The following is a 138,085-nucleotide window of genomic DNA, read 5'->3' as shown; positions in this document are numbered from 1 at the left end:
CTCCCAGCACTACCTACCTGTATGCCTGTAGCAGGGCTTCTCTGGGTGTAGTTCCACCCAGTTAGGTTGAGCAGCAGCTACTCTCACTGCTAACTCAAGGACTGCCAGGTAAACCCTCCCTGTAGTGTATCTCACTGCCCTGGAAGCAGCTGCACCTCCTCCTCACATGGCTCAGGCTTGAATCTGGCCATCTCCACAGCTGAGCAATTCCTCCCAGTTTCTCACTCCGGACCGCTGGCCCACTGGGGCTTGCTGACAGCCAGTGCAGCAAGGGCACCTCTGTGGAAAGGAGCACAGGTCCAGCACAATCACATGCATTGAAACAGGCTTTCCCATTTTCAGAGGGCACACAGAAAATGAACCTCAGTAGGCTAATTGCCAGACATCAGAAGTGTAAATGTTTTCAGAGATGTGTAGAATCATAGAATGGTTAGGGTTGGAAAGGACCTTAAGATCATCTAGTTCCAACCCCCCTGCCATAGGCAGGGACACCTTACACTAAATCATATCACCCAAGGCCTCTTCCAAACTGGTCTTGAACACTGCCAGGAATGGAGCATTCACAACCTCCCTGGGCAACCCATTCCAGTGCCTCACCACCCTCACAGGAAAGAATTTCCTCCTTATATCCAATCTAAACTTCCCCTGTTTAAGTTTTAACCCGTTACCCCTTGTCCTATCACTACAGTCTCTAATGAAGACTCCCACCCCAGCATCCCTATAGGCCCCCTTCAGACACTGGAAGGCTGCTATGAGGTCTCCAAGAAGCCTTCTCTTCTCCACGCTGAACAGCCCCAACTTTCTCAGCCTATCTTCATACAGGAGGTGCTCCAGTCCCCTGATCATCCTCGTGGCCCTCCTCTGGACTTGCTCCAACAGTTCCATGTCCTTTTTATGTTGAGGACACCAGAACTGCACACAAAACTCCAGGTGAGGTCTCACAAGAGCAGAGTAGAGGGGCAGGATCACCTCCTTTGACCTGCTGGTCATGCTCCTTTTGATGTAGCCCAGGATACGGTTGGCTTTCTGGGCTGCAAGTGTACACTGCCTGCTCATGTTCATTTTCTCATCAACCAACACCCCCAAGTCCTTCTCCGCAGGGCTGCTCTGAATCTCTTCTCTGCCCAACCTGTAGCTGTGCCTGGGATTGTTCCGACCCAGGTGTAGGACCTTGCACTTGGCATGGTTAAACTTCATGAGGTTGGCATCAGCCCACCTCACAAGTGTGTCAAGGTCCCTCTGGATGGCATTCCTTCCCTCCAGGGTATCAACCGAACCACACAGCTTGGTGTCTTCGGCAAACTTGCTGAGGGTGCACTCAATCCCACTGTCCATGTCAGCCACGAAGATGTTAAACAAGACTGGTCCCAACACGGGTCCCTGAGGGACACCACTTGTTACTGGTCTCCAGCCGGACACTGAGCCATTGACCACAACTCTTTGTGTGCGGCCATCCAGCCAGTTCTTTATCCCCCGAGTGGTCCATCCATCAAATTGATGTCTCTCCAATTTAGAGACAAGGATGTCGTGTGGGACACTGTCGAACGCTTTACACAAGTCCAGGTAGATGACATCAGCTGCTCTACCCCTGTCCATCAGTTCTGTAGCCCCATCATAGAAGGCCACCAAATTGGTCAGGCAGGATTTCCCCTTAGTGAAGCCATGCTGGCTGTCACCAAGCACCTTGTTGATTTTCATGTGCCTTAGCATGCCTTCCAGGAGAACCTGCTCCAAGATTTTGCCAGGCACAGAGGTGAGACTGACTGGTCTGTAATTCCCCGGGTCATCCATTTTCCCCTTCTTGAAAATGGGGGTTATATTTCCCTTTTTCCAGTCATCGGGAACTTCACCTGACTGCCATGATTTCTCAAATATGATGGGCAGTTGCTTAGCAACTTCCTTTGCCAGCTCCTTCAGGACCCGTGGATGGATCTCATCAGGACCCATGGACTTGTGCACGTTCAGATTTTTAAGATGGTCTCGAACCAAATCCTCTCCTACAGTGGGCACAAGGTCTTCATTCTCACAGTCCCTGCGTCTGCCTTCCCAGACTTGGGTGGTTTGGTCAGAGCCTTTGCCAGTGAAGACCAAGGCAAAGAAGTCATTCAGAGCCTCAGCCTTCTCCAAATCCTGTGTAGCCAGTTCTCCCAAGAGCTTCCTAAGGGGGCCTACGTTCTCCCTCATCTGTTTTTTATTTGTTATGTACCTATAGAATCCCTTCCTGTTATCCTTTATATCCCTAGCCAAGTTTAATTCTAACTGGGCCTTAGCTTTCCTAACCTGGTCCCTAGCTTCCCGGACAACATCCCTGTATTCTTCCCAGGCCACCTGTCCTTGCTTCCACCTTTTATAAGCCTCTTTTTTCATTTGAATTTTCCTCAGCAGCTCCTTATCCATCCAAGGAGGTCTCCTGGCCCTCCTGCTGCACTTCCTTCTAGTTGGGATGCAACACTCCTGAGCTTGTAGCAGGTGATCCTTGACTATCAACCAAGAGTCTTCATGTACATGTACATGTAGAAGTGTATAATAGAATTGTTTTCCATTTGAACAAACATGTATTTGGTAGTATTTGGGATAGTTTCCTGAACGAACAGGCTGCTCAGGGGCATTGTGGAGTCTCCCTCTCTGGAGACATTCAAAACTTGTCTGGACATGTTCCTGTGTAACCTGCTCTAGGTGACCCTGCCTTGGCAGGGGATTGGACTGGATGATCTTCAGAGGTCCCTTCCAACCCTAGTGATCCTGTGATCCTGAACGCAGAATGCAGCTGAACATCTGCAACTATAAAAGAACCCAGCTCCAAAATGGAAATGGTGCAAATTCCAGTGCAAGGAATTCACCTTGGCAGATGGGTCTCAGGTTGGAAAGTGGTGTTAAAAAAAACGTATCTCCCAGCAGCTGTAGAACAGTGTCTTTTAATTTGCCTTTCCTGACTTCTGGCCCTGCTCCAGTTAAAGAGAGTACAAAGCATACACAAGAAAGGAGCTACATTCAACTTTTAGTTATCCACACATTCTCAAAATGCATTTAGCTGGAAGACTGAAGTCTGTCCTTTTTCCATTTGGGAATGGCTCCAGCAGCTCCCTGAGAGATACCCCTAGCTGGCACTTTCCTTCACAGGCGCAGTGGCTCACATTAACCGCATTGCCCACCTCCCCACATTTCTCACAGCAGGTTTCACCTCTCCCTCCTCTTTGTACTTTGCCATTCTTCCAGTGCCTGCAGTTCTGCAGTGCTGCAGGGGTGGCCCCTTCTGAAATTCACTGACCCTTTCCCTAAGGCTTAGAGAAGGGGTGCCACTCACTCTTACTTCTCTGCAGGGACACTACTCAACACCAGCAGCTCTGCTCCTCTGCTTCCTCCTCCCCAGGTTCATAGAGTAGTAAAATGCCCAGAATCCAAAACACTGCTGCAGAGTGTGTCACAGCATCTTTGCATGCCCTGGGGCACCATCCACAATTCCCAACAAGGATGTCCTCGGCGAAGCCGTGGCAATCCCTATGTGACTAATCCCAGTATGCATTTAGAAGTATCAGCTGAGGAAACCTCTTCCTTAACAAGACCTAACATGATAGCCCATACGGACCCAACTGTCATTGTTCCTACTTTTTGCTTTCCTGTATTAACCCTACACCTTGATTCTTTTTTGCAGAAATTAAATTATCCCATTGTAATTCTCCTTCTGGTGTCTCAGACCTTAAAACACATTGCATTATATCATCCCATTGTAAGTCTGCTGCTTGCTACTGGAATCTAAGTCCCAGACACAACATGATTTAGGCTTGCACTTGCAAAGAAATACTTTGCAAAATTAAAACTACTCCTAGCTCAACTTGTCGCTACCGCTGAAACTACAGACTCGTGTCCCCAAAGATCCCTAGTAAGGCTGTATTAAACCTGTATTTTAAAGCTAATATAGACATAAAACCAGCATGCAGACAGCCACTGCTGTGGACTTGTATATACTCATTACCTCAGGTGCTCAAGAAGACAAGAGTTGTAAGAAAACTTGGAAACTGGTCAAATGCACCTGTGGGAGATATACCATTCTAACAATAATTGTGTCTTGCAGACACGGGGCTAGGTTTGGGATTGCAGCATCCCCTTAAGAAAACTAAACATGAAAATGTCACAGCTGGCAATAAACATAACCCTCACCTGAAAGAATAGTTTCTACGGGAGCAAGTAAATGCACACCTAGAGACTACCTAATTTGTTACAGGTATTTCTTTTGCTCAGAAGCCTGAAAAATCATCTTTATGCTGCTCCTACTGTTGTTTCATCAACATAATGGTTGGGGTAAAGTCTTCACCACATTCAAAGGAAGACTTTTGCTCCTGGTTTCAGTGCAGACTGGATACCGTACATATTTCATGTGCAGGTGTCATTCAGAGAGCGTGCTTCTGTTAACTGTGATTCCTCATACAGCCTTGCAAGCAGCCAGTTCTCCCAGTGTTCATAAAATACAGTTTTGAACACTTTATAGATATTTAACCATCAGAGTCATTCACACCCTGACACCAATATCCTGGGAAAGTCAATTTAACCTTTTAGTGTCTCTGCTGAACTTATATAAAGATGCTTCGTCTCATGCTGTGTGATCAGCCTTAACAATAACCAAGAGCTGCTAGGGTCCTCCAGTGGAAACACACACAAGTGCAAAGCATTGTCACAGCCTGGGCTGTCGTGGTCAGACTAGAATGACCTTGTTAATTTTTAATCATTTTCTTTTCAGTTCAAGGCCATGTGATCACATTGCTGTGCTTGAGAGCTGCATGTTGGATGACAGTTTGCTCTTGTTAGTCCTTTGGAGGAACTTTCCTTTGGTAAAGCGAGTTGCTTATCCGTGGATCTGGGCTTCCCACATGACTTTGCTTTTTGTTCTTACCAATAGTTCAAGGACTAGAAAATTCTGGGTGCCCTGTCTCCTTAAGGTTTATTAGAACTAAGTTTATTAGAACAGGCTGCCCAGGGAGGTTGTGGAGTCTCCTTCCCTGGAGACATTCAAAACTCGCCTGGACACATTCCTGTGTAACCTTATCTAGGTGTTCCTGCTCCGGCAGGGGGATTGGACTAGATGATCTTTTGAGGTCCCTTCCAATCTCTAGCATACTGTGTGATACATTTTCATGTTTCAAAATAAAATCTCTTTGGAAGTTTCAAATGCCTCATCCTTCATTAATAGTTTCTCCCTGCATCCCACTTTTGTTGCTAATGTATTTATAGAAACATTTTAATTGTCTTTCATGGCAATAGCCACATTAAATTCTAGTTGGGTTTTGCTCCTTCTAATTTGCTCTCTGCATAACCTCATCACATCCTTCCAGTCCTTCTGAGTTGCCTACCCCTTCTTCCAAGGGTCATACTCCTTCCTATTCCCTGAGTTCCAGCCAAAACTCTCTGCTCAGCCAGGCTAGTTTTCTTCTGTGCTGGCTCCTCTATCAACACATGGACGCAGTTGGCTCATGTACCTTTATGATTTCCTTTCTGAAGAAAATCCAGCTTTCCTGGACAACTTTGCCTTTCAGGACCCCCTCCCAGGGGACTCTGCCAACCAGCTTCTTAAACAGGTCAGAGTCTGCCCTCTGGAAGTCCGAGGTGGCAGCTGTGCTGAAACCCTTCCTTATTTATCCAAGAATCAAGCCCTCTATCTTTTCATGATCAGTGTGCCCAATACAGCCTCCAACCACATCACTCACAAGTGCTTCTCTGTTCACATACACCAGGTCCAGTGGCCATCTTCCCTAATTAGCTCCCTCACTATCTGTGTCAGAAAGCTACCTTCACTCACTCCAGGACCCTCTCAGACTGTTTTCTCTCTGCTGTGCTGTACTTCCAGCAGACACCTGGTAAGTTCAAGTCTCCCACAGGAACAAGGGCTAGTGATTTTGAGACTGCTCCCAAATGCTTATAAAATATTTTGTCTGCCTCTTCATCCTGTCTATAACAGACTGACACCACAATATCTGCCTTGTTGGCCTTCCCTCCCCCCCTATTTTTACCCATACACACTCAACCTTATCATCACTATCATTAACCTCTAGACAATCAAAACACTCCCTAACATACAGGGCTATCCTACCACCTCTGCTTCCTTGCCTATCCCTTCTGAAGAGTTTATAGCCATCTATTGCAGCATTTCAGTTGTGCGACTCATCCCACCAGGTTTTCTGTGATGGCAACTGTGTCACAGTTTCCCCGCTGTACAATGGCTTCCAGCTCCTCCTATTTGTTGGCCAGGCTGTGTGCGTTGGTGTAGATGCACTTCAGTTCAGCTATTGATCTTGATACCTTTTTGAAGGGAGAAACCTTAATTCCTATGTGATCATTCTCAGGTGCTTCTGTGGTTTTTGACAGATCAGTGACCCTTCCATCTTTTCTGCCACATGGATCTCCATCCCCTACCTCCACTGAGACAGCAGACTGAAGGACATTGATAGCACACCATCCGTCAAACTTTGGTATGTTGTCCACAGGCTTATCTCTAGTGAGCCTGGTTTTACCCCTTTCCTCCTTCAAATCTGGCCTGGTATCTTGCTCGTATCTTGTAAAGTGTGTGCTGTCCTGCTGCCAGTTTTTAATTAAATGTAGCCACTTAGGATCCTAGTAAAAAGGGTTGAAATCAGCTCAGACATTAAGGGGACACACAGCAAAGTTATCATCATCTTCATTTCCAAAGTTTCAGGGAGCACTGAAGTCACTCAAAGCCAAAATAGTCAACTTAGGAGGCAGAGTATTAAATAAAGCAAACACAAAACCTTGAGTAGGAGACAAGAATTGTAACACTGCACTTCTGAGACGGGGACACAGCACTCAGGGAACAAAATTGCTCATGTGATACTTGCCCACAGTCAGCTTTTTCAATGGAGGAAAGCAGCCTTAGCTTTCTCCTGAAACCAATTATTTCTGAAGAAAAATGACAACTGTGGCTTTCACCTAAGAGTCACTTTCATGCACTGTATTTCCAACAGAAATCACAACTGTAAATACAGTAAATCAAAGAAACAAGAAAAGAAGTTTCCAGACGTAACAAAAAGAACACACATGTCACAGAAGTGGCCATGTAAAAAGAAGTGTGAATGAAGGTCATTTCATTCATCAAGTAACTGAGTGTTAACTGAGTGTTAACAGTTAATACTGCGTGGTAAAACGTTTCAAATCACAGACCTGATTGCAGGAGCCTGTGTCATCTACATGCTCTCTGGAAACAGAGGATTGTCAGCATTACCGTTTAAGTTCAGGGTTCAGAGGGTGAGATCAGGGTTCCAAAGTGAGTTTACATCTTGCCTTCCAAATGAATTTCTTCTGTGACTTTGTACCTGCAAAGTTTCACTCAGATGACAAGCATATTTTGTCATTACACATGAAACTTCTGGGTGAAACTGTTTCTTCCTTTGTATTTGTATCGTGCCTAGTGTACTGGAGACCCTATTTCTATCAACATCTGCAAAAGTCATTGTCACATTACATAACAATGGGTACTACAGGAATTTAGCCTTGAAGACCTACAGCATCTGATGTCAAAGATAAAAGGGGGCGACCTGGGACCCCATGAGGGTTACATGAGGGTTTGGATTAAATTATCAAAATTGTTCTGCAGGTTTTGAAATCTATGGCTTTACAATGTCTGCACTTTTTTCTCTGTAAATGAAGATGGATTCAAAGACTTCAGGATTCTGATTTCTAGTTTACTATATATGAGAACTGACTCCTTTCTTCCTATGTCAAAATGCTTTGTGCTGAGTCAGCCCAAATTAAATTTTCAGTTGCTCTGTTTCCCTGTAGCAACGCCAGCATTAGTTTCAAATGGTTAAAAAAAAATCATCTTTAGATTCTAGTTTCTGCTTCCTGATCAGATAGCTGCTGGGGAAAGAAGTCTGATCACAGTTGGCCAAGAAATAAAAGTAAAGGCTCCTGGGATGCTAACAACAAATTACACAATAATGGAAATAGGAATTCTTATTTATAGTTTTACTTACGGGAAAGTGCTAACTAAGTGGTAATTTCTTACATCTCACACAATAAGTAGGAGGGCTTTTACAGCATTTCTATGTGGAAAGTTACTATGTGAAGTACATAGAATCATAGAATCATAGAATAGTTAGGGTTGGAAAGGACCTTAAGATCATCAGGTTCCACCCCCCTGCCACGGGCAGGGACACCTTACGCTAAATCATATCACCCAAGGGCTCATCCAACCTGGTCTTGAACACTGCCAGGGATGGAGCATTCACAACCTCCCTGGGCAACCCATTCCAGTGCCTCACCACCCTCACAGGAAAGAATTTCCTCCTTATATCTGTTTCCCAACAAAGAAAAGGACAGAGTTCTATATCATTACAGCAACTGCTGCAGATGTATTTAATGATGATTTCTGTGCATACAGGAATACACTGTTCTTTAAAAAAAAAAATAAGCTCTTTTTCACTTTCACAGGGCAGTACAAGGAAAGCCTGTAGCTGGACAAGACCATTTCTGCGATGTTTGCAATTTATTCGAGAGTTGTTTGGGTTATAGTGACACCTTATGGCAGTTCTACAGAATCTTACAGGTCGTTTTGAAAGTTAAGATCTTTTTACATCCTGTCACTGTCAGCAAGGATCTGCTTCGATGTTTTCAGAAATACTTTCTTTTTTCTTTACTCCAAAGACCATTCCATCTCTTCAAATCTGTGGTTTCCCTTTCACCTTTACTGGGAAAGTACATTTTAAAGGGGTTTTAGTGTTTTCTTCTCTCCATGTCTAACAGGTAATCCATGCCAGGCAGTACATGCTATTCAAAACCATCTGTGGTGATACCCAACTTGTGAGTACAGTGTTTTACTGGATTGATTCACCAAAATATAGCATGTAGTTTATTGTGTTTCTTTAATCCCAGATTAATCCCAGCTCTTTAAAGAAAACATCATGATAGAAGTCAATAAAAAAATTCTGTCCTTTTAAATACTGTTGAAAACCAAACCTGTGGGATATGTAAGTAAATGTCCAAACCAGCTACTCTGTGAAGATCATAATTTGTAAATCCTAGATCACAATTTGCAAACCCTGCCTTCCTGGGCCTCTCCTTTACATGGATTTTCTAGTGTCTAATAGGAGCTATCTCACTTTACAGCCCTTCCCTCAGCTGTAGTGCAAAGTAGTCCCACTAATGAGCCAATCGCTTCTGTAAAACTTACGTGAATTCCTTACACTCTCATCAAACAAGCATTGAAAGTGGGCAATAGGTTCAAAGCTGCAAAGGGCTGAGAGGGAATGAGGAAGAAGGATGACTGAGCAGTCACATTCGTCCTAAAAACAGCTAAAAATCTAAATATGCAACTTTTTAAATCTCATTGAACAAATTAACTCTGTTTAAAATTAGTATTTTAATTCCTGTCAACCTGTATCAATGACTAAACAGAATGTCATTTCTTACAACCTATAAATTAAAAATTGCAAGACCCACCTATTTTTGCCAGACTTCAAAAGATATTCATCATTCTAAGGCAGCTGAAATCACTGGCTAAGCACCTAGCACCAGCTGCAGGGTTTTTGAAGAAGTAGTGAGGATATCAGTCCCTTTTCCACTTAAAATCACTGGGTTTTCAAAGTTAAGAAACTGAGTAACACCAAAGCAGCAAAACGTTCTCCTCCCTTACAGTGCATACAAAACAACTGAAGAAAGATGCAATTCATCAGCTTCGCCACCTTGAAAGACATGGTGAACAGCAGTGCACAGGTCAGGACAGTACTTGTAACTACCAATACTTTTGTTCAAATAAATTTGTTTTAAAACACACAGGTTTAACAAAGTTCCTTTTTTATGAATCTAATCTTTACGCAGTTTTATATAATGAACATTTTATCTACTTTCACCTGAAAAATGTGTGCTACAGCAAACTGGGGGGGGAAATGAGCAACTTACTCAGCTTTCTAATCACAGTCATTCAATCTAACAAAGCAGTCATTTCTAACAAAAATAAATACACAGAAATGAAACATTCCAGTTAGTGTTATGTCTAAATTAAATTTGAGCTCAAGCAGCTGCCCGTCAGCAGCAGTAGTTATCAGGACCAGTTAAGCTCCCTCATGAGGCTGCTGCAGCCAGCACCCTCTGCACAGGAAACTTAGGAATTTGGGCAGAGCATATGGGGACTACCTCAAAGAAAATGGGTCCATGCCTATGGGCCTGGTGCTGGCTATTTTCATTTTGGCAGGTGGCAGTTTCCACTCTCCTTTCTTCTTCCCCTGAAATCTGCCTCTCTGCTCTGAATTATTACTCTGGGATCTGGATTTGGTAATCCTCTGGATCACTTATCTGGAGCTGCTTTTAACTTTTTCCCTTGAGTCTCACGCTGTCTGTAAGACAGAGAGCAAACACATGCCTACTCATCAGCCACCTCCATCCACCAGTCTGGCAGCTTGCCAGAGCTGCAGCACCAAACAGAGATGTAAAGCTTCAGGTTATGTTCTTTTCTGTTGCCTTGATAGCAAAGTAATAGTCTCCAGCTGAAGAGCAAAAGTCACAAAGTACAGTCTTCAATTCAGCATCCTCTTAACAAGTATCACTAGAAACAAAATTGTCAAGAGCCCTTTGATTTTTGTTACCCTTCTGTGATTTTACACATACATGCTCTTGGGTTTGTGCATGGGTAGGAGTTTATTTCTGAATTTCTGGTTTATAAGTTTGGCACAACAAATTGAAATCCACCTTGTCATCCACGGAGACAGTTTTCCATCTACTGAGCAACTGCAATAGTCTCCAGCTGGTGACATGAGTGCAGGACAAAAGTGCATTTATGTCTGGCAACAGGAAGAGAACATCAAATTAACCATTTCTGTTTGCGCAACTCCTCACAAACAGCTCATTTCCTGCACCTCCTGAGCTGCATTCCTCACAACTGCAAACTCAATAGGGTAACACAGCTCTACAAACACTGATATAAAAAGGATTAACCTAACGTTCTAGGGTATGACATACCTAAAGGAGGGACTAGAGATATTTAAGTGATGGAGCAGAGACAAGTGTCTATCAAAATATTCCAGGCAAACAGCAATCAATTGAGAAGATTTCCAGCTTTTCCTGTTTGAAGTCTTAGGTTATGAAAGAGTTTATGAAATTGTCAATTTTAAGCCACAACAAACCAACCCAGAATATCTGGATTTCAGTACTTGAGACTTCCAGCTTAAGAAAGAGGTAACAGTTATGGATCCTACCAATGTTACAAAATGGAAGGGACAAAGAGAACATTACCACAGAAAAGGACAGTCAGATCAAGACTGATCCACTAAACAACCTAAGGCAGGCATTTTCTTGGCAGGGTGTCATCGAGTATGTGTCCACCTTACTGAAAGTTCACTCTCTTACCTTCTGCTACTATTGACTGAAAGCTGGCATATAACAAGGCTGTACTCCTTTGATGGATACAGCTTGTGGGAAGAATGTGGATGCTGTCATCCTTAGCAAATTAAAATGAAGAGGGAATTGGAGCCATCTGACGCTTTCTATTTCAACCTAATCCATCTTCTACTCTCTCCTCCCATAACACCTCCAGCCAATGACGCTTCTAAGCAGATCATAGCTGTCTCGATCAGTTTATACCAGACAAAAAGCTGAGAACTAGCTTCCTTCAGAGCGTTGGCAAACTCTAAGCCTGACAAAGCAGGGCATCTTGAAGACCAGGTTTAGAGAAAGGCCTGGTTGGCAAATAGCAATGAAAATGCAAAGTGAGATCACTGTATGGCATCGGAACCCCAGATTCTGACATGGGCTTAGTATGCTTTCAGTAAATGCTAATTTTAGAGATGTCTAGTGCATGATTTTTCCCCAGGACTTTTATTCTTTGCATGAAGGCAGTATGCAATCACATTTTAGAGATGTCTGGCGAGCATCCACTCTAAGAAATCAAATCAAACTTATGTGAGATAAAATGTATTTCAAACAAAATAGAGTGATAAAGTTTTCTACATAAGTCATTATTAGTTAATAGAAATTTTGAATAAAAAACCCCTCCGACATGAAAATATGAAAAGTTCATTTATTTCCATAGGCAACCTCAGCGTACAAAGTGATATGAATTTCTCGAAACTATCACTATACCTTTTACATATTTTAAAGTAGCTATTCTAAAAGTTGATACAAGAATAAATTTGGTTTCGAGGAGCTGTCCAATAAACCAGATATACACTAATGCCATGCTATGACAGTTCTATTTATGAATCACAGCTGACACTATAGTAACATCACTTTACAAATCTCATGAGAATTTTAATGTTTTACAATCAAAACATAAAACTACCACTAGTACGGAGACTGTACGATTAGACAAATAAACAAGTATTAAATATTTTGCACAAGGCCTGAGTTCACTATAACACATTCTGATTTACAACTTCATCTCAGAAATCTGTACAGCAAATAGAATTGTTGCAGAGAACTTAAAGACAATGTAACTTCAGGGGCTCATTTGATCTGTTGACAGAAGTGTGAGGCCTGGAAGGCAAGAGGATTCGATGGGTAAGTCCAAGGTTTTACTGCCTTGTGTAATTTCCTTGTAAAGCAGACAAAACCTAACAGAAAGTAAAGTACAAGGCAGGACCTCACTTAAAAAAAATCAGCTAACCCATCTGAAATCCTCCAGACAGGTTTCCTCACAGCTATTTCAGAGTAAAAGTTCACAATGTGGATATAAAATGCAGCATATCTCTTAACAAAGAACAAAAAAAGCATCACATATACAACAGGGGTTTTTTTTCTGTTTTTCTCTCTCCCCATATTTCTTCCATTGGGAATGGCACAAATCAGTGATATCCCACCCACCCCCAATAAAAAACTCCTAGTCAATAAACAAAGGTCACTCAAAGTCAAAAACTTCATCAGGAATGAGAGATACAGTGTTCATAAACTTAAATTTTAAAATTTGCCTTTTCTGCTGAAGCCATGTAGATATAAGTAGACTAAGCGTGTAAATTTTTAACAGACAACAAAAGTATCATATATCAATCTTATCATTCTTAGCCTGTATGGAAGCCTTGTGGAATCTGATTAAAATCTAACTTCTCATTTAATCTTTTCTCTTTTGGTGCAATTGAACTGAAAAATCTAAATTCTGTAATATATATACACACATACTTATCTATCTACAGCCACAGATAACATTACAACAGGGGTTACAATACAAAAGTTAAAACATTTTTCTTACTTTAAAAGGCCATTGGGGTATTTGTTGAATTTCCACATAAATGTGAAACAGATGTTGTTAAAAAGACAAAACTTAACAGAAAAGGAAAGTTCTAAATAATAAGGCTTGAAATGTTGTGCACCTATACATCAAAAAAAAAAAAATCAGCTTTTTACTTGGGGCACTCAACATTTGCGCAGATCTGGTAAGGCCACAACTTCCCCACAACATTTCTAAATCACATCACCATTGAGAGAGGAAGACATAGTATCTTCATTAAAACAAACTAGAACTTTCTACCCATGTTTTCTTTCCCCATCTCCCAGATAATTGGTGGACTCCTTTATGTTTCAAAAGACTCCTCTGATACTACTGTTCTGTGTTGCAGGTTCCACAGGCTGTTCTGTGCCTTATCCCCAACGCTTGCGTGATGAAAAGAAACAGAAAATCTGTTCCCTCCTCCATCCTTGAAACACCACTTTTGCCATTTCACTGTCAGTTTCTCTCCTTTTGAGTGAGGCAGACCTAGAGGATTCTAAGATAATCTTTAACTCAGTTATTTCAAGATTCCTCCCCATCAGCCTAAACATCAGCCTCTTAATCCTTCCATCTAGAAGGATTAGTTTGTTTTCTAAGACCAAGTTTTCAAAGGATGCTTCAGAGATTTTCATACTTAGAACCAAAAGGAAGCAACAGTTCTAATGTAGAAAATGCTGTCTTGGAGCAGTCACATTCATTTAGCATGCACCAGAGCAGCTAAAGCACAACTGATGTTTATATTTAAGATAGGCAGCTATTTCCACTTCCTTTCTCCCTTTCTAGTAAACATAATATAGATAAATCAACTTAAGAATAGAATTTACTCCCTGCCCTTTACCTCTCCTTTACAAATGAATGTAAAATAAACCAGTTGGGCTGGGCAGTTCAGCGCAGACCCTGCCCTCATTTCCACATTGCAATGAAGTATAGTGGGTGCACACAGTGTTGACTGTAAGATTATGATATAACCTGCCAGGCTTCCATATTTCTTCCTTTAAGTTATGTTGAATACTTGAATATAAAGAGATAATTTTTTGTGCTGTAGTACTGCTCAAAGCAATAAAAAGAACTTGCATTAGGTTACTTTTTCAGTGACAGAATTTGCAATTTCTGAATCAGATACCAGTTTCAAACCTGTGTTCTCCATTTTATTTTGCATTAGGGCTAAGCAAGACCCTGTTTCAGGCCAAGCCAGATGTAACACTGCTTTCCACCCAAGTTCAGAAACAGAAGGCCCCTGGAATGGCCACATTTTGTAACATTGTCCCTTCATCTTCCTCTTTCCCAAACAACAAATTGGATGTGAAGTACAACCGCTTTTCTCCAAAAATGGTATTCGCTCTAGCCACCAGTCTTCCAGCCTCTTGCAGGGCCTCAGAATGACGTCTTCTAAGTGGAGAGATAACTGGACAAGGCTTCCTAAAGAAAAACTACTGCAGCAGGAGCCAGGTGGCGCATGGTCTTGGTAACTTACCTCCTGCGAGTCCCCTTTCCATTAAGTTTAGTAGAAATAACCAGAGAACTTCACACACGCCCAGTTTCCTGAACACACTAAGTAGGTTGTACCTACAAGGAAGCAGGATTTGACCCTCTCATTTTAACTGAAGTAATTCTCTCTTTTTTGATTTCAAGTAACTGGAAATATTTTGATAAAACTTTCCTAAGCACCCTTTTCAGTTTTTCTACTCTGGTCATTCTGAAAATTGCAGCAAACAAAAAATCAAAATCATGTTTTCAAATATAAATAGAAAAAAAAATCATGTTACTTGAGCTAGATAAAGATCTTATTCCATCACACTACCACTGCATAGAAGACTTTCTCTTAATTTAAAGTTGCAAGACTTTTTTTACTTCGTTCTTACAAACCAGTTTATATTCTCAGATAGCCCATGCCAAAAACACATACTTCAAACCCCACAGTTTAGGAGGCTTAGTATATAAAATCAAAACAAAATTTTTCAGTTAATTTTCCCTCCATTAGGTTAAATTAAAATCCAGTTCTGAAAAAAACCCAGTCCAAGGGGATCAGTGACTGAAACCCCAGATCAGAACACTGACATTTAAGACTGCCTTTACTATGGATGTGTTAATTTAATACATTGTAGAGTCCTAAGAGATGCTATTTTTAATATAAACTTATTTTACAAATAATTTAGAGGAATACAGATTCAAGTAATTCTTCAAAGGTTTGCTTTAAGTTACTCTAGCAACCGCAGCTTTCAAAAGTTGACATAAAAGATGAAAGTGTGACTGACGGTATAGAGTACTAGTAACCGTACATTAACTTAAATAGTATAACAGTTCTAGTATTGTACTTGAATTTACAGATAACATAATCTACAATGCTTACCATGAATATTAACAGCACATAAGTATCACAATGTGTTAGGTATTGTTTTCTAAACACAATTTCACTGGTCCCAGGTATTTTAAAATAATAGGACTAAGGCAGCAGCTATAACACAAACAATTCTTTAAGAAATATGCTTAATGCTATTACCGCTTAGAACTGTGGAAACATAACAAAACAGAAGTCACATTTACAGCATAAGGCCCTTTGGTTTCTTAAGCAGCAAATGAAAGACCAATCTCTTCAGTGAAAGGCTTTGAAAAATAAAGCATGTAGGCTTTCCATAAAAAAGGTAACTAGTTCTTTCCTTCTCAAAATAGCCAGCTATAGTCTTCAAAATACCATGTAAGAAAGCTCCTGAAATTTGTAGGAAAGAAAAAGTTAAAACCCAACAGTAGTATCTGACAGAGTAGAGATTCTATCATGGGCAAGCTGAACATACACCTTCTGGGAAGTAGAAGAAACTACTTTATGGATTTCTGGAGAGCTTTATTGAATTTGGAGTAATACAATAAGAAGGATCTGAAATACCTGCATATTTACCATATATTCTAGAGCTTACAAATCTGTATTTGAGAAATTGCTTCATATCAATCTATCCTTCCTAAGAACTTGAGTTAAAATTAAATTAAAATGAAAGTTTATTCTAGTCAAGGCAATTTATGGCAGTCTTCTTTTTCACACCACCATGTGCAACTTGTAAAGGGCTCTCCTTCTCCATCTTCCTAATGGAGCCAAAACCTATGAAGTAATAATTCCAAGGTATTTCTGTATAACTCAACACTCTTGTGTTTAGTTACACAGAAATGTTTAGTTACACAGTCTGGGTAGTCAACATGTGAATTTTACAGAGAGCATTCTTTTTAGGACGTCACTACTTATACTCTTTCTTTTCACACCAGTCAGAAGCAGTATCAAATTAATCAAAATAGTGGGATATATAATAAATGTGATTAAGTCACCACATGTATTTTAAAATCCTGCTTAAGTGGTATGTTGCTTAAGCTGTGGGGCTGGTAACACAAATCTGGCATTATAAAAGAGATTGTAAACCAGCATGACTGTTGAAGCAGTGTTCTTACTCTGTCCCAAACTTGCCCAAAATTTTAAAGCAACTTCTTATACCTCCTGAATCTTGTTGTAGTTTACTACCATGTTAATTCTAACAATCTTGTAAGGGAAGAAATTAAAATACTTTCTCTTCTTAGCCTCTCACAGTTACAGGTTAAAAGAGCCTTCTATGTAACGTGGCTATCAAAATTTTGAGGCAGTGTAAGAATTTACTTTGTGCAAACTGTTACAGGGCAAAATGACAGTTTGTGACACATTCAGGCAACACAAGTCATCAATAAGAATTTAGCAGACACTGAAAGGACTGGGCTGCAGGGCTCCATTCATCAGCATTATTACCCCTCTTAAACATTTCTGTTGAACTTAAGAGACAAATTTTGTTGGTAATTTCATAGGAGTTGATGCAGTACACTTCTGAATAATTTTGAAATACTGAACTTCTTTTTCGACTGAATATATGCACTCTACCTTCAGTGATCTGATGTTCAATAAAGAAACAGGAATTCTTTAGCATGTCAGTACCAAGTGAATGCAAAATCAGTCTTCTTTCCAGTGCAAAAGTCTTTCCTTTGCTGGGTTGAAAGTTTCCCCAAGTCATGCTTTTACTAATTAAAAAAAAAAGATGTTAATCAGCTTACCCATGATCCAATTTCATCAGTCTTTGAAAGAAGAAAACAATACATGTTACCCAAAAAGATCTTTTAAGTCATTGCTAGCTGAGCTGCTGTTTGTCATTGTGTTCGCTGCTTGTGCAAAGTTCTGAGGAGCAAAGAAAGGGTTACCCTGTATACCAAAGCCAGGCTGTCCTATCATGTTCATCTGAGGTCCCAAGACTGAACGGCTCGCATCTGGGGAGCCTTGTGGGGGTACAAACTGATTAACCCACTGGCTTGACTTCTGTTGAGCCAACTGCTTCATGCTAACTTTGGGTTTTTGAGGACCAAAAAGATTATCTAAAGCAGACATATCTGGGGGCTTGTTTTGTTGTGTCAGTGGAGAGATTGCAGATGCAGCATTCATAGGACTGTAATTTGGCATATTGGCAGTTGGTACAATGTTCATTGTGGTTGTTCCTGTTGCGCTTGGACTGAAGAAATTCTGAGTGGTGAGACCAGGTCCCATACTGAATCCAGCAGTCTGAAAACCCATATTAGTATTTAGTCCGTTTGCTACATTTCTCTTTGTGTTGTCAACAGGTGATGAAAATCCCATTCCAACACCCATAGAAGGGACAGAAGAGAAGCTGTTTGAAGATGTAACTTTAGCTTTGTTGATTGAATGGCTAGTCAAAGATGACATATTATCTATCAAGGTATCTGTCAAGTCTTTTGTCTGCAAAATACATAAAATGCAGTTAAATGATTTTCCTGTGCAAACAGTCTTGCAACAGTCTTTATTATTGCTCCTGCAGAAGAAGCATTCATTTTCTGGAAATTAAAATTTACTGCATGGAACAGCACACAAAATGTAATTATACACAAGAGCAATTAGATTGTACTTCTCCTTTTCTATTTATTGTTACACAGATTTGTCAACTAAGACTATACACAAAGTACTACTGTAACAATTTGCTTACATATCCCCAAGCTCTTTATGTATTTAGTTAATAAACTCTTCAGAGCAAAACCTCTTTTAATATGTGCTTTTTCCTTATCTAGAACAATGGCCTTCCAATAATAATGTAATCTTTGGAAAGTCCTGCAATTTAAAAAGTATGAAATATTGCTAATGATGAAAATGGAAGACAGATGAAAATTTATTTTAGTTTTTCCTCAGCTGTGCCATTGTACTACCAGCGAAAAAGGTGACTCATAGGAGAAAATAAATACACTTGAAAGGAGAAAGCATCACAACTACAAGAGAAACAGTGCAGTGGTTTGTTCTTTCTCACCTGCTTCACTGGAGGTGTTATTGCAGTTGTTTGGGGCTTAAGAGGCTGCTGGTTTTTCAGCTTTTGCACCTGTTCTTGTTCTTTAGCTAGTTTTTGCTTCTCCTCCAGTGTAAGTGATGCCTTTAAAAGGGAAAGTACTGATACTAAGTTGCACAGAATGATTAGTCTTACATAGATGTTTATTTCATAAATAGCACTGTCATCTCTATATGTGGTAGAACAATACATATTATTTATACAAAAGAGAAAAATGCTAAGCGCAAAATCTAGTATAATATTTACCATCCAGCTAAAAATTACTTAGAGGAAATGAATACACTACCAAAAGTAGCATAATGAGAAATTGGCAGAATTGGACAGATATCAAATAAAAAGGTATCACAACAAAACCATTTTAGCTTTGTCTTCTTAATGTTGGGCATATGAAGAAAGTATTCTTCACATTTTTGGGGGTTTATATGGTTATCAGCTGGCACTTACATAGAACTGCAACCTACCATGGAGTTGGAAAGAGAATTTTATTTTAAGATTGTTTAAGAGGCATTTCAGGATTTGGACTCTATTTTTGTTAATGATGAAAGATAGAATCATAAAATAATTCCCCCATAGTCTAAAGTTAGTTAAAGAGTTCATACAACTAGAGATAGAAACAATAAAATGTATAGATTCTGGGGAGCCATTCCCATAATTAATAGCACAAAAAGGAGAAAGAAAATGATCAAAAATTTATCATCCTAATTGCTGCTTACTTTTTACAAAGCTATTTTCAAGGAAATGCTTTCAGAGAAATTCAAGAATATGATTTGAATATTTTGAATATTTGAACACTTGTCCATTCAGTGGATCTTCACATGTGACTATGTACAGTGCTGTGCTACACAAAAGCGGTTTTTCTTTTAAAGCTTTTAATATAGTAAAAATTTACACATACTCTCTTTATGCAACCCTATCAACCTTGTATTAGACAGATGGATGTAACAGAATCCCAAACCAAAGTGAAACGCACCTTTTTCTGTTTCGATGACATCTCATTCTCTTTACTATCAGACCCACTAGTTAGAAGGTCAGTTCCACTAGTATTAAATACCTTGTCAATCTGTTTAAGTTCAAAGAAACAAAACTTAGTTATTTGAAATGCTATAATTTAAGGAAACATAAATATTGACTAAGTAATTTTCAATTTTGAATTGCTATATATAAGCAATGCTATAACATATTGTTGCTTACCTGATTACTTGTAGTATTCGGTCTTGCCTCTTCAGACACACTCATTTGGTTAGCTATATCCAAGGATCTACACAGGGCAGAGTATACATATTAAGAAAAGATGATTTTTCAGTCACATCCACAACACTAATTCAGCAATGCAGACTATTCTTCCGCATTTAATCAATATGAACAAATTACATTATGAAAGCACTGCCATTTTTATAGATTGCCTGCAGGAAACTGGGAAATAATCTAAATTGTAAAGGTTTCCCACTGATCATTTCACATAGTTTTACTTCCTTCTTTTGAACAGGGTGACACAGACTTCAGGTAGCCCAAGTTAATTTGTTTCAGAAATCTCACCTTGTATCAGACTCCATAAAATAGCTCTAAATATCTTCAAATATCATACACCTCTAGTAGGTTACAATGTTTATGTTTCTCCAATACAGTTTTCTCAGCAGCTACAGAAAAGCAACTTAGCATACAGAACCAAGACATAAACTGTATTAGTGGAGTTCAGTACACTTTTAATTCACTTAATGAATGCAAAATCATTGCCTTAAAATAATAAACTGTGACTAAACAGAATAAAATTGAAGGATTTTAATCCATAACATAAACTGCTAATATCACAATATTATCATTCTAGGTCTAATAAATCTTCTGACAACTGTGCTTATTTGAGGTAGTTCTAGACTAAAGAACTAAGAATTACCTATATTTTTATATTGCTTTGGCTAATGTTTTCTCACATTTGCTAAAAAATTAACTGAAATTTATCTCTGCTCACTTGTTTCTTCTCTAAAACAAACATAAACTAACACTTACTTCTGTTGCTCTTGCATGACATGAAGTTGCTCAAGTTTTGTTTTATGCTCTGTCTCCAATCTATTAAGCATATCTTTTATAACACAAATAAAAGAATTGAACTGGAAAAGAAATATACAAGAAGTTTGGATTTTGCAGTGATGAAATTCAGACACATATAACTTAAAAGGCAACACCTCATAAAACTTACAATACACAATGTTAGATAAAATGCAGATGTCAAAATAATTTATAATCCACCTTCACTATCTTGCATTAGATACCCAACTACAAGCAGAGTGTATACTGGAACAGTGAAAAATACATGACACTAAGGGAAAAAAGGGGCAATGCAGACAAAAAACACAGATGAGTATTACCAGATTCATTTAAAAAAAAAAAAACACATTCTATTAGGTATTCCATTTCCTATTATTTCAAAGCAACATAATTGCAATTCCACATTATCTGCAACATTTACAAATAAAAGGGAAGCAACATTAAGACTGTACTTTAGCTTTTAATTTGAATTGCCTTTACATTAGCAGATAACTGTTTTTGCAGGATATTTGGAAGGTGACAGTATTTATTTTGCAATTTTATACCAGATCAGTTAAATCCACTGAAAAATAACAAGCTTTAAATAGGCAAATACATTAATAGTGGAAGGTTTTGTTTGTATGTTTGTTTTTACAACAGGTGGACATACCGTTATGTATAATTTATGTATAGATTTATGGATTTTTCTCTGACAACAGTCTGAATTTATTCTCTGCCAATTCTTAAGTAAAAGCATACAAACCATCATGTTCCTACCTGATTGAGATTAAGATTGTTCTCAATACTAAGAGGAATCAGATGGGGCAATACTTTTCCTGCAAGCTGCTCCTTTGTAATTCCCAACTTCTTATGAGTAAATGTACATTTGTAAATACCTAACAACATCAAAACACCAAAAAAAAAGTGAGCAAACTCCAAGTAATACACTTGAGTATGTAATGATATCTGAATGTACACTGGCTCTGTGTGCAAGCAGGGACAAACAAGTTGAAGAGCATCATAAAAGAAAGCTAAGTACTCATCCATAACAGAAATATGTTATAGCAAGAGGCTTTGCTAAAGTTCAGAACAAGAGAAGATCCAAAGTAATACTTTCCAGCTATGAAAACTGATACAAGTCAATGCATTGTTACGGTCAATTATCTGAGAATATGCATCTTTGAACAGATCAATATCACCTGGGTTAACCACAAACCAACAAGCTGCCACTAAGAAATCAGCTGTGTTAACTAAGGATACGTTCTCTCTTGGCACAGTGAAATGGCTGGTTTTAACTATAATACTGTTCTCTGACTGCATTTTACAAAGACTCCTACCTAGAAGTTTGGGGCTGTGTTACACACAATCAGAAACGATGCACCGTCTTTATCTGTTCTAAAATCACTGAGAAAAGAACACTGAGAGGCACGAGGGATCCAGTGTTAAGCCTACAAGTTCTATAGCATTTCTGACAACATTCCTCTGCTTAAACAGTCCACATCTGGTGGCAAACACTGACCATACAATGATAAAAGAAGCAGCTTTCTTCACTTTCTATGGTTAGTGTTAGAACAAAACTGTCAGCTGGCCAAAGAAGATAACACATACAAGATGGAAGGTATAATTCCAGAAAAAAGGAAAGCCTGAGTATGCAAAATTGGTTACAGCCCATCATTTCTAAACTAGGGTTCACTTACCCACTGCATCCAAGTAGAATTCAGGAGTAATACAACTAAAGTAAAAGGCACACTGTCCCTTCATTCTCAGGCAGCAAATACAAGTCAAAGCTGCAAGTATTGAGGGAGACAGGCAGCTTTAAATCAGTACAGAGAGATGCCTTCTTGTGCTTTTGAGCCAAACAAAATAATGCTGCCATCACATATTATTACAGCATTTAATGAGTTGCTGGTACAGTTCAACTGTTACAAATGGTCTTCTGTCTACTTCTTTGTTGTCAACAAGACAAATCATTACTGTTTTTCAGACTTGGCCACGCAGCCCTAGTTCTGTCTTGGCAGTGGCTCTGGTCATCTGGTCTCCTTCAGCCCATTCAAGATGTTAAAAATCACACATCCCTAGTTAGACAAGCACCTGAGTGACACTAGGAAAGCACACTGGGAGTGAGGCCTTCTTTTCCATATAACAAACCGTTCTTGCTCTGCTTGCTCTTTTGTGAAACCTCACCCAGACTATGCTCTTTTCCAATACAAAGGCATCCATGTTTGCTTAATGTCCAACAAAATGAGCCTAACTACACCTGCAGTAAAGAGCAGTAGATTTGTAGACAACCATTTATAGCATCTGACATGCAGGAGTGGCAAGAGAAGGCAACAGTAACACCTTAAAAGCTCCAGCAAGATGCTCAGCATCTGAAAGAAGATGGATCATGTACTCAACAGCCTCTCTGGCTGTGTGAACCATACAGTTCATGACAGTGTCACAGCCCAAGAACTGTAATGAATACTCAGAACTGCATTGTGCCTTGAAGACTAGAGATACATGTACTAGTGTTCAGAAGTGCCAGCAGTACACAAGTAACTTAAGGGGGAGGGGAGGCATACTTAAAGAACCACAGTCTGTAAGTTTTTAATAGTCATTTTAGCAATACACTATGCAAACATTACCAATGATAATTCAGAAAGCTCTCAGATTTTCAACATCAAAGCACAAAAGAGGAGAAAGTTGAAAGTATTAATTACCTAAAATTCCCATTAGCACTGCTGGTTCCTTGGATGGGATTTGTTGTAGAAATGGTAAAATATCATCAAGCACAAACCATTTGTCCAAGTACTCCAAAATCTTACCTAAGCACACTAGTGAGTTTACCCGGACCTGTGAAGTATGACAAGAATTAAACAATTACTGTATTTTTGCCTAAGAAGAAAACCCAACCTTACAAAACTCAGAAGAAAACAAGAGCTACCGAAACTGCAACCTTCATATCCGAAAATCCAAGACAAGTTAAAAGGACCCTTTTTGCGTCATGAAAGGACAACACATATAGCTACACACTGCTCACAACATTTTGGTTTTTTCTGCAGGAAAAACACTGTTAACGTATATTATGGCGGAAGACACCAACATTTTTACAGTACCGTTAACACAGTAAGTTGTTAAACACTTTAAAAAAATTGTTAGAGTAAAAAAGCAAGTGGTACTTTTGTATCTGTAAAAATTAAAGAGAAATCTCAAAAAGAAATCAGAGCACACTAACAGGCTTTTCTTGAAAGACATAACAACTAAAAAGTCAAAGTAATTAAAGGTAACGTTATCTGAGGACTGAGAGATAAAATTCTTAGGATACTTACAGCAAGAGAAGAAGTTTGCAAACAGGCATTTTTAATTCTTGGAATTAATGAATTTTTCATTGATGGGTAATCTATTAAATTGGCAAATGTGGGAATTATGTTCAGACAAAGCTCCTACAAAAAAAAAACCACCACAAAACAAACCAGTTTAAAAAGAAAAAAAAGAACCTTGTAAGGGCTAGAAAGCATAAACATTAAAATACAGATACATAAATTTTTTTTAGGAGGTATATTAATATGATTTTACAGCAAATCTTCCAAGGTAACTGTCAGCACACATGTTCTTACCAGTAGGACCTCAGAATGAACCACCTCTTGACTGGTAAGAGCATGCATGACTGCATAGTTTCTGCTGCATCAGAAATGTAGTATAAATGCGCATCCTACTTTTTGCTATTGTAGCTAGTAAGATAAGGGGGTTAGAACAAGAGTCATGTGGTCATTCCCTGGAAAATAAGGGAACTAGATTTTAAGAAAACAAATTTTCTTTCAATACTCAGGAAAATATTACACAGCTTTATTTTTTTCTTTTTTTCAAGTAAACAAACACATGTATACAGAAAGTAGAGACAGCAGCTTAAAGAAAATATTAAAAAAATATTTAAAATAAAGGCTGCAATTACTATACCTGGATCTGAATCGAAGGTGCTTCTAAAGCTCTATAAACCATTGGTAGAACACTGTTCTTTATTTCATCTGGTGGAGTTTTGGTTAGAAGCAAGTCCATTTTTTGCAGAAAAATCAACAAGATCTATAAAAAGAACACAATTTAGAATCCAGAAATTTTAAGTTCAGAAACACATACTTACAATTTAAAGTGTGATTATCATATCATAAACACTTCAAAAGTTTTCTCATAACTCAGTAAATGTGATCACTTACCATGTTGCTTGCCTGAAGGCATGGAAGACAAAAAGAACTTTGACATATTATTGTACTTTAAAAACAGCAAATACAAATCAAACAAAACATGCATGTTCTAGACTAATCCTTCTGAAGTGAGAAATCATAGCACTTTTACATACTGGGATTCACCTTGCTTAGGCTTAGCCATCTGAAAGTTAGTTGCTATTCTAAGTTACTTATTCAGGCTCACTCTCCAATGCAGAGAGCTATGCAACTCGTAAGATTCATGTCTCAGATAGGTGAGATAACTTGCTACAGGTGACATTGACTATCCATTGATAATTAGACTGATTTCAGAAGACAGGTTAGACTAGCTGGATTAACTGCGGTGAATTCTATCGCAGGAATAATATATAGCCAAGTATTTCATAGGAGGAAAAGATTTCAGTTTTGAAGACTAAAAATATGTAGCAATCAGTGTTTGCATTTAATTGTTTTTGCAAATCTGAAAAGGACATGAATGAAACCTGTTATTTAACAAGAAAAGCTCGCTCCTTTGAAATATGAACTGGATGTTTGAACATAAAGCAGACTGTTTTTATGTTAAACATTGTACTAATACGGTAATTTAGATTACACAGAAGCAGCTCAGCTGTTTTTCACTGTCTGTCAATGCTTTTCAACTCAGATAACAATGCTGGACCATTTTTGATTTCTTACTCGTCTTCAACTAGAATATATTCATGCTGTTCCAATGAGCCTCTTTCATTTTTAGCTGTCTAGGGTAGTATTTGATACTTTTTATCTATTTAAGTAGAAACTAAGATGTTACAGTCACAGATTTCACACACACCATCTAATAAGCAAGCAGCAGCTGTTGCACTCTTAACAATAATGCTAAAGATGTACTTCATTCATTCATACCAAGCCCAGTACTTGTCAATGTACACTTTGGTGTACCGAATTAGAATATGCATTTGCAGCAAAGCATATGCAAACTGTCTGTGGATTTCCTTAGCTATAAATCAAGGGTTTGCCTACACTGGGAAGCTATGTCAGAGTAAGCTAGGATGTTAATTTACAGTACACCTATTAGTCTCCAAGAACATGATACGAAGGAGCAGTTTAACTAAATATTCTATTTTCACATTATAAATTCCCCCAAACAAAGTCATTGTGAACACTGGATAACAATTTCTTCAAACTGAATTACAGCAGCTTCCATATGATACATTCACTTCCTAAGTACCCTATGAAAGCCAACCAATAGACCAGCCCCTCATACAAATCTAGAACATCTTGAGTGTTTGGAATAAACACTGGCACCTTCTCCGTCTATCCCTCTCCACGAGTTACAAACATACAGGACAGAATATTTTTGCCTTGCAGTCAGACCTGGAATTCTGTCCTCTGGCATCCTGAGCCCTTACACTTTTTTTTCCTGAATACCTAGTATATTAACTTTCAAAACCTGTCCTAGATTACTTAAACTTTGCCATACTGAAAAGACCATAGAGTAACAGTGAAATAAGTTATCTAGTACTTAGTCTGCATTAAAAATGTCAACAAAAGGATTTAATATATAGTATCTAGAAAGCTACAGAAAACATCACAAAGCTTGCTCTTTATGAGCTGACCCCAAGTCTGTATTTTTGTTCCCTCATTTCCCAGGAAATAAACCAGCTCTTGCACCCATTATGCTCCAAATGCAAAACTTCTGAGACAAACATGTTGCAATGAGCATCGTCTCACAAATCTGATGGTAAAGGTAGCAAACCAGAATGTTACCTTTTAGAATGAAACAGCACAAATGAGATGTTCACCGGCTTTTGAATAGTTAGATGTTTCATTTTTCAATACAACAGCAAAGCTAACATGAAGCCTCATTGTACCAAAGTAAACATCACTAAGTAGTTCTAATTTTCTGAGGTATTCCCAGTTACACAGTTCTCTCCTTTTCCCCCTCCCCAGTACAATCAATGTTCTCTGATCTGGTTTTCTGAAACCCAGAAACAAAAAGTCGACTCGTTCATGCCTATGTTTATCTTGCTCCTTTAGTGCTCTGCAGTGAATTAATAGCATCCAACAGTAAAGGTGAGCTAGAAGGAATGCACAGCTGCCTTTTATCTGTGGAGGCACAATGTTTATTATCAATAAACAGCGCTCTTAAGAGAGTGTCAAAGGGTCAAAGTTGCACCTTATCTACTCCACCCAGTGACAGCAATGTGGATACAAGGTATAAAAATAATCAAAAAACAACAACTCGTAAGTTCAGCTGCTGTTAGAATATGGGCAAATATTGTACTGTACAACCCTGTTCGGATCAGCTAGGTAAGCTATAAAATGCTTACAAATATACCTTCTACAACCAACCAAAAATAAGAATTGATTGTTAAATTAGATTTTTCCTTTTTTGCTGATCTCATCTATAGATACAGATATACCCTCAGAAAACCCATATGAAGAAGCAGAAGCAGACGCTTTGTGAATTTCCTGCAAAAAAAATCTACAAATAAAGACTGACTGCCTCAACAACTACAGAGCAGGCTGGGAAATCTGTGTGAAGCTGGAAAAGGGAAATAGAACAATTAGTCATTTTTCAGGGAAAAAAATTACAAACAGAAAAACTGCAAGCTGAACAATATTAACATACCTGGATTGGTTCTTGCTGCTTAAAAACAGGACCAAGATCAGGCAGAATGAGCCTGACATATTCTTCTTTGGTGCATTCCTCAGCAATTAGGAGAACGTTAGGCAAGACAAAAGGTACCATATCAGGATTCACAAATTCAGAAGTCAAGCAGGGCAAAATTCGCTGAATTATGACACGCTAAAAGAAAAAAAACAAAGCATGCATCACATTGTACTGCACTGCAGGAAGTTAGTATTGTGCCAGCTCAACAGCTTTTGTATTAATCTGATTCTTACAAAAAAGCAGACAATTCTCAATTTTGAACTCTTATTTTCACAGTATAGTCTAGCTAATTTACACTATGCTACTTTGCTTACTTTTCTCTGCACTCAAAACATAACTGAAGGTTATAACTGTGAAGGTCAACAAAAAGCAATTAACTGCACAGAAAATAGGATTTTCAGCCACATATGTGAATTATGAAAACCTTATTCTATCTGCTTTCTTTAAAAAGACTTTATCACCCCACAAAAAAAAAAAAAAATCAGTTCTTCAATAACCCATTACTCATCAAAAAAAAGGATAACCCTACTATACCTCCCTATAAAACTCCAGATACATTCCCTAAATGGGATTCTGCTGATGAAATATGTATTTACACTGCAGATGTCTACTGTAGACATCCCTATATGCTTTTAAAGTCATTAAAAAGAAATACACAATTCAAAGGCACAGTTCATTTCCTCATAAAATATACTTTTTAAGACAGAGGGAAAAAAAAGATTATTAGGTCAGTCAGTGGCTGTCTTAAGTTAGGTGAAATACATCCCATCTATTTTCAAATTCAGAGTATCAATGATTTTTGATCAAAGGAAAAAAATAACTAAAAAGAACAGTTATGAAACATGAAATCTGAATTGTGCACTGTGTAGTTCAAAACAGAATTAAAAATAGAGAAATTTAATGCAATGGTTGAGAATCTAAACTGTTATGTATTAAACTACATATGTATTCAGCTACATTTTCTACCACATATGCAGTATGACTTACATTAGTTAAGTAACACAAAAGGAAAAGGAGTCAGTCTAGACATAGCATCTAACACTACACAGGAGAAATCTGTAATGACAGACATTTGCCTTTGAGTTTTCTGGGCACTGCTAGCAGAAGAAAGCACTTAATCTGCTGAGGGAAGGAAGTTTTGCATCATTCAGCATTGAAAAACTGCCTTGCTATGAAAAAACTTGAAGCAGCCTTACTGGGAGAAAAGGGGGCAACAGGACTTCAAAGAGCTATGATAGCATCCGGAAGCAAAGGGAAAGCCTTGTAAGTGAAGACAACTCCCAAAGCGGGATGAACTACAATAGGACACGGTTCCTTATACATACTGATAGCACAACTTGCCACTTTCCATTTAAAGAATTATTGACAGCTGAGGAGTATTTCAATACCAATTATTTGCTAATCTCCCCTTCTTTCCTACTACTCTGACAGTCTCATGGCAGTCTTTTAGGTAGGATGCTACATAAAGTCCAAATTCCAAGATCTGGTATGTTAATAGATGTTCACATGTTTTTAAACTCACTATTTCAAGACATCATACAGACATACCTTAGGTAGTTTTGGCAGAACCTTTGGTAGCCCTTTAAAAAACTGCGATTTCTGAAGGTTATCCCTTTGAAATAATGAATCAAAATACTGAAGCGTCATTGCTCCTACATCATCAAAGAATGGTATCTAAAAATAAGATTAAAAAGCTTGTGATCTGAAGAGAGACAACACTGACACTGTAACAAAGATTCCAAAATATAATAATTTACTTATCTTTTCAATGCACTACAGTAAAACTTTACAATGATGTGCCTGCAACAATTAGAAAGCCATTTTTCATACCGTGTAGTATAATATTCTGAGATAAAGGCTGATTATTAAGATGGCATTTTCCTAGCATTTTAGAGAAACCCATGCACATTATATGTCTCTAATTTAATTTTCTGTCCATGAAATAATGATCTAAAAAAAAAAAAAGAGAAGTAAAAACCTTAATTAAAATTACCTACTAGGTCATTCAGATCTGGCTACCACCCCTGGAAAATAGAAGGTATCAACAAGCATTTATATGCAATGAATGTCAATTATAGAAATTTCTCTCCAATGTTCAGACCCACTTGTAAATCCTATCTACTACAATTTCACAGACAATCCGCTGTTTGCATTACTTCAGCAAAGAGGGCACAGGCCTTGTTAACTATTGTGTAACAATATTGCATGGGTAAAATTCCTTCTTCCTGCTACCTCTGTTTTAGGGAGGGATGTATCAAACTTCATGGGCTCGCAATAGTTAAAGACAAAGCATGGTTTCTCAGGCTATTTATATACTTTATTTTCCATTGAAAAGTTTGTGCAAAAAGAAAAGATATAAAAACATTTAAAGAACCTCTGGTGTAAGCCAGTAAGAACAATAAAGAAAAAAGAGAATCAGAAAAGCAGACTGGAGTAGGGCAATATAGATTGAAAGAATCTGTCAGCAGAGAATTCAAGCTAGTCTGTAGTATGAACTTAAATTCTGTTTTCTAGATCACACACCAAAAACATTCATCTCATGCTAGCCATAACAAACTGCTTTTGGAACTAAAGTTCCAGTACCTTTACCCTACACTTCAGCCTGCAGCACAACATGGTAAAAAAGATTTCAACATCTTCATAAAACCATACTGCTTAATACAACCATTTACAGATTTATTAATTGTAGTCCTTCAGGCAAGTGAGTTGATAGCTGCATAATATTTGCCAATTTCCTCACCTCCCATCTTTCAGCATATATGTTTGCAGAACTATTACTTGTTCCCTATTTCTTCCAACTGCTAAGACACTGATTTTATATGAAAGGAAAAGAAGAAAATTGTTTAGCTAAGCAAATCTATAAACAGGAACCAGAAAGGCTATCAGATATGAGAAAAAGGGGTATAAGACAAAGGAAGAACAGTGCTTTTACATTCTACTTTCAGACAGGTAAGTGGAGGAAGAGTTTGTCAATTAAAATTTCAATTATCCTACTTGAAATTAATTCTTGCTTTATTATGGCAAGTAACTCCAAATACATTTTAAGCTATTCCTCTGCATATTTAAGAATATAACAAAAGTCATTAAGCCAAAATTTAATCCTTGAATTTACTGCCCTTTATCATTTTATGGCTTTAAAATCCTTCCAGTACAATTTTGAAGACTGAATTGTATATAAAAAAAAATTCAATACTGGAAAGCAACAAAAGAGTGTTGCAGTGAATGATTATTCTCAATTCTGTCTCAGCACCCACTTCTTCCATATTAATAAAGGTCAGCATAAGGACAATTTTTGGCATCAACTTACATCATTATTTCCAAAATAGTTTAAAAGTACGTAACATTTCAACTAAAATTATTAACAGGAAAACACTTTAAAATTGTTCTATTGTTTCTACAAATCAAACACTCTTTTTCCTCTTTCCTATGGCTACTGTATTTTCCATGAACTGACCTTAGTCATTTGATCTGCGTCTGGTCTGACTGCTGGAGCTACATTTAAGAGTAGCTTTACATGTTCACGCACCTCCTCCGGTATATTCTGAAGAGTACTGGAGCTTAAACGGCTCAGCTGTGTAAGTAATTTAAGCACATGGACCATGACGTTAGAAAATCCTGCACGTAACTATTTCCAATATACAACTGTACTCTACTTTGTCCTCTTGATGTTTCTCTACTCACACCTTCGATATGCCTCCTTTCCCTCTTTTTCTAACCCATTTGCTTCTCATCCCTCATGGTCTTCTTTCTATCTCGCAACAGCCTACCTGCTTCAGGTCACATTCCCCTATTTCCAACTTCTCATTGTGTTCAGGTTATCAGAGAACACAAACCCAGTATTTTTAAGCAGGCACACGTCATTATTTGAGGTGTTGTCTACACACATTAAAACACAGTATATACAACCAAGGCAACAGGCTCCCAAAGAAATTATGGCAAAAGAAACTTGCATGTGAACATACATTAGCTGATCCAAGTAACTGTCTTCTGTTAATATTCATAGTCCACAAAGAATGTGAAAGAACCGATAGCTAAGTGGATACCAATTGCAATGTCAAGTAATCAAATGGCTCTAAACTCAGCCATCTTCAGCAGTCCTACATAGGTCATTTACTGCCTTGTGTTTCACACCCCTTCTCAACAGGCAAAGTACTTACTCCAGAAGACCAGCGTTCAACAGGTTTATAGAGAAATCAGGTGACAAATGAAACTTGTAGTTTACAAAATTGATAAATGTAACCTTCTCTACATATATTTTTATTTCCTACATTTTGCTAGCACTCCTCTTTCTTGTTACACAGACAGCATGCACGTTAGGATACATATCGGATTTTTTTGTGTCGGAGCACTGGTATTGTATTCTAAATTTTTAAACCTATTTTAAACCAATAACTTTTTAAATATGAAAATCAGCAAATAATAGTCACAAATAGAACAAATACCTGATCCAGCTGTCTACTAAAGCTTTTATAAATATCCTGCTTGTTGACCTCAAAAATTGGTTTCCCTTTATTGAATACTGCATACATAACAGCTCCTAGAGAGTACATATCACTGGCTGCCTCACAGCTCACAGACAGAATATATTCTGGTGCCAGATATTCAGGATTTGGAAGACACAAGGAAGGCAAGTTTGGATCCCATTCCTTACAAGGGAACTTTGGCTACAAGAGAAGTAAAAGAAAGTACATTCATTAGGGATTTTTAAAGAAGATTTTAAATAAGAAACTCATGCAGCAACAAAAAAATAATGCACTCAAATTCAATTATGAATGAAACAGAGTAAGGCAACAGTTAAGAATCTGTCTGTAGCTTAGAGTGATTAGCTGATGCAGTTAAGTCTGAATATTAGAGCTGGGAAGTGTAATGTAAAAATCAAAGCGCTGCTGTAAGTGAGAAACATGAATTACAATGGGAATTCATTTTAGGAGGTAGCAACCAGGCATTGAAGTGGATGCAAGAGACTAGACTAGGTAGCTTTGCACACCATCCAACATGCAGGTGAGCAGAAGTGGCACAGGCTTCAGCCTCTGTCTGAAACCGTCACTATTTTGACTCCACTGAGCCAACTCAGGCTCTTTTTTCTGTGATGACCAAAGGCAGCACTTCAATCCAGACCTGTGCCATATGTTCAAACTTCCTGCCAACAAAATACAGAAGTGGATATTAAATAAATTATTTACTACTGAAATGCAAGGTCATGAAACCGGTTTCAGACAAAGCTCTGAATTTGAAATCTAATGATGATAAATGTGAAGATCTATTACCTCCTGCTCAGATGGATTTGTTGACTGGATACAAAAATCAAAGCCCATAATTTTCCATGCTCCACTCTTATTCAAAATTATATTTTCAGGAGTAATATTTCCATGGACCATTTTCACACTGCTATGCAAAAATGACAAGCCTTCAGAAACCTGTTAATAAAAGATTATTATTTCAGGTCAAGTATTTCCCCACATATCCTGCAAGACATTTACAAAAATTCTATTTCTGTGGTCATGGTTTAATTGGGAAGTTAACTAAGAAACAATTCTTCACTATTATTTTAGGCTATGTCCTAAAAGTTTTGTAGGAGTGAAATTAAACACAGATGGGTAATCAGCCGATGGGATTACTAATGCTGATTAACCATAACAGCATAAGAACAACAACGCTTTTCAAAGTTGATCAACATATTCAATAAATAAAACCTAGGAGCTACTACTGTTCCTCAACAGAAGGTAAAGAAAAGATTTACATATGGGAGAGACAGCTGTAGCATACACATATATTCCACATATATGGAAAATAAAAATTAATTTGATTCTGTACTTTCCATACTGGAATAAGCAAAACCAGTAGAAAATTAGAGAGCCTCCAGCCTTCATCCTCTTTTATACCTAGAGTGATCAGGGCATCATCATCTCTCACTTCCTGATTTGACTTAATATAGGCAGACAAAACTTTGGCAGATTACAAACTTCATAAAACAATCATTAATACCAAAAGTGCAAGAAAATTATAAGGACAATCTGTGTCCTACCTGAAGCAAACCGTATTTGGTCTCCACATCATAAAGCTTGTATTCTTTAATGTCAGATGGTAAAGGAGAAGGTAGGTTATCCCAGCTGCCAAGAACATTAGCTAAACTTGCACAGACTGGTTCTGTACAAAATGCCAAGCAATCCCTGTAGAGGATATACATAGAAATATTTCTTGCAAATAAATGTAATATATCTCTTTACTGTGAATAAAGAACCACACAAACATCCACCTACACTTTACTTTTTAGGTGTTATCTAAAAATATTTTTTATTTCAGGTTTTGAATTCTTATAAGTGATTTATACTAAAGAGAAATATATAAATATCTGAAGTATTCAAAAAAAATTTTATTCTTCAGCATCCAAATATATCACTAACAATGCACACAACGCTTCATAAAAAGACTTACAAAACAATGCTTTTCTTGTCCTGATCCAGGAAAAATTAAACAATTCTTACTAAGAATTGAGCAAGGCAGAGGAGGAAGATCTGGACTCGGGAAAAAAGAACCTGGTGGTGAGAGAGCCGGCAAGCACAGGAGCTACACCAGCCCCAGTGACAAGTACAGCAGCATCGTTTGAGAGTTCTGAAGGTTTTGGATGGCCTTTGGGTTTCCTTGGGACCTGCCTGCTGATTGTGATGGGGATCACCATGTTGGCACACATACAGACTGTGTTTTACCCACCACCATTTTGTCTGATTCCAAGAGTTAAGCAGAATCGGGTTTGGGTCTTGTCTAGGGTCAGATGACAATATAGGAGGACCAAGAGGTTTTCCCCAAGGCTGGACAGTCATGAGTGGCAGGGTGTGTGGGACAGTATGAGCGAGTATCTAGTATACTGGGCCCCTCCAGTGCTTTGGAAGTGTCAGAGATGGAAGGCAGCTGTATGGAGTCCCCAGCAACAAGCTGCAGAAACTGCTGAAGGGGACAGTGAATTATTTTGAGCCTGGTGGGCCCATGACAATTCAGGCCATCAGAGCAGAGATGAAACATACATATGGGCTCATGATCGACGGGTGGACTTAGCAATGGACACTATTGCCCAGGTTATTCACTACTGTGAACACTGCACACAGCCTCTCCTGCTCTGAAAGACTGTTATAAGAGATGGAACCCAACATCATGGACCGAATGGACTCAGCAAGTTTACGGGGATTGGTCCATGCATTAAGGAATGATCTCTCTCTCTGTATGTGTGGATATAGATGTAAGTATATATATGAGATAAGAGTGATGGTATATTGAAAATGTGGGATCTGAGCATGACGTTAATGGCATGGAATAAGGGGTGGATAGTATCCTCGGTTTAGCAGTAGCAGTCATTTTTTCTCCTTCTTAGCTGGTGCAGTGCTGTGTTTTTGACTTTCTGTCTGGGAACAGTGCTGATAACACTGATGTTTTTAGTTACTGCTCAAATGCTTAGCCTGGCCAAGGGTTTTCTGAGCCTCATGCTCTGCCAGGGAGGAGGGGAAGCCAGGAAGAAGCAGAGACAGGACACCTGACTCAAACTAGCCAAAGAGGTATTCCATACCACAGCACATCCTCAAGAGAGGATGCCTTCAACACTGGAGCAGAGGGTAGAATGCTTGCTCCTGGCCCAAACTGTGCAGGGGCCTCGAGCTTCACCTCTACCTCATGAATGAAAGAAGGAGGTCATTAACCTGGGAAGCTCGGAATTAGTGACAAAAAAAAAAAAAAACAAAAAAAAAAGAAGGAAAATGACAACCAAAAGCAAGGGGCTTCCCCCTAAATCCCCTGTCCCCACGCAGAACCGCTTTGCTGTCCTGCAGGGGGCTAATGAGGAAACGCACTTGAGCCAAGAACAGCGGGCTGATGCACTGGTAAAGAAGATCTCTACTGGTGCTGCTAGGAAAAAGCGGCGGGTCGTAGGAGTAGGGGACTCTACACTGAAAGGGACAGAAGCACTCGTCTGCCGGCCAGACCCTGTCTCAAGGGAGGTGTGTTGCCTACCGGGGGCACGGATCAGGGATGTGGCAGAGAGGCTGCCTGCTCTAGTAAGTCCCACGGACTATTACCCACTCCTGGTGATACATGTGGGTGCTAGGGATATAGACAGTAGCAGCCTGGGGAACGTAAAGAAGGACTACAGAGCCCTGGAGGAGCTGGTTAGGGGCTCTGGAGCTCAGGTTGTCTTTTCATCAATTCTCCAGGGTACAGGGGAGGACCTAAAAAAAGCTAGGAGGATTAGCCAGATTAATAACTGGTTAAAAGGGTGGTGTCATAGTCAGGAGTTTGGGTGCCTTGAACACAGGACCCAAGTTTGTAGGCCAGGTCTAGTGGGGGCTGGTGGAGCTGGTCTGATAAAGAAGGGAAAGCAGTTTTTGTAAGAGGCTTGCCAGACTGGTCAAGGAGGCTTTAAACTAGATGTGTTGGGGGAGGGGGCATCATTCCATCCCAACACACCCAGTCAGTTGCCAGAACCTATAATAAATGCTCAGAGCAATGTAGAGATATCCCAGCCACTCCAGCCAATGAGCCAGCTTCAGCTGGAGCTCGGCTCAGATGCCTCTATACAAATGCCCGTAGCATGGGGAACAAACAAGAAGAATTAGAGATGTGTGCACGTCTAAGGGGGTATGATATAATAGGCATCACAGAAACATGGTGGGATGGCTCCTATGGCTGGAGTGTTGGAATGGAAGGTTACAGGCTCTTTAGAAAAGACAGGCCTGGCAGGCGGGGAGGGGGAGTTGGCCTTTATGTTAGGGATAGGCTGGAGAGTATGGAACTCTGTCTGGGGACAGGCGAGCAGTCCACAGAGAGTTTGTGGGTCAGGGTTAAAGGGAACATAGCTATCGGAGACATTACTGTGGGGATCTGTTACAGACCACCCGATCAAGGAGAACCTGCGGATGAAGCACTCCATAGACAGATAGGAAAAGCCTCACGCGTTTAGATTGGATATAAGAAGGAAATGCTTTCCTGTTAGGGTGGTGAGGCACTGGAATAGGTTGCCCAGGGAGGTTGTGAATGCTCCATCCCTGGCAGCGTTCAAGACCAGGTTGGACGAGGCCTTGGGTGATATGACTGAGCGTAAGGTGTCCCTGCCCACGGCAGGGGGCTGGAACTAGATGATCTTAAGGTCCTTTCCAACCCTAACGATTCTATGATCCTATGATTCTATGCCCAGGATGTAACTGAGAGTTACTTGGAAGGGCTAAAGGACTGCAGGGTTGGACTAGGTATCGGTCTGTGCTCGGTCAGGACGAGTTATCCGTTGGAGGGTGGTGAAGTGTTGTATTCTCTTCCCTTGTTATTTCCTTTATCATTATTATCAGTGGTGGTAGCAGTAGTGATTTGTGTTACACCTTAGTTACTGGACTGCTCTTATCTCAACCCATGGGAGTTGCATTCTTTTTGATTCTCCTCTCGCTCTCTCTGGGAGTAGGGGGAGGGAAAGAAGGGGGGGAGTGAGAGAACAACTGCGTGATTTATGGCTGACTGGGTTTAAACCACGACACTATTACTAAAACTAAAATCAGGCTTTTAGCTGTGCCTAAAACAGACACATCCCCGACTGAAGCAATACTTACTGTGGTCAGACAATGATCAGAAACATAATTAAGAAAACGTAAGGTAGTACCTGAATATTCCTTTACTTTGCAAATGAATAGGAGAGGCACAAACACAAATAACCTTGATGTATGCACTGCAGTTTGCATGTGAAGTGACTGTTTTCTAAATTATCTTATCTACTGTTTTCTTCGTGAAAAACTACGTATCTTGCTTATGCATTTTTGCATCAACAGTATTTGAAAAGCACAGATGAAGCAAACTTCTACACATGAAGTGCAATGGTTTTAACACTGAGCTTCAAAATTGCTCTGATTGCTGTTGTTTTGAGGGAATAAGAACATGGCAGTTTATTTTTCACTTTAGGAGCAAATTAAATAAATAAGGACTAAAGTCAGAGTAATGGAAGGATAGGGCAAGTGTAGTTAAAGCAACTGAACACTGCAGAAGCTGATGTCTGCCACACTGTGCAGCCTCTTTAACAGTTCCCTGAATAATATCAAAATGGAGTTCAGAGTAACATAATAAAAAGAAAACAAGTTTAAAATGGCTAAAAAACCATATGCTTTGGGAGAAACTGCAATAGATGGAATATCTAGTAATTAAGTATCTGGGACTCCTCAAACTGCTCCTATTTTTAATGGGTAGTAGTGACATTATGAGTGAATTTATAATTTGGCTTTTTTTATCCTTTTCTCCAACATGAAGTTAAATATAGAATAATATTACTTATCTGTGCTGTCACTGGAATTTAAGACCAGTTGTAAGTAAATGTATTTATATGAAATATTTAGAATAAATGAAGAGTTATTTGTTATATAAATGCATGTAAAAATTTATACATTATAATATGTGCAATATATACTTATATGAAATATAATTACATGGAATGCCAATAATTGGGACTACAAACATTCTATTAATAGTGGAAAAGCTACCACTTTACACACTAAGGCCTAAACATATGGCCTTTCTTGCTACATCTACTTCAGCAGTGCAGGTACATCAAGTATCACTTTGCCCCACCAAGACAGAACAAAGGGTAAGTTGCAAGCAGTTCAACACAACTGTATGATACTTTGGAGACATAAAAAAAGGCCAGGTACAGTCTAGCCAGGAGCCCATGACGGATTTCTTCAAGAATAAACACTCTGGGAAGACCTGCAATTCTAAAGAAATCTTACAGCATGCTTGCACAAGGTTACACAGCAAATTTTTCTTTTATGAACCCTCTCCAAAACCCGTTACATCAGTTTCTGGCACAGCAAGCAACTGGACAGGTTTTGCACAACTGTGTTTCTACCAGTAGCTGAGCATGATGATGAATATAGAAAGAACCACCACTAGAACAAAGCACAGGGCATCACTAAAATATCACAAATGAGAATTCTGACATAACTACACTCTTAATTTTACTGAAAAGGCTCAATTTCTTCACAAGAAAAACACTAAAGCTTTCTTAACACTCCAAGATATGAATCTTAGCCTTTCCTACTGCAGTGCAGAATTCAGAGGAAAAATAATTAAAGATCTAGTTGCTGAGTCAATTGAAATACTCGATTAACTAATAAGTCTGGGGTATACTCCAGAATTCACTTGCACACACTATGACTGAGGTGACCCTACGCAATTTAGTCCGTACTGTTGTAGGGTACTCAAAGCTGTCTTCAATTACCTAACTAATGATCCTCTAGGCTTTTGTGAGGGGCATACTGAAACAGGTGAAATGACAGCTTGGAACCCTTGTTAATGTAAAATGTGTTTAATACGTGAGGAAATACATATATGAATATGCAAGTGTCATTTAATCCAAGAAATCCTTCCCGAAGTAGGTGACACAAAGATGAAGAAGCATTCCTACAGTATTCCCAGCTCCTAGAAGCCAGTACATTTGGAAGAATGCAGGTTAACAGACGCAGTCAAAAATGTACAATTTTGAAAGGCAATGTACATGACTCTTCAGCAGGCTATAATTCAGAGAAACTACTTTGGAAAAATCCTCTAAAACCTTCATGATCTTCCTCAGTAGGATCAGATTTCTATTTTATTTTCAGGTTTTGTTTTGTTAGATTTTAGTGTGCTGTTATCACTACACTTGACTAATTAACCCACTTATTGCCTAATGACCAAATTTAAATAAATCAAATAAGCACTACAAAGAGCACACTGAATTTTCTCTCCCTTGATTGGCATCTGAGGACCTTCTGAACATATTGGCCACAACACACAATTTACTAAAAATCTTCAGTCACACATTTATACATATGTTCCATAAATGGAACAAATGTATAAACAACCTTTTGAAAGAAAAAAATGTTTCAGGGAGTTCTTTAAAAGTGAAATTAATTGAACTACCAAATTTTCATGCTATAAGGGTCATGTGTAGCTTTGCAGGTGCAACTGTAAGATCATGCAGTAGATTCACACCAGAAATGCATCCTATGGCTTGGGGGACAGGGGGTGAAATCTGAGGGTGGGGTGAATACTGTTCTCACATAAGTAAACACAGTGAACTTGAATCTCATCAGATGTTGTCCTGGGTTCAGCAGCACCAGTCACAGCAGTGAGCGAGCGACTACATGGCTCTGGGTTCCCGGCTGGGCTTAAACCACAACAGAGATATGTGCTGAATATTCCAGATATTGTACATCCAATAACAAAAAAATGATTAAGAAAGTCAGTTCTCTACAGCTTACCTGGATTCTTCCAACGGATGTTGAACAGTAAGCAGTCGAGGGTGCCGAAGCCTGGTTAGCTGTTGAACACCTCGTTTTAGAGAATCAATAATCTGATCCTTTTCAAATTTTTGATACTTGTCTATTAGCTTCTTATCAAAGACAAAAACAGCCACTTCCTAGAAATAGGCAACAAAATTCACTCAGTATATCACATAGCCAAAAAAACCAAGCCTGTACGCAACTGCATACACATTTTTTGAATAAACAGTACAATCTCACAAATGCAGTAAGTGTTTTGATGTATATATACATATTGTCCTTACTTTGTCCCAGTCATAATCACATGTTACTGTACAGAACCTCCAGGACATATATTTTAACAGTTAAGGTACTAACATGTATTATTAACAGTAATACATGAACTATAACTACTACCTACACAGTAACAAAGCAGCAGATCCACAGGACATATATCAGCTTAAATTGAAGTAGACGAAAGCATTTACATCAACTATGAGCAATTAAAATATTTTGAGCAGATGTGCATTTGTTTGGCATTTAATATATCAAGTGGTGCTTTATTAAACTAGGCCTTGTTTCAGCAATCTGCCCCAAAGAAGTACAATCTATATTAAACTAGACATTCATGAAACATAATTTATAGTCAATCAGTTTATAAGACCATGATAAAATATTAAGAATTTTTAATGCTTGCATATGTGTAAAAAGGAGTCCCAGAAATGCACTAGACAATAAAACCAAAGAAAATAGTTCTTCCATCAAATCTCTGCAAATGGAGCTAAAGAAAACTAATAAATTTGTATGAGACTTTGAAATTACAAAAGTAGATGTGAAATAAAAAATCAGATTACATCCCCATCTTGGAAGCCATTAAAAACAAACAAACCAATTGAAGAAGAAAGGAAATTAGAAAAAAAAAATCATGAAACAAACATTCTTGTACTCCTACAACAGTGTTATAAATAATAATAAAGGTTAGAAACGAGTACAAAATAAAATGAAAATACAATTTTCAGTCCCACGAGGAAGTCTAGGCTCTTGTACTGCACATTCTATAACCATTATTCTAATTACAACCTCAGAGGAACAGTTACACTATTTATATAAAAAGAGAAATTAAGTCCAACACAGAAAAAAATTGGTTTATATTTTTTAGCTGGTACCTGTTTCATTAAACCACTAGCAGGTGAATATCTACAGCTAACTCAGCTAAGTACACTCTTCCTGCTTCTATCCATTGCAGCTCCCTGCTTCAACTCCAACAAGTGTGATGGATCAAACATTAACACTGGCACAAGGCAGGCAAGAATCAATGACAGGGGTTGAAAGATACACGCAATACCCACTATTTAAAAAAACTACACATTTTCCATTACAAAATGTGAATGTATTGAGCAATATGTGACCAATAACAAACTTTCAAATTAATACAGCGCTTCTGAAAGCACTTCTGTTTAACAACAAGTCAAAAGAATTCACAAAGTTAATTTTTAAATTGCATAGAATGTGACATCAGCTAACGTATGAATATTTTACAATGGCTATATATAAGTTCTGTTGGTGCTTGCTGCAATCCTTCATGGTTTATCTGAAGTTTGACTGAATTTTTACATATACAAAATTAGGTTACCATAAATATTTATATGAAATTGTAGTATTCTAGGTATGAAAATTCTTTCTGTCACATTGATTTTGTAGACTTAGTTACTGTAGAGTGTCAAGAATCAAAATAATCTGAGCTGTGTGACACCTTGCTTTCAGTACTTTCATTTTGATGTAACGTCTGATACAGACATCTCTGCTCATGGACACTAAAATGTTAATTGTCGTTTGATATTAGTAATTCAAAATATGGCATTCTGAAATTCAATTCTATAATCAACATTGATTTTTATATGCTGAATGCTATATCAACAATATAGTATCTTAACTCCCCTATGTCACCAGATATAATTGTACAGAAGAATGAAGAGATACTCGAGTCATGGGCCACAGAACACACTCTCAAGGCACAATTAATTATTGAAACAATATAGCATGCTGGGAAACATTTAAAAGTGTTCATGGTATTATGGTTTGTGAACTGACCTGTCAAATTCTGACTATGAACACATTATTTCTGTTTTTCCTTTTCTGTTTCACAAGAATTCAAGCCTCGAGTTACTCAGCCCAAAAAGGAGGGCTACTGACTATAGCTGATAGGGATTCAACTTCCTGCCATTACTTCCATGGAAACTTGCCAAGATGAAGGCCTGCTATGGCTACACAGTTACCACTTCTCTCCACAGAAAGCTCTAGAGAAGCCTCTACTTTGTTGGTTTTGGGTTTTTTTTTTCCATTTCATAGGTTTGAAGGAAGAGTAACTTCGTCCTGCAGATGACTACTCGTTATTTAATTCTGCATAATTCTGACTTCATGATGTAAAATTAACATTAAAAACCTAAAATATATTTAAAAAAAATAAGACTGGTCTCCGCAAAGAAAGTGGAAAAAGTAGACAAAACAATCCTTACCATTAACAACACAGATTTTCATTCATTATGTGAAAGGAAGTATACACACCTTGTTCTACATGCTCTTGTCTCAACAAGTATATTGGTAATGCTGGGCTAGTAAGTATAGACAAGTATTTGGAGGACTAGACTGACCACTCAAGAGATCTAAATTTAAATCTCAGTTCTGTTCACAAACATAAGACCATCTGCACCTTCTGTCTCATCTCCCACATGTTTAAGCCAAGGGTAGTGATAGGACAAGGGGTAACAGGTTAAAACTTAAACAGGGGAAGTTTAGATTGGATACAAGGACGAAATTGTTTCCTGTTAGGGTGGTGAGGCACTGGAATGGGTTGCCCAGGGAGGTTGTGAATGCTCCATCCCTGGCAGTGTTCAAGACCAGGTTGGACAAGGCCTTGGGTGATATGATTTAGCATGAGGTGTCCCTGCCCATGGCAGGGGGGTTGGAACTAGATGATCTTAAGGTATTCTATGATTCTATGGTACTCATTTACTTCAAAGTGATATTAGGCAAACCTCAGTGATGTTACTGAGACAGCTGTATGTTATGATGTGTACTGTGTAAATATTTGCCAGGATTAAGACCTTAAAGAAAACATCTGTTGTTACTGTCAAGAATTTAGATTTTTAACATGAATCACCTAAAAAATATCACTGTTTAAGTTCTACACTGCTTTTGACAAGGAAATGAATGTCACCTGTGCCAACAGTAGTAAGCATCATTGTCCACAACAAGGAACACACAGGATGGACTTAACTGGGCTATAATCACATTTACTCATCTAAAACACTTTTAAACACTGAACAGAAAAGTGTCAAACAGTTCTGTTTGATTGTGCTTGTGTATTTTATGGGAATCCTGTTGACTCCTGTGTCAAAGACCTGGTATTCACTAATAAGGTTCATAAGGCTTTTTTATCCTTGTATTTTTAATCACTAAACACCCCAGTTTCCTATTTCCAGCTTCTTTAGGCAGTCTTCCTTTGTACTGAGTCCAACTGAGCTGGATTTAACTTTCTTAATAGCATCCCATAAGGTGCTGTGTTTTAGATTTGTGGCTAAAACAGTACTGATAACACACCACTGTTTTCGCTGTTGCTGAACAGTCCTTGCAGAGCCTCAAGGCTTTCATTTTTTCCTACTCTGCTCCCACAGTAAGTAGGCTGTGGGTAGGCAGGAGACTGGAATGGGACATGATCAGGACAGCCAACCCAAACTGGCCAAAAGGCTACTCCATATCATATAACATCATGCTCAGTGGTAAAAACTAGAGCAGAGAAAGAAGGGGATTTTGGCTTCAAAGGTGGCTGTTGTTTGGAGACTAACTTGAGCCTGTGGGATGTAGTGAACAATTTCCTTTGCTTTACCTGGTTTTCCTCCTGCCTTCCTTCACCTATTAAACTATCCAGATCTTGACCTAGGAGTTTTCTTGCTTTTTTTCTTATTTTCAGCCCTCAGCCTGCTGGGGGTGTGGAAATGATTGAGTAGCTGTGTGGGTATTTTATTGCTGGTCAGAGTCCACCCACCACAGCCTCCAAGTCCACTTGCAATCTCGCATTTCTTATTAAACACAGAGCAATTTGAAACACACACTGACAGTTTAAAATACATTTCCTTATTTACCCACATAAACACCTTATAAACCAAAGAGAATGCAAAAATCCTGCTCCTATCTTAGCCAATGTAACTGCTAAAAAAAGGGGGGGGGGGGTGTAAGAGGACAGAAAAAATTCTCACTGGGCTTGTGTGTCGTAAAAGATGAAAACAAAACTAGAAAGTATTACTAAGTTAAAGCCTTCAAAAGCTTTGGAAATGTAACGATAATGAAATAGCAATCTTTTCCTATTTACCTCACTGCATACTGACAAAGCATGTTAACAATACCTGTAAAACATTCTAGAACTATTGTGATGAACACTGCAGAAACTCAAATCCTTCTATTTTCAATGACATTTTGAACAGTGTGGGGAATAATACCCCAGACTAGGCACAGAACAACAACAAAGAAAAGAAAAAAACAAACCAAACCAAACCCAAAATATTTAAATACTACAGTTCACCATCTATCCTGTAAACTGAATGATGTAGTGGAAAAAAATACATTAAATGTGATCATGTTAAAGTCTATGTCATGAATATAAAAGCAAGGGAAATTTTAAGGTAGCAACTGAGTGCTTGATTTTAGCAACTTTGTTTGTTTTCCCTTTCATTTTTGTTCTCTATTTTACCCACAGGCACTCATGCATTTTTTCAATAAATACTCAAATGTAACTCAATATGCAAACACATGTTTTACCAAAGCTTCCCACTGTGCAAAGCAAAACAGTCTTTGAACTAAAATGCTGAAAAGCATTCCAATATTACTCTGGTCTTTTGCCAGAAAAATTTTTCCTCCAGCTTTTTAGGGCTTTATTTTTAGAAGCTTGTCAGTGTTTTTGCTATGAATTTGTTTCCGCCATAAGGTATATAATACAACTATTTCAGTTCTAAAATGAATCTGCCTTTAAAGTTCAAATAGTAGGAAGCTTTCCTTTCGAAGCTAATGTATGCACAATCAAAACAACAGAAAGTTGACTTACCTAACACTAATATATTTAGGACTACCACAATAAAAGTTAAACACAACTACAGCAGTCTTGAAGTGCAAACCATTATCTCCTTAATTCTGCTAGCTTTACAACTAAGCTGAGCAAAAAACTACAGGCTCTGCTGCTGAGAAAAAAAATGATGGTATATTTCATGATTATTTTCAACTGTAAAAAGCCAGTCCTGTTGCCAGAATTAAAAAAAAAAAAGCTGGAAGGTAAATAAATTGGGGAACCAATCTCTAGCATACTGTGATACTCTGATACTGTAACCAATTCATGTTAAAACAAGCTTCTTTATTCTTTTAGACTTTGGTCCGGAATGGTATGCTATGAATGCAAAATCACTTCTTTCTCCAGCAGTGAAGGCTTGTCACCTGTGTAGTTGAGGACATTATATTTAAATGACGTTCAGTTCTTCGTTTCATTTTACTTATGGTACTACCCTTACCACTGGTCTGCCCAGTTGGATTTTGTATTTAAATGACACTTACCAACTGCTACCTAATAGGCTGTTATCTAATGCTTACAAACTAAGCTATAAACTTAGGTCTTTACTTGGCCACCCACCTGTTTTGTTGATTTTTTAGTTCCATTAAATATCTTCCAAGCAAGACCATTACCACCACTGGCAATATGTCGGCCAACATCAAACTCCCTGGTAACAGGATTTCCCATGACTGCACTGGTGACATCAGCCGTTACCTTTGTAACGGTACTCTTCAACTTATTCAGCATGGACTCCATTGTCTCAACTGTGCCCCAATGTATTATTCTACAAAGACAAGAAAAAAAAAAGTTTCACAATTTCTCTTAACACAAGACACATGTTGAAAAGTGTAACACCTACACAAGGGCTTTGCAATTATACATATCCATACTGCATACAATTATTTGCATGTGCATGCCTGGGGATTATACGCCATAGAATCACACTGTCAACTCAATTGGAAAAGACTTTTAAGATCAAGTCCAACCATTACCCCAGCACCGCCAAGACCACCACAAACCATATCACTGGGGTCCTCATCTACATGGTTTTTGAACACTTCCAGGGACAGTGATTCCACCACTTCCCTTGGGCAGCCTGTTCCAATACCTGACCACCCTTTCAGTGAAGAAGTGTTTCCTAATACCCAATCTAAATCTCCCCTGGCACAGCTTGAAGATATTACCTTTTGTCCTACCACTTGTTACTTGGGAGAAGAGACTGACTCCCACCTCACTGTGTCATTGCTTCTACTCCTCCTCAAAAACTTCTAAATCTCTTGATCATTCTTCATTAGATCTGAGAAATTCAACCATTTCTTAAAAGCAGGTAATTGAATAAAGCAGAGAATATGTAAACTGCTCCCATGATGGGAAAGGTTCACACCTGCTATATCAATATCAATCAACAAAGAAAACCAAATCTAAAAGAAAACAGGATACTTGAATTCCAGTGTTCATGGAACTGCACATTTTCTGAAGAGAGGGATTGCTTAAGATTCCAGACCAGAAGAAGAACAGATGTGTATTATATACAGAAGAAAAATGTGTTCTTTCCTATACTGTGCTTGTCAAAGCTTAAAATTCAGTATTTTACCCACTGACATTACTATGTGTATGATTTAAGTATTAATGAGTTTAAGTATTAATAAGATGATGCAAGGGAAGGAAATAAGAAACCACCTTTTTATGCTTTAACAAAACTGTACACAGAAGTTTCACCTTGTAAATTTATGAGATAAAGGATGGTGGCAGCTTACAACTCAGTTCATCTTCCTCTTAGTGTGTACTTCCATAGTTTCCTAAGTTGTCATAATTTCAAAATTTGTCAAGTTGGCATAGTTTCAAAAAATCTGACTTGCCTATTCTGCCAGACAGAAGTTCTGAAGCCTATGTTCATTTATACAATTGTGTCTCTGATATGGATACACAAGAAAGAACGAATACAGGAAACAAGCAGTGCAAAACAGAGACAGACATTCATCTTCCTTATCAGTGTGAGCAAAGATGAAGAGAGAATGTGAGAAAAAATTATTTCCTGGAATCAGCATTATGTGGTATATTCAAAAGCAACATTTAAGGATGTGTCTTCATTCTTTCTTTCAAATAAGGTACGAAGAGCACTATTTCTTCAATCTATAGTAAAATAAACCTAAGATATGTCCTGGGTTCAGCAGTAGCAGTCATGTTTCTCCTCCTTGGTAGCTGGTGCAGTGCAGTGTTTTGACTTTCGGCTCGGGAACAGAGCTGATAGCCATGTTTTGGTTTGGCCAAGGACTTTGTGAGGCTCATGCTCTGCCAGGGAGGAGGGGAAGCCAGGAGGAAGCAGAGACAGGACACCTGACCCAAACTGACCAAAGAGGTATTCCATACCACATCATGTCATGCCCAGGATGTAACTGGGAGTTAGCCGGAAGGGCTGGGAGACTGCAGGGCTGGAGGAGGTATCGGTCGGTGCTTGGTTGGGCTGAGGGGGGCAGGTTATCGGTTGGCTGGTGCTGAGGTGTTGTATTCTCTTCCCTTGTTATTTCCTTTATCATTATTATCACTGGTGGTATCAGTAGTGATTTGTGTTATACCTTAGTTACTAAACTGTTCTTATCTCAACCCGTGGGAGTTGCATTCTTTTCGATTCTCCTCTCTGTCCCTCCGGGGGCAGGGGGAGGGCAAGAAAGAGGGGGAAGTGAGCGAACGAATTACCTGACTGGGTTTAAACCACAACAGATAACACATCAGGAAATATACTGAAATCTGCAGAAATACTATTTTCAATTATGGCCTTATTTGTCATATACTCGACTCACTAGTATGTAATTTGTATTAAAGTACTTCTTTGAAAAACAGAGAAAGTCATTACTATTCAAATGGCAAAGACAAGATTCTGTTGTGACAAAGATGATGTTTATCAAATCATGATAACAAGGACAAAAGCAGCAAAAGGCATTAACAAATAATCCAGTGAGCACTGGGACTAATCAGTCCAATGTCCTTCTGATTACATGTGGTGCTTGCTTGTATGAATTACAGCTCTTCCCACTGTATTATATACATTTATAAGGTAATGGTCTGGTCTATATAATACCTACATTCATTCCACAGCTTTTTCCATATTCAAGACACAAATGGAGTTTGTTTCCTCTTCACAGCTCTTTAGTCTCACAAAACCTGGAGCAACCTATTTTAGACACCTCTATAGCTTGACTGAAATGAACCACACTAAAGTTCATGCACACCTTCCTTCCCATAGATCTGATGCCATTAGAAATCAGGACAAATAATCTGATTAATATTAAACTGGAAAGATAGACTTATTTTCTGAAAGCAGTAACAGATAAACTAAACAACCTCTTAAAAAGTTATATGAGTTACTGAACAATTCACTCCAGCATATTGTTGCAGTACCCCACCTTCAGTATTCTTCCACAGAGCAATGCAGAAATACACTAAATGCTCTAGCTCCATAGATATTCCTCCATTTTCCATGTCAGCTGAGTGACTCAAATTTGTGCTACTAAATGAAGAACCAAAGCAGGAGTTTTAAGAAAATGTTATTATAAAACAGGAAGGTATCCTGCTACACAGATCTTAATCTTGAAAATACTCAACTTCAAAATCAGAAATATCAGTTATAGCTCTAAGGGGACTATTCAGGTGCACAACCAGGTTTAACTGCAAGTACATTCAAGTGGAGTTGGTCTTAATTATGGGGACTGTGAGTTTCAGATGAGGAGCTGAGTCTGAATACAATGAGATAATCTTAAGTACATACTTGCTTGTTACGTATTAAGTGTTTTGTTGAGAACATAGCTGGAAATAAAATACGGGAACATACAATTCCTTAATTATTTTATTACACTATGTGACATTTTATAACAATATGTTAATTTTACTTTAAGAATTGTGCTGTGGAAAAAAACATACAATTAATAACTCGGCAGCCCAAGACCAAACAGCTGTTAGACATTGGCCAATATCCCTATATAAAGGAATTTTTCATTAAGCTGACAGAAACAAGGATTGTGAAGTATTCAAAGCAGGAGGTATTTCCAGCTCTCTGAGATTTTATTCTGCAGCTATTCCATGGGGCAAACTCTACATGCTAAAGGACTATAAAATCAATCCTAATGAGTTTAAGGTAACCACAAATCTAATTTATTTGGTTTTAAACCTTGTGCTTTTTGCATCATTTCATTCACTCCCAGCGTTAAACCTTCTCTAGTATCAGTGCAAAACAATCTTGTGTTAAAACTCTGAAAACTGAAGAGACACTTTATAAAATTAATTGTGGAAATATTATGAAGAAAATGGATGTGCATGTTCAAGTTCTCTTGTAGAAATCTGAAAGGGAGCTTCTCTACACAGCTGGAAAATTGTGTAGCCTTGATTAAATCAGAAGTGCCCTCTGCTGTGGGTGAAAGTTTAACTCTATTGAGAAGCCTGGAAAAGCCACCATGTAAGAATGTTAACAGCATTCCAGTGTCTGAAGGATTAGGGTTTAAAAATCAAGCCTGGTAGGCCCTGTCCAACCTGTTCCTCTCCAGCTTGATGGTATGCAAACTACTGTTTAATTCAGCTACCAAGTAAGGAGTACTTAGAAACTTATTTCTCAATAAGCAGCTACTGATTTAAGTTCATGTCCATGTAACATTGCATATTTGTAGAAATCCTTGTATCAGCATTTGAACTGTAAAAGGTACCTGGAAAATCCATGCAAAAAAAAAAAACAAACACAACCCATACACCTATTCTGGGTAGTATCAATAATACAACAAATCATCATGATTAACCATATCTGAAATATAAACTTTTAGTTCACAACTGTACAAACTTTGGTTTGTTCAGTTGTTTTAAAACTGAACTACTTTTTATAGAAAAATTAACAACCACAGGACAATAAAGAAAGTCACCCACAATGAAACTTTCATTTCAAGTTAAAATGTAATAAATGAGAAAAGTACAGGATATTAAGAGTAATAGTGTTCAGACAAGCAACACAGGACATTCAATATAAGTTTGAGAACTTTGATTTCATCCTGTTTGAATTTCATGGGTAATATTAATGCTACTGACACTAGCTCCATGAAACCTGGAACTAATCCTAGAAAGAAATCTGAATGGGCAATGTGTTGTTTTCAGAAATTCCCCTCCCAGTCAATAACGGTCTTTATGCTGATGTACACCAGCAACGATATGTCCAAATGATGACGACCTAATCACTTGGCAAGGTAGGAGGAAACAGCCAGCGCAGAAATGAGAAACGAGGCAAAACATTCAAAATGGTGAAATAAAGGTAAATCCAAAACAAAGATTCTTCAATTCCTCACCATTCTCAATGTAAAACAACCGCATGATTTAAAACTATTAATTTATCCTAATAATCCATAACTAATTCATAGCTTCACCTGATGCATGGATACAGGTGCACACTGTAGGGCAGTGCATCATGCACTCTACCAGCATTTTGACATATCACAAGCTGGGATTCCCCTTTGCGAACCAAGACAGCAGGCAGGTGCATGAGTACTTCATGTCACCCAACCTAAACTTCCATTCCATCCAACTGACCCAAACAATGATGAATTCACAGAAGAAATAGGTGACAGAACAACTGAGTCTCAATGAGAGAAAACAAACAAAAAACACGCAAAACCCCCAAACGAACATATTTTTTCAGGCACAACCAACTTCGTGCACTTGTTATAAGAACAACTGAAGGATCAAATGCAAGGATGCACTGTGCACGGTGTAGCTGCCCTCACTGTAAACCACCTTCACAATTTTTCTTATAATTTTGGTACTGAGATGCAACTGAAACACCACCAGAAATGAGATCCACGCAGGAGATCTGCCTGGCGCTTGCTGACAGGTGGAACCTAACCTAAACGCTGCACAAACCCCTGGACTCTAGGAGAGTCTATAGACCAAGTATTTACTGTTATTTTCAGCGAGACCAGACTCTCGCCGCTTCTCCGAGACCCCACCGCCAGCGGCGCGCAGGAGCTCCCGTCCTCCCTGCTGCCAAAGGGCCGGTGGCTATCCTCGCAGATCAGCGGGGCAGCCGAATGGATCCTGCCTGAGGCAGGCGGCAGCCAGAGGCAGACGGCGGTGAGCGGTGTCTGCGTGCAGGTGATCCACCAGCTCGGGCGCCTCAACAGTCCCCTTCAGGCCCCGCTCACGCAACGATCGCGCCTCCAGAGCGGCCCCTTCCCCTCCACCACCCTGCGCCGCGCCCCCGGGACCCGAGGCCACCGCCCCGCGCCCCTGTGGGCCCTGCCCGCCTCGCACACCACCACTAGGCCACAAGAAGCCTCTCCTGCCCCGAGGCGCGGGGGCCAGGCCACTTACCTAAGCCCGCGGGAAGCTGCCGCTCAGCGCCCGGCTGTCTGTCGCCCTGTGGCCCCGACGCGCCGCCTGTCACGCCGGCTCCGTCTCTCGCTCCGATCCCTACTCGGCCCCGTCCCGCTCCAGCTACTCCATAGCGACAGCCACAGCGCCGGGGAGGCGGGCGGCCGGAGCACGCTCACTTCCGCCCCGAAGGGGCGGTGCTGGGGCGGTGGCCAGAGGAGGTGGGGAAGTGTGGGAAGTGATGCACTCGCCCGGCTTCCGCGGGCGGTACTAGCCGATGTTATGGCGGTTTATTTGACTCCGCGGTTCAGGAGGCTCCGCAGTCAGAGCGAGTTGGAGGCGCGGCGGGGGAGCGGCCGGCGGCGAGGTAGGGGAAGACTTACGGCCGCCCCCCTGCTGCTGCGGCGGCTGCTTCTGCAGCGTGCGCGGGGCTGGCGGCGGCTCCGGGGGAGCGGAGCGGAGCGGGGCGGGCCGGGCTCTGAGGGTCCTGTGCGTGTTCGCCCGTTGGACTGGGGCCTCGGGCTGCGGGTGCCGTGGGAGGGGCCATTGGCTCGAGGAGAAGGCGCAGGTGTAGCGGTCAGAGGAGGCTGTATTCCAACGAGTCGTGGTGGGCGGGAACGCCGCTGCTAGGGGTGTGGCTGACCGTCGGAGCGACAGGTTGGGGGCAGAGAGGTTTATTAAATACAATACATTGCAAATCTTGGTTTGTCGTGTGCCAAGCTGAGAGGGATGTATGGAAGAGAAACTGGGGGCTGGAGGAGCATCTCCCCTAGGGGAGGTTCGGAGAGCTGGGGCGGCTTAATCTGGATGGGAGAAGGCTCAGGGGGGTTCTCATCAATGCCTTACCTTTGGAGATACTCAAAACTTCTCTTGACATGGTCCTGGGTGACCAGCTCCGAGTGCCCTGCTTGATCAGGGGAGGTTAGACCAGGTGGAACCCAGAGGTCCCTGCACGCCTCAGCCGTTCTGTGCTTCTGTAATGAGTTAATGCGTATGTGTACATACATGCCACAAGTGAGGTAACAACAAAAAATCCCCTTACTCGCCTGTTTTTACTGTCTTTTTGTTATCTTCTGTTGACTCTACCCTTGTGTGAGTGAGTCAGCTTACAACAAGGACTGATTCATGACCTATTTATCTTTCTTTGAAAATTAAGCTGATTTCTGAAGAATTTTTCAACATACATATACAAATAATCTCACAGAGTAAAAAAGTTTATTTTACTGTTAAAGTAAAGCTTTATAAACATCTGTAAAAATTTCATATACTTATTTTGCAGATCATGATGGTCCTTTTCAAGCAACTCAGCTGTGGAATAGTATTATTCATGCTCTTCATAGTCAGGTAGAAATCAAAAGACGTAGGCAACATCTGAGAACATACAAAAACTGTTTCACTGGCTCCAATGCCGTTGATGTGGTACTGAGTCATCTTATGCAAAGCATGTACCTAAGCTGCAATGATATTTCTCGGTTGAAGGGAGTCCGTGTATGCCAAGCGTTGATGGATCACAAGGTGTTTGAGCCGGTTGGAGCAAAGCTTTACTTATTCAAGAATGAGAAAGAAACAGAGTTTGAAGACACAAACACTAGTCTCTATAAATTTGTAAATAGTAGTCTTACTCCTCTTCTTCCGAGAAAGAATAAAGACAATGAGAGCTTGTCTCCTGAGCAAATCTGTAAACAGAAGATGAAAAGACGTTCCAAGTGAGTTACTCTGAACTATTTTCATTTTTTTTTTTTTTAACTTGGTATGGGTTAACTGTAGATGAAGTTTTGTCTGCCTAACCTAGGGGTTGGAGGCTTTCGAGAAATGCATGCCAGTTTTGAGAAATGGCATGCCTAAATCATGGATGCTACCTGATATTTGTTGGTAGTGTTACATTGTTTTGATCTGCACTTTGTTATTTAGAAGATAGAGTCTGGCACAGTAGCATAAGCCTAGGAATCATTTTGCTTTGCAGTCAGTTGTGCTGAAATCTGAGAGTTGTCATGACTGAGCTACTTGCTGGAAGCTGGTAAAAGAAATGGAACTAATAAACAGCATTTGGAACCAATATCCTTGACCTTTGCACAAGGCAGATGTGGATGATTGTTTTTCTAGCAGCAGGATAGACCCCAGATACAATGACACCCTGAAGTCCTGATTTGACAGCAGTTTAGGTAGTGACAGAAAGATAAATGTGTCCTGATCATGTTTGTTATACTTTTGATTTATTCCCTCCCCCAAGCAGAACGAAGAGTGAAACAACAGTTTCAAGCCCCTTAGCATTAGAAGTGGCTGATAAAAAGAGGGTAGAGGAGCTTCTTAAATCAATAAATGTTCATTCATCTTTACCTCCAAAGATCATGGTTAGTGAAGCAACTCATCTGCTTTCAAAAAGAGGTGAGGATTGAATTTTTCTTTTTAAAACTTTTTTATTCTTCACTGTATCTACTTGGAATGAGTAGTTCATTTCTGTTAAACACTGCCCCTCATAGTCCTGAATTTAACATGTCGGTAATGACAAAATAGCTAAATGAGTGCTAAATGGATAAATGTTTGTAGTAAGTAAACTGATAGAAACAAAACAAGATTGAGGTTTTGCAGTATGGTGCTATTGTATTTATGCAAATATCACTTCAGAAGGAAATAAGTTTTAAGTACATATGTATTGTAGAATTCTTGTGCTATTCACTTGTCTCCTACGTATTGCTAAGTAGAGTAGGTTATTACTAATTCTAACATGATGGGGAAGAAAGATGTTCCCTTTAAAGCTCCTTTCTTGGCATTCCTATTTTGTTCCCTTCTTGAACACTTGAAACATTCTTGAGCAAGTAAAAGCAAAGGTTAATCTTTTACATAAGATCTTACTTCCGAGGGTGTTTTGTTTGTTTGTTTATGGTAACAGTAATAGAAGATGTCTGGAAACAGCAAACCCTGCTACGACTGCTGCAGTTAATTGACATTCCATTCCTAGAAGATATCTTGATGTCTTCAGTGAAGACAAAACCAGACTGTTTTGGCAAAGAAGAAGATCTGATTATCTCAAATACTTTCCTGGACAGAGAGATTGCAAGTAGCTTAAGGTTGCCTGAGTAAGTTATACATCTATAAAATGGATTTCTTAGTAAATACTTTATTTTACTATTCAAAGATTTATTTTAAGTACACATCGTTACACTTTATGCTTGTAGGCAGAGGTGGCATTAATGAACTTTCCTTTGTTGACTTCAGATGTGGTAATCAAATTCACAAAAAGTGAATTGTAAAGATTTATTCTGAGGCCTCTTGTTTGTCACAGTTCCTCCTGGTGGTGCTGTAAAGACTAAAATGTCAATAAGGCATTCATTGTCAACAGCATGAAAAGGAGAAGCTAAGCTGTAGCATTGAAGAATGCTTATACAATGAGAATATAAAGGGGAAAGTATGCATGTCTCAGAGCTCTTTTCCTTAAATGTTCTTTTATTTTTGTAGTGTTCCTGTTGATTGCACTTGGGCTGATCTCTATCTTAACATGTTCTTTTAATGAATATGTTAAGGCATGTCTCTGCATTTGTATATGACTTACTAATGCTTATTTCTGACAAATCAATACGATCTATTTGTGAGATTGAGGTCAATCTGTGTACCTAAAAAGACTTTTTTTATAGTTTTAATGTATTCTTTTTTTAGGGAGAAAACACTAATATTTTTACAAATGTACATAGTTTTATATAAGCTAACGAAACTTCTGGTTCCAAACTAGGTTTATTGCTGGATAGCATCTTAACTCCATGGGTTTTTCCTCCAAGAATGCATTAATGAACACTGGTTTTGTGCTTTATACTTACATTGTACTTGATTTGGGGGTGATTGATGGGCTTATGTCTCTCAAAATATCTCATGTGGTTCTTATTCTGTATTATTCTGTTTTAAGTGTATATAACATTACGTCTTTGATAATATATTGGGTGATTGTTAAGAAAATTAAATGCTTACTTCATTATTTACAATTACTTAACTGGGGAGTAGAGTAGCATCTTTGTAGGCAGCATATTATTTAGGATTAGATGATAGCATGTCTGAGCAATGGAAATTTCCAGGTATGAAGAACAGCCACCAGTATTACAAGTAGTTGTAGGATTAATTGTCCCCAATATGAAGGTGAAGGATTATGCCTAACTTTCTGCCTTCAGTTTTCAAATGGTGTCTTGTTAAGCTTGAAATAATCAAATACCTGCTCTCATTGCAGATACTTAAAAACTGTAATCAAATCCTGCTTGCAGTGATTGCACAACTCATGGGATCATAACTAAAGGGAGTTCAGGATCCCATTTCTACTTTATTGTATTACCCCATTTATGCATCCAAGTGTTTATACAATCCTTGGCCCTGCAGTTTGAACAAAAGTTCCTGTTTATTTACTTATACAGCAGAAGGATCAATTTTTTTTTTCTTCTCTCCATAATAAAAATGAGATTCTGTGGATCTTAAATAATATTTGCATCTTCTCACAAGCTATGGTTCAGTTCAAATTATTTTATATCCAGAGAGCCAGATGAAATTAATTGTCCCTATGCCCCCCACAGTTCTATAATTGTAGATTTATTCTGTACAAAATGGTTGAGTTAGTGACTTTCCTCTGACCTTCCTCTTTGAAAAAGTAGATATCTACCTGAATTTTAGATTCTCCTTATGTTTTCTCTCTCTAGTTAAGTTGTACAGGTAAAAAAAATGCTTAAGAAAACTCATGCCTTTGTAGTATGTCATGTAATAAACTGCTTCCACAGTCTTCTGAGGTTTAAACTATTTTTATTTTTTCTCTGTTTTCTATTCTGTAAATATTCAGTCCCTTGGTTTTCCACCCTGGTTATCCCTGATGGGTTTTTGTTGTGTTTGGTTTAAAATACTAGATGAATCAGGCAAGTATCCTGGGGTCAGTGACAGTCTGGCATGATTGCAGCTTGTTCTGATCTGGACATACCTCAGCCATACCATCTGTAGCATTAGAAAACCATGGAAGTTGCTTATTTTGAGTAGGTCCTTGAACTACTGTGGCGAAATAAGTTACATAAACTGCTTAATAAGCACCAAGTTTAATGCTGTGGTTCAAATATGTGACTATACCTCTGTGATTATTTCTATCTAATTTTCTTTAAAGGGTTAAATAAGAATAGGCAGAGCATTTTAAAGTAAGGACTAAAACTAACTTTTCCTTCTACAGGCTTGACAAATGGCTCTATGCTGCAATTGAATGCTTGGAGTATTTCCCAGACCAATTTATAGTGATGGTTAGTCAGCAGTTACCTCAAAGCACTAACAAACCCTGCAGTCTGAATACATACAAGAAGATTCTTTTTGACACTATAATAAAGTACTATAGTCAAAAGAAAGACTCCCTTCTTGACACTCAGGATCTCAATATTCATTCAGGAATTATAGAACTTATAGGTAAGAGCAACCTGGAACAAAAAATGTAAGTGAAAGCTACATAAAGGATGTAACTTGCTAAGCATTAATTGACTAAATCATAACACCATTTGCAATGCTGTTGCAGATGCACTTTAATTTCTAGGTTGGAAGGGGACACTTGAGGTTGCTAATCAGAACCTCTGCTCAAGGCAAGGACAAATTTTGAGGTTAGAGCGAGTTGCTTACGTACAGCTGAATTTTGAAAATCTGCAAGGATAGAGATTCATTAACCTCTGTGGGTAACTTGTTTCAATATATAACTGCTCTCATTGTGAACATTTCTTACCACTAGTCACAATTTCTCTTAGTGTTACTTCTGACTAATAACAATACTTCATGGAAATGATTTTACTTTTTTCTTGTTAAGCAGCATAAGGTTTTGTAAGTTGTGTACTTAAGACTTTTTTAGTAATACGCATTATTTAAAATTATAAAAGGGGCTGTTGAGATTATGATTCAGGCTGTGATTTCCCTCACCATTACTCCCAATCCTCCCTACATATGCTCACAAGTAAAACAGAAAGGTTTAATTTAAATATAAATTTAAGATTAATCCTACTCTAAATAACCCTGTTACTTCTTCAGGTCTGTAGGGTTTATGGAGTGTTATTAAATGTGTCAGTTTTTAGAGAACTATGGCAGTTTACTAGCATAGGAGCAGAGTTGGCCTGTGTAAAAATTGGAGCAGAGGGATAGATCCTGTGGCCGAAACTTCACAAAAATATGAAAGGCAATATATTTATCAGTAGTATTTTGCTAAACAGAAAAATAAACTAGAAGTCATGAAAAGGAAACTCTTGCAAAATTGCATAACCCATCCTCAAGAAAAGAATACCAGTTTGAAATAACTGACTTAAAACAGAAGTAACTTATGCTAAATGTTTACTTAAATTTAAGCGCTTTAAATTAAAAAGCACTTTAAATGAAAAACCGATACAAACCAATTTTATAGAATACATAGAGAATCAAACCAGCCAAATCTGTAGCAAGGGTAAAGACAGTTTCATAATTCTGATAAATAATGCTTTCATTGCCTGTAAGTCTTTTCTTTATTAAGTACCTGCTTGATCTAAACTGTATGACCTGTGAATGTCCAGGTCTATTCTGCTTTGTTACTTTTGCTTTAATTTTGTCATCTTTCCAACTTGGGTAGGACTATCTCACAAGCAGTTTCTAATGCCTTACTTCTTTTTGATGAAGTGGTAAGTATAACTTTACCATTAGGAAGTGATTTTATGTTTTAATAGTTAATAGTTTAATTAGTTTGTTTTCTGGGGTCCTCAGCTGTGGTCTAGTTCATACTAGATCACTGTTAGGAGATTGTGATTAACTATTTTCCAACCATTTTTCCATCTCAGTGCTATGGAATATATTATGGTTGTTAGTGCCTAACAACTTGGATTCTACTAATAATTATCAAGTAGAATCCAGTGCAGTTAACCTTACTTTGATGAAGTACCATTGTTCTGACTCTAGTGTAAGAGAGAGTTTGAGCTAGCTATAAACGTCTGCATATATAAAACACTTCAAAATTAATTTGAGAAGTGCTGCAGATAGCTAAAGTGCCACTTCATTTTGTCATCAATGTATATATGGTTATAATTGTATTTTCCTCAGTTGTTGAACAGTTTGATTTCAAATGGCTGATAATACTATCATCTGTTATGAAAGCAAGTGTGTTGTGCTTGTCTTTAAAATAAACAGATCTAGAATACTTATGCTAAAGATGAATGCAGTTGGTTAAATGAGTCCATTGGGCTTACTGAACTTCCACACCGAGAGGGTCTTTTAAAGCAACTCAGTGAAGCTTTTATCAGACCAGGGAAACTCTTGAGCTTTTCTCAAAGTGATTTTAACTTCCTGTCTTCACATCTATACTTTTTACCTGTCTTGATCATGTCTTCTGGCAGTTTCTTCCCGCTCTTTTGTTTGCCCTTCTTTTATAAAAGGCTCACTCACTCTTGATGTTCTTTTTAAACAAAAATGGTTTCAAATGCCCATTGGACACCCTTTAAAGTCCTGGATTATTTCTTATAACATAAAACCTCTGTCCCCAATAACAGGACAGAGACCAGAAAATCATGCGTATGTTCTATTCCTGTATCTGCCCTCATCTTGCTCTTGCCTTAAGAAAGGTACATGACTTTTCAGTACTTCTTCACTTTCAAAGTGAAGATAACTAGAATTATCTAAAGGGTGTTTTTATTGGAAGTTATTTCCACCTTACCACATTTCCTTGAGAAACTCCTAACCTAATGGCTTAAAAGGTGGGAAAGGTTGGGGTGGACCAACAAATCGACCTCTAACAGCAACCGCTCCTCCTCCCACCCCCAAAAAAATCCCAAACCAAAACAAAAAACCCAAACAAAACCCTCAAAACAACGAGCAAGTTAGAATTGTTCAGCTCACTAATTATTTGGAGATGGATCCTGGAATATAATATGAAGATATGTAAACAAAAACAGGTGCAAACACTGAAGTGATGATTGAAGTTGTACACAAAACATAGTAATGTCCTGTATATATTGTTTAAGCACATCTATTCCCTGACTAACTGTGGGACAAAGGCTGTAGGCTTACATTGATTAAATGCTTTATTAAGTGTTGTCTAAAGATTTTAGAAGTCACTGGGATAGCCTGTTGTGTTTGGAGAGAAACCCCTCCAAAAAACTGGATTAATATTGGATTTAAAATATGTATTCTTGACTCTGAAAATTAATAGTTTCACTGGATGCACTGTTTTACTCCACTGCAGAAAAAGGAAAAACGGATCAAGCTCTAGAGGCATCACAACTTTATTTAAAATTATTAGCACCAAATATCCGAGAAGAGCTACATAGACTCCTGACTTTCATAGCCATTGCGTCAGAATCTGATGGCTACAAATTACAGAAACAAGTAAGTATTTGTTATGTTTAGTGTGGGAAGTAATGTTTTCCCATAGGAAAACTAATTTTTACCACCCCCCCCCCCCCCCAAGAGTTACAAGTATTCTGTTTATTGCCTTACAATGTGATTTGTTTTAAAACAAATATCAAAATGTTCCTCCCACTGATAGCATCCTGTTATACTTAGTCTTTGCTAACACACTGCAAGTGAACCTAATGCCAAATCTGAATGGTTCTTTTTCTAGTTTGAGAACAGATTGGTTATCATCAAGACTTTCACAAAGTTCATCTTACAAAGTAAGACATTGTCAAAACCACAGGCAGAACTGCTGACTGAGTTTCTGATGGACAGCCACACTGACCTCTTGAAGGTAGCATTTTCCTCACCTCATTAGTTTTGTCAGTTTAAATACCATGAAGTGCCATTTTGGAGATGACACGTCTGAGGAGCAGAGTTTAATATTCCCATTACAGTTTAATGGTACAGTCAAGCAGGGTGAGAAGGTATTCAAGCCATGGAGGACAGCTTTTTGAGAGTTTATAATCTCTTATATAAACTATCCTCTCCCTTTACTTTCTATTAAGAAAATATTTAAAGTATTAAGAAATTTTTATAGAGGCCTTTTGGTACAATATTTCTGATGGTGGCCTACTGATTTTTTTAGGTTTCATAGTGTCTTTCTCCTTTAGCAGTCAGCTGACATACCCGTACATGGGTGGTGTTTAAGGTGGCATGCTCTGGTGTCCTGGTGTACCTGTACAGCTTTGACAACTCTAACAGTTCCTTTGGAGTTTTCAAATTTTAACTTTTAAATTGAACGCAAAATTAAATGGTCTTTTTAACATAATTAGTTTTGTATATATGCAAGCATATCTTAGTCTCCTTTACATTCCATTGTTGTCACACATGTGAGAAGAGGCAACCTTCCCAGATCCTATATTGACCTTCTGAATTCAACCAGTGTGTAGAAGTTGTGATGCTTCTTTACTGTTTTGCTTAATTATGAAACACCTCATTAAAATATTAAACTAGATAGAGATGAACAATTAGATAAACAAGATAGAGATGAACTAGATGAATAATTAGCTGTTATAATATACCTGTAAAATGCTGCAGGCACTTACTGTCCAGTTACAAGTAAGTTTCACAGAAACATTGATCTGATTTCTGTAAAATATTCTTTTTAATTCTTACACATTTATTTCCATTCCTGACCTCAGCCAAAGACACATGGAAGATTTTTTTAATTAGCTCCAGTTTAGTTTGCAAGTATCAAGTGGTCAGTGTGAGTTTTGTATTTGTTACTATACAGCCAAAATAATTTGTTTGTTTCTTTGAGTTTTGTTTGCTATTGAGGGTTCTGACATGACTGCAGATGGAGCCAGATCTGGCAAATGAAGTGCCCACTGCTTCACAGCAGAATGGGTGGTACCTTGCTCTTTCACAGGGCAGTTGAGAGCATTGTGTATTTTATAAGCTGAAATAAGTTTAAGGTCTACACTACACTGTTTGCCATAGTTCAATGGAAAACACTGTCTAGAATATCCTGCTTCATATTTAATTGGTCAGAAATACCAGAAATAAGCACGTATTCTAGTAAAACTACGTGGTTTAGTGCAAATCTGTGAGAGACTTTGACCATGTACCTGAATAAATGTAAGCATTGAGTTCTGCAGCTAATTAAATAGTTGGGGTTCTTTTTAGTTGATCACCTGAAAGCTCTACATTCTTAAAATATAGAAGAATTGCTTTTGTAATTTTTTTTCTCTGTTGGGTTTTATTTTCAGACTCCTTTAACTCTTCTGGAGCTAACCAGTAGGAGACTTGAGAGTTTGCTAGAAGGACAAGATCCAGATACCAATTCAGGTAGATGATGTGATATGCATTTTTATATAACCCATTTTACAAAAATGAGTTTATCATCAGTTGACTATAATTCTGCATAGACTAGGTTCTTTTCCTTTATTAGAAATGAAGCATTAAAGTATTAGCAGCTAATTCACTAAATAACTAAATTATCTGCTATAAGCAAAATACTGATGTCTGAATATAGAGAACAAGAATTCCATTAACTGTCTAGTTTGAACACATTACAAATTCTTTTTACAAAATAATTACTTCTGGAAAGATCAGCATGAAATGTGCTTCCTGAAGTGACTTGCTTATAATTTGGTTTGTGAATTTGATGTGATTTTATATTTAGAAATAGCATTCTTATTTCTGACACAAGACCTAAAAATTCTCTTAGAGCCTCGGTAGTTCGAGGTTCTGATAGATGTCTTGAGCACAGACCTGGATTGTTTAGTGTTTTGAAGAACACTCTTCCTTTTCTGTGTAAGTACAAGAGTGTAAGACTTGGGGAAGGGTAGTGTAGCTTAAAAGGCAGGCATCCAACACTTGGCATGCATGTGGGATTAGTGTTTTCCAGCTCACTTCTTTTACAAGCTAACATTCCATCTGGCCTTGCTGTCAAAAATACCTTTCAGCGCTGTGATTAAAAAGGTTAGCTTAAATAATTGAATTTATCTCTGACTCCGTCTTCCTTTTGATTTCTGTATTGCCAGTGCATTATGTACTTAAACACTGAAGAGAAACCATTAGGGAACTGAATTACACTGCAAGTTACTGTGCTGTTGAATACTGTATTTAATATGGCAGCTGCCTGAGAAGTAATTTGGGTACAGAATCTGTTACCGTCCATGTTGAGTTTTTGAATATGCCAAAATTGCTTCCTGTTCAGTGTTCTGAGTATTAAGAAGCCCACAGAGATGAGCAACAGAGGAAGGAGTTGCCTGTCTGCAGAATTCTTGGAGTTTGTGATCTCCATCTGCCCATTGAACAGACAAGTGAAGTACAAACCCCATGCTGTATTCTCCCTACAAAGTTTTGGTGTTTCAATCTATAAATGTGTATAGATTCTATCTACTTGTTGAAGTAGCTAGTTTGATTTGACTGTAAGCTCTCCAGCATGGCACTTCCCTATTTTCCTGTGTGCCTCATATTCTGGTGACATTTTCCCTTTTCTCATGGAGGAGACAGGAGAAAAATCTTTCCTGGGAGCTGCTGAGCGTTCTCAGCTGGTGAACTTCTGAAGTGCAGGTGGGAGCAAGAGGGAAGGCTGTGGGACCCTGATAAAAAAGGGGGTCAGTCTAATGCAGGAGGGTAATCCTTAGATCTGCTGGAAATATAAAATACTAAAAAGAGGGAACTATGAGGTTGGCTTTAATCTAGTACCTACTTGAAACCGTTGGATTAAAGAATCCACCCTGAAGTTTTAAGAATTATTATCTTTGCCAGAAGTTTTTAAGCTTTTTCTTTTGAAAGCGCAATCTTGACCTGGCTTTACTAAAACGTAAAGTATTTCACATTTGGTGTTTGATAGACTTGGTGTAAAAGAAGGGAGGGACAAGTCTATGTGAAAATCTGGTAGCTCAGGTTATTACAACTCTTGATGTGAAGCCTCAAGAAGACAGTGGTGTACAGAAGGAAGAGTTTTTTTCCCCTTTAGGCAATTGTACTTGTTCAGCCAACTTGCTCCCTAACGCTTATAGGAGGAAAAAGTGTCTGGAGTAGCTGAATGCCAGTCTTTCCTTGGGCTAGAATTCACCTGCCTAATGACGGGGCTTTAGTCCTTGCAGGGCAGTACTCTACTGCATGGGTCCACAACCTTTTTATAGTTAGGTCGTGCTTGAGTTGCATATCTCTGAGTGTAGTTCTTTGCCCTCACCCTGAACCATTGCCTGTTGCATCACCTCTGCTTCTGGTGCCCAAACCATGCTGAGCTGTCTGGTCACCTAGAAGTTCCTGAATTCTGTTCCTGATTTCAGAAACAACTGTTCCTCAAAAGTATTTATTCACTTGCATTATGTACTGGACCTTGCTGGATCTGGATTGATTCCTAAGGAATTGCTGGATCATGACAATTACAAGATGACATTCTTGTTGTGTAGCACGCTTCATTACGGTTTCCATTTGTAAAACCAGTATTAGTTTTTTTCTTGCAGGCCTGTTTGCAATATGGAAACACCTGTGATATTCCACTTATAACACTGCTTTTCAATTTTAGTTTTGCAGTTAATGTTTAGATGTTCATCCATGCTGAGTGAAGGGCTATGTTCCACATTGTAGAAAATTATAATTGCATCTGAACCACAATATCAGTATACTTACGTTTCTGATCATATTTTTTAATCAGGCTCTTACATAATCCATTAAACTTAATCTGAACCTGTGATTTCTCACAAAGGCTTCACCTTCTGTCAGCGTGTGACAACTAAAGAATACGAAGATCAAAACCAACAAACAAATCGGTATCTTCTTGCATTGGTTCAAGAGATGGACAGTGACCCTACTATTCCTTTGAAGCAGAAGAAGAAATTAGTTAAAGAATTCAAGAAATACCATTCTCTTGCCTATTGTGGTTGTAAAACTAAATGTGAATTTTGTGTTCCAAATGGCTAGATATCAACACAGCCTTTTTGGGTTTGTTTGTTTGGGTTTTTTTCATTTTAAAGGGGAGGATGCATATGAAAATGGTACAAACTGTTGTCTTACTTCATTGTGTTTTAAGTTACAGAAAACTACAACTATTGAAATCACTGTGCTGCTAAAAAGCATTAATTCTAAGGATTCTTTTTAAGCAAAATGTTCTTAATTATTTTAAAGTTAGTAATAATGGCACACTGCTTGTGCTGCTATGAGTTCAGACTTTGGTGCTTTTTTCCACGTGTCCTTAAGCCTATAGCTTTCTAGCTGAGCCATGTCTGCATTCTGAGTCATGCTTGGGTTGATAATCAAACTTTTTATTCTTTTCAATCTGCAGTTCATAATCTATTTTAATCTAATAATAAACTGTAGATTATGACTCTTATGAGTGTTGTAAAAGTGTACAAAGTGCACCAAAAAATGTTAGGAGCTTGTGGCAGGCAAGATTCATTAGGCAGAGGAGCTGTGTGTGTTGCAGTCAGTAATTACAGCCTGTTGCTCTTTCCTCATTTTGGCAGACTGAGCTGCCACTTATTTGGCAGTTACACAAACGCAAATGTACAATTACATTTTTTAAAAAACTGAGAAATAATCTTGGTTTAGATCACTTGGGGTACTTAAGCCGCTTATTTTAATATCAAGATACTTTGATAGTGTCCAGTTATTTGTCATAAATACTTTGATAACATTAATGGTTCATAGGGCAAAGCTAGAAAGCGCGTTGGCCTGTTTACACATTGATGGTTAACTGTACATTGACAAGGAAATGTTGATTAAAATCATTAACTATGCAATATAATGTTATGGGGTTAAATTACTGTCCTGGGTTCAGCAGTAGCAGTCATTTTCCTCCTTCTTGGTAGCTGGTGCAGTGCAGTGTTTTGACTTTCGGCCTGGGAACAGAGCTGATAACGATGATGTTTTGGTTTGGCCAAGGACTTTGTGAGCCTCATGCTCTGCCAGGGAGGAGAGGAAGCCGGGAGGAAGCAGAGACAGGACACCTGACCCAAACTGACCAAAGAGGTATTCCATACCACATCACGTCATGCCCAGGATGTAACTGGGAGTTACCTGGAAGAGCTGGTGGACTGCAGGGTTGGAGGAGGTATCGGTCAGAGCTTGGTCGAGCTGGGGGGGCGAGTTATCGGTTGGCTGGTGGTGAGGTGATGTATTCTCTTCCCTTGTTATTTCCTTTATCATTATTATTAATGGTGGTATCAGTAGTGATTTATGTTATACCTTGGTTACTAAACTGCTCTTATCTCAACCCATGGGAGTTGCATTCTTTTCGATTCTCCTCTCTGTCCCTCTGGGAGTAGGGGGAGGGCAAGAAGGGGGGGAAGTGAGTGAACGAGTTACCTGACTGGGTTTAACCACGACACTATTACTTTTTCCATCCTCATGACAGACATTTAATCACATGTTGGACATAGAAACTTAGAACTGAGATTGGAAGGTACCTCTGGTCTAGTCCCACAGCCCAGCTGAAAGTGGGGTCAATTAGTGCAGGTTGCTCAGGGCCTTTTCCAGTTCAGTTTAGAGTATCTCCAAGGATGGAGATGCCACAGCTGCTCAGGTGAGTCTGGTCCAGAAGTGCCTGGTTCAGTCTTCTTTACTCCCTCCCCTGAGCCTTCTTTTCTGAAGGCTAAACAGTCACAGCGCTCTCATCCTCTTCCCTGTATGACAGATGCTCCAATCTTTGTCATTTTCATGGCCCCTATGCTGGACTAACTCCACTATGACCATGACTTTTTTATTGTGAATATGCTTCTTTGGGTATCTATATCCTCAATTGTTCTTCAAACGTATGGGGAAGTTACCAGAATACCAAAGCTTTCTGAAAATAAGTGCTGACCAAGTTTCATCTTTCAGAGGTGAATGCCCCAGTTACTAGATTACAGGGCCACAAGTTTTTTTTTGAGCCCTGTGATGGGAGGTTGGCCATTCTCCCAGAAAAGGAAGTGTGTACAGGTTATTGAAAATTGTAAACAGGAAAGTTTTCTGATTAAGTGCTTCCGGTGTCGAGTTGTGGGAAAGGGGGTTTTCAGTTTGGATTTTATTTGTTGTTGGGTGGTTGTTTGATCTTTTGTCGTAGTGTGGGCTTTTTCTCTCTTCAGTTCCTCTACTGGGTCTCACTCAAAATGCTGAACCTGGTTAAGAGGGAGGAATGGCAACATGGCAATTTGTAGGCTAGATGGACTGGGAACTGCTTTGGGAAAAACTTTTTAAAAAACAAATTATTGCACTTTGTGACTTGCTAAGAATTTTCTTGTACTAATTTAAAGGGGTAAGAAAGTACTGTGTAAAAAGCAATTAATTGATCTGTCATTTCATAGTGTTTTCATAAGGAAGAGGCATCTCAGTGGGTGTAGAACCAGGTATCAAGCAGTAAGGAAAAAGTGAGCAGCAGGAGTTTACAGCTGTCAAGTGGTTTCCTTCAGGGACAAGAAGCCAAGATAGATCCAGTTCTGTAAAAGGAGGGCTCTTCAGAGCCCTGCCTTACTCACCCTGACAGCAGGATCTGCTTATTTTCAGTCTTCTGTTGAAAGAAATGTGGTGTTTTATGTTTATGAGGGTCTACTGAACAAGACTATTTAGTGAACTACAGATTACTGGTCTTTGTTGTTAGACTTTCAGTTACATTCCAAAATTAGGAAAACTTTACTGGACCTTAGACAGTTCTGTTGGTTATTTTTTAACAATATTTGACACAGAATCATCTGGAACGGAAACTTGCAGTTCTTTTCTATTTATGATTTCTAGCACAGAGCTATCAATTGTCAATATGAATTTATTTTGAAGTACAAAATTTAGAGAGAGAAAAGTTTAGGCTGGAGGTACTTTCCAGTGCACTCTTAATCAGAGAACAAGTGATGCACCTTCAGAATGAGGAGACTTGCTTCCATTCATAGAACGTTAATCACAGAATTACAGAATCAGCTAGGTTGGAAAAGACCTTTAAGATCACCAAGTCCAATCATTACCCCAGGACTGCCAAGACCGCCACTAAATCGTATCACTGAGGACCTCCCTATCTCTGCCATTCAACTCAGGGAACTGAGTAACCTGAGGATGGCTGGTCTGACTAAAGACTGAGGCAAAAGCTGCAGTACGTACCTCAGCCTTTTCTTCGTCCTCAGTCACTAGGTTTCCCCTACTATCCAGTGGAGGATGGAGATTCTCCTTGGCCCTCCTTTTATTGCTAATATATTTGTAAAAGTATTTTTTATTATCTTTTATGGCAGTGGCCAGATTTAGTTCCATCTGTCCCTTCGCCTTTCTAACTTTCTGTGCATAACCTAACAACACCCTTGTACGTTTCATTGGGTAACTGTCCCTTCTTCCACAGATGAGAAATTTTTTTTTTCCGAAGTTCCAGCAGTATCTCCCTGTTCAGCCAGTCTGGTCTTCCCCACTGGTTTGATTTTTGGCACATAGGGAGTACCTGCTCCTGCACATTAAGGATTTCATTCTTGAAGAGTGTCCAGCCTTCCTGGACCCCTTTGTCCCTCAGTAATGTTTCTCAAGGAATTCTCCCAGCTAGGAACCTAAACAGGCCAAAGTCAGCTCTCCAGAAGTTCAAGGTGGAGCTTTTGCTGACTTTCTTCCCGACTTCTCCAAAAACTCAAAATTCAATCATTTTGTGATTGCTTTTCCCAAGATGGCCTCCAACCATCACATCTTTTTCAGGACAGGCAATCTCAGGAGAGAACTTTTGAGATGTGTTTAATGTCCATTTAACTGCATGCACAAGTTGGAATAATATTCATTTGGGAATAAAAAAATCCCCCCCCGCAACAAACCCCCAGACAACTCAATTTCTTCTCACTATGTATTAATGTCACACCAGCACAAGCATTCAGTATTTTTATTGCCCCATGCACTGAGTTTTTCTGCAGTAAGAATACAGTGAAGCTATCAGTAAAAGATGAGAACACAGTGAAATGACAGTGAACGTATTACTTCATAGTATTAGGCTTGTAAAATTCATTTTTAAACTTGGAAAATTATTTTCCCCAACCCACTCTAAATACAGGAAAGCTAAAACACAATCCTAACTGACAGGAAACAGGTTGTACTTCAAAGAGTTCCATTCTGACTGAAACAATGGAATAACAAAATATTCAACTATACTGCCTATATGTCAAATTTCTCTTCACAGATATTGTGTCCATGTTCTTCATAATCTTCTCTAGTTACTACCATGTCTTCAAAATCATCATTTTCAGAAATGAGCTTCCCACCTTCCCAGGAATAAGTAATAGGGCTGAAAAATGAACAGTTATAAATGAGTAACAGTAAGTACATTTCAAACAGAAGTATGCAGTGATGATTTCCAAGACTTTTATTTATCCTATTTAAAAATATACTTTTGATTGCTAAATCAAACCACCCAGCTCCAGACAAGCTCTGAGACAAAGTCTGAAATTTTAGCAGGGCTGACTGACTGTTATAAACAAGTGCAGGAGGCAGGTGTGAAGAGGGCGGGATAAGAAGATATTGTTTATATTTATGTTACACAGATAATGATTCTTCATAATATTTAAAAGTACTCTCCAATAGTACTTTTTAAAAAGTAAAGATTTCGTTGTTCTTTCGATACACGTGTTTTGTCTCAGCTGTGTACTTTCTCTCTGCTAAGGTGTTACCCCTTCCAAATCCCTGAAGTGACTACATTAATAATGATATGGCAGCATTCATATGCTGTCAAATCTTTTAAGTAAAAGATTAAACTCTTATCTTGCATACTTATATATCCACATAATCCACAATACAGTCTTATTTACCTATTTACGCTCCAAAGACTGATCCTGAAAACATTTCTATGCTTAACTTTATTACCTAAAGTACAGGGCAAGCAGGTGGTCCCTAATTTAACTGGTTTGTCTGAAAATACACTCATTTAAAACATTCTTCTTGTACAGTTCTGGTTCAGTGAATACTTAAATTAACCCCTTTGTCTTAGTAATAATAGATTAGATTCATAGAATAGTTAGGGTTGGAGAGGACCTTAATATCATCTAGTTCCAACTCCCCAGCCATGGGGAGGAATGCCTCACCCTAGACCATGTCATCCAAGGCTCTGTCCAACCTGGTCGTGAACACTGCCAGGGACAGAGCATTTACCACTTCTTTGGGCAACCTGTTCCAGTGACTCACCACCCCCACAGTAAAGAACTTCTTCCTTATATCTAACCCAAACCTCCGGTTTTAGTTTGAACCAGCAAAAGAAATCCTACTTCATAGCTTGTTCTGCTAGAAGAACAAAGCTTGTTCTATACAGTGTAGAACTCACTTTTCAGGAAGAACAACGGACACATCATAATCAGTTGGAGTAAGGCATCGAACTTCAGAATAAACCCGATCTCTGAAGCCTGGAAAAAGGGTGTTTCCCCCAGTCAGGACTATGTTCTTGAAGAAATGAGGCTGCATTTCTGTAAAGGAAGTAAATCTGTAGTTACAGACTGAATATACGCTTAAAGATTCAAGTTTTATTCCCCACTTAGAACAGAAGTAAAAAATATGCAAGAAGAATTTTATGATCATCTAACGATTACGTCAGTTAAATACTTACATTGAGAAATAAATGAAAATTATAAATCCCCCTGTTCTTTGTGCTTTTTTAGAATCTGACTGCCGTAACTACTGTTTTCTTACATTACCTATTAAGTTCCATGTCTGCCAACACAATTCCCTTTTCAAAGGGTATTTTAAATGATAAAATTTTTTTAAGAGTACTAAATAATAGCCTCAATGCCACCATATGTATGTGGCATCACAGAACCTAAGAAAGTCTTCTTTGTAGTAATAACATTAATTACATGTACCTCATCTGTAAAATGAAAGCTTTAGTATTACTCCTCACAAACAGCAGTCACAAAGCATTAAGCACAAAGGTGCTTAAATTACTCAGTTGGGTCAGTTTCATTTTTTTCATCAGTTTTTTTCATCAGTTTTTTTTTTCCAAATAAAGAAAGGTATTTTAAAACATAACTAAAGCTAATTTCAAGTATATCCCATCAGTGGTGTCAAAGACGGATAGGTCACGTTAGAAAAGGGTGTTAAGAGGAGTGAAGTCTACAGTGATTAGTTGAAAGTAGAAATTGATCCATGAATCATCACAAAACTGCTTCCCTAACAGAGAGTCTTGTAGACAAGAAGGTCTAGAGTATACGACACACACCAGAAGACAGAACAGTTTGTAACTTAGTAAGTGGTATATTGACAGTACCAGCTTCTTAAAACACTTTAGATACTTAAAAAAAAAAATCAAACCTAACAAAAACCACCAAACCACACATTTTTTGAAAATACTTCTAAGGTTATACCTTCAGGTAAATTCTGAATAGAATAGACAATAGCTTCCGGAATTCCCATCTCTTGAATACCAATATCTGAAGGATGGAAGAGTATTTCTGGAACTGCAAATCTTTCATTTGTTAGACGAAGTGTTTGTTCACCGGTCTTGTATTTTCCACTTAACACCATCTCTTCCCTTGGCTAAATTAAAGACATGAATAGTAGCCACTGCTTAAGAAAAGAAGCCACATCCTAGAGTATTCAGCTAATCTTCTTCATGTACTGCAGAGGTAGGCAGTATATTCTATGTAAAGTTGTATTACCAACAAATCTTAAGAATAATGCATACTCTGGTGTTAAATCTGCAGTGACTTTACCCTCATCAACTACAGTTTTGCCTGAAGCAAAATAAAATAGGTACACACAAGACTGCAATATTGGGACTGCTTTTGAAACTATGGCAAACTTGATAAGTGAAATAAAATTGTTAAATTGTCTTCACTGGTATTAAGACTTTTCAGGGTCTTCTATAACATGACTTTCAACCTTCTACCTATTAAGGTATCTACATGAAATTCAGAGAGACTTAGAAACAAGCATCAAAGCAGAGGAAACATTTTCCAACTTAACTTTAAAAAATACACCCCAATAATGGTATGGATGGGTTGTATGACAGAGCACAACCATAAAAATAATTATTAAACATAAAATGTTATATACTGAAAAAATAGTATTTAATTTTCAGCTCAACTTCCTAAGGAAATCTTTACCATTTAAGTTAGAAGTTACAACACAGCATTAGAAAAAAATAAGTCTTTTCAACCCCCCTGCTAAACTTGTACAGGGGAACAATTCAAAAAATATACTTCAAAAGCCACACTATTATTACCTTACAAAATCCTTTTTTGATTGTGCTGAAGTCTGGCAAAACATAATCTACCATTACAGTATTTTCCTCTCCTTTCAATCTGAAAGAGAAAAATGTAAAATACAACAGAATAAAGAACAAGTTCTAAGTTCCAACTATTTTCTGTTGACAAAACTTCCTTTGACTTAACTGTGAAAATTTCTGACTAAGAGTATAGCTTTATTTGTTTCTAAAAGTTGGTACTTCTGAATAATCTATTTGTACATATAGTACTATTGTATACATACTTGGCAATGTCCATGTCCTTGTAAAAGTCTTGAGAAACATAACACACATCTTCTTTCACTTGATTAATTACATGTGTTTCATCCATAACATGCAGTTGCCTAAGAAAAACAAAAACCAAAACCACAGAAGTTAGAGAATAATTCTTAGCATTACCTGTCCAGTCTTCCACTGGAGATGAGCAACCATAGTTTTCAAATCACAGAAAGCAACTCTTTCAATATCTAAAACTTGCATTCAATTTACAAAAGCATTCGTGGCCTGCTGGAGTTTAATGCTTTCCTACTTCACAGTTCAGTAAACACAAACATCTACCTGCATTTGTGCAATGTCTTCATAACAAGTATAGCCATAATCCTGCAACCAGCTCTACTAGCGAAGAACTTTATCTAAAGTTCCAAGCTAATGGATCCTTTTTATTTGTGGTATTGATAGAATCAGTTAGCAAACTGACTGATGATCTACTGAGACATCTCAGAAAATACGTAAGGTCTTGTATAATTGTGAACACACGGGTAACCCTAGCAACGTTAGATGTTCTGGCACTTTGAAGAATTAGGTTATTAGTTTTCAAAGAGTTTAAGATCATCTTAATTCATCTGGATCTTAAGCTCAAGATGGCAGCTAGCAGATTATAACAGGCAAAAACCCCTTTATCATTTAAACAGCATTTAATCTAAAATACACAGAACCAGTAAGAATATCCTCACAAACTTCTAGCTCATTTCATAACAGGTCTCAAGATGATGATCAGCATGCTTTACCTGTAAGAGATTATCTCCTTGAGATGGTTGGTTAAGAGTTTTCCTCCAACATTAATCCTACAGAAAAGGAGTAACACAAGGAATTCTGTCATTATTGACTTCAGGCATAGCAAACAATTCTTCTAGAAAATATACACTGCAACTTACCTGATGATTGCCTCTTTTTTCTTTTTACTTCTGCAATAAGGTACAATGTGTGTAAAAGAGTATCCACTGTCCACAATGATACAACATAGCTCAGATGGATTATCCCGGAAATACCTATGTGCACTAAGAGCTCCAGCTGAAATACAGAAAATTGCACTCAATTTTTATATGAATATACACTTTTAGAACTTACATTGACATGAAAATGTACTTGCTTCGTATTTTAAATGCCTTTGACAGACTTCAGAGATTTCAATCAATAATACTACAGCCAACACATGAATTAATTTTGACAACAGATAAAATTAAGTATAATATATGCCCCCATTTATTCTATTTCAATAATGCCAGCCCATGCTCAGTTTCCTAAGGCCCAAGCAGACTGATCACACCACAATTTATCAAAGCTATCTAAAGGAGTACCATATGTCCAGCTATCTTTCAGGAGGACTATGATGTTATTTACATATTGCCTGAAAGATACATTTCGTTACTGTAACGCTGCATTTTATTTGCCAATACAAACAAAAAGCCACCCTACTCCCCGTTTCACTTCCCCCCCAGTCCCCCCTCAAAGAAAAAAAGAAGGAAAGTTATCTAAGACTTCATGCAAATTTTTGGTAGCCTCTCTCAAAGGCTATCCTGTTTCAAAATCCATCTGTTATCTCTATCATCCTGACTCTCCTCAAATTTTCTTTAGTTATATACCATGACAGCCCTAGAAAGTAGTCTAAGAGTATAGCTGAAATTTCTTACAAAAAAAATAAACTCTTTAATCCGGTTGGAGTACATATCAGGAGCATATTACTCAAAACCTAGGGACACAAAGTAATTTTTTTTACTACCTTTATATATACGCGTGTGTGCATATGTATGCATGATTATTCACGTATTTATTCACAAGGTTGGTTAACCTTCAAAATATATAAATACAAACTAGAAGGAGGCAGACTCACCATTTACTCTAAGAACTGCTTGAAACTGATATTCTTCAAACAGAATTTCATTCATGGATTCTTGTATGGAAGTGAAGTTAAAATAAGGTTCAGTAATAATAATATTGGTATCTACAAAGTCCACCTATGAAAAAGTACATTAAGATGGTCATTACACAAAATTTAATACTCTGCTACCATATTTTGCAGCAGATGAAGATCATGTGAATTTGAAGACATGATTACCACTTGCTGTATTTGTTTGTAGAAACTACATTTAGAAAGTTTTAGGTTTTTTGAAGACTTCATGAGCAGTGATACAACTTTATCAAAGTAATGGGTATAAATGTAATAGAAAGGAACACCTGCATAATCTGCTCCTGACCATCCTTACAAATCATAATCCAACATTTTAAAGAGATACCCATAAAGTGCAATACTAATATATAATACTTTATGCTAATCCTGTCAACTACAGAAAGATATGTCTCTTTAACAGCTCAGCACTTACATCACAAAATTATTTACCTAATAATCAAAGATGAAGTCCTGCGTGAAGTAGAATCAATAATAAAACTTCCAGTGACCTCTAATGAGGCCAGCCAAAGATCCTGGAATTTCTGTGTTTACTGGTATCTCAAACGCCTTTAGGGAGAACTTCATAGGGTTGCTTCAGTCATAACTGATATGGCCCTAAACGTGTCACCAGCTGTATCTCTGTACTCTTCACTCATGAAAAAGAATTAAAACAAATTCTCTTTGAAACCATGAGTAAATTGAATGTAGTTCCAAAACTAAAATGAAAGCTAAGCACCAAAAGCCAGCACTGCATATGTTTATGTGTGGAGTCTTAGGGTATTTTGAGGCATTACTTTCATTTTCAGTACCATTCTCTCTCCTAGGTGTTACAAAGACTAAAAACTTTCAGAGTATGTGACTTTTTTTAAAGAAGAAAATAAAACGGAAGCCTTATTGTACTTCTTGTGTTAAATCCAGTTCATGCGATAAATAAGAAAGATTAAGCATCAGATATTTATATCTTATACATTCAACTTACTCATAGGTAGAAAGTGTTTTGCTAAAGATGTCCCACGGATCTAGCTCACCACTCTCTTTTGCATCAACAGTCTCTTGATCTCTAAACCACATTTTATCTGTCTCTAGTTATTATTATTTCTTACTAACTTGAACTTTTAATTATATTGACGTGACTCTAACATGTGAACTAAACTCAGTACAAATACACACAAGGCTAAGAAATGTAAATGTTTTGTAAATTCTTACACCAGAGCTCAAAGTAAAAATTTTCTTAAGTTTGCAAAAAAATAAATCTGATTCCTAACTGAACACACATTCAAAGAGAACAGTAAGCTCACTGGTTCTGTTTAATACTTGATGTACTTATGTTAATTCCATTAGTCATTATTAAGCCCACACAAAATCTATACTCAAAAAAGGCTCTTACTTGGTACATTTCTTTTCCAAAAAGATAATCCCAAACCTGTCTCTGGACATCCCAGTTCACCAAGTAACCCTGTAGGAATTTAGGAAAAAAAAAATACACTATTTAGAAAAAAGAATCATGCTTAAAAAAAATATGCTAGAAATAAAAAAATGTCAAATAATTCTAGACAGGTAATAGAAAGAAACTTGAAAGTAAACATGCCTGAATTCACATTTCTATGCTAAGGAGTAAATGTTACATAGGCTAAAGAATGTTACAAATACTTCCATCAACACATTAGTTACTACACTACAAAACCAAACTGTGTTTCCTGTATACGTTATTTTCTTTGACAGAAGCCAGTCTGATCCTGGTGCTGGGAAAGGTTATGGAGCAGATCATCTTGAGTGCCATCACACATCACAACAACTAAGTGATCAAGCCCAGTTACCACGGATTTATGAAAGGCAAATCCTGTTCGACTAAACTCATCTCCTCCAACAAGGTGACCCAATTAGTGGGTGAGCGAAAGACTGTGCATGTTGTCTATCTAGACTTTAGTAAAGCCTTCGATACCGTTTTCCACAGCATTCTGCTGGAGAAACTGGCCTGGGTAGGTGTAATCTTTGCTGGGACAAAAACCAGCTGGATGTCTGTGCACAAAGAATGGTGATGAACAGAGTTAAATCCAGCTGGCAGCTTGTCCCAAGAGGTGTTCCCCTGGGCTCAGAATTTGGGCCAATTTTGTTTAATATCTTCACTGATGATCCAGATGAGAGGACTGAGCACACCCTCAGTAAGTTTGCAGACAACACCAAGTTGGCTGGGAGTGTTGAACTGCTGGAGGATATAAAGGCTCTGCAGAGGGATCTGGGTCAATGGGCTGCGGCTAATGGCATGAGGTTCAAAAAGGCAAAGTGCCAAGTCCTGCATTTGGGCAACAGCAACCCCATGCAACACTACAGGCTTGGGGAAGAGTGGCTGGAAAGCTGCTTGGAGAAAAAGGACCTGGGGATGCCAGTTTCTACCCCAGCAGCCAAGAGGTCCAAGAGCATCCTGGCTTGTATCAGCACTGGTGTGGCCAGCAGGGCCAGGGCAGTGAACATCCCCCTGTACTCAGCACTGGCGAGGCTGCACCATGAATGATGTGTTCAGTTCTGGGACCCTCACTACAAGAGAGACATTGAGGTGCTGGGGCGGGTCTAGAAAAAGGCAGTGAATCTGGTGAAGGGTCTGGAGCACAAGTGTGATGAGGAGCAGCTGAGGGAACTGGGGTTGTTTAGTCTGGAGAAGGCTTGGGGAGGAACCTTATCTCTCTCTACAACTACTTGAAAGGAGGTTGACAGGACAAGAGGAAATGTTCTCAAGCTGCGCCAGGGCAGGTTTAGATTGAATATTAGGAAACATTTTTTTCAGCAAAAGGGTCATCAAGCATTGGAACAGGCTGCCCCTGGAAGTGGTGCAATCACCAGCTCTGGGGGTATTTAAAACACCTGTAGGTGTGGTGGCTTAGGGACATGGTTTAGTGGTGTACTTGGAAGTGCTGGGGTAACAGTTGCACATTATCTTAAGGGTCTTTTCCACCCTGGCTGATTCTATGATTTTTAAACTCCACACTGCTGAACATAATTCTTGCACGATACTACATATAACCCTGCAGTTGGGCCACCCTGTGTGAAAACCATTCCTATTTTGCATTTGTCTATAACGTTAAACTCAGGGTATCTTACTTACTTTTTGAAAGGGCAGAATATAAAAAAGCCCAGAGGGATCTTTAATTTCATCCAGTTGATTTGCCGTAAAGGTTTTCAAGCGTGCAGTCTTTGATCTGAACTGACAGTTAGGAATAACGCTGGAAAAGATTGGAAAGTTTCCTATTCATCACAATACGAGGCACACTCACCGTCCTTACATTACTATCATTAAGTAGCATACTTTCAGCAGTATTCTGGGGACGTATTTTAAGTTTAATCCATTTAATTGGGCCAGTTAGGAGGGAAAACCCCTCACTTCTGACACATCAGGTGCAGACGAGGCACCGTTCGGTAAAATAAACTCTCCCTTACAACCCCTACCCCACACCCTCAACACCGTAAAACCACAGCCTGCGACCGCTCCGAGCCCTGACCCGCCCCTCCTGCGCTCCGGCACGTGCCGCAGGGCCGGGGGCGGGGCCGGCCGGGGCTGGGGCCAGACCGGGGCTGTCCGCGGCTGGCGCAGGCGCACCGGCGGCCCGCGAGCCGCTGCCGGGCTGTGTTTGCGGGGCGGCGGCTGCGGGGCTGGTGGGTGCGCCTAGCCGGGCCGAGCGGGTGCCGGCGCAATACAAAGAGGACGCCTGCCCGCCCCGCCCTTTCCCGGGCGCTCACCTGACGTTCGCGTGGCTGTAGCCGATCTTGGCATTGTAAGCGCCGTTATCCAGCACCAGCGTCGCCATGTTCCCCACGGCGCCACGGCCGCCGCCGTCCCAGTATTGATCCGCCACCGCCGTGGATCTCTATGGTTACCATAGACCGCAGGGGCAGCGCGCGCGCGGCGTGACGGGATCCGGAGAGCCGCGGAACACCACTTCCGGCTGCGTGCCGGGCTCTGGCGCGTGACGCGCTCCGCTCACGTAGCGCTGGTGACGCGAGGGAAGCCGTCGAGGCTATTGGTCTGGTGTGACCCGGAAGCGCTCGTCAAAGAGCCGGGCGGGGGTGGTAACGGGGGGTGCTGAGTCAGCCGGCGCTGTGGTGGCTGTCTCTTGGGGCGCTGCCGCATGCTGCAGGTACGGGCAGCCCCGCACCGCCCCAGCCCTGCCACCGCGAGAGCCCGTGGTGGGGAGAATGCAGAGAAGGGGAGGCAAGACCTTCCCTGGTGTGTGTAAGGTCACACCCCGCTGCTGAAGGAGCCTCTTGCCCGCGGGTGGCCGTGTCGGTTCGGTGCGGCATCGGCGGGGGTACGGGAACGCAGCGCCGTCGGGAGGAGTTGAACCGCAGAATGCGGGAACATAGCGTGCAAGGATGATACCGAATGGAAAGGGAGGAGGATCTTAACATTCCATCATCGTCGTTTTACTGTTGTTCTAACTTTGCTGTAATTAACACTAATTATAACTAGCATAAACCCCTGTGCTACTGGTGTTCGCTGGCACTGAGCAGGTTTTGTTATACTGGAGTCTGTGTCAAATACCATACACCCTTATAGAACCATAGAACAGCCCGAGCTGGGAGGGACCTCAGAACATCATCTGGTCCAGCTTTCCATGGAAAAGGGAGCCTAAGTGAGATGATGTAGCAACCTGTCATGAAAAACTTCTGTGATGGGGGCTTCACCACTTTCCTGGAGAGGTTGTTCCAGTGCTTAGTTGGTCTTACTATAAAAAGTTTCTTGTATCAAGATGAAACCTCTCCTGGTGCAACTTATGCCTCTAGCCCCTTGTCTTTTTGTGAGGAAAGAGCCTCCATCATCATTGCAGCCATTGTACTGGAATACTGTGATGAGGTCCCCCCTGAGCTTGCTCCAGGAAGAAATCATTCTATGATTTATGATTTTATTTATATGTTTTAACTTATCATTACTAGTATCTTTGTTGTTATCCAATAAAATGTAAACTGCATTAAAGTATGTAATTGTATCTGTATGTAATTTGTTTTCTGGGAAATACCAGAACTTAAAAATAACTGCAACTCTGTATGATGACTTTAACCCTAGCAAGTACCAAATGTCTTCATATGAGCCAGGATGTTCAGTAGAACACACAGCAATCTGCTTTGCAACCAATCCTCTTTATGTGCTTGTCAGTGTCTTAAGGGAAGCCTCCTTAATCCCCACTCTAGCTGATGCATTCTCTGGTTCTTTAGGGACAGGTCACAGGAATTAATAAAATACTGTTTTTCCAGTACAGGAGTTTATGCATTGTTTTAAAGAACACTGTAAAGTGTTGGTTGCTCTCCTTCTTTACCCACTGACAGGTATAGTAATAGTCAATTTTGGTTCTGTAATTAAACCCCAAAGTACGCAAACCATAGAATTGATAAATGCTTTAGGTATTCACAGTGTTATGGAGAAATATAAAATATTGTTCCTAAATCACATAATTTTTACTTTATTAATAATAGTAAGTTCTTAGAAGAATAATTTAGACATAAGGAATCATAGCTATTGCTAACTTTTGCCTTGTAAAAATAAAGAAGAAAGCCAGAATTTGATTACTTTTTCTCTTGCAGATACTTACTCCAGCTCTATGAGACTTCATCTGATATAATTTAATTCAGAGGTACTCTGGTTTGGTTTGTTGGGTTTTTTTTTTCTTTTTAATGACCCACAGGACAAGCACCAGGCTTCTAACAGTTCACTTAGATTTATGTGTAGTGGTTGATGTACATAAATATTTAAAATCTCTGGGAACTACAGTTGGTATATTTACTGTCATTGCTCACTGAGGGTAACTCATAGATATTTAGTGAGTTTGTTTACATACTCATTCCTATATTGCAGTAACACTTCTGATAGTATTTTCTGTTGCTGTTGACAGGTATGTCACAAAGTCAGTAATGTAGCAAGGAAACATGAATAGAACTTTCAAAGGTCCACGTGGTAGCAAACCTCATACATTTCCCCTTACAAGAGCTTAAAATTGATACTTAGTGATGCTCTTTAACTTTGAGCAATGGTCTGTCAGATTATGTGAATCTTGTGCGTTTGCGGTATCTTTTGCATTATCTGCATAGGACCATACTGGTTGTCTTATTCTGTAAGTATGAAACAAAGCACTCACTGAAATTAAATCAGAGCTTCTTAGGTCACATTTTATCTGTTCTTTTTCCACATTTCCTACTGCTTTATTTAATGGGAAAACCAGTAATTTTGTTATTCTGTGACATTCATGTTTCATGAAGTCACTTGGGCTCTTGTAGTTGCCTTTTTTTCCCCTCTCAACTCCATTACAGTTTTTACAGTTAAGAAATCCACATGACCACATAAAAAGCCAAATTCTGTCTGCACATGCTATACAAAGCACACAGATGCTTATTTGCTCTGCTCTGTGGGAACGTGCAGCTTCAGGATGATTGAATGGTGCCGGTGACAGAATTTGCAGGCTGTCTAGAGCATCCAAAGAAAGTTACCCTTAAGGAAGAAGTTACTGCATTCTTTGACCCTGACACAGGGGCACGTTACCTTGGGCTTAGCATCCATCACCTGAACCCCATGCACACTTCCTCATTTATGTGATGGTGGAGGGCAGGCTGATGGATGACATGACTGCCTGATGGGAAACTCTGTACATCCTTGGGTTCTTGGGTCTTCTATCCAATTGCAAGTGTTCACAAATAGGCCCTAGAAATTACATGTGTTAAATACAAACCAAAATTATTCTTGAGATCCTCTTAGTATCCTGGATACTCTCAGAAGTGGGGTTCTTTCTTGATGCCAGCTGCTTCGTAAGGGAGGGAAGCCAGGAGCTGAGGGGGATGCTGTGGCCAGCCAGAGCATAACCCACTGCCTCCAGCCAGGGAGCAAGGCAGGTAGGGATGGGAAGGGCAGCCCAGAGCCCAGCTCATAAGGCAGGTGTGTGATGATAAGCAGGTCTGAAGTCAAGCACACAGGTCAATCCTCAAGTCAGGGTCAGGATCAGGTCTGATGGGATGAAAAGGGCCAGACATTGTGCAGGCATCACCAGGCAGGTCCATGGGGACCACCAGCATGGAAAACTGGTGGGTTGGGGTCCAGGTCAGCAGGATCCAGATCGCAAGGACCCATTGCGATACATGCCTGACCAATTTGGTGGCCTTCTATGATGGGGCTACGGAACTGATGGACAGGGGTAGAGCAGTTAATGTCATCTACCTGGGTTTGTGCAAAGCATTCAACACTGTCCCACACAACATCCTTGTCCCTAAATTGGAGAGACATCAATTTGATACGTGGACCACTCGGTGGATAAAGTGGCTGGATGGCCACACACAAAGAGCTGTGGTCAATGGCTCAATGTCCAGCTGGAGACTGGTGGTATCCCTCAGGGATTGGTGTTGGGACTGGTCTGGTTCAACATCTTTGTCGGTGACATGGACAGTGGGATTGAGTGCGCCCTCAGCAAGTTTGCTTATGACACCAGGCTGGTGTCGTTCAGTTGGTACGCTGGAGGGAAGGAATGCCATCCAGAGGGACCTTGACACGCTTGTGAGGTGAGCTGATGCCAACCTTATGAAGTTTAACCATGCCAAGTGCAAGGTCCTACACCTGGGTCAGAGCAATCCCAGGCACAGCTACAGGTTGGGCAGAGAAGAGATTCAGAGCAGCCCTGCAGAGAAGGACTTGGGGGTGTTGGTCAAAGAGAAACCTAACATGAGCCAGCTTCAGTGAGCTCTTGCAGCCCAGAAAGCCAACCGTATCCTGAGCTGCATCAAAAGGAGCATGACCAGCAGGTCGAAGGAGGTGATCCTGCCCCTCTACTCTGCTCCCATGAGATCCCACTTGGAGTATTGTGTACAGTTCTGGTGTCCTCAACATAAAAAGGACATGGAACTGTTGGAACAAGTCCAGAGGAGGGCCATGAGGACGATCAGGGGACTGGAGCACCTCCCGTTTGAAGACAGGCTGAGAAAGTTGGGGCTGTTCAGCCTGGAGAAGAGGCAGCTGCATGGAGACCTCATAGCAGCCTTCCAGTGTCTGAAGGGGGCCTATAGGGATGCTGGGGAGGGACTCTTCAGTAGGGACTGTACTGACGGGTTCAAACTTAAACAGGGGAAGTTTAGATTGTATATAAGGAAGAAGTTCTTTACTGTGAAGGTGGTGAGGCACTGGAATGGGTTGTCCAGGGAAGCTGTGAATGCTTCATCCCTGACAGTGTTCAAGGCCAAGTTGGACAGAGCCTTGGGTAACATAGGTTTAGGGTTAGGGTTAGGATTAGGGTTAGGGGTGTCCCTGTGTGCAGACCTGAAAGCCTGGATGATCTTGAGGTCCTTTCCAATCCTAACTATTCTATGTGATTCTATGTTATGATCTGCCACTATATCCATCCCTTTTCTTCTTCTGTGACATAGTTTCTCCTCACTGGGTGAGGAGTCATTTTAGTAAATCAAGAGCAAAGAGCTTTGGTTGCTAGATGAAGGAATCCTACATATCAATGTTTATAATTGCAAAGTAGTCAACAAAGTTATCATATTAAGGTAACAACTGATGACAGTCTCACAGGTTCTTTATAAATTCTTCTTCTTCTCTTCAAAGGAGAAGTCAGTCTCTGGGACATTGTATCAAGCACCATCTTCATATAGTGGTGGTCTAATTATCATGAATATCCTAACAGAAATTCATTTGCTGACAAACATGCAACTGCGATTTGGGGAATCAGTCCAAAGTCTTAATAAACATAGTCTCAGGTTATCCTGATACTATTGCACAAGGCTCTAAATAGAAGTGTCAGATACTCTGCTCAAACTATGGGATAAACTGGGCTTCTTATGACAGGCCCTTCTAATCCCTGGGGTGTTGATCTGTTCATCTCCCCCCATTCCTCTATTCAGTGTGCTCCAGGATATGGGAGGACGTAAGGTCACGATTCAGATCAACCCTGCCAGACAGGCATATTTCTGGTTTCCAGTTCTGAGGTCAGTGAAGAGCCTCTGGACTTTCCTTTTTTTCTGTCAGACCTACACTTGCAGGACACTTGAAGGGGAACACACAGCATGAGTCCTGCTTTCCTTGCCCCATGTATTTTCTTTGATGAGAAGCTGATCTATAATGATGTTGAATAGTTTCTCCAAGATGCTGGTAGATTCTTTTTTTTTAACTAGTTGAGAAAAATTGAACTCAAAGGTGCAATAAAAATGTTAGCTTCATACACAGCTCATTCCCACTTTCTAAATCTCTTTAAAGAGTATAATGAGGTCAGTATTACACAACTGACTGATTTCTAAATGCCTGGAAAAATCAAAAATGTTCCTCTCCTGACCTTTTTTTTTTTTTTTTTTTTTACTGCTTCATATTTCTGGCTTAAGGGTCCTTGGGGGTTTGTTTCATTGCATGTAAATTATTAATCTGTCAGGCATATGAGAAGCAAAGAAAATAATATCTGCTGGATTTCCTGTGCAGCTCTAGGCTATATTATAGAGGTAGCAAACCACCCTTCAGAAAGAGGACACATCTGAAAAGCTTGTTAGTTTTACAATTGTGGGCTTTTTTTTCTTCTTCTTCTTTTCCAGTTAATACTACTTCTAGGGTATGTGATTACTCACCACTAAAATTCTCCAAGATACCTTTTCTGAATGAGGGACCCCTAAAGAAGAGGGTTACTTGATGAACAAAACTAATACCAAATATTTGCTTTTTAATTGACTTGAAAATGCTGCTACAGCATGAGATGTTATCTCAAAATTAAAATAACTTCTTGGCTTTATACTTGCCACAGATACCCAGTGAAATGTAAGCACCTGATTTCACAAGCTTGCGGGCTTGAGTAATTGCTGAACAATTTGGGTTAAGGGAAAAATATATGTGTATATACATATGAATTTATTGTTATATCATTATAAGTCTTGTCAGTAAGCTTTTCTTCTCTTTTATCTGACCTTGTTCCCTTTTTGTGGTGCTGTAGGAACAGCAGCCGTCCTGGCTTTCAGCTCCACCAAGATCAGAAGGCGTGTGGCTCTTTGGGCAGGGCTTGCTGCCTGAACAAGTCTTCCGCCTTCGTCTGGAAGAATAGATGTTGAATTTATTGCTTCTGGGTTTCTTTGCTTTCTTGGAATATCCTTTGGGAATAATTTTGGGGGTCCTAGCTGTTAACATCTTTGAGGATTACTTTTTCTGGCTGGAAATTAATATTGCTTATGAAACAGTGGTATAAAAAGGGCAAATGTGTCACTTGGCTAATCAGGTGAATTTATTACAGCATAGCTAGAGTAATGGTGTTTATCTGAAAAAAAATAAAGTAACTTTAAATATTGTTTCTGTGAGTGAGCTCTGCAGATCACCGGGGAGGAGCACGACCTGCAGCTACTAATGCCAAGTATTACTGCACGTAGGTAACTAAGCATTTTATCAAAAGGAACTCTCGCTACATACGAGAACCAGATTTTTTGTTATCGTTCTTGTTGCTACAATGCCTTTTAGTGGCACTTTAACAGATTTTCAACAAAAATAACAACCGGCCCACGTGGGACACGCTCCACAGGCGGGAGGAGGGACGGAGCCACAGGCGGGGACGCGGGGAGACGCTAGCAAAGGACGGCCGAGAAAGAGTGGGCAGTGCGACCGGGGGCAAGCAGCGGCTGAGGGTACTGAGGGAACTGAGGGAATCTGCCGCAGACAGAGGGGTCCGTAAGCAAGCGGGAGGATGTGAAAGCCCCTACCCCGCCTCCCTCCCGCCTGTGTGGGGTGGTGGCTGCGGCTCCGTCCCTCCCCGTTACCGCCCCCCGTCACTAGGTGATGCTGCAGTCAAGATGGCGGCGGGAGCTGAGTGAGGGAAAGCGGAGACAGCCGCTCCGCTCCCGGCGGTCTCCCCGCCTCGGGCAGGGGGAGGCGGAGGGATGAGGCGCGTCCCCTTTCCCGGCTGGTTGTCGTGAGGGGCGTGGGTCGGCAGACAACCATGGCGGGGATTATCAAGAAGCAGATCCTGAAGCATCTCTCCAGGTCAGTGGGGCGCCGTGCTCCGGGTGGGCTGAGGGTTGTTACGGGGGGAAGGGTGAAGGTGGGGGCTGGCAGGCGGTGGCAGCTCCCGGTCCCAAGGTCCACGGGGCCTGGCGAAGGGGCGGGGGTACCGGGCTTCCTTCAGCCCGCGGAGGGTGGAGCTGGAGCCGCCTCCTCGGGGTGACTTGGTGGCGGAGGGGCTGTCCGGCAGTGTCAGCCTGAGGCGAGGAGGGGGCTCGGCCTGGCTGGCGCAGAACGGAGTCACCGAGTGAGTCACAGCTGGGCTCCGGTCGCCTTTTCGCCCGGCAGACGGTGCCACCCCCGCAGCCCGCCGCACGGCGTCGAGCGAGCCGAGCCGGGCGGGTGCTGCCGCGGCAGCGGGCTCGCAGGTCCCGGGAGGCGCCTGCGGCGCAGCCCCTCGGCGGGGGCTGCTGACGGGGCCCGCCGGGTGCCTCCCCGACCAGCCCGTGGCGGCGAGAAGTTGCGCGAAGCAGCGCGGAAAAAGAAGGGGAAAACCCAAACGCCGCCGTAATTCAGAGGGGGCGGTGTTTGCACTATCCGTCCCCGTTCCCTTGGAGTGCGGGAGCTCAGCGTGTGCCCTCAGGTCTGCGCGCCACGGCTGAGCTCCTGCAGGCTCAGGTGAGGCCCTCGAACAAAAGGATGCGTTCCTGTGCCCGGACGAAATAGCTTCCACGTTTTCTGGGTGACTGCAATCATAACTAACGTACCTCGTGGGTTAAAACAAACAAAAAAACAAACGACACCCCCGAATGTAAATTTTTTTTTTTTGTAGCTGTCTGTGTCGTGTGCTTCAAAGACAGAAAGACTGGAGAAAGTACTGTCTGATTGATACCATTTTTAAAAGGCACATTACATTTCTCCCTTTTTCTAAAGAGAGACAAAAAAAAAAAAACCAACGACCCAAACATTAAGTACTTGATCTGTCATGATACCGTAGTGCTGTTACTCTTCAGAGCTTACTTTTATATATAAAAAAATACAACCTGAAATACTGGTTCCTGATTTGCCTTTTTAAAAGGTATTAATCTATTTTTGTGTGATATTTCTGAAAGGTGTTTATTTTCATCAATGCTAATAAAGAGAGGAAAAAACCCTAAATGAAATGAAAAATTCTGATTTGACTAATCTGTGGATGATGCACAGGGAAAATATAACTGACATTCCTATTCCTTCGATATCTATGTGCTAAAGGTGCCATATGAAGCTGTAGTAGAATAATGTTTCTTCTCCACCTTACTCATGAGGTTTGTATCTGGGAATGCTGGTACAGAAATCTTGTCTTCACAGGAGAATAGCTGAGCACTGTGGGAATGGAAATGCAATACAAAGATGTCATCAGCCTTGAGTCAGTTTTCTAATCAGAAATGTGCTTGGAATCACTGGACTTAATTAACTGGTACAGCTCACTTCCTATAGCACTGCTGAGCAAGCTGTATGGAAAAGATGTGGTCTCTAGTCTCTGTGCTACAGAGTTAGAGTCTACAGTGTGCCTGTGAACTAGGCATGGTAACATGAGCTGTTTTTTGTCAAGTTTTTAGAACAGCTGAATAGATTAAGTACTTTTTTAAAAAGTAGTTGGCATTAGCTGCCAGATTTGTGTTTCCTTTCTTGTGTGATGTGATAATGCTTGTTCAACTGGACTACATTAAAGGATTGTGACAAGTTTAATCATTTTTAAAAAGTGACATGGGATATATCTCACAATCTGAGGCGTGCAGTTTGAAGTTGAGGCTCATGATCCACACTATGCTGACACTGAGTGTATTTGCTGTATAAAATATACACACTATTATTATTAAGCCCATTATTACTGGTGTTCTTCATCATGTGATCAGATAATATCTTTTCTTCCTGCGGAACTGGTGCTTCAGAGGTTGTAGAAGTTGGTTATGCAAGAAAACAGAATTCAAGTGACACGAGCACCTGTAAATCTGTTGGCTTTTTAAATTTTAAGAACTTGATTTTTCAACAGATATGATAATTAGCTTTTTTTCAGATTTTTTTTTTTTTAATATGTTTTATAAGAACATAAGGAAGGTAGGCTTCACACACTCTTTCATTTTAGTGTGGAGCCAGGTACATAAGGAATTTCCTTTAATACCAAAGGACTCTTTCACTTTCTACTCTATAACTATATTGGTGCCTGTTCTGCAGTTTTCATAGCTCCTCTAAACTAATGCTTGTTTTCCATCTTCAACAAAGCAGGTACTAGCAGCAGAATTAAAATGTACTGGGGGAAGTCCCTATGTAATAGCAGGACAAGTCTTTCCATTCTTTTATCTCAATTTCCTTTCGTTTTTGATGATTGTATTTCTCTTTGTGTTTGAGCAAAGCCAAATCTAATATGTACTTCAGAGAACAAATAGAAGATGCGAGGCTGTACCCTCAGTTACAGGAAAGTATGTACTTTTCTGTCACAAATCACAGAATATTAGAATGGTTGAGGTTGGAAGTGATTTCTGGACGTCATCTTACCTAGCTCCTCCAAATAATCATTGGTTTATGAAGGTTCCTGAAATATCTGTTACTCGTGTGTTAGCAATTTTCAGTTTTCTTACTGTCTAGATACTGTGTATGCAAATTTGAAAGCATTGTGTCATTCAGCAGTGTAGTTCACATTTAGCAGTTTGCGGTGCTTTTAGGTGAACTGTTATGGACACTGATGTTGGTAAGGAGCCTTATCATTCTGTGTTTGTTAGCTAGGGAACAGTTTTACATAGGTATGAGTCTTTAAGGTCTGAGAATAAGAAGACCCAAACTGAATTTTGGAACAGTTCTGTTATCTAAATGACCTTTTACCTTTGCAAAAGGTTTTTCTCTATATTGCGTCTTAAGAACTGTGAAGGTAATAGAGTTTATTTACTCAGTTTGTAAGAAACCTGTATCCCATGTCAGGATCTAAATTTTTAGCTTTCAGTCTTTTAAAAACTTCTAAAATATAAGCTATGACCTCTATGTTCAAGATTCATTGCTCTTCTCCAAGGCTGTGGTAGAAAATGAGAGGGAGGGAAGTAGAGAAACAAATTTTTTTTGTTGTTCTTCAGATTATGTGGTGCTTGGTGTAGAATATGAAACTCAATGATATCTGTGAAGCCAAAGACATGAGTTTGTCATTTGGAGGCTTGAATTTTTGTCAGCTCCGTATTGTGTGAGGACAGGTTATTTTGTTTGTTGTTTTTTTTTTGTGAATGTGATTGGTGAAGTGTCTTTATTTCATAATATATGTGCCCTAAAATGGAGCAAGTGTCTGTCTGGGTAGGGGCATTTATCTTTTATGAAGGTAGGAATGAGATACTCTACTGAGGAGTCTTCTGTGTAGTCTTTGGATCACTTAGTGTCAAGGTCTTCCCCAGTGGACTGAAACTTGTGTTGAATCTTCATATGTGCGATTACATGTTTTCATAGGTGAGAGATTTCTTCTTGAACAGCGCTTATTGCAGGATTTTCTGTGCACTGCTCTGCTATGATAGAAGCACATAGCCTTCAGCATTACTTCTTTTTCCTGTTAGACTTTGTAGACAACTGTATGAAACAATAGTGTTAAAAATTTCCGGGACTCTGCATTGCACTATGCAAGTTCACAGTAGTGTTCCTGTATGCTGTCTGTAATTATAAGGGGATCATCCACTGCAGAGTGGGTACTGACAGAGGTTAGGTGGTTTTGGCTTTTAGTATCACTGACTGAAATTCCCTTTCTAGTTAATGTGTAGTCTTGAGTCTTCTGTGTAAGAATCCGCAATATCCATGCCTCTCTGTGAAAAACAGTTTTATTTCTCAAAATATATCTTGAGAAGCATGAAAGAAAGTTTACAAACTTTGCGTCTATATTGAGTTAAGTAGCTCCATTGACTGACATTCTTCATCTGTTAGATACTATCTCTTAAATTTACCAGTGTTTTCATACATATTTCATTTTTACATGTTTCAAGCTTTAAATTTACTTTCTTTGAATCTTATTTGCTATTTTCACAAAGAAAACAGTAAGAAGATTTACAGTGTTTGATATGGCAGAAATTAAATTGTTTTCAGTTTGTGTCATAAGTTAACGTTCTGCATGAACTTAGACCTTTTCTTTTGCTCACCTGAAGCAATAGATGTGAAAATAGTAAGATTTTAAAATGTAGTGCAATTTTCTTCTATTGTGACAACTTTTTTCACCTCATAGTTGGAAGTCATTCTAAAACACATATGAAAAGTGGTGTTACAAAGAATAGCATACTAATGGCATGACTATCAGAAATCAGCTGATTTTGCTGTAAACAGTGATAACCTACATCATCTGGCACAACTGCACTGACACATGTCCTACCTAAATATTTGACCTTCATATCACTGTGCTTTTACACCAGTAAGACATGCCTGCTTGGTGAGGGATATTGCTGTCTGAAGAGACCTGAGGTGACTCCTTTTAGCAATTTATCAGCATAACACCTTTATTTGACGAGAATGGGCTTGTTCTGTAAATGAATGCTTTAAATTATTTGGATGAGCTTTGAAACTTCTGCTGGTAGCAAAAGAAGTAGATTTTTTAGCTTATTTTCAGTTTTAGATGTTCCATTTCTATGTCACTTTGTGTTCTTTGGCTGTCACAAAATTAAAGTGTGTACTTTTCTTAGAATAAGCATAAACCAGCTTCTCTCTTTGCTTGTACTTCAGATTTTTACAGAGTGTATTCAACCTGACTGACTTTGTTGGCTTGTGTAGTATGTGGGAAAGTTGCAAAACACAATGTAGACTTAACAATCTGTGTTGTTCTGAATGAATCTGTGAAGAATCTGGATGCTTGTGGAATGTGTTCATCTAATAGGTATCTTTAGATGCTGCCCTTAGTGAAAGAATGACTTTGAAAAAGGACAGGTAGTAAAGCCAAACTGCTTGAGACAGCAGAAGAGAAGGAGGAGAAAGCAACTTAAAGTTTCATAATAATCCTGTATTTCTGAAATTCCCTTCTGTTTGTAACTCGGTATTTTTTGTATTTAAGTGGAAATTTCATGCCAACAGTTTTGTCTGTGGGAATGTGTTGGTAATGCTATGATCTTAAGGAAATCAATAAGTGCTTTTTTTTTTTCAACAACAGTAAAAAGCTCATTCTTTTTTTTTTTTTTTTTGGTAGCTTCATGCATTGTATTGCATTTTAAGCTTCTGTAACAGCACATCTTCCAAAAGGCCAAACTGAAATTGCTGTGGTGCTTTATGAAATTATAAATGTATTTTGGAGATAAATGAGCAATAATTTATTTACTGGTAGAATTCTTAATCATTACATTTATTAGGTTTTAATATTAAATCTTGTGTTACATCTCAGAAAGATGTCTTAAGCTTTCAGTAGCATTTGGGTTAATAAAATAAATGCTCAGAATTTGATTTCTAGTTTTCAGTTTGTATTACATTATTGTTGCAAAGGTATTATAAATCTGGATGCTGATTCTGCAGACTTTTTATTTGTACAATTAAAGTTCTGCTGAAGCTTTGCTGAAGTCAGATAACTCTTATCTACACAAAATAAAAATGCATTTGCAGTGTCAACGGGAATTAGCAGCATTTTACTTGTATAGTATAGGATCATTTTCTTTAAACATTTCTCAGAATAGTTTTGCTGGGAAATAAGTTTGAAAATAAAAATAATTTTGAAGATTGCTTTGTGTTCAAGTACCTGATATGCTGGTGTGTAGCATTCTTAGGAAGAAAGGGTGTTTGAGTAAAGCCTATGAGTAATAACGTTGTATCTTATTTTCAAATGATTATGGAGTATGTAAGAATAAAAACAAAGCCTACAGTTACATGTTTTGAAATTTGTTATTTCTCCTTCTGAAGCCTTGATGTTTTGTGGTCTTTTTTGTTGTGTTTGTTTTCTTAAATACAGAGAATGGTATAAAATATACAGAGGGGTATAAAAGTGGGTATAAAAGTAGGTATTAAACTTCCAGAGTGAGAGGTGCCTGTTAAAGTGTATTTTTGGTTTGGTCTTTTTTTTTTTTTTTTCCTTTCTTCTACAAGCAGATTAGCCAAAGGAGATTAGATAATTTCTGGTGAAAATCAGAATTTTGCAAATCATAAGAATAATTGCTAATAAGTCATAACAGAACTTACTAAGGTTTTGGCTGTTTGCAGGGGAACCCAGGTTTCACCATGCAGTAGTAGCTCCTGCAGGAGTCATTCTGTACACCTTTGTGGAGCTGGTTCCACAAACCAGGTGAATCAGGGTTCAGATCTCTTCATTGTCCCTTCTCTTCATGAAAAGAAGCAGGAGAAGAAAGTAAGAAAAGAGCTTCAATTCGGGCTGCGGCTTTTAGTACTTCCAGGCTCCCCTGCATGGATGTACAAGCCTTCCTGTGTGAAGAATGCCCCCAGCACACATTTTATGGCAGCTCTGCCGTGCAGCTTGCCATATAGCTTAAGAATGACAGAGCTTCTATTTTCTCAGAGAAGTTGGCTTCTTCTGTTGTCTGACTCCCAAGAAAGTAACCTTGGGATCAGCTACCCAGGAGTCTGGAAATTACTTGGGCTGCATACGTCTGGAACAGTTCTCATGTTGTAGTTGCTCCCGTTGCTGGGGATCTGGAAACATGAAAAAAATAGTAATTTGTAACAAGGTATCTGTAATTCATTTTAGTGATACATCTTTTAAACGCTGCTCAGATACCCCAGCATATTGCCCACCAAGGGCACTGCTCAAATGCTTGTGTTTTCCTGTAGCCAAAGGGAATTAATTATATTTTGGCTGAAGCATCTTTTCAAAGTGGACAGTTAATGAAAAAAAAAAATTAGGTTACCACATTTTCCCAAATTAAAGATTCTAAGTTTTAATTTTTAAGAAGCTTAATGTGCTAAAATTTCATAGCCTGCAAAATCAGAATGTCAAGTGTGTGCAGATCTTTTTAGCACTGCCCCAAATACAAAAACAAATCCAAGAAGTCCTGTTCTCTTATGCCTGTAGAGTTATGTTTCTTTAATATGAATTTGAATAGATGAAGTTGAGACACCTTTAATAGGAGCTAATCATAGAATCATACAGAATCATAGAAAGGTTTGGGTTGGAAGGCACCTTAGAGATCATCTAGTTCCAACCCCCCTGCCACAGGCAGGGACACCTTCCGCTAGACCAGGGTGCTCAAAGCCCCTTCCAGCCCTGTCTTGAACACTTCCATGGATGGAAATCCATGTGGGCTTGAGGAAACCTTGGGCTAGGCAAAACAAAACTGAAAAGTCATCTCCTACTTCCAAATAAAATAAAAACCTATTTATGCTGTATCTCCAGGCTATCTTCCTTCTCACATTCCAAATATACTTCCTGAGTATCTCTGAAACCACTTGACTATATTATATAGGCTTTTTCTGCGTGATTAAAATTTTCTCCATGAGCTGCTCGCTTAACCATGGCTGCAATGTTGTATCAGACAGCAAGGGATATTCTCATGGGAATCTAGCATTTTACACAAGTCTGTTTCTTTTTCAGTTCTACAATGTCATGACGTGTAACAAACTGTTGTACTGCAGTTACCTTTAGCTAAAACTCTCTTACATTATTGTATCACTCCTTTTTCCCTTTGAACTTGATCCCTTGTGTGTCCCCTGTGTCCCATTCCCTGCAGCGATCCCAGCTGGCTCTGGTGGAGATTGGTTTGCTGTGAATATCCTTACTACCAAAATGAGTACCAGAAGCTTCTCGGAAGCCGTGGCAACTGACCACTTGCTTTCACCGGGAATAGGGGCCTTTTGTCTGAATACCTTGTCCTCAGGTAACTTCCCCTCTCCCACGTTTGTAGATTACATGTAAGAGGTGGTATGCATTTATATAAATTTGGGAGTGAAATGACCTCTATAAAATGTTACTTGGTTTTCTTCCCTGGTTTGTTTGGATTTTTTTTTTTTTGTAACTTACAACTCTGCAAAAATAATTGTTTGCTATGCACCTACATGGGTTTTTTTATTATTATTTAAGTCCTAAACTAAATTTGCAAAACTGCTTTGTGAAGTAAATTAGCAATCTCATTATAAACATAAATACAATTAACATACATTTATGTTTTATTTTCTAAATGTAATCATCTTCTCAATATCTTTAGGTTATTTGAATTGTTTATAATTTACACCTACTTAATTCCTTTTCTTAACTTGATATTTATTACCTCTGTATTGATACTTGAAGGATCTGTCAGCTTTTTACCCAGTTCATATAAGAGAGCAGCTGCTGAATTTGTAATTGTCCTTGTAGTTAGTCTTATTAAAATATTTTGTTGTGACAAAACAGTTAGCATTAAAAAGATATCTGCTAATGTCACATTAATAAATGATGCAGTTTTCAAAAGGCAGATATTATGCTTTTACACTGTACTATTATTTCTCAATTTTAAAATTATTTTGCATCAAGTGGCTTTTCTTTGCACTGGATACAGAATGTTATGTTTTGAGTGGAATTTATTAGTCATCAATAATAAGCAAATTCTTACAACATGAGGTGTTATTTTTGCGTCTACAGTGTGGAAGGTGCATTACCTTGCTACGCATGGTTTAGTACATTAAGGATTTTATGTTATCTTACACTCAGCATATGCTCTAAGGTCTGTTGTGTAGCATTGTCATGTTTGAAACAAGTTTTTGTGGTTTGATAATATTGACCGTTTCTGTGCTTTTGTAATATGTAAGAAGACTCACAGAACAGAAAAGCTAATATTGGTCTTGCTTGAGCAATATTTTACTTACACTGCATGAATTACGATCATCTTGTAAGCTCCTAATTTATGCACAGGGCTCAGCATGTGCATAAATGTCTGAGCAGATCTGCTGCATGACACATAATTAGATAATAGTCATTCATGACAGCAGCTGTTTCAGTTCTGCCTGTTCACAAAGAGCAACCAGTAGTTTTTCCAAATAGAAAATAATCTCCTGTATGTATTATTATAGAATTAACTGTAGGTTTAAATACTGTCAAGAGCGTTGGTGGGGATGTCAGTATTTGAGAAGGTATGGAATGGGCCTTAGGGTGAATACATGAGTGTACTAGGCTGTCTTTAGGAACTCAGCTGGAGTAGGAGTCCATGCTGAAGTCCTCCTGTGTCGTGATGAAATGGAAGCACTTTTTTGTAAAGTATCAGCAGAGCAGATGTGCTACTCAGTGCTTCACCTCCTAGGGTAGGAATAACAAGGGTGATGTTCTGACACTGCACGAGACGTGTTATACAAGTGTGGGCTGGTTGTTGAGTCAGGGTCCTAATTCGTGGTTTGTCTGGAAAGGAAGATCTGTCTTTAGACCCTGGTAAGTCAAAGGGTGTCATGAGTGTTAGGTGATTCAAATCCTGTATAGAGCCTGGAAAGTCACACTTTCTGGAGCTGTAGGGTGGCAGGTGGAGTTTTGGACTTGTCTAGTATGCTATAACTCGTGGCCATCTTAGAGCAGTAGGTCCAGGGGGTGTGCAAACAGGAATGCCCTGTCGTGCTCCAGAGGGTTGGCCCCTGAGTGCCTCTTCAAGATGCTGTGCAGCAAATCATGTAGATCCTTTCCATGCTGGACATCCAGCAGGCTATGCAGGGCTCCCCATCTTGGACCTAGCCACCAAATACACACCTGACAATTCTACAGAAGTTCAAGGTGTGATTAAATAGAGCGCACAGGCATTCATGTGGAGTGGCCACATAATCTGTGACTAAAGGGGTGGTATTCTCCTGCACAAATTGAAGGGTATGAGAAGGCGCTAGCCAGGTATCACAGGTAGTGAGGGGTGTACTTGAAAAGTCTGGTGACAGATATAGCTTCTTCAGTTGGTATTGCCATTTAGGAGCTCCCTGTGATTCCCTATAGCCTGCAGAATGAGGGAATGGTAGCCCTTGCAGTTCCTCTACTGTTAGGGCTTCTTGGGAGGAAATTGCGTGGTATTTGGGAATCCACGCAGATCACAGCATTGGTGATATGGATGGTTTTGGATAAAGACTGGAGGGTAGCTTCTCAGACCGCCATAGTTATGTCCTCTATAGACTTGCATGCTGATTACCCACTGGCTGCTAACAGTTGTGGTGAGATTTGACAATGCTATGGTGATGCTCTCTTCCTGGTGCAGGCTGTAGGAGTGCCATTGTTTGTGGGAGTGTTTTTGTCAGAAATATTTAAATTTATTCTCACGATTGCTTATTTTTAGTGTAATAGACTATTCTTAAGTAAAGAACTTAAGCATTTATGTACCAGAATGTGTCTGGTTAATCCTACTATGTTGTAGGCATAAAAATATACTCCTTAATTGCTTTAAGCTTTTGGTTTTGGTACTGTATTCTATCCTGATGTTTTCATGGGCATTAAAATGTTCTGCAATGCATGTTTCCTTTTACTGGCTTTAAATGTGCTCCTTTTTAGTTTTGAGTGTGTTTTTGTTCTTATGTTAGATAAATAAGCATCCAATTAGCTTTTTGTGCAGTGCTCTTTACTTTGTCATTAATGTTTTTGTTTATCCTCTCTCTTTCTAAGTCAGTTTTAAAATTTTCAGAAATGGATATAACGTCTAAGATGAGTGCATGCCATCATATTTTGTGGTGATATTTAGTACTACTTACCATTCATTTTTTATGCGTAGAAGTACTTTAGCCTTCATGTATCCCAGGCAGTTTTTCATCATTTGTCTCTTATCTTAGAGCTTTATGTACTAAAAATGTATCTTTCAATTAGAACCCAGTAGTTTCCATGAATTATATCTTCAGATGTTCAGTGTCTTGCATCAGAGTCAGCTGTTGCTGCAGAGCCAATTGTTGATGTCTTGGGTTCTTCAGAAGGTCAGTTTTCTGTGCACTAGATAAACATGACTTCAATCTTACCTGTCAACTTTTACACATTTGAACTCAGCCTGTGGAGCTAAAAGCCATTTACTTCAAATCTTATATAACCCATAGGTTATGTTTTCTTGCTGGGTGAAATACTACTTTTATATACTGCATTGTCATGGTTTAAACCCAGCCAGACAGCTCGTTCACTCACTCCCCCCCCCCTTCCCTCCCCCTACTCCCAGAGGGATGGAGAGGAGAATCGAAAAGAATGCAACTCCCACAGGTTGAGATAAGAACAGTTTAGTAACTAAGGTGTAACACAAATCACTACTGCTACCACCAACAACAATGATAAAGGAAATAACAAGGGAAGAGAATACAACACTTCAGCACCAGCTGACCGATAACTCGCCCCCCCCAGCCTGACCAAGCACTGACCGATACCTCCTCCAACCCTGCAGTCCATGAGCCCTTTCGGCTAACTCCCAGTTTACATCCTGGGCATGACATGCTGTGGTATGGAATACCTCTTTGGTCATTTTAGGTCAGGTGTCCTGTCTCTGCTTCCTCCCGGCTTCCCTCCTCCCTGGCAGAGCATGAGGCTCAGAAAGTCCTTGGCCAAACCAAAACATCATTGTTATCAGTTCTGTTCCCAGGCTGAAAATCAAAACACAGCACTGCACCAGCTACCAAGAAGGAGAAAAATGACTGCTAGTGCTGAACCCAGGACATGCATTAAAATAACAATATCCCTAGGACAGCCAGGATCCACTCACAGGTTTCTGTTATTTCTGTTATTTCACCATTTTTTTTTTTTTTCTATGGTATCACTAAATCTATTCAATGCTTTTGGACATACTAGATATTGTTGGTCTTACAGTCTTCTAACCAATTTCTTCATCTAACCTTAAGTCGTTACTGTGTAAGTATTTTTTTTTGTAGAAGCTTTTGGGATGCCTTTTGGTTGAAGCAGTTAAATTACTAAGAAAAGATGTGAGTTGCTTGAGTCTAATCTTGTTTCACAGGTCTGAAAGATTAAAATAGACATATTTTACAGAAGCTTGGGGTTTGTATTTTCCCCCTCCCCTCCCACCTGGTCTATTACATTCATGCAGAATTTTCATTAGTGCCTTACTGTTTGAATACAGGTCAATCATTTGTTGCATCTATGAAGTCTTGTCTTTCATCTGTCTGCCATTCACCTAACAGCAGCTGAATCTTTAATCCTGTATGACTATAGTCTGTCTCACCTTTTGTTTTCTTTTTTTTGTCATATCTGGATCAAGAAGAGAATGCTGCTAAGAAGTTTTCTGAATTTCATTGTGCTTAGACTTGTTTTTTAATCTAGGGAGTCTGTCCTTTTCTCATCTAGGACTTGCAGCCATCTAAGTAGATCAAAGCATCTTGCTATTTTGGAGTTGTGATATGCTGCCATGGGGAAAAGTATAGCAGTGCTCCTGAACTCAGTATTTGCAGGTGATGTTTTGTTTCTGAGACACTAGTATTTCTTCTGGCTACAGGAAAGAAAATACAAGAGAGGAAATTGTTATGTTGCCTACAGCACACTATTTGCTGTGACTTTTTTTTTTTTTTTTTATTTTCCCCTCCTTATTTAAAGGTGGGAAGGATTTAATTTGTTTGTTTGCTTGTTTTTAAGTTCAGGCAAGTTACTGAAAATCAGCTTTGATTTGTGGTGTCACATGGGATGAAAGGAGATAATCCGTAACAGTACATACACTGGTGATCCCAATGCTTTGTTTCTGTGGCAGATTTGACAAGAGTTACTTCTGTTCCTCTTCTATTTAAGCAAGAAGTCTTAAAATTTGAAATGGTACAGTGAGCAGAACGATAGACCTCACTCTGTTACCTAGTCATGGGAGGCCAGTATCTTCCTTGGAAGCTCAGTTGAAGTCATATGGAGTTCCTTAGTAATCTACTAATACGGTTGATCCAACTCTAACAGGAAAAAAACCACAACAGTTATCTGTTCCATTTCTGCTCTTTTATTATTGATATAGTTGCGAGTCCTTGGTAGGGCATGCTTCTCTTTTTCAGAGCTGGTTGTTTTGAACTGCACAACTTTTTAAGGAGTTCTATGTCATAACAAGATGATAAGCAAAACATGTGGCATATATTCTGATTTAATAGTCTGTCATGATTAGAGCGTACATGTAGGATCGAGTCCCTGCAGGAATTTTATTTAAAAAACAGGGGAGGCAGATAGTAGAGCCTGGTGGAAAAGGTTCTATGTTCATTAGATGTGCAAAACATCTCAGAATCCCATGTCCAAATGGGATCCAGACTTTCATAATTTCTCTATTAAATCCAGAGGTTGGAGTTCCTGTTGAATTTACAAAGCATCTGGTATTCTTTCTAAACCTTCGTGGCGTGCTGCTCCAAGCTTCATGTGGTCTTTGGCCTTCATTAGACAAACCATAAGCTTGTGCTTTCACAGAAATGTTTCTCCCATCTTCTCCACTGTTTTTTATTTCTAGTTTCACTTCTTGGCCATCTTCTCTGCAAGCATGGTGGAGTGTTCCATTCAGAGCTTCAAGCCTGCATTGTCACAAACAAAACTGGGCAAGGAAAATAAGAACGCATCTTCTGTGTAGGTGTTTTAGTTGTTTTATAGAGAAATGAACGGAAGGTACTAAAAGAACTGTTGTGGTCCTGAGAAAATACAATGATTTTAATTTATTACTGTACATATGCTTACTACTTTCTTGTTATTGTGCAGTCTTTTATGCTTTTCACTAAACTCTTAGTCTGCGCTCTGTAAATTAAATTTGAACCATCAATCTAACTGCATAGTAATATTTAGTGCATGTGGTTTTATATATATGTGCGTGTATGTGTATATATATACACACAAGGGAGATATATCAGGCTGCTTGTGATATTCACAACTTTCTGTATTCTGGCATTTAAAGTGTAAAATATTTTATAGTATTAGTCTACCTTATGAAATTGAATATTAAATCTGAATTGAAATTCATGCTGTTGGCTATAGTAATTCAAACCTGAAATCCTGTATTTTGGGAAAGGAAGGGTAGCTTGTGAAATTGAAACTAAATCCATGAAAACAGTTTTGCTAAGAATTATCTTGTGGTATTAGCAAACTGAGTATGTATTGCCTCAGTAACAGTGATGTCTTACTGGCACAGCAAAACAGTGAAACAGAAAGCTTTGATGAACTCGACCATGTCCTTTATTTCCATTCTTGTTCCCCTTCCCTTTCATTTTTCTCTTTTCTGCTTTACTTACTTCATGTACTGAGCAGTGGGTATTAATATTTGATCTGTTCCCCAGGAAAGAAATATCAGTCAGGATTTCATGGGATGTTGTGCAGGGAACCGGCCCAATTGTTGAGGCCTCTGCTCACAGTTTGACCCAGTTTTTCAGGAGTAATTAACTCACTCTGAGGAATGAATACCAGGGTGAAAATCAGTTGGCAAGCTGGGGCAGAGCTGTTTGCATGTGCCAAGTTGGAGAGAAGAACGTGTGCATATTATGAAGCTGGTGACAGTTCTGAGTAGTTGTAAGAAAAGCTCATAGAGAATTTTAAAACGGTTTTCCCCAAAGGTTTCTAATCATGAAGCATCATGATACAATCAAATATTTCTAATTACTACATATTCAGAATTACATGAATCTACCCTAACTTTATGGAAGTACTTATCTGCTTTACATAAAACTGTATCATAAATATGATAGTTGTCATAGTTCAAGCAGTTATGCATTCTAGGTTACAGTACTGGCCAAGAGGTACAGTGCTTCTTTAGATACAGAGATAGCTTGCCAAACTTCAAAGCCATGCTGACTCCTCAGATTTTGTCTGGCAATAAATATTAGAAAACATCTCCAACGTCATAATATTCAGAATAATATTAACATTTAATGATAAAATTGAAAGTTAAGAATACTAAAATACTAAATAACAGATTTTATCTGGGCAACAATTTTATCAGTGATGATTATACTAACATGAGTATGTGTGTCTGTGGCACATCTTTTCCCTGAGTTTCTCAGTAACTGTGAAGCACACCAGAAAGAAAGTCAAAGTACTGTGGCTTGGCGGGTCATGTCCTAGTTTGATGTACCATGGGATCCTAGAACAATACTATTTGGAGAGCTGTGGTTGCCTTAAGGCATTTATTTATTTATATATTTTAAATTCAGAATACTGTCCTTTTTGTCACTTGGCCCTTCTTTTAATTTTATGCATGAAGATCTGAATTCTTGTAAATTCTAAATAATGGGTATGATCACATTGTGTTTTGTAGGTCTAGCTGCCCGTATAGGACAACTTCTAATCCTTTATTTCTGAGGTTAGAGGCTGCTGTATAAAACTAAAGGTTATCCTGTTGTATTAAATGTATGAAATAGTTCTAAAGTGCTGAAAATATCCAACAGACAAACAAAAGTGTATTCTATGGAACAACTGAGAAGGAGCGGGAAACTGGAACAGAAATGGAAGGGTTGGCATCCTCAATGGAAAGTTGGCTCTGGACAAAGCAGACTTGGTGTTTGTATAGTATGAAGTTACTATGGGTTTTGGGGAAACACCACAGGCTTTACAGCATCCACTCATCAGTCACATTTCACCTGTGGAAGTGGAAGGAAGAGATCTGCTGCTAGAGGTGCCTACACCTGAAATACCTTCTCACAATTCACCTGTTAAGAGTTTCTTTCTGTGACTTTCGAAATGAAGGGTTTAGTCCTACAGGTGGAAATCCTCTTACATTGGTCTATGCTGAATGAAGCAGCACTCAGAGCACTTTTCCTTTTGCTGACTGCAGAAAAGGTAACAAATTCAAAGCAACACTCTCAGAAGAATTAATAAAAATATGTAGAAGAGGGGAGGGGAGAAGTTATGCACCTTGTTGAGATTGCTTTCCCTGTCCCGCTCCTTGTTGGGAGGGAATGGCTCATATTTTGTCTGTTTGAAGGATGTTGGAACTATCTCTAGATTGGTGTTGCTGTCTCCATTCTTGTAAAATTAGATCCAGTTCAGGGGCAGAAACAATTTTCCATGGCAGAATGCAAGTGTGGTTAAGTATAGCCTTTTCTTTAGCTTGTGGTAGATATAATGCTACAGCTGGGGTACCCATGATTTTTCCTGTGCTAGCTATCTCCCAAGGATGTGAACCGTCTGACACAGTTGCATAGATCACAACAACAAGCCAATCACAACACCTTTGAAGTATAATGAAATATATTGCATATGTACTCTTTTAAATGGTTGCATTTTTTAGCCCTTGTATATCAGATTGACCTTCAATTTTTCAACCAATATTTTATATACACCATGCTGTTATGTGTGTTTAAATATATGTGTGTTTTTCTAACTTATATTATGAAATTCTGTGGTTAAATCTAATGAATACTGTAAATATATATAAAAATATACTGTTTACAAGGAGTAGGGTTTTTTTGGTCCTTGTGAGTGAATTCTAGCCACTCCTGCTTGCTCTAAGGATGACAGTATAATTTGTAGAGGTTTTGTTTTGGTTTGGTTTTTTTTTCCTTTTGAAAAAGTAAAGAAGAGTGAAATAGATTCACCTCTACCTTATAGAGTTTAAAATAAGTGGTTAAAAACTTTGAATCAAGGATTTGTTATTCTGCATGATAGAAAAATTAGAAGATGCCTCATATCTCATGTATTTGCAAATGGGGTTAATGAGATGCAAAACTTTAGAGGGGCAAAGCAATTCAATGGTAGTATTTCTTTTCAGGGTGAAATTGCACCTAAGATGATTTCCTTACCCCCTCCCCCCCCCCCCCCCCGACCATTGCTTTAAGTTAAATTGTCAGCTCTGTGTGGGACAGTTCTAATTGCTTTATCTGCATTTATTTAAGGTGCATGTTTGTTTTTAGATTCACCAAAAATCTGTCACCTGACAAGATCAACCTGAGCACACTGAAGGGGGAAGGTCAGCTGACCAATTTAGAGCTGGATCAAGAGGTACTTCAGAACATGCTGGATCTTCCAACATGGCTTGCTATAAACAAGGTCTTTTGCAATAAAGCATCCATTAGGGTGAGTAATTTATTGTGCCGGAATGGTAATTAACCAGGTCTTTTTTTTCCTTTTCTGTGTAAAATTTCAGGCAACTTTGTATTCAGAGAAAATTGTGATGAGTGCTTGATAAAATTTTTGAGAAATTAGTTACCAGCACTAATTTCTTACTAATTTTTGTCTTGTAATGATTGAATATGTATGGAAACAATGAAGATACTGAGTGATTGCTTTACTTATTTATTTATTGTCTGAGTAGAATTTATTCCTGCATGTTCTAAAATAGGGGTAGAGATAAAAGTATGTATTTTCTCATGGTAATGAGTCTATTATAGTTATTTATTTTTATCATATATACTTTTTTTTAATGTGTTATTTCTTCGCTTTGCCGCCCCCTTTCTATTGCTTTCCCTCCTGTTCCTTTCATATTTCCAAAAATATCTTTCTAAAGGATTCTGGTCTCTGGGAAATGTGGAAACAGTCTAATTCTAGAAGAAGTTGTGGTTTTGGTCCTAATGGCTGCTAGGTATTGAAGCAATGTATGTCATTTCTCCTAGATTACTCTTCTTACAAGAGTCAGAAGTGAATCTATGACTTCTTTTTGACAGCAGTTAGGATCTGGTCAAACTTTGGCATCTCTCTTTAGTCTTTGGCATCCAATTGTAGGCCAACAGTGCAAATGTGGATTTTCTTTCCTTTTAAAGGAAAGAATGTGGAAGATGGTGTTGCTTTTACTCATGCATGATAAGTCAGTATTAAAGACACAGATTCTATTTTCTTCCTCTGTTTTCTGCTCAGTGATAAATAAATTTTGAAGTTCTGTTTTTAACACCTAAAATTTATGTGTGTGTATAAATTTACAGTATTTTAAGGTAAACATAATATTTTGGAAGTAATATAATTGAGTTCAGGAGTTGCAAATATAATGTATATGCATAAACCAGATGCTAAACAAAATATTTATTTTACTGTATTTTTAATATTTATTTTGCTTTAGAATAATGTTTTGCCTTGCAGATACCGTGGACAAAATTGAAAACACATCCTATCTCTTTGGTAAGTTCTTAGATCAACTCCTAAATATACTCTGTGTAGCAGAATTTGTCTCAAATGTTTATATAGTTCTTTTGACTTGACTCTAGAAATAACTGAAACATTAACAGGCCATTACAAAGTGCCTTCTGGATAGTGGCAGATGGAGACAAAATGCCTTAATGTTTTCTTTGGGAGGTTTGTTTTCTTAATCTGTGGCTTTGGGTGTCATCACTATAATGTTTGATTTAGCTAATTTCTGTCAAGTTCTTCAGTCATTATGTCTTAATTTGGTTCACCTGAAGGGTAGATAATAGTCAATCTAACCCTTATACAAGTTTCTGCCTTTTAGAGCTATCTTTTTTTAAGGACTTTTTTATTCTACATCTGTATTCACGCTAATGATCTCAGTTACTGCAGGTCTGATACACATAACATTACAGGGTTTCTGTAACAGCCTTGGATTCAGCCTGGATATAAACAGGATCTAAAATGTGTAAATAGGACTCAATAATAGTTAGAAGTAATGGTAATTCTTGCATTTGTTTAATTTTGTTCTTTAAGTATACTAAGAAATGTGCTAGCACCAGAAGTTATTTGCTTGATGATGGCTAAACTTTCTTAATTGTGTTTAGTTAGGAATGAAGTCCTTTAACTGTCATGCTTCCAAGTCTTGCCGTGAATTCCTGAATGTGTCTGTAATTCCTTAGTTCTAAATCAGACTTGGGAAAGACATGTTTTAAATACTTGATGGATTTGCTAGTGATCTAGTTGTAATGTCCCAGTGTTTGTACTGTCTCTTCCTTGACACACAGAGCTTAAAGTGTTGTAATGCTGAGGTGGGATGATTCCACCTCTTGACTGCAAGATGCAATTGCCAAATTGGGAAAATCAGTTTAAGCTGTGCTATTCTTAATGATTACATACTTTGGCTTAAGGTAGCAAGGCCTGATTGTTTGCTTTGCTCCTGTTGAACTTGTATTAGTGATCTTAGAGGCTAAGATAACTTTCAAGGTCACCTTTTTTACACTGCTTTACAGAAGGCTTTCCTTGAACAGTGCATTACATAGATATCAAAAGTTCAGTTTTCAATGGTAGACTGTACAACAGGCATTTTGACTTCTAAAGGAGGGGAAATCAATGGCTTAACTGTCCCAGCTTCAGCCCCTTATTACATCACTGAACTTCCTCTATTTTGGAGGGTACTTTTTCCTACGGAAAGTTTGATGAAATTGGAATAGCATCCTCTTTGCATAGCTTAGGGGGTAACTAGAACCCACTTACCCACTTGTCTAGCCGAAGGCTCTTCCATTGAGCTGAGTTACCCTTTGTGAAAATCTGTCTGTTAACGTAGTGGCAAATGGTAAGTTATCTTTGCTCATAATCAGTTTACGTTTCTATATGATAAAGAGTGTAATTTTAGATTTTATATATAATAGATATATTAGATATTTACATTATACATTTATATGATAGTATAGTTTATAGGAGTGTTTTGGGGACCCAAGGATGCTATGCATCAGGTTTTCCTCTATCAAAGTACAGTATTTGCCAATGAGAAAAGAATAGAGAGATATCTACATCCAGTTGTTCTTTGTTAACTCCTACTTAATTATGGAAACTCCTTAAATCACTGCCCTACTGTTCTTTCAGCTAGTCGTGCAGTGAAGGAAGCTATTTCAGTCTAAGACACCTTAAAAGAGTGGTCAAACATCCAAAAATGTTAGGATAACCAGGAGAAATCTTGTCTTTCCCCCACGACCTTTGAACTAGTTGATTGGGGTTTTCTTCTTGTTTTCTTCTGTTGCTGTTTTGCAGTGTGAGTTTTTCATTTAGACAGCTGAGAATCAAAATATAGTGAAGTATAAATAAATCCAGAGTAGAGAATTTATAAACTTCTAGATGGTAGTCAGGGCATTTCATGGGTAAGAGTAGCATAGAAAAATGTTTGTGGAGCAAGTGGGTCATGAAGGAACTCGGAAGGAACGGTACATAGGAAGTAGGTGTTGTTTTGAATGAGCTTCCAGTGGAACAAGATTTCAGAACTGTAAGCCTTAAGTGAAAAGCCTTCCCACGTTGTACAATAAATAGAGGTCATAACCATTGTAATGTAAGTTAGGAGAATTTTGGATTTATTCAGTGGTTGGGAATACGGTTTTGCATTGGCTTGTTCCCATTCTGTTCGTCCCCCTGTTAGTACGCATTATTTATGATTTGTGTTACTTTTCTGCTATTTAAATATAGCCTTCAGTTAAAATAGGATTTAGGTGTCCCATTCCCTTAATTCCCAGTATTGTTTGTAAGGGTCCCACTAGAAATACAAAAAATACAATAATAGCATACAATTTTACTATAATTTGACATATCGCAAGTTATACTAGAATATATCTTTTTAGAAACTACTTGTTTTACTAGAACTTCTGAAGGTTTGTATACGCACACGAATGTATACATACTATGTGTGTAAATATTCTATGTATTCAGATTTTGTTTTAAAGATGCAGCACAAATCTTGCGTCTATTATCTCAAGTTTTAGTGGACTAGTTTCAAATATTTTTCATTAAAATTTCCTGACCTTACTGAACCATTTAACACGCCAGTGGTGTTAAATATTTCACTGACAGAAAAACCATGCAGGAAGAACACCCAGATGTGTATGCATTAAGTCATGCTCATTTTGAAATACAATTTTTGAAAATGTGTGTGATAATAGTAGTTGGGATCAAGAATTCTGTAATACAGTATTTGACTGGAAAGGTCTGTTAGAATTCATTAAATTTAAAAATTCATATGAACAAATTTAAAAAAAAATTCTGATGCATTATAAAAGTTTATGGGAAAATTGACATGGTAAGAAATGTTCTATGTATATTTCAGAAAAAATTCTCAAAATATTTTTATTTTTGGTTGGTTGTTTTTTTGTTCTTCATATGTCATCTGTTTACTTTGTTACATCTTAAGTCTCCAATTCTTTGTTTTGCTTTGTTTTTCAAGTCCTTGGATAAAGTTGTAATGGAAATGAGCACATGTGAAGAGCCACGTGCCCCTAATGGACCCTCTCCTATAGCAACTGCATCTGGACAGAGGTCAGTGATGATATTTACATTGATCCAGAAAAGTTTAAATGACTATAAAAGAGTTAGATCAACTCCAAATTTCAAGAAGTATGCAGAGTTGCAGCTTGCCATTTCTGTGTCTCCAAAATTTTGCTTATGGGTGGAGTAACATGTGTAGTGCAACTGGAACTATCCAGACACAGGCCTGGTAAGAATGTCTGAACTGTGCATGGAACTTTGTAGAAATGTTTCATATGTGTGCATCTACTGCATCAAACATCAAGTTTAATTGATGTTAAGGTTTTTGAAAATTTAACGTTTTGCCTTCGTTCTTGTTAAAAAATATATAGCACGATGGGTTGTTTTTTGTTTCTCCTTTGGCCTAAAAAAAAACAGTATTAAGGGCTGTTTGTCAGTGTGATGTTTTAAAGTTCCATTTTTTAAATTGTATCAGCCAAATCTAACTGAAGGAATTTGTGCACGCTTTATAGCCTAAAACTCAATTAATTTGGTGGGACATTTTATAGCATTACATCAGGGATTTCCACAGTCACAACCACACTAATCATTTCCTTTTTACAGACCCAAAACGTTTTTCAGTGGGCATAGGGACCCATATATAGAGAAACTAATTTAATGATACAATTGCTTTTCTTGTTTTAATTTCTACATAATATGCAGAATGTGTCCGTGGGTCTTTACTGTCTCCTAGGGTACAGCTTGAAAATCATTGCCGTAGAGATTCTGTGTAGGACGGAAGTTATAAAAAGGAAAAGGAATGACAAACCACATAAACTGTATTTTTTTTAAAAGCAGAAAAAAATATCCGAAGTAAAAAAAAAAAATTGGATTTTAAAAGAATATTTAAAATACAATTTTCCATTCACTAATCAAAAACATTTTGAACACGTAAGATTTTTATTAAATATTAATTGAAACTGGCTTATATTTTTTAATACTGGAATGCATGTTGATTTGTTGAAGAAATTTAACTGCCATTTAGGATGCCTTTCTTTTCTAGAATGAAACAAAACAAATACTTCAAACTATTTTGCATATATGAAAGACACTAGCGTAAATGGATGAAATAACGCAGTTTATAGAGATAAGTACTAACCAGATTGGATTTGTCAAATAATTAGTTTGATATGAATTACTCCTAATGCATACATAAGAGTAAGATTTTTATGTAATGCTGTACTATTAATTGATACATTTATATATATGTGTGTGAAATATTCATAATGAAAAATTGCATTTATTGTTACACTTCATGGAAATTGATCTTAGTCCAAAATATGTTTTTTAGTAACTATTTTGAGGATAGGATCATAGGGTGTAAAATTATTGTAAACTAGATCAAGTGTATTTACAAAAATTCATAACTGGGGAATGCATTACGATCTTATTTTATAGTTTGCTTCGTGTTGGCATCCCTGCCCATGGCAGGAGGGTTGGAACTAGATGATCTTAAGGTCCTTTCCAACACTTAACTGTTCTGTTACATTTCAGCTGTTCAATAAGTTAAACTTTGTGCCCTTTCATTAGGTGTGTATTTAATGTGCTGGCATTTCACTTTTTAGTGAATATGGCTTTGCTGAAAAAGTGGTAGAAGGCATTTCGGTTTCTGTGAACTCCATTATAATACGGATTGGTGCAAAAGCCTTTAATGCTTCATTTGAACTATCCCAGCTGAGAATATATAGTGTAAATGCAAACTGGGAACATGCTGACCTCAGATTTACCAGAATACAAGAAGCTCAACGTGGAGAGGTAAATACTGCCTTTTGGTAATCTTTTTTCCTTGTTTTTTGGAATAAAGGAGAAGGAAGTTGAATTGCGACCTTACACAGTCTAGGAAATATGCTGTTACTGGGAAGAGACATTCTGTGCTCAGTAATTTAATCTAGGAACACAAGGATATAAAAATGGGGGATGTGAGTCAGATCAAATGTTATGTCTGTAAATGGTGTCCAAAGTGAATGCTTAGGGAAGAGTGAAGACCAGGGCAGGCATATGTACTGTTCCCCTCTTACTTTCTCCAAGCTTGTAACCATTTTAAAATGCAAACTAGAAAAGACTTGAGGAGTACTGGAACAGAAGAGAATGGTATATTAAGTGTGGAAAGGTAAGGTGTTGTGCTGTTTTCGTTCTTACTATTTTTAAAGCTTTAACTGGTTATTTATTTGCTTGCCAGGGTGTGCCTAATAAGGTTTTTTTTTTCTTTAAGCAGTTTCAAATGAATGTTAATAAAGTTCCTATGCAGGAGTTAACTATTTTTCTTAGAATAACTAAATCGTATGTACACAAAAAAGTAATCGCAGTCAAGTGCATGCTTTTCTACTGTCTGTGAGAACTTAACATGGAAGTCTTAAATTATTGTACACCATTTGTTTGCTTTCTCCCATGTAACCAGAGTAAAATGTATAGAGTGCAAGGTTGATTCTAAATATTATATTGTTATTATTATATTGTAATATATTGTATTGAGAGACTTATTTTAGCATGCATCTGTCTTGGGATAAGCGTTTGAAATTTTGCCCATGTTGGCCCATTTCTAGGTGATTATTCCAGAATAGACTTTACTCAGAGATAAGGAGTCTGCTAGTTGCTTTTTATGTAGGAAAAGAAACCCCAAGAGAATGTTAGTTAAAAATACCACAAAAAGAATAAGTCAAACTGTTTTTCTAACAGGTTATCTTTCCTGCAGCTTATCTGTATTCTAATGCTCATGTGTTAATGAAGTTTAAAGAGGAAGAGTTAAAGTTTGATCAGATGGAATTTTGTGTTGCCATATCTTTTGATGTTGTGCTTCTTAGGAGGAGTTTTATGCCTAACAGTTGCTCCATACACAGCAGACCTTTCCTTGGGGAGTGGTTTCTTTTCGAGCACTTTATTCTGGAAACTGCAGTGAATGATTTGTTAGCAGTAAATTGCATGAAGAGGTGGAAAAAATAAACCCAATGCTGTAGCATAACTTGTGCTAAACTATATTTTTAGGGAGTAAGCTTTTGCCTTTGCACTGTAGTTACACTCTTGATGTAGTAAGAAATCTCCTCAGAATTTTTTAGAAGCTTCCATTCATACTGTATCTCCTGGATGAGGAGGGTAAGTACTCTGCTTTTCTGCAAATAGTGTTTTTCAGGCTACTTTGCACTTTGCCTTTCCATCTTGCTCACTTTGTGTGTGCCTCCTTCCCAAAGACATTGAGTGTGTTTTACTTAAGTTTGTGCTTGTATTTGCAGGACATAGGCTGTACAGTTTTCAAATTGACAAGAGAATTGCAGTTGAAAAATAAGATGCATACCAAACAAACTCTTCCCTGTTCCACTTTCTTCATGGCTGATCTTTTTTAATTCAGAGAGTAAAGAAGGAAGGAGTTTTAGGGAAACTAGAAATGACATTATTTCGTTGGGTTTTTTTCCCCCCTTTTAATGTCCTGTTCTTTTGATGTTCTCCATGATGAGACATGGGATATCTGCTTGCTCTGTCTTCTAGAAATCCATGTAATGTTTCAAAGCTTGTGGGGTCTATATGGCATACAGTGTACTCAATGTTTAACTTTCAATTGAAATAAAATACTTCAAAAACCTCTTCCATCCTGTAGCTTTGCTTCCCTCCCTGTTCTTTTCCTGCATACTCTGATTTAACATTTTGAAACAAAACCATGCAATCTTCTTTCTTTCGTCTATCAAAAGCAACCTAGTATTCAAAAATTGTAACCATTATTTTCTTCTGAATATTTGAAATGCTGCTTATTACCTCTGTCTGCTTGGGACTAGCTTAACATTTCTGTGACATTCTGGAGGCAGAGAGAAGGATCCAGGCTTTACATCCTGACACCTCTAAGTAGCATAACAAGTGACATGAATTTGTTCTGTTGATATGACTCTGCATGAAGGATGTATGTGAGTGTGTATGTGTGTATATATATGCAGATATATACATGTACATGCTTAGGCAGAAGTAAGCTGCCGTATTGCATGAAGGTGGTATTTTTTTTCTTTCTTTCTCTTTAAAGGTTTTGACTTTTAAAGAAATCAACTGGCAGATGATCAGAATAGAGGCAGATGCAATCCAGAGTTCTAAGCATGAAATCATGAGTGCTCCAGTTCGACTGATTACTAACCAATCAAAAATTAGGGTCACACTTAAAAGAAGGGTAAACGTGAAAGTCTTTCATTGTTTTATGAATTAATTTTTAATTATGCTCTTACTGCATACATGGACATAGGAGAGGTTTTAAATTTAGGCCATATAAAATGTAAAATTCCCAGAACTCAGTTTTTACTAATGTAATTAGTAAGACTGTAGAGTTTACAAGAAATGCAGCAGGCAGAATTTGAAGATGCAGACCTTGCTCAGGTCCTGCTAATGAAATCATTTGTTCTGCAGAGCTTTGTTTATGGCAAGGCTTGTTTTACTTCTCTAGATTCACAGTGTTAACATTACCTACATTTAGAGAAACGCATCAATTTAATATCTAATGCATTCCAAGCAAATAAAAAGTGGGGTATAAATATACTGTATCTTAGGTACTTTTTAGTTAATGAGAAGAATACAATTTAAAAATAAAAAATGTTTGCTATTTATGTGGAAGAAATTTCATTTTGGAGGAAGTGTAGTTTTGCATGAATTTTTTTTTCTTATATTTGATTTAAGAAGTTTAAGTACTTAATGCGCCCATTTAACTTGGTTAAATTTTTATTATACAGTTAAAGGATTGTAATGTAGTGGCATCAAAACTGGTTTTGATTCTGGATGATTTGCTGTGGGTTTTGACTGATTCCCAGTTGAAGGCCATGGTGCAATATGCCAAATCTCTTAGTGAAGCCATAGAGAAATCAACAGAACAGAGAAAAAGCTTGGCTTCTGAAGCAGCACAGGTATGAAAATTGTCTCACTATATAATTAACAGGTGTTCTAAAATGCAACGCAGTGTAGCTAGTTATGTTACTTTATTTTGGAGAATGTTCAGTTACTCATTTTCATTCAGCTGGATAAATTACATTGGGAATGAATCACAGGCTATTTCATATATGAATGAATATAACAGACTCTATTTGACAAGATTTTGTGTATTCATATTAATTACAGGAAAAAGTTGGATTTCTTTATCCATGCACAGAGTATGTAAACTTACACGTTAACAGTTGATTAACTGTTTAGTACATTTGTTCCCCAAATATTTTCTGGTTATGAATTAATGAAAGTAATAATTAAGACACACTAAGGTAACCTTAATGTGGGGATAGATATGCTTACTATAACAACTTAAAGTGCTTGTCCAGTTTATTTTCATGGTATCAAAAAATTAGCTTTTAGTAGAAACGTTCCATCATGCGACTCCCTTATTGGTATAACTGGTGAAAAATTCTACTTTTAACATATTTGTGCTGGCATGGATGTGGTATAGATGCTGCACGTAAGATAGTCGTATGTAAACCTTGATCGTTTTTCAGCAAAGCAGACTAGGCCAACTGGGCTATGTGAGTGTAACAGGAGGGGCCTCTTGTCAGTGAAAAAGCAGAACAAATAAACTGATAAAAGGTAGTCCCATTAAAATAAAACATAATTTATTACTAAGGCTGAGTAAAGTAATTTCTGTTGAATCCCTTCCAATGAAGCTAGTGTACTATAATGGAGAGTTCAGTTCTTACAGTGGTCCTTATGATTTATGGTTGGTTTTGATAATTTAGCTACAAGAATTTAACCATTAGCTGTTACATTGAGCAGGGAGGTTCCAATTCTTCAATTCCCTGTGCTTGCATCTCACCAATTACCTGATAACTGGCAGCGGCTCATCTTTGACCCTTTTGTGATATAGTTTGGAGAACTAAAATAGCAGAAATGAGCCCCCACCTTCCCCCCCCCCCCCCAAAAAAAAAAAAAAAAAAAAGTTTTTCTGCAAGTTTAGTTCCCTGAGCAGCTTGCTCAGAAGTTAGAAAAATACCAGTGCTGCAAGTGATGGGTGTAAAGAAGTGTGGGGGTAGGGGAGAATGGGCATTTCCTCCCTGTGATGCTGAACCATTAGCTCATCTTAGCTGTATTCTAAAACAGCACACTTAAATCTCTGTAACCACACAATGTGAATACATTTGGTGCAGATTTTTCCTTATTTTAGAGACCTGTTTTGAGTAAGGAAGAGGATATTTATGCTTGAAAGGAAGGATAAACTTTATAAATTGATACAACTAAATATTTTTTTCAGAGTTCTGCCCCTGCACCCAGCTCTCAGCAGGTGAAAGTGCCCCAGACAACGGCAGCACCTGATCAAAATGATGCAATAGTAAAATTGTTTAATGATTTTGATGTTAAGGAAACTTCTCATCACTTAGTAATTTCCCATTTGGACCTACATATATGTGATGATATCCATTCTAAAGAAAGAGGTAACTTTTTTTTTAGGTAACCATATTTGTCTTTAGAATACATTTTTCAGAATACATTAATGTTAATCAAGAGTCTTTATTTTAGAGGAATATTCAGAATTGTCTTCACTCTATGTAGACAGATTTAAAATTAGCTAGATGCCTTTATGAGAATAACATTTCATTATTACATGTGATTATTGTAGAATAAATGCAATAAAAACTGATAAGAGTGTTAGTGGCATCAGTGCTTATTCCATCTTCTAGAAACCGATTCTGTCCAGTCTGATTGTTCCTGCTGTTTTTTCTTTTATGTTGCAAGTTAACTGGGTTATGAAGAATGCAGTGGCAACATTACCGTGAATTGAAAGGGTCCTATATGATCTGCTTCTGTAATACTCTTACAAAATACAGACTAATAAAGGAGCAGTTCTCTTTCTGTTACTAATTTAGAGAATTTGGTATGCTCTGCCGCACATAGAAAGAATGAAACAAGTGTTCTGTGTCCTTATATTTTTGTGTGTGATACTTCAGGTTTTTTTTAAAATGAAAGGCTATTGCACATAGCCATATTCAGAATCAGAACAAAAGAAGACAAATGACACTTCTTTAATGCCTTTAAAGCAATCAGAGAGAGTGATGTATCAATGTATATCCAAGGAGCTGTCTAGTCACTAAAAAACTTAGAGGTATACAAGGTCCGCTGAAGAAGAATATGAAAACCGTAGGTTATTATTAGATATTTCCTTAATTAGGGAGAACGCTCGGAGAACAGCAGAGCATAAGTTCACTAGCTAGAGATGTGTTTACTTACATGCAGTATATCTACTGCAGTTTTACTTTATCATTTTTAGTGAGATGTCTTTATTAGTCATTTATTTTTTGCCCATGAAGTTTAAATTTAGCAGCGGAAAAATCAGAACAGAGAACTCTCAGAAGACCTTTTCACTGCAATAGTATTTTTCAAATTATATTTAATTTCAAGAATGCTGTAAATGTTGACTTTGAATACTGATCAGAACCATACATTCAGTGTGAAAAGTTTTGTTTCAGAAAAACTGGAGTAATATGCGTTCAGAGAGTTGTCTTTACTTTTTAATAGCATTTAAAACAATACACAAGTTGTTAGGAGTTTCTGAGTACAGAACACTTGAGTTTAACTAGCTGATCTTCAGAAACCAGTGACAACTTACCTGTATGTAAATCTTAAGGGAAGATAATAAGGTTTTAAGGAGAGTCAGTGAAGGGGAGGAAGAAACAGCTGTTTGATTTTTAAAGAAGTGGAGCAACAGAACTAACCTCCTAAATACAATGTGTATAGAGCTGAGTATTGTTTTATTTTACAGACTCAAATAGACGTGTTACAGGAGGAGCCATGCAGCTTTCCTTCAGCTATTTAACAGTGGACTATTATCCATTTCACAAAGCAGGTATGAAAGTGAGCATTTTGTGAATTACCTGTGAACATATCTTCCTTGAATACTAAAAAATTCGTGTGTGTACATATATAGGGCATGGATAATAATGTTCTGAGCATTTCAAATACACTCGTTTTTATTTCATTGTGTATGCACAAACAAACAACAAAAGCAACAACCTGGGAGCCAATTTAATTCTGTGAATGAGCTCTTTTAGGCCAAACACTTACTTTTCACTGTTCTGTTAGGTCAACAAAGCGGTGTTCAGACATTTCTGACATTAAAAGATTTCTGTGTTGACAGAGGAAGGCAGTATGGCAGATGATTGAGAATTCACAAATTGGGTATTCGAAAGAGTCAATCTGTTAGGGTTTAGGGGGTTTTTTGAGTTTGTTTTTTTTTTTTTCATGTGGAAGTCTACCATTTTATATCCATTTCCAAGCAATGTTTTTGTTTTTATTTTGCTAAAAAGGAAGCCCAGTGTTTAGAGGTTCCATTGTATAGGCTTTTGTGAAGGAACTGTTATTAAACAGATGTTAGCAATTTCCAAAGAAACATTTCTTACAAATAGTTTTCAGAAGTCTAAAAAATGTAGAAGTGACAAAATAAGTTTGCTGTTGCATTTGAATTCAAAAGCAGTCCAGCACAGTGGAGGGCTTTTTAGCTGGTGGGCAGAACTGGTTGTGCTTTGTTTTGCTTTTTACTAACACAGACCACTCGTTTTGGAATGGTTATCCACATAGATTAAAGATGTGAATTAGCCATAGCCTGCCTCATGCCTTTTTTTTGTCATGGTTGCAGGTGGAATCCTGTAGTGTCAATCTATTTCCTTCATAGGTATCAAGTGTAATTTTTGTACGTTAAAAAATGTAATTTAGTATAGGTCAAATAAACATACAGAGCCTCAGAAAAAAATACACTTCATCAGTATTCTTTCTTTCTATGGGCCTAATATGTTCCGAAAATTGTGATATTGCTTTGTTGCCCTATAAAAGGGGGAGGACCCTATTTTACAGAGGTTTAACACATGCCTGTCTTGTAAACCAGCTATGTTTTTCATTTACTGTCACTTCTGATTCCTACAATGTCTAAATGAGGGACCAATCTATCTATGATTTCTGTGAGCTCTCCTCAGAGAAAATTCAGAGGATCAGGGAAATAAACTGATTGTTTAATTTGAAAGCATTCTTAGCCAGATTGAACCATGCACTGTAGGCTCTTGGATGGGCAGGCTAGAAGCAAACTGAGTGCTTTTAGGTAGTGACTGCATGCAACATAACTCACTACCTGAAACCAGAGATGGAAAAACTCATCTGCAGATCACAGAGGTGGTGCCTCTAAAGGTAGTGTTCTCCTTCCAGTCTTAAGCAGTGTTCTGTACAAGTATGTTTAAGAAACAGAAATCTATGTCTCGCTAATAGAGTATGATAAAAAGCTTCCAAAGGTGGTGGTAGTTGGTCCAATAGGATGCATGTGTGGAGGGGGAAGGAACATGCCAGAAAGTTTCTTCTTCCACTTAGAGGTCCTCATTTGCCCATGGTTTTAGAAGAGTGTGGCAATTCTATGGGCAAACTCTTGTCACAGAGGGGACAGTTTGTTTGCTCAGATCAAAATGTTAATCCTGAAAATTCAGAGGGGGTTCTCTAGCCATGTAGGTATTGTGCCTCTATATACTGGTGTATCGGGCTATCACCTGATATGCAGAGCATTTCTACCTTGAAGTCCTGCAATATTGCATACTGAAGGACACCGTATTAATACTTTCTAACAGCAAGGTCACAGCTTCTGTGTTTTCTGGTTTTGTACCTTTCTGGCCTATGGAATATTTAGGAACAGCTTTTGGATTTAGTCTTGAAAATTGCAGTTAATCCTCTAGGAAGAAGTTCTCAATAATTAATTATTTTGCAGATTGAGTTCTTGGGGGCTGGGAGTTGTTTGTTTTTTTGTAAAATACCTGCTCAGCAAGACTCTAAAGGGAGTTTGAGGCATATTCACTGTAGGATAAATTTCTAACCCATTGAAAATCAAGCCTTCCAACAATAGCCTTTCATAATACTTAACAGAAATGAAGCGGGTTGTATGCCCATTGACTGTGATAACCCTAACATAAGCCAGACTTATTGGATGTTGTAAACCTGTTTATGCAGCAGTCCATCACTCCAGTAGTCTTCCCAGACCTGCTTTCACCCAAGCTTTTATCCAGATCCATTATCTATGCAGCTGATGTGTTGCTGGATGATGATCAGAGAAAGCTGCTGCTTTGCCATCATGCAGGACATTTTGCAGCATAAGAAATTCTTGATCAAGTTGATATATTGAGATAATATGAGAAATTGGAAAGCATTTTTTTCCTGGGCAACCAGCAATAAATTCAGATGGTAGCAACATCAGTGCCAGCTCCACTAAAATACTGTTTTATTACATTCTGGCCTTCTCTTCACTATTCATAGGTAAATGTGGCAATGAGATCTCCATATATAGAGATGTAGAATAGCTGAGAATGGAAGGCACCTCTGGAGATTGTGTAATCCAACTCCTCTGATTAAAGTGATTTCAGTTAAAGTTATCTTCCCAGGCTTGTGTCCAGTTAGGTTTTGAATAGCTCCAAGGGTGGAGACTCTGCAGCTGAGATTTGTCTCCAGCTGAACTTCATGCTGCTAGTCCCCACCCTTGAAGACTAGTGGTTTCCAGTAGATACTGGGGTGGCTAAAGTTCCTAATGAGGACCAGGCTCTATGAACATGATACTTCTAGTTTTCTGAAGGAGGCCTTTTCATCTTCCTAATCAGCTGGTCTGTAGCAAACATCTGCCACAACATTTCCATGTTGGTCTACCATCTAATCCCTACCTATGAGCGCTCAGCTGGCTGATGATCCATCCCAAGGTAGAGCTCCATGTGTTCCCACTCATCTCACTGATGGGTCAACTCGGCCTCCTTGCCTTCTTGTCCTGTACTTCCCAAAGAGCCTATGTCCATCCTCTGCAGCATGTTAGTTGTGTGTGCTATCTCACTATGTTTCTGTGGTCCTGGTGAGACCATAGCCCTGCAACTGCATGCAGATCTCTCATTCCTCCTGCTCTGGCATGTTCCTCATGCTGCATGTGTTAGTGTGCAAGCACTTCAGAGAGGTGCCTGCCTGTACTGACTTTCTAGAAGGGGTACGAGAGCTTTCCCTATTATGCTGCAGTCCTACAGGTACTTCAGAGTTATGTGCATATGCTTGGGGTGATCCCACTTCAGCCCTGTTTTGGAGAATCCCAGCTTTATGGACTTGATTTTAATGTATCTTTGCCCTCTTTTGCACTCTCCTTTTTTTATTTTTTTTTTCTTCGCTGTTCCTTTTTCATCATCTTCACCCTGAAAGATGTGAACAACCATCAAAAGGCTGTGATGCAGGAAGGTGGGGAAAAAATGTCATCTCTTGTGATGGGCCCCTCCCTTATAGTTTCTTCCATGCTGAAATCTTTGCATTTAGGCTTGAAATCACGTTTTTTTTTCCCAAAGCAATTACCTGTTTTAATTATCTACTAATCCCCAGTGTAAGTATCCAAAATCTTATTAAGTCCCAAATAAATTAAGTTTTCACATGGTGGTATTTAGAGAGTGATGTATCACTTGATAGAAGTTATTTGTAGTGCATGCTTAGTATCAAACACATTAGTAGACTGTCTTTACAGGGACTGTTTGAAGAGATCTGAATTTCTTTCAGAGGTTTAAGTGTCTGCCCAACAGAAACATGCTAGGAATAAAAGAATTTCTACTGGGCTTGATTTTTAAGGCTGTGTGTGGTGCAGCACTGATTGAAATTACCTTCTTGTTTGTGTGCCATAGAGGTGCTAGAGAGCCAACACAAAAAGAATACATTTCTGGAAAGGGACCAGGAACTTCTTAGGACACAGTTCTGGCAGGAAAGATAAGCTTGGAAAAAGTGAGCATGAGAACGTTGTTCTGTTACTTGCTCTCACTTTTTTTTTTTTTTAACTTTTTTTTTTTTGCATGTTCTCACGTATGACATTAATGTGTCATCAGATTTCTCTGAATTGAAATATTCAGTGCTGTTTTCAACATGCTAATGGTGTTAAAAGGCAGGTGGCCATATTAAATGGTTTTCTGAGTGATTTTTGTGAAGCAGTGAGATGTGTTTTTATATAATATAGCTTCTGTTTTAACACCTGTTGTAAATTCTGTTCAATAATTACAGCATGTAATAATAAGATTGTATTTTGAAGAAGAATTGTGAAATAGTGGAAACTTGTTACCTAGTTAAAAGCAGACTTTCAAATGAGTCAATATTCCCCACATTGCTCTTATTTGCAGGAGACAGCTGTGATCACTGGATGCATTATAGTGATGCAACTAAAACCAGAAGTGGATGGGCCAAAGAATTATTGAATGAATTCAAAAGCAATGTTGAGTTACTTAAGCAGGCTGTGAAGGACCAGGTTATAGATTCTCCTCCCAAATCACCACCTGCTGTATCCCCGCAGAACCTACAAACAGGTACTTTGTTTGCATCAGTCCTGCTCCAATTCTGTGAAATGTTACAACTAGTCCAAAAAAGACTGTTCTTCTCAATGATTCCATCACTATTCTTTCCCACAGGCAAAGAACAGATACCAAAAGGAACACCTAGGGCTTCCTCTGTATCTTCTCAACAACCAAAGGGCAAACTGATGTCTAGTCCTGTTGTGGTTAGACTTGCAGATTTCAATATATATCAGGTACATTTCTTCAAGTTAGTAAAACTGGGGCTATTTTGCCCTGGATTGTTAAATACCTATGTTTTTTTAAGGGACAAATCTGAAGCCCATTGAAATTAATAGAAATCTTTTCATTCATTATTGGATTAGATCTTTATGGTCCTGCTTCTGTTTTGTTAAAATTGGTGGATATTTTCTTATTGACTTTATATTAGGTGATACCCCATTACAGTTATATTTCAGATCCAAGTTCTTCCTGAATTCTGACATTTAGAATTTCATCTTTTCTCATTGTATTGTGTTGGGTACCCAATATTTTAATATGTGGTTTTGTATTTCATACTTTTCTTATTGTTACCTTTTTCAAAGGACATGGGATTTTTTTAAATTGAGAGGGTTTTTTACTTTTTTTTTTTTCCCAGCCCTTCCCTCCATCAGTGATATTTTGAGTAGGCATTTTAATTATTCTGCCCCCATTCCCCATTTGTTTAAGTACTTTTTTTTGACATTTGTGGTCCAGATTCACTCTTTCATGCAGACAGGAGGCAACTGGAATAGAGGAGTATATCTCTAAGGCAGAATGGTAGTGATACAGCAGGATCTACTCTAAATTTCAGGTTCTAACAAAAATGGTTAGTGTGAGCCCTTAGTCATTGTGACTTCTACTTGCTCTTTTTCCATTTTTCAATGCTTTTTGGCCATATTGCTTCTGGTAGAGTGGGAGGTTGCAGCTTGCTGCTATGAGCCTTTTTCTGGGTTTGAAGTGGTTTTATATAATTTTGTACTGTTGGTGCTTTCAGTTGCTTTCTGCTCTTCAGATACTTGTCTCCTCCTCAGATACTTGTCTCCTCCACCTCCCTACATAAATATATTTTTGATTTTTAAAATTTTCATTACCTCTATACAATTTACAGAAAGCTATTTTTCTAAATAGATCTGTTACTACTTGAATTGTGTGTTGATACAGAGTTGTTTGCAGCTTGAAAACAACTACATGGAGTGAAGCAGGCTTATAAAAGTTATATATTCTTTATTTCCAATGAAACTCATACAAGTAGACATCATGATATAATCAGTATTAATATGTTGGCTAATTCCAGAGTAGCAGTCTGACTTACTAAGTGTTGGATGAAACAGCTTTGTTTTGAAAGCAAACTTTTTAAACTAGGGTACATTCCAAGAAATTTAAGGTCAAATATATATCAAAAGGTGATCTCTTCCTTGTTTAATAATTTTACGCTGCAAGGAACCAGAAGTGAAGGATTTACTGTTCTATAGTGTCTTGATTCTCCTGTGAAGCAGACCTTTAGGCATAGCCAAGCATATAAATCCCTGCCAGGTGCATGCTAAACACTTTGCTTAGCAGTATACAGTCTAGAGTGGGCCCACATACTGGAGTCTTTCCTTATGTGACAGAACAACCACTTCCTAATTTTATTGACATAGCTAGCTATCCTCTATCATCTAGATAGAGGATCCTTGAGGAAAAAAAGTATGCAAATACAGCATGTCTGAGCAGAATTGTTTATGCAGGAGCTTTAGTGTTTGCAATAAAGAGATCATTTTGGGCTTTTACTGAACACCTTTGAAAGTGACCTGCTGCCTCCTGCCTGACATGAAGGAAGGTGATCCGATACTGTTCATGCTATATAGTTTTCTTGCGAAACTGTTCTGTGTGGATTGCTTTTAATACAAGGCGACTAGGTCTGTCTCGTAGCACTTTGTGTAGTTGGAGTTCTACATCTGAGAACAGTGGATTATTACCCTTCTAGGCGTATGTCTTGGAACTACAAATGTATAACAATTAATAAAAATGTAATGTACTAATGAAGTTAATCTTTTGTCTTTTACAGGTTTCAACAGCAGACCAGTGTCGTTCTTCCCCTAAAGCTCTCATCTCTTGCAATAAAAAGTCACTTTATCTTCCACCAGAAATGCCAGCTGTTCATATTGAATTCACTGAATATTACTACCCAGATGGAAAGGACTTTCCTAGTAAGAAGTTCAGTTTTTTGGTTTGGGGTGTGTTTTTTTGGTTTGGTTTGGTTTTGTTTTGTTTGTTTTTTTACTGTACCATAAATTTTGTGTGTTACTTTCACCCTTATGAAGCTTAATACTGGTTCCAGGTTGACAATTGGAAATAGGTAATGGCTTTCTAAAATGGAAAAAGGGCAACACTGCTCCATTTGCACAGTCCTTGTTCCTGGTAATCTCCTGTAATACTGTTTTTTATAAATATGGCTTTTATGTCAGAAAACACAGCATTTTAATGACACAAGTTATTCATTTTTCAACATATATGTATTGTTTCTGTAGTCGCATTATCTAGCTACATAAAAGAACTGAAACTATTGCAGTAATATTTATTATGTAATGCAGATCTGATTGAGTTGTTTTTATTGTGTTATGTGGTTGGCCCTGTTATATATACAGAAATGTGAGTGGATTTCTTGAGAATGGAACTTGAGGACAGCAAATCTCCTTGGTCCTGCCTTCTGTAATGAGGGCATTATCCCCCTCTCCTCAGACTTCATTCTATTCTAATATTAGGTTTTCCATTCAGAAATTCAGTTGATTTGAGTGACAAATAATCATTACCTTAGGTATCCCCTAACAATGTATTTGTCCTTGAGATCAAAGGAATGGGTTTCCATTCTTTCTCTGATGTAAAATAGGAGTGAAAATGTACGTCTGTGCTCATGTAAAAAAAAAAAAAAAATTAAAAATACACCCCCAAAACATTTTACTTATTTTCATGATTTTGTTTTTTTTTCTCTTTCAGTTCCATGTCCAAATTTATATGGCCAGCTGAATGCTTTACAGTTCACCCTGGATGAGAGAAGTATTCTTTGGCTAAATCAGTTTGTGTTGGATTTGAAACAGAGTCTTATTCAGTTCATGGCCATGTACAAGTTAAATGATAATTCAAAATCAGATGAGCATGTTGATGTTAGAATTGATGGATTAATGTTAAAGGTATGTTGTCTTTGAGGAGGGGTTTTGTGGTTCCTTGGAAGAAAATACTCTTATTTTGAAAAACTGTTAGCAAAGCAGCTTAACAAAATGTGGACAAATACATGAGCAAGCAATCTATGCCATAAATAATGATCCTCAGGAAAACTATGCTGAATATGATGGCTTGAATACAAGTATGTGTCTTACATACTACTTTATATGTCCTAGGGGTATTTTGGTTTTGTTTTGAAGACCTGAATGGAAGTATTCACAGATCATTTCACTGTGTTCAATGAAGCTGACATAGCAGAAGAAAGAAAGATGAGCACTTAAGTAAAAATAACTAACATATTTGCACTCAATTAATGCAAGGGCCCTCCCTTGTTCATCTGGTTGTACTATATCAGAACTCTTCTATCTTGGTGCTGAATGCTTAGAGTAAAGCAAGTGGTTCCTCTGAAAGTTTATTTGTGTCTCCAAACCCCATTCTCACCATTTTCTGTTTCACGCTGACCCTTGGCTGTAGTCCAGGTACACAAGTTCTCTATATGTTTATTCCAGAGAAGTGGAACTCATTGGTGCATTGGAACAACAGATTCTTGCTTCCCTTGTCTTTTTCTTCTTTGGAGGAGAAGGATTGTTGAGCATTCCTCGCCCTTCTTCCCTCCCTCCTCCCCCCAGTTTGCATTGGGCGTTTTTTTCTGAGGTTCAGAGGTAAACAAAACAATGAGTCTCTTTGATGGTGCCTGCATGAGATGTTTCAAACATTCTAAAGTCAGCATATGGAGAGATGGCTGTCCTAATGCTCTTGGTACATATTTAATGGAACTTTAAAAAGCCATAGTTTGTACTGAATGGAAACACTTATTGAGAGCTAACAACCAGGCAACTACAAACACAGACTGATCTAATAGTGAATTATGATATATGAATAGCCCACTAAATTAAGATAAAAGCATTCTCATGTCCCTCAAGCTTTGAGTCATATTAATTGTTTCATCCCTGTATTAACTGCATTATTTATATTTTAGCAATTTATGAATATTTTGTTACTGGTGTGCTTGATGTTTACAGCTCTCCTAGTTATTATATAATTAGATATTTGGTTATTTTGTTCTGCGTCCTTTTATTTACATGAAGAAGCTTTATCACTCCCATCTTTTGAGTGTCTTTAGGATGACTTTTTTACTCTCATCTTTCTAGATTCAGCATGGAGATGTTGTGACGGAAGGTAGTGCCCCTGATCCTAGCAAAACTAATGTGGCTAAGGTCCATGTTAACAACAGATACAGAATTTGACATAAAATACATGTTTCCTTTAAAACTTGTGCTAAAGATAGGCCAGTTAAGTTCAGCATACTGAACTATTTTGTTTTTTTAGGAGTTGGAGTATATTTTATGATGAAAAAAATATGATTATCAGATAATGGTCACAAAATACTTATTCTGTGTTCTGCACTGTTAGGAATATTAGCTGTGTTAGCACATTTAGTTGTTTCCTGGTATCTTAACATAGAAAATAGTGTAGTGAAAAATCCTATTTGACAAGTGAGATTGAAAAAAAGCAGAGAATTGTAATTTGGAGTTCAAAATTTTAAATGCTTAGAACACTTGCAGAAACTTTCTGCCAAGTTGTTTCTGTGTTGAAGAAATGAAGCACTAATAATAATGAAGAAATGAGCCTAATATTACTGACCTAAATCTAAATTCTTCATATAAGAAAAGCCTGAGACCCTTATGTTTTTGTACAAACATTGAGTCTTAGATGCCACAGATCCCTCACAAAAAAGAGGAAACACAAATGATAATTTGTGAGCCTGTGTTAGTATACTTGAGTTCTCATAAAATTATAATTATATTCCTTTATTTTAGCTGTCATGGTTATTATTTTATTTCTTTAATTGTATACCTTCTCAATCTACAATTTTCTGACTAGAAAAAATATATTTCTCTTGCAGTTCATCATCCCATCTGAAAACAAACCTGAAATTCATAAAGATCAACCTCATGCACTTTCTATTCAAAGTTCAGAGATGATTGCTACGAATACAAGATATTCACCAAACTGCAGACACTCTGATCTAGAAGCTTTGTTTCAGAACTTCAAAGACTGTGAATTTTTCAGTAGAACTTTCACCACTTTTCCCAAGTCCCAGAAGAATTTTAATCTTTTGCATCCAATTTTCCAGAGACATGCTCATGAACAAGATACTAAAATGCATGATGTCTATAAAGGTTATATCATACCACAATTGAATAAATATGCATTAAAGACATCTGCATCTACTGATGTTTGGGCCTTGCATTTTTCCCAGTTCTGGATAGATTATGAAGGAACAAAAAGTGGGAAAGGCCGACCAATAAGCTTTGTAGACTCATTTCCACTTTCACTTTGGATTTGCCAACCAGTAAGGTTTGCAAAGTCACAAAAAGAGCTTTTATCCCATGATCAGACAGCTGTGAGCATTCCAAAAAGTGAATCTAGTGATCTTGCTAATAGACTGCAACGTAAAAAACTTCTTAGGGAATATTACAGCACTGAGACAGAGCCCTTGACCAATGGCATTCAAATGTTAGACACTTCAGGAGTGCTTTCTGAAAGTTCTTCCACAGATGCAGATGTACATGTCCTAGTCCATGTTCAGAAACATGTAAGCTTGCAGATCAATCATTACCAGTACCTTTTTTTGCTGTTTCTCCATGAATCTCTTGTATTGCTCCTGGAAAACTTAAGGAATGATGTAGAAGCAGTGACAGGAAAACCTGCAAAGCAAACAGATGTCTGCATTGGGATCCTACTTAAAAGTGCAGAAGTAGCCTTACTACTCCATCCAGTGACTCAGGGAAACCCTTGTAAGTCTCCAGTTGTAGAAGAAGGAAGTCCCGTGGCATCAGAACTCTCCCCTTTGGGAAATGGGGAAGCTCTTACTTCAGAGAAAAAATTAGTTGGCAGTAAGATAGTGCAAGCTGGTATTACTGATTTGGATTATGTAAATGACTGTAAGCCTCTGAATGCTGAAGTTAATAAAGGGATTTTAATAGATCCTCTTTTGTTTAAATCAGACAGTAATACGGACTTTCAGAAAGGAACATCATTTTCAGATGATGCATCAGATAAAGGTTTGGGAGACACAAGTGAAGGAGCAAGCAGTGGACTTTTTAGTAGAAGTGATTCAGAGGAGGTCTGTGCACCTCTGAGTGAGAAAAGTAGTTTGCATCCTAAAGAGTCAACATCCATCTTAAATAAGAGAGAAGATTCTACTGATTTTATCATTGATAAAGAAGACGACAAAAACATATTCTCAAATAAGTTAAATGAACAGGAAGGCACAACTGAAGGCTGCCCTAACCAAGTCACTGACTTGGACACAGAAACTGCTGTAGAAACTGAAGAATTTGAAATCAACAAAGACAGAGTGACTTCAATTAGAGTGTTTGCATCCCAGTCTTCATCAAGGTACAGAAGACTTAATACTAAATCAATTTGCTTACTATTTGAAAATATTTATCAATTTTGTTGGCCATGTAGTTCTAGTAATGGTCAATGGAAATGAACATCTAGTAGATAAAAAATTTTAAAATATAAAGATAGAAGATATGCAGTATCCAGCTTTTAATGAAAGCTAAAATGAACTGTTAACTTATCTGAACTCTTTACTTTTAGTTTAAATGTTATGAAATATGTATTGAGAAAAATATTGACACAAATATTTGCAGGAATGCACATTATTTCTGTGTTTGTCTCTGTTTAGCCTGGAGAAGAGAAGGCTGTGTGGAGACCTCATAGCAGCCTTCCAGTATCTGAAGGGGGCCTACAGGGATGCTGGGGATGGACTCTTCGTTAGGGACTGTAGTGATAGGACAAGGGGTAATGAGTTAAAACTTAAACAGGGGAAGTTTAGATTGGATATAAGGAGGAAGTTCTTTCCTGTTAGGGTGGTGAGCACTGGAATGGGTTGCCCAGGGAGGTTGTGAATGTTCCATCCCTGGTGGTGTTCAAGGCCAGGTTGGACAGAGCCTTGGGTGGCATGGTTTAGTGTGAGGTGTCCCTGCCCATGGCAGGGGGGTTGGAACCTGATGATCTTAAGGTCCTTTCCGACCCTAACTATTCTATGATTATTGAATAATCAGATTTTTTCTTTTGTATGTTGCCTGGTTTACAGAAATTAAAAAAAAAAACAAACAAAACCAACCAACTTCTATGTAATTCCTTTAATTTGAAATAATTTCCTGATATCTTTATATTTAAAAAGTGCAAAGCCTAAGGAACGCTGCCCGTCCAACCTCCCTACATTCTCTGTTTCTTACAAGAATATGAAGAGAAGTCCATCACAAGTCTCTCTGGATACCGTCTCTATTGATAGTATGATGCTGGAGGATCATTTGGTAGAGAGTGATGGAAGTGACAGCCAGAGCTTTCTGGAGAAAGGTGAGTAGGTTTAACAAAATATTTTTAAGCAATACATGAAAATGTAACCTATTACTAAAATAGCCCTCAAAAGGATTGTAGTGCAGCAAATCCTGGACACTTTACAGCATTATTTCTGTGAAGTTCTCCAGTCAGTAGTATCAAGTATATTCACAGCATGTTATTTAATGGGAGAGCAGTAAGGTGTGCTACTTAAGTAGTGCTACTTAATTTTAGCACTATTTAATTTTTCTCTCTTGAGGAGAGTAAAAGCATTGCATTCCTATGTTGCAATTGAATTAAGCAGCACGGTTCTCTGCTTTGCTTAAAAGCCATTGCTTTGGCTGGTTTTACAGGTTTGTACCCTGAATGGGTGTTATGCTTGAAGTGGTAAAGAACCTTTAATTTTAAAAATAGATGAAAAAGAAATGGATTTTCACTAATACTCATCATGCTAATTACCAAGCAGATAGATTTAGTAGTTTCCTTGCAGCTTGTTCATTATGGAGCTCTTCCTAGCTATTGACTGTCTAACAGCAGGTATTTGTCCAATTTTCACTCATCTGTGCATTAATGTGTGGTCCTGGTCTGAGGGAGGAATCCAGGCTTATGGTAATTATGTCTGTATAGTCTGTAATGTTGTGGACTTAAGCAATTGTAATGATCTAGTAGCTCTCTAGAAAAACTGATTAAATAATTTTCTAATGTCAGGAAATGCAATAAGACTTTATTGGTACCTCTTCTCTGATAAATTTTACTTCCAATAAAGAATGACTTTTTTTTTTTCTTTTCAGTCTAGAGCAATAATGAGAATACTACTTCACTTGCAAACCTCTTATATGTTTGGATCGTAGGAGTATTCCTGCATGTGCTTATGTGGGAGTATGCCATAAAATACATTTTCCATTTTTAATAACCTTTATTTTTTTTTAAGCTTGTTAAACAATATTTAACTGTAGATTAAGTCTGCATGCTTTCTAGTTGTCAGGGAAACACTACCATCATCACTCTAATGAAAGTATATATAGCTTATTTCTCTAAACATAAATCCACAAACTTTTGCTTTAAAGGCACTGTGCAGTGTTTTATAGACATGGCTGGATCAAGTTTATATTTGATTTGGAAGACTTAAAAGGCCTTTCACAATTTTTTCAATAATGCATGTGGAGTGCCATTTTGGGTTTGTCACTATATCCTGCCTTACTTTTATAGTGTCTAGAACTTTGAACTCTCTGTAAGAGGCATGGATTTGGCAGCTCAATCATAAATATTTGTTTAATAAGCCATCAACTCATCTTAAAGAGTGAGCTAATGTATGCAGACAGTAACAGACACTGACTTTATTCTTGATGCAGGAGTGATTCAGGTTTGGCTATGCTAACTGTGTTTTCTTTTCTTATCTATACGGAAGGTATTACAGCCACAAACTACCAAAGCCCATCAGAAAATGCTCCTGAAGGAGGCACAGTGATTGAAAATTGTGGTGGCTCATCTCCAGATGCCATGAGTGCTGCTTCAGAGAATGCCCATGAGCCTAGTGAAGAAATGGTAATATTGTTGAATTCCATTAGAATACATGCTTCAGCAAATTATACCTCTAAATAGAGCTACAATGAATGCTTTTAGAGGTGATTTTTCAAGTAATTTTGGTAGCTTTTGTTAGTGCATTGTGTAAGCCTATAGGTGTAGTGCACTTGTATTAAATACAAATGAAGATTGCAATCCAAGTTACACTGAGTATTCTCTGTCCTTGTCATGTCCTGTATAGCCACTGTTGGTAAATGACAGTAGCCACTTAAAAATGCCACAAAATACTTCTGCTTTCGTACCTAGCAATATTTTGTAATACTGTCGTGTTCTTTTATGCTTGATTGAATACAGTATTTAAAATGAGCTTTTTAACATCTTTATGTATAGATAAAAGAAAGTACCAAAACTCTGATGTCTCTGATATGGAGACGTTTCCTTAGCACTGGTAGCATTCTGTAGAATTTGTAGCATTCTGTAGTATTTGCAAATAGGAGCAAAACAGCTGCCCTGCTGGGTCAGATCAGAGATGCCTCTTGTCCAGGACTATGTCAGGATAATGCCCAGTATTTACAGAAATACGTGGAGATTCCCTCCCTGATATACCATGCAGGGTCCAACCTAAGAGTTTCAGTTGACTGAAATCTGTCATGTTCTTGCTGATTTATTTTCCTTTTTTAATGCTAGTCGTGTAATTCTTTGCTTTAAAATATTTGTGGATCATGTTAATTAAGAAAAATACATAAAAAATCAGCTCACTTAAATGATTGGTTCCTTTTAAATACATTTTCGATCATCTGTGCATATAGGTAACGTGGAAAAATCAGATTTCATTGACTGTTATGCAAATGCATGTTAGCGTGGTTTTTTTTCTACTTGCAGAATATAACTGAAGTCATTTTAGTAGTAGTAGTGATGATGGACATAGATCTTCTGATACCAAAGCTGACCTTTGAAACTGGCTGCTACGTATTGTTTTGAAAGATATCGCAGTCCAATAGAGGAAAAAAAGCTATTACGCTGATAGCCAAAGTTTAGTAGCCTGGTTCTTTAACCTGCTCTGATTCAGCACCACAAATGCTTGGTTGTGCTTATAATATACATGAAGTTGAATGCAGCCTTACAAAGCTTCAGGTGTCACATAGGTCACAAACTTCTTTGTTGGACTGAGAAAAATGCCTCACTTGTGGCTTTTCTGGCCAATTCTGAATCGGTATTAGTGGGTTATAAATACAAGTGTCTGTTTTTGGACAGACTGTTGAGCAACCCATCGTCAAGCTGATAGGTACAAAAGGAAAAGAAATGAGAAAACTTTTTGCTTTTCTGTGAGGAAGGGTTATGGATACAAATATTCTTTTCCTTTTGTAGAGAAAAGGTTTAGAAAGCACTTAAAATAATAACCACCGTAAATTCAATTTATAATCTTACACTGTTTTATCTTAATTTTGTTGGTAGATGTCTGTTGTGGTTTTCCAAATATTTGGTGTTAATGGGGAAATTGACATCAGAGGTGAAGATACAGAAATATGCCTACAGGTCAACCAAGTGATACCACATCAGCTGGGAAATATCAGTGTTCGGCACTATCTTTGCAACAGAACTGTTGGTAAGAACTAACAATGAGATCTCAGTGTTGTGAAACTGGAGCTAGTAACATTTGTTCTGAGTAAATAAAAACTCAGGAGTAGCCTTAAAGCACAAAACCAAGTTTTATCTTAGTACAATAGCATACTTTTTATGCTGGTTTAGAATATCTACTCTGATTTCTTTCCTGATAAGGGAAAGGGAAGGAAATAAAAATGGAACCAGTTTCTGGTACTGCAGATAAACTGCATTGCATTGAATTCTGGTCATTAGTTTGCTCTTTTTAAAATCAAATAAATTGCATTACATTGTTACTGTTTTATGAAGATAGAACTCTCTTACTGATCTAATGATGCTTTGCTTAAATGTACCTTGGTTTGAAGGGCTGGTTCTTCATGATCTATTTCTCTAGATTAATTTAACAACAACAGTTCAAACAAATTTATAATTTGTGATTTAAGAAAACTTAAAAATTGACTCTGTGTCAGGAAGGATGAGCTGTGAGGACAGCTGTTTTTTGCTTTTTTGGGCATTGTGGTTTTTTTTTGTTGGTTCCTTGGTTTTTTTCCTTTTTTAAAGCTTGATAGGAACAGAGGGTGTAGGTTCATGCAGATATTTGTGCAACTAGATCAACCAGTGTGTCAGAGTTTTTCCTGAGCATGAGTACATATACATTCTCTGCCAGAAAACCTAGTTCATATGCTGTGAGGTTTTCTTTCTTGGCACGATGTATTAGCATGCCACTTCACGTCACAGTTTGCTTTGCTCCCTCTGCCAGCCTTCCACATGGATTGCTGGATGCTGTAGGGTTTTTGGGGCAGATCCCTGATGCACTGGCTTCCTGCTTCTGGTTCCTCTCCTTTCTCAGGAAACAGCTATATAGCAGCTGTTGGCTGCCATTTATTTCCAGCCTTCCAGGAGCAGGATTTTCTTCAGGAAGCTGTATGTGGTGGGACAGCCTCTGATGCCTAACTAAAAAACCCATTTACTGGTAAGCTGAGCAGTTGCCAGCAGCTGCTGCCTGAGCAGCTGTTACATGATGTTGCAGTTACATTCAGGCATCTGAAGGCAAGAAGGAGGTCCAGCAGGGGAGACTCATGGCTGACCTTCAGTTCATATGCAGGCAAATTGATTTCTGGTTATCCATCACATCCGCTGTAAAACCAAGAGGGAGTAAATAGTAACAACATGCCACCTTCCTGGTCTCTTACATGTATCTAAAAGTAGAACCTGCTTTCTCTGGTTCAGCTGATAGAGACGCTTGTGCACTGGCTGATTATTTTATGGGCAAAAGACTATAATACGATAGTATTATACTTCTAAATACTTCTATATAGTTCTAAATTTGGATATACTATCCAAATACTTCCACTTCATCTCTCTTCCTTTCTCTTTCTGGTGGGTATCTGGATGGGTAGGCCAACAGTGCTCTTTTTGTACATTGCTGGTCCCTTCCATTCTGTAATGTACATCTTTTTTACTCTCTACTGTTCTTCTGTCCACTGTAGGACTGTGTTTTCTGTACTTAGTCAGCCATCTTCTGTGGGCACTGCTCTTCCCCATCTCCCATATTTATTCTAATAGAAGAACTAAGGAAGAAAATAGTTAAATCCAGAGGATCAAGGTTGGGAAAAAGTTTGGGAATTAGATCAAAAGAAACTATTTAAATGAGTTAATGGTAAAAAAATGCAACTAGAACAACCAGTGAGCAAAAGCAAAAAGAAAATATCCCAATAAAAGCAATCTCTACCCCCCCCCCCCCCCAAGACCTTTCAATAAAACTTACTCAAGTGCTGAAGTAACATTTGTAATTAGTAAAGTGAGGAACCATGCAAAGAAATTATCAAGAACCTGAATCCTCAAGTATTAATGCTCTGAGCAGTTGTTATAGCATTGCAGTAGCAATTAACAATATGCTAATGATACTTTTAAAAAATAAGTTCACATGCTGCAAATGTCTGTAACAGGATACCTGAGTATCTATATCTATAGAGACTTGATATATCAGAAAGCTTGTGTCTCGCAAATGTAATATGTTCAGCAATGATGCCTTGGAGTTTTAACCAAGTGCCTTGTAAACCAGTTGTATCATTTCAGAAGGAACTCTTAATTCTGTGAAGCAGGATGGTTTTTTCTTTATATAAAGGTATCCAGGCTAAGCTTTACTGGAAAGAAATAATGTAATGTGCAGCCCACCAACATACTGTGTTTTTCTTTTACGTTACATGTCAGATTATTTAGAGTAGGTTATCTCTGAAATGGAGGGGTATAGCATGCTGCATTTGTTATAGCATGCATTATTACTTATCAGTAGATAGTACATAGCAAAGAAGCCACCACAGAGGAAACCTGCACTTCATGGGATCACAGGATAGTTGAGGGGAGAGAAGGCAATGTCAAGACGTCTTTAGTCAAATCCTGTTCTCAAAGTAGGGTCAGCTCTGACATCAGGCCAGATTACTCAGGGCTTTATCCCATCGGTCTAAGAAAGGACCTCCAAGGACAGAGATTGCACAACCTCTCAGGAAGCCTGCACCAGTGCTACATTTTCCTCATTTCTTATATTCAGTTTGAACCTCTCTTGTTTGAACTGTTGTCTCTTAACCTCCTGAAGAGCACCAGTTTGAAGAGCCTGGCTCTGCCTTTATAATCTCATCGTATGTATTGAAAAGCTGCTAGCAGATTTCCCGTATGCCTTCTCTTCAGCTTTCTCGTAATTGCTAATATATGCATAAGCAGAAATCAAGAAGAGGAGGTTACAATAAACTGCATGCCAATAATATGGGGAGAGGAGGAAGAATAGTATTAAAGAAACAAGAATAGAAAAAAAAGTGTCTTCTTTTTAATTTTAATCTTTCCAATTTCTAATCTTGTAAACATTGGCCTTTCCTGAGGGAAGCAGAGTTTAAACCAAGAAACTTTTGTTTATTTTAATTCTCTCAAATTTTTTAAGTTAGATACTCTACTAATATAAATGGACATAATTCAGTTAATTTTACTTGAGTCACTTTGATTTCAGCTATCTTTGAAATGACAGCATTGATGCTTCTTAATATAACAACTGTGTATTACTGTGGGTATGCTTTTTGTCATACAAACAATTTCTGTAGATCAGAGTCACCAAATTACTTAAGAATCCCATGGGGTAGTTATTTCTGGTGGTGAACCCTCTTTTTTTATACAACAAATTAATATTGCCCCCCCTCCCCAGCAGTTTAACCTTAAATCTTTTAATTTAGTTTAGAATGATTCAGTTCAATGTTGCAGTTGTCCTTATTGGTTAAAGATGCTGAAACTGCTAGGTTTTTTTTTAAGGTTCAATTCTACTGCCATCCAAATAATGGAAGCACCATGTAGTCATGTTATCCATCTTACTGCATTGCTGCTTATATTCCTGTGTGTTAGCAAGTTAGTTCCTGGGTCAGGAAATTCTGTCTTTCTCAGAGAACACCAGCTCTCCTGAGAGAAGGAACTGACTTAAATGTTTTTCTGAGTTAAAATTGAAGGAGCTAGTGGAAAAGTTTAAAATAATTGTTTTTCCATTGTCCAGATATTGAGAAAACACTAATTTTTTTTTTTTGTAGACAGTGATATTTCTGTATTGTCCTTTCCTGTTGTCACAGTGAGGTTCTAGTACTGTATGTACTGTTTATTTCTCTTTAGTGCTTTGAAATGATAGACTAAGAAAGTGGCTCTGAAGTTCTGTAATTGCAATGATGTAATTTGTAGATACGACTTCTAAAATACTTTTGGAAAATCTCAGTTGGCCAGTAGAGGTCAAAGTATTTGTATCATGATTGCTTTTCTTGTGCATTGCAAAATTTTAATGCAAATTTGTTTTCCTTTTGCAACAGGTTCGGACTGTAAATCTGTGGCTGGACCACTTAATTCATCACCTGAGATTAGTTTGAGATGGGAAAGTGGGCCTAGTGCTGTGATACATTCTCTGCTGGCTGTAAAAAATGGTTTTCTTCAGTGTCATGTAGAGAACTTCAGTGCCGAATTTTTAACATCTTCCCTTACAAACATTCAGCATTTTCTAGAGGATGAAACTGTCGCCGAAGTGATGCCTATGAAGATAAAAGTTTCTAATGCAAGGATTAATTTAAAGGTATGTTAACAATGAGGCATTTGGCTGCTCTATAAGAACTGTGTTCTTGCTTCTTTGATGATAAATGACTAATCTGGATATAGTTAACTTCAAAGCAACTGCTGTTGTCCTCTAGAAGGTCTTTAGGTAATACTAAAACAATTAAAAAATCCATAGATTTGGTTAAATCTGTGGTATGCTTAGAGGTGGATTCTATGCATGACCAAGCTATTTATATGAATTAATATTTTATACTTATCTTATTTTCTCCACTCCCAGTCTCTTTTGTTGAGTGACTGTCTGGGAGCTTTACAGGTAAAGTATACCAAGTTCCTAGAGGCTCAACGTGGGTTTTTCTGGTTGGGCTTTTTAGCTTAGCACAATAATGGTTTTCTAATTACAAAAACAGATTTTAGAGGTTAATTCTCTCTCCTACTTAGAGGATCCTTCTTACAATGAAAGTTCCGTACAAAAGAAGGGAAAAGATTACAGGAATTCCAGTTCAAACCATGTGAATACTGTTTCTTAGATGCCAGATTTCATTTTCTGCCCTACCGAAAGACAGATACTAAATAATGCAAGTTTTCTCACCACTGTATCATAAAATAGTAACATTAAGAGGACACTCCTGCTCAAGTCTCTTAGGGGATTTTCTTTCATTTAAAGGAGATGGTGAGTTCTGTGCTGGACAGCCATTGAATATAAAGATAAGGACTTATTTTTTGGGGGAGAAGGGACCACAACAAAACCCCAGGCAAAAGTAAAGATAAGATAATTATAACATTGCTTTGTAAATTGATAATCACCCATATATATAAACTTTGAATAAATTGAAGACTGGAATAGCAGCTCCAGTTCTGCATCTGGGGGTAAGGCCTTGACTCTGCTGAGATCATTCTTGACTTAAAGGGCAGTTATTATTTCTTCAGTGTTTTACTGAAAGTGCATCAGTATTCCCTCCTTCTGTGAAGCAGCTTTTCCACCACCTGATGATCCTTAGGCACTCCTTTTGGGCTGTTTCTACTACATGAGTCGGACAAGCATTTTATTGTAAGAGCTGTGGATCTGTTCCTCACATTTCAGTGTATCACAAACATGAATGTTTGCAAAAAGGAAAGTCTTAACATATAGACATCTAAATTTAAAAATGGATTGTCCTGATTTATGGGCAAGAAGGTAGATGTAATCAAAATATTATTGAGAAAGCAGCTGTTTGAGGTGGGGAATATATGTTAATAAACAAACAGTAGGAGTCTGCTTGGCAGTGAAAGCCCCAGAGTGCTCACTCAGCAGTGCACACAAGTCACAGTGTTGGTTGACACTGTGGTTGACAACATGGTGGTTGACTAAACTGCAAGTTTGACATACAGATGATTCATTTCTATAGAGTTGCAGGGTAATAATGAGTGAAAGGATATGGTCATAGGCTATGCTGCATTGCCCATTCAATATTCTGTTGAAATTCGAAGAAATAGTGTATTTCTTCTGCATGAGACTTGATGCAGTGTGTTGCGCTGGGTGGGGCTGGAATTTAAGAAAGGTTATTTTATTTTTTGCATTTTTCTACTGCAATCTCAGTACAGTTTCAAGAAACTTTGGCAGTTATATCTTAACAGCTTTCTCGCTACATGTTTTATGCTGATATGTACAGTTTCTAATTACACTGGCTGTGTTATTCTGCTTGACAGGAATAATGAACTATAAAGACTCCCTGGGGAGACCCCAAAAGAAATAATGTATGAAGTTTCTCTTCTGTTGAGTACAGTAATATAACTGAACTTCAGCTGGCACCATCCCAAACTAAATTCTAAAAAGACAAAATCTGCTCAAGAATGTTAGCTGTACCCATTCAGTCTTTAAATAGTTCAAGGGAAAATCAGATGCTGCATAGTGCAGGCTTCTTATCTCTGACTCTGAGAGCTCCTGGGTTAAGAATGTCTTGGGTTGGGGTATAATCTTATTGAGATGTCTTCGAAAATACTTTGAAGTATAGTCAGACTGTATATATAGAGTTCAGCAGAATTACTCCAGAGATAACTTTGTGCCTTTAATATGATCCGGGGGGTGGAAGAGCAAAATTTTAGGGGTGAATCCCATTAGAAAATTTACTCTGAAGTGTTCCCTTTCAAGTTTCATTAAATCCACTTTTAAATCAAGATGTTTAATTGAACATCTTGATTAGCTCTTTTTATATCCCAGTAAACTCATTTTTGAATACTTATATTTTTTAGGATGACAGTCCACGTGAAAATTTCAAGGCATCTGAGCTGGTACCCATAAAACTTCATATTGACATACTCTGGATAGAAAGAAATGATGATGGCTCTTTTCTCATTAGAGGTTTGTATGTTCCAGCATCTTGATATCTCAATATCATAATCTAATTATGATGAAAACTGGGGTTTTTTTTTGTTTGTTTTCCTTTGTGCAAATATGTGGCTAATAATGAAAAGATATCTGATGATAATTTGTGGAAGTTGTGTTGCAATGTGCTTTAATTCTAAGCATAGTCACATAAAGGATCCAGTATTCCAGGTGTGGTCTCACTGGTGCTGAGTATAGGGGAATAATAACTTCCCTCATCTTGGTATCTGTAACCTTCCTAGTACAGCCTGTATGTGCCTGGTCTTTGTTTTCAGAACTTAACTGCTGACTATGATGAATCTTCTCACTGACTAAGGCTTACAGGACATTACAGTGTTTGCTTTCTGTCCAATTGGTCTCCAATTGGTAGTGGAAGTGGAGCAAGAGGTTATTTACTTCCAGCTGCAGCACTTCACACTGCCTGTTTCTCCAGCATGTTGGGTCCTCTGAAAAACAGGCTTGCCCCTCTCTTGTCAGTTACTCTTCCATTTGGTATTGCTCACAAAATTGCAGAGGGTGCACACATGCTTTCATTCAGGTCCTGAATATATTAATCCAACAATATGGAATGTATTGTATGACTTGAGGAAGAGGAGGCTGCAGGGTAGTCTTAATAGCCCCTTCACCTATCTGATGCAAAGGTATAGTGAAGGTGGGCCAGGCTTCTCAGAGGTAGGCTATGGCATGATTTACTTGTATTTAAACAACTCTATATTATCTAATATATTGTTTGCGTGTTTAAAGATGTTCAGTGCATTTTGGTCATCTTTTTAAACTAAACATTTGAAGAAATAGTAATTTAGTAAGAAAATACATAGTTTTAAGGTTTCTTTAAGCTCTTTTTTTTTTTTTTTTTTCCCCTTTTTGCTGAAGTACTTTGATCCCTTTTCTTGTAATGGACTGCTCAGGTACAGTGACTTCAAAGGCATAGGTCAAATACTGTCTGCACTGCTGTGATTTATGTATCTGCAGTGCTAGATTTTTGAGTCCTCACGTGTGTTTGGTGGGAGAAGGGGATTATGAACAGAAACTTTTTGCTCAGAAGGAAACATTTAAAAAAGAAAAACCCAACCCAGACTACTTTTTTTGGCTACCAAGAACCATGACCCTCATCTTTTCCCTTCCTGTGCAGCTTTGTATTTTAAGAGATGTTACAGTTACACTTCAGTTATAAAGGCTACAAAGTTTCTTTAATGCAAAGTCATTTAAGTTACTTTCTAATTTAAAAACTTGATCCTGCAGGTTTATCTCCCTGTGTCTCCAAATGTGAATGCAGTCTTCAGCTCTGATTTGGACCTGGAGACAGTATCTTAATAGCAATATTAATAGTTCTTAAACTTGTAGTTATTCAGAATGCATATTCAGTGATTATTGTATTGGTCGGTATAAAAATGTGATAATTTTCTTCAAGCTGGAAGCTACATATTACTTCTTCTCACGCCTCCTTTTCTTTCTCTCTTCCTCCAAAATAGTATGTTTATTTTTTTTTTATTCTTAAATTCGATTTTGGGAAGTGAATATTTGTTTAGTTGGTTTTAATTTTGTGCTGCTGGGAATCAATAAAAAGACAACAAAAACTCTAAGCACTGCTCTTAAGTGTCTTTTCTGTGATACAGACAATCAAAGAGTAAATGATGTGTCAAAGATGAAGAATTCAAGTAGTTCATTGCAGCAAGTGGCTGGACCTCCTGAACATAAAGCACAGGACCAATCCACGCAGACTACTTGTGAAATTCCCAGATCTCCTAAATCAAAGACGGATTCAGCTGACTTCCTTAAAAATGAGGTATTAAGAACTGCTTTTGACACTCTCCCTCCCATGTTCCCCCCCTCCCTGAGTATATTACAGTCATTAATCATTATAACATTTAGATCATCTATTGATGGGCTTGGGGGTTACTTCTGCTTAGAAATCTATCTGATACGGGAAATATGAATTATGGATATTATAGTACGGTTCAGTACTTAGGCATGCAAAATAAATTTAATACTACCTTCTAAATGTGGTAATAGTACACTGTAGACCGATTTTTCTCCTTTACATCAGAGTACAACGCAACTTCCAAAGACAAAGGACTACATTGTTAAATCAGACTTGTACTAATGTCTCAGTCACACCTGGATTTTGAATTGATGATGACAGAACTCACACAGTAGTTTGGCTTTGTTTTGTTTTTTTTTTAACTTCCACTGGGTAAGGAACCATTCCTAGAGCTCAGAGCCTGGTGTCATTTCCACTCTACTACAGAATGGAAGTGGTGTAGCTAGAACATTGGGATCTTGCCTTTTGAGGTAACTGCATCATCTCTGTGTCCTACAATCACTGACTGGGAATCAGTCGCAATTGACTCAGCCCCAGCAAGCCTGCACTCAGCAATGAATGTGAGAATATGGTACTGTAAAAGTTTCTGTATGGAAAATGTTAGTATGCAGGAATACTAATAAAGCTCTTCTCTAATGTGATTGTTTCAGCTTATTGAAGAAAATGAATGTCTCAAACAGGAACTAGCCAAAGCCAAAATGGCTCTTGCTGAGATCCAAATGGAAAAAGATGCTCTGCTTCATCGTATAAAGAAGATGAATGTTGATCATCAGTAGGAGTCTTCTGTTGGTGTGAGGCATCATCAACGGAACTGCAGGTGATGGTGGCATCTAAAATACTATTTGTTAAATTGGTGGAAGACATAGTTGGGTTTTTTTGTCACCGACAAAGTTTTCTCATTACAAACAAAATGTTTGTGAACTAGTTACTATTCTGAAATTATCGTTAAACATTGCAACTTTTTTCAGTCCATTTTAAACTGAAATAACTTTGGAAAAATCAGTTTATACTGTACTTTAATTTACTGAAGGCAAAAAAATCATATCATCTACTTTTAATATAATCAAAGGAGATGTTCTTTTTAAAATGTTTCCTGAAAAGTGGACAGCCTAGCAATGAAAGAATGTCTAGGTGCATTACAAAGTAAAATGTACCATGCCTCATTAACAACTGTACCTCTGTTTGTTAAGGTTATGTTGTTTTATTCTTACCAAAAGGTGTCTGTACAAGAGGTTACATTTGCACTATGATGATATGGGCTAGCTCCTCTAGAATAGTATAGCTACTGAAAATTAAAATACCAGCCCTAACCTGACCCTCAATTCACTGTAATTTGCCCAGAGAGTCCCGTATACCCTTTTGTATGGACTCCTAAAATACCACAGTAAATGCTGGAGTGGTGAAAGGGCATACTATTGGACTTTCTTTCTGCATGAAGGTTCACTCTATAGGTACAGCTGATGTAATTTAGACATTCGCACCTGGGTTTTCTCCTGAGGTGAGGATACAGCCCTGCAATAGGATCCATCCCTTTGTGAAAGATGAGCTTAGAGCTGTTTTGCATGCATGTCTGACTTCCGCACAACTCATCAGACATGCCCAAGGATTTGGTCCAATGTATTTAAATATGTAATGTCAATGCTGGGGGAGGGAAGGGGGAGGGAGGGGGCGGTGGAAATCCTACAAGGATTCTGCAGTTG

The 138,085-nt window shown here is 38.3% G+C and overlaps 4 protein-coding genes across 10 annotated transcripts; 2 read left to right on the top strand and 2 right to left on the bottom strand.

Annotated features, from left to right (window-relative positions):
* Positions 1–17,141: 17,141 nt before the first annotated feature.
* SCYL2 (SCY1 like pseudokinase 2) lies at positions 17,142–51,265 on the bottom strand. Of its 3 annotated transcripts, none has more exons than XM_057425461.1 (19): positions 51,112–51,265; positions 45,349–45,553; positions 39,675–39,832; positions 33,443–33,587; positions 32,685–32,834; positions 31,860–32,081; positions 30,872–30,988; positions 28,966–29,091; positions 27,376–27,552; positions 24,759–24,770; positions 24,505–24,627; positions 23,877–23,990; positions 23,268–23,400; positions 21,346–21,464; positions 20,551–20,651; positions 19,738–19,804; positions 19,517–19,606; positions 18,511–18,630; positions 17,142–17,951 (listed from the first exon to the last, which is right to left on the bottom strand). In XM_057425461.1, exons 2-19 carry the CDS (start codon positions 45,523–45,525, stop codon positions 17,304–17,306), a joined length of 2,799 nt encoding a protein of 932 aa, XP_057281444.1. In that variant the 5' UTR covers positions 45,526–45,553; positions 51,112–51,265; the 3' UTR covers positions 17,142–17,303. The 3 variants fall into 3 exon arrangements, with proteins under 3 accessions (XP_057281444.1, XP_057281453.1, XP_057281460.1); XM_057425470.1 differs by lacking the exon at positions 51,112–51,265 and adding an exon at positions 50,452–50,473; XM_057425477.1 differs by lacking the exon at positions 24,759–24,770.
* DEPDC4 (DEP domain containing 4) lies at positions 51,168–63,914 on the top strand. 3 transcript variants are annotated; one of them, XM_057425500.1, is made up of 9 exons: positions 51,168–51,478; positions 52,391–52,817; positions 53,342–53,496; positions 54,002–54,188; positions 56,297–56,523; positions 59,300–59,442; positions 59,678–59,803; positions 61,221–61,299; positions 63,680–63,914. In XM_057425500.1, the coding sequence occupies exons 1-9, from the start codon at positions 51,394–51,396 to the stop codon at positions 63,892–63,894; spliced, it is 1,644 nt and encodes a 547-aa protein (XP_057281483.1). In that variant the 5' UTR covers positions 51,168–51,393; the 3' UTR covers positions 63,895–63,914. The 3 variants fall into 3 exon arrangements, with proteins under 3 accessions (XP_057281483.1, XP_057281470.1, XP_057281478.1); XM_057425487.1 differs by having other exon boundaries at positions 51,267–51,478; positions 53,345–53,496; XM_057425495.1 differs by having other exon boundaries at positions 51,267–51,478; positions 54,071–54,188.
* Positions 63,915–67,771: 3,857 nt separating this feature from the next.
* ACTR6 (actin related protein 6) lies at positions 67,772–77,228 on the bottom strand. Its single transcript, XM_057425447.1, has 11 exons — positions 77,028–77,228; positions 76,396–76,513; positions 74,683–74,751; positions 73,239–73,362; positions 72,283–72,418; positions 72,136–72,192; positions 71,374–71,472; positions 71,108–71,186; positions 70,248–70,419; positions 69,215–69,353; positions 67,772–68,185 (listed from the first exon to the last, which is right to left on the bottom strand). The coding sequence occupies exons 1-11, from the start codon at positions 77,093–77,095 to the stop codon at positions 68,056–68,058; spliced, it is 1,191 nt and encodes a 396-aa protein (XP_057281430.1). The 5' UTR covers positions 77,096–77,228; the 3' UTR covers positions 67,772–68,055.
* Positions 77,229–84,019: 6,791 nt separating this feature from the next.
* Positions 84,020–137,574, top strand: BLTP3B (bridge-like lipid transfer protein family member 3B). Of its 3 annotated transcripts, XM_057425428.1 has the most exons (22): positions 84,020–84,267; positions 91,878–92,024; positions 100,915–101,077; positions 102,074–102,112; positions 105,084–105,175; positions 106,729–106,918; positions 109,167–109,307; positions 109,861–110,031; positions 111,357–111,537; positions 112,863–112,946; positions 117,253–117,435; positions 117,538–117,656; positions 119,489–119,630; positions 120,418–120,611; positions 122,549–124,047; positions 124,844–125,019; positions 126,410–126,546; positions 127,981–128,131; positions 131,964–132,220; positions 134,431–134,539; positions 136,180–136,349; positions 137,036–137,574. In XM_057425428.1, the coding sequence occupies exons 3-22, from the start codon at positions 101,015–101,017 to the stop codon at positions 137,159–137,161; spliced, it is 4,224 nt and encodes a 1,407-aa protein (XP_057281411.1). In that variant the 5' UTR covers positions 84,020–84,267; positions 91,878–92,024; positions 100,915–101,014; the 3' UTR covers positions 137,162–137,574. The 3 variants fall into 3 exon arrangements, with proteins under 3 accessions (XP_057281411.1, XP_057281404.1, XP_057281417.1); XM_057425421.1 differs by lacking the exon at positions 91,878–92,024; XM_057425434.1 differs by lacking the exons at positions 84,020–84,267; positions 91,878–92,024 and having other exon boundaries at positions 100,965–101,077; positions 102,054–102,112.
* The last annotated feature ends 511 nt before the right edge of the window (positions 137,575–138,085 follow it).

The sequence above is a fragment of the Pezoporus wallicus genome, unplaced genomic scaffold (genome assembly GCF_028554395.1).
Source record: "Pezoporus wallicus isolate ANWC-B61680 ecotype Strahan unplaced genomic scaffold, APGP_CSIRO_Pwel_v1 scaffold_3294, whole genome shotgun sequence".
Classification (NCBI taxonomy): Eukaryota; Metazoa; Chordata; class Aves; order Psittaciformes; family Psittacidae; genus Pezoporus; species Pezoporus wallicus.
Note: the sequence above shows the minus strand (reverse complement) of the source record. Positions and strands in the feature narration are given on the sequence as shown.

Excerpts from the sequence above, each read along its gene's own strand:
- BLTP3B (XM_057425421.1), top strand. The coding sequence starts at position 84,224 with ATGGCGGGGATTATCAAGAAGCAGATCCTGAAGCATCTCTCCAG. Across the intron at positions 101,078-102,073 it reads GCAATAAAGCATCCATTAGG|ATACCGTGGACAAAATTGAA; the intron begins GTGAGTAATTTA and ends TTTGCCTTGCAG. Across the intron at positions 124,048-124,843 it reads GCATCCCAGTCTTCATCAAG|TGCAAAGCCTAAGGAACGCT; the intron begins GTACAGAAGACT and ends ATATTTAAAAAG.
- SCYL2 (XM_057425461.1), bottom strand. The coding sequence starts at position 45,525 with ATGGAGTCCATGCTGAATAAGTTGAAGAGTACCGTTACAAAGGTAACG. Across the intron at positions 30,989-31,859 it reads TTAGTAGACAGCTGGATCAG|CTGAGCCGTTTAAGCTCCAG; the intron begins GTATTTGTTCTA and ends TTACTTACACAG. Across the intron at positions 17,952-18,510 it reads TAACACCTCCAGTGAAGCAG|ACAAAAGACTTGACAGATAC; the intron begins GTGAGAAAGAAC and ends TGTATTTTGCAG.
- DEPDC4 (XM_057425500.1), top strand. The coding sequence starts at position 51,394 with ATGGCGGTTTATTTGACTCCGCGGTTCAGGAGGCTCCGCAGTCAGAGC. Across the intron at positions 54,189-56,296 it reads AGTAGCTTAAGGTTGCCTGA|GCTTGACAAATGGCTCTATG; the intron begins GTAAGTTATACA and ends TTCCTTCTACAG. Across the intron at positions 59,804-61,220 it reads GCCACACTGACCTCTTGAAG|ACTCCTTTAACTCTTCTGGA; the intron begins GTAGCATTTTCC and ends TTTTATTTTCAG.
- ACTR6 (XM_057425447.1), bottom strand. The coding sequence starts at position 77,095 with ATGGCGACGCTGGTGCTGGATAACGGCGCTTACAATGCCAAGATCGGC. Across the intron at positions 73,363-74,682 it reads TTGGAAAAGAAATGTACCAA|GTGGACTTTGTAGATACCAA; the intron begins GTAAGAGCCTTT and ends ACTTTTTCATAG. Across the intron at positions 69,354-70,247 it reads TATTCAGAATTTACCTGAAG|AAATGCAGCCTCATTTCTTC; the intron begins GTATAACCTTAG and ends CTTCCTTTACAG.